We start from the raw sequence: 144,179 nt of genomic DNA, 5'->3' as shown, positions 1-144,179 counted from the left end.
GTACAATTTACACAAAATAAGGTGGATTCAGAAATGCAATCCTGACACAAAATGGTGGGAGACTCAATATAACATAATAAAATGTAAAGTTTCACTGCATAAATAAAGGTAGTGGATACTTGGGAATCAACCTGAATCACTTTAAATGAGTTTCAACAACATTCAATACATCCTAGTGGAGAGTTTTAGATCCAAATAGATATCAGTAGATGTAAAACCTTACCCATGAGTTTCCAGCCACTACCCCTACGCACGGTCTTGCGTGTCACGCCTTCATCCGGGAGTCACAGGCCTTCTGCCTGGAGTAGAAATAAACACAGCCAGCGACTCTTCACAGTTGAAAATTAACTGGCTGCAACGAGAGCGCAGGCGTGGGGACAATAACGCCCACTCCCCGCTGGCCGTGCCCACCGCTCGCCTGGCCGTACCCCCATCTTTTCAATCAATTTGAATGGGGTTAATTTGTGTTTTAGAATAGAAACCCCTTTCATTTTATCTTCTTGGTTTGCGGTATGAAAGTGATGTGGAAAATATCTATTTTTTACTGTGTTTTAATGAAAGTGTGTCTCCTGAACACATAATAACTGGACCCGCTGTTTGCATAAAATACAAAATTTTAGACTTTTTAACTGGGTCATTGAGACCTTTCACAATAGATGAAGCAACTTTCAAATCCATTCTATGACTTATGATCACAAAAAGAGAGAAAGGGGATGAGAAATGAGGGGGATTCCCCCTCTCTAAAAAAATAAATAAAAAACAGAAAGTATGCTGTTAGGAGAGAGGGAAGAAGCAAAAAGAAAAGAAAAGAGGAGAGAGGGATAATAATAAAAGAGAAGGATAATAGAAAGGAAAAGGGAGAGGCAGCCTAAAAGATAAGGGCAGTACTAAGACGGGTAATGGGTGACAGGTCTAAATAAAAAAGGCAGTATAGCAAACCCGCCAATCACTAATAAGAGGAGGGGGCAAAGAGCATCACAGCTTGGAACTACTTGTGGAAAGTATCCACAAAGCGATCTAATGGGAGCGGGGGTTCAAGGTTGTGCTCAACAACACACAGGTGTGTAAAATGTTAAATAAGGGAGAGAAAAGATTACACAGTTATTATGGGCTCTGCTACCTCCAACGGGAGACCAGCTTAAGAGAAAACTAATGGGGAGCAAATGAGCAATGACAAATTCAATTAAAGGAGCTAAAGAGCATAAAATTAGAGAGAGCTGCAGAAAGAGCCATATGATGACAGTAGCTATCAGTACAAAATAAGAAAAAACATATCAACTTATAACAACGCCTCACTAGGGTCATACCCAACTGGAGGCGCAAGAAAAGTCCTTCAGTTAGGCGTCCCATTCTGGGTATGCTCAGCGACCAATTCATCAAGCATTTAGATGACCTGATGAGCTGATCCACGGGAATGGTGTCTCTGGGGTTGTGGTGATCGAGGGCGCTGAGTCGGGTCCACATCCCATGATGATTCTGTCGTCGTAGTAGTAGTTGAAGGTTGAATAATCGCCATCCATTATGGGAGTTTCAATAAGCTCTAGAGTATGAAGGAACTTAGGGCTGAGAGAGCGTGGCATGTTTGGTGCCAGATTTAGCATGCAAAGCAAATGGGAAGCCCCATCTATACATTATGTTGCGTTCCTGTAGAATGTTCAATGGCCTAAGAGCAGCACGTAAGTGTAACATACGCCTAGACAGGTCAGGAAATGTAGAGAGAGTAGCACTGTCAAAATCAAAGTCCCCTCTATGCCATACCTGTTGCATGGTTTCCTCTTTGAGTGAGTAGAAGTGTACCTGGCAGATAACATCCCGTGGCCTGTTGGGATCAGTGGATCTCACCCTTAATGCCCCATGTACTCTGTCTATTTCAATATGGGTATCAGGAACAACATGTTGAAAATACCTGTATAGAAGGTCAGGTGCATATGTGGCCTCAGGATCCTGACATTATTCCTCCTATTTCTGTTCTGTTCTCCATGTCATCCAAATGACTCAGCACCTGATTGTGTGCCACTGCGGCATTAGATGTGGCACTTTGAATGTCTTGCAAAGCAGATGAAACAGAGTGTTTGAATGATTCAAGGTCTGTCACTCTATGCTGCAGATCAGAGACTTCCTCCCTGACTTGTTTTTGATCTTGTATACATGCCAGCTTCTTCCGGTTAGGGCAGTGGTCCCCAAACTACGGCCCGCGGACCGTTTTTATCCGGCCCCCGACGCATCCAGCTCCCGGTGCGCCAGCGGCTCCTGCTGAGGCCCCCGGCAGGTTGCGGCAGTCGGGCAGGAGCCTCCGTCCGTCCGGACAGGAAGCTCCTGCCCGTCACCGTTGTGGCCGCTCGAGCACTATTATTACAGGTGGAGCGATGTGGCCGGAAGACAACCCCGGCGCACATCGCTCCTTGAACCTGGATGCGCGGCTGCGCGATGACGTCATCACGCGGCAGCACACCCCTTCCCGGCCGACAGCAGCCCGAATAGGATTTTTTTTTTTTTAACGGCAGCAAATATATTTCGCTGGTCGGGGGGCCCTAATATAAAAAAATTATTAATTATGGGGGCATTAAATAAAATGATTAATGGTAGAGGAGCAGTATAGGGAATAATTCATGATGGAGTGGCAGTATAGGGAATAATTCATGATGGAGTGGCAGTATAGGGAATAATTCATGTATGGAGGGGCAGTATAGGGAATAATTCATGTATGGAGGGGCAGTATAGGGAATAATTCATTATGGAGGGGCAGTATAGGGAATAATTCATTATGGAGGGGCAGTATAGGGAATAATTCATGATGGAGGGGCAGTATAGGGAATAATTCATGATGGGGGGGGCAGTATGGGAAATAATGATGGAGGGGCAGTGTGGGAAATAATGATGGAGGGGCAGTATAGGGAATAATTAATGATGGAGGGGCAGTATAGGGAATAATTAATGATGGAGGAGCAGTATGGGAAATAATTAATGATGGAGGGACAGTGTGGGAAATAATTAATGATGGAGGGGCAGTATGGGGAATAATTAATGATGGAGGGGCAGTATGGGAAATAATTAATGATGGGGGGGCAGTATGAGAAATAATGATGGAGGGGCAGTATAGGGAATAATTAATGATGGAGGAGCAGTATAGGGAATAATTAATGATGGAGGAGCAGTATGGGAAATAATTAATGATGGAGGGGCAGTATGGGAAATAATTAATGATGGAGGGGCAGTATGGGAAATAATTAATGATGGAGGAGCAGTATGGGAAATAATGATGGAGGAGCAGTGTAGGAAATAATTAATAATGGAGGAGCAGTGTAGGAAATAATTAATAATGGAGGAGCAGTATGGGAAATAATGATGGAGGGGCAGTATGGGAAATAATTATGGAGGGGCAGTGTAGGGAATAATTAATGATGGAGGAGCAGTGTAGGAAATAATTAATGGAGGGGCAGTATGGGAAATAATAATGGTGGGGCAATATGGGAAATAATGATGGAGGTGCAGTATAGGATATGTGCAGTGTACAGAGGAATTTCTTATTTTTTTTATTTTTTAACTTTAGTCCGGCCCTTCAACGGTCTGAGAGGGACCGTGAACGGCCCCCTATGTAAAGAGTTTGGGGACCCCTGGGTTAGGGGATATCTGGAGGAGAGGGAGCATGACAGTTCAAGTTTCCAGCAAGTGGAGGAAGTGGAAGGCGGATGCAATTTCCGTCAGCTTCATAAAAATTAATGCACGACCGTCTGCTCCATTAGCCTGATGGATCGACAAGGGGTCCGACGGTGGTACGTTGGACCCCTTGTTTTCATGATAGTGGGGGTCTCAGCAATTAGCACCCGTGGATAGGCCTTAACTTTTGTTTGTGGGAAAACCCCTTTAATGGCATATTCTCAGATTGGGTTGACATTACCAGTGGAGTGCCACAGGGGTCATTATTGTGACCACTTCTTTTTAATATTTTTTATTAATGACCTTGCTGTGGGTTTACACAGTCAAGTTTCAATATTTTCAGATGATACTAAGCTGTGTAAAATATACTAAGGCTGATAGCATTACAGAGAGATTTGTGGAAGCTTGAGGAGTGGGCAGAGAAATTCTTGATGAGGTTTAATGTAGATAAATGTAAAGTTATGCACTTTAGCCATGGAAACAAAAAGTACAATTATTTTCTTAGCAGTTAATTACTTGGTAAATATGCAGCTGAAAAAGTCTTGGGGGTATTGGTGGATGGTAAACTTAATTTAAGTGACCAGAGCCAGACAGCTGCTGCTAAAGACATTTAAATTATGGGATGTATCAAGAGAGGAATAGATTCTCATGCAAAATCTATATTTTGCATGATCACTGGTCAGACCACACATGAAGTATTGTGTACAGTTTTGGGCACCAGTATATAAAAAGGACATAGTAGAGCTGGTATGGTTGCAGAGGAGAGCAACCAAGATTATTAGGGGGATGAGGGGAATAGAATACAATGATCGATTTACAAAATTTGAGGTTTTTCATTTTAGAAAAAATACGACAAGGGGAGACCTTATTACAATGTACAAATACCTAAAGGAACAGTACAAGGAACTCTCCAAAATATTTTTATACCTAGACCTGTGACCAGGACAAGGGGGCATCCTCTACACCTATAGGAGAGTTCTGTACTAATATAGTAGTGAGACTGCAGTGAGAGATTGTTATGGCGGACTCTATGTACATGTTCAAGAAAGGCCTTGATGTCTTCCTGTAAAGCAAAAATATCACGGATTATGGGGAAAAAGTTGATGCCGGTTCAGCTCTGCACCAGACCTCAGCTGGCATTGAAAATTGTGCAGTGTCATTGGCAATCTACTAGCTCGACCATGGAATTTAGTCAGCCTATACATAGCTGTGCTAATACCCTGCAATCAGTATTGCAGGGTATTATAATGATGGTAATACAATTACAATGCTTGTCCATAGTTGGACAAGTAAAAAAGTAAAAAAAAGTTTATGTTAAATAAAAATAAACTAATAAATTAATAGAAAAAGCCCCAGAGTACCGTTACATATTATTCGTACATATAAAAAGTTAAACAAAACAATAACACAAAATCATTTTTAAACACACATGATGATTTAAAAATTTTAAAAACCACCAAAAATTATGACTTTCTCAATATTGTCTCACAAAAAAATTCAATAACAAGTAATCAAAAAAGTATCAATAGAAAAAAGGTACTGTTGTAAAGTTCAATATGCAAAAAACTCTCATCACGCTATATAGATCACACATTAAAAGAGTTAAAAGAGAAAATGGTAATGTAAAATTATAGATTTTTCCCCACATTAGGTTTTATTGTAGAAAATTAGCTAAACAAAAATATATAGAAATTTGGTATATGGTGAACATAAAAAAAAAATCTATTACAGAATCGATGTTTTCTTTCTACAAGCCTTTCACTAAATAATGTTAATAAATAGGGTATAGCCACCCCAAAATTGTACCACAGAAAAATGTATCTCATTCTACAAATAATAATCTTTTAAGATGGGTTTTCTCTTAGGGTTGAATGAACGTATTAACAACAAAATAGGACCATTCCAAATTTCACCCCATTTCGTTTTAATTACTATGGAGATCTCCTAAAATCTCTTTTTGATAGTTTGAGGGTTGCAGATTTGAAAATGGAGTGATATATAGGGGGTTTCTTATATTATATATTGAAAATTTCATTAAAAACAATAATGATCCCCAAAACAATCAATTCTGAAATCTTGAAAATGCGGAAAACCATTGTTCGATTTGTGTACCACGTGACTTTAAAATTAATTATCCAGACATCTCAAAATTATGAAAACTTAAAACAGATATATGGGAAATTTTATTTTATAACTAATTTAAGTAGTACAATTATCTGCCTGAAAGCGAGATAATTTTGAAAATGGTGAATTTTGAACACAAATCTTACTAGTCAAAATATACCAATAAAATGAAGTACAACATATGACAAAAAAGAATCTCAAAAACACTGTAATAAGAAAGTGTTCAAAAGTTATAACCATATAAAACGACACATGTCAGAATCAAAATTAAAAAATGGGGCTGAGTCTTAAGTGTCCTGAACGGTTTAATGTACTTACCCACACTTTTTTGTATTAGTTGTACACAGGTGCATAGATGTGGCTTCTGCTTATATGCACTGAATTTTTATTAACATACTTGAGCAGTGCCTTTATTCAGGGGCGTAACTAGAATTGATTGGGCTTCATAGAGAACTTTTGTCAGGGGCCCCCTGGTAATTGTACATTGTGGTGTGGGCACCATGGGGGGCAGTTACCCCTCCAGATGGAGTGAACATTTGCTGCTGATGATGTTCAAAGTGTCTCGTAGTGCTTATGTGCAGACTGTTATATAACTGGGGCACACCTACAGTGTACTTTCAGTGGAGGCTCGGGATGGAGGCCATAGCTTTCATCCCTCATTAGCTATTATGGCCTAAACTGAACATATCTTTTGTACCCAGGAGGATAAAATCATGCAGTCCTCCACATTGTTCTATCCTGTATTTCCTAGTGGATGCAATGTATACTGAGCATAAAGAGGCCAAAAGGCTGGCAGTCTGCCGCTATACAGTCATATGAAAAAGTTTGGGCAAACTTTGGGTTTTTGCAACAGCTATTTCAGTTTGATATATCTAATAACTGATGAACACGATAATATTTCAGGATTGAAATGAGGTTTTTTGTACTTACAGAAAACGTGCAGTGTGCATTAACCCTTTCACAACCCGTGATGCAATAGCACATCATGGGTCGGCTGCTGGGGCATGGAGAGGGGTTACAGGCTGAGCCCTCTCCATAGCCGGTAAATCTTTTCTGCATATTGCAGCAAAGACATACTGGTAACACCAGGTCGCGGGTGTTAACCCGCACATCGCTGCTCGCTTTGTTGGAGATCATCGGACCGATGACATGGCGAACAGTGGCCATGACAGCCTCGGGTCTTCTGAAGACCCGAGGCTACCTGGATTTAACCCATTCATTACTATGTGCTAATTGCACATTGTAATGAATGAGGAGGAAAATCCCCATACACTACCATACTGTAGTATGGCTGTATATTATAGGAACAATCAGACAACCTAGGGTTAAAGTACCCTAGAGAGTCTCAAAAATAGTAAAAGTAAAAATAAAAAAAAATTATAATAAAAAAACATAAAAATTCAAATCACCCCCTTTCCCTTGCACATAAGGTATCTCTGCATTTCCACTGCGTTTAACCCTGTAACGGAAAATAGCGCCCACATTTTTTGTCATTTTGAAAAATAAAATGCAATAAAAAGTGATCAGAAAGTCGTACAGCCCTAAAAATGCTAGCATTGAAAACTTCATCAGAAGTCGCAAAGAATTACACCACCCACAGCTCCGTACAACAAAGTATAAAAAAGTTATTAGAGCCAGAAAATGGCAAAATCGGAAAAGAATTTTGTACAGGAGGTTTTAATTTTTGTAAATGTAGGAAAACATTATAAAACCTATACAAATTTGGTATCCCCGTAATTGCAACAACCCAATGAATAAAGTATACATGTCATTTGTGGTGCACAGTGAAAGCTGTAAAATCCAAGCCCACAAGAAAACGTTGCAAATGCGTTTTTTCACCAATTTCACTGCATTTGGAATTTGTTTCCCGCTTCCCAGTACCCGGCATGGAAGAATCACTACTATCACTATGAAGTGCAGTTTGTAACGCAGAAGACAAGCCACCACACAGCATTTTATGTGTAAAAAAAAGTTATAGATTTTTTATTGTGGGGAGTGAAAAATATGAATGAAAAAACAAAAAAGGCCAGGTCCTTAAGGGATTAAAACTACATTTGACAGGTGCAAAAGTATTGGTTTCCTCTTCATTTGCTTGATTTGAATACTCCTAACTATGTTTTCCTGAGGGTGCATTCACACGTTGCAGTTAAAACTGCATCGCAATCATCTTTGAGGTGGTTTTAGGTGCAGTTTTGTCAATTGAACAGGTGAAAGACATGAACTGAATGGGTGAATGACATTTGTGGAGCAGGTTTCCCCTTCAAAATGATTGCGATGGAGTTTTAACTGCAACGTGTGAACGCACCCTGACTTACTGAAGCACTTAATTGGTTTGGTGACCTCTTTGAGCTTTGAACTTCATAGCCAGGTGTATCCGATCATGAGAAAAGGTTTTTAAGGTGGCCACTTGCAAGTTGGTTTCCTATTTGAATCTCCTTTGAGGAGGCATCATGGGCTCCTCAAAACTCCTCAATGATGTGAAAACAAAGATTGTTAAACATAGTTGTTCAGGGGAAGGATAGAAAAAGTTGTCTTCCTTAAAGGAAACCTACCACTTGTAGTGGCAGGTTACTGATGGAAATACCGGGCACCAGCTCAGGGTGAGCTGGTGCCGGAGCTTATGTTCGTTAGTGTTTTAAACCGCGGTATCGCGGTTTAAAACACTTTTTAAACTTTATAGCCGGCGCAGGCAGGTACGCACTCGGCGCTTACCATGCGCGCGGCTCTCATTCACTTCCTATGTAGCCGTGTGCGCGGTAAGCGCCAAGCGCGTACCTGCCTGCGCCGGCTATAAAGTTTAAAAAGTGTTTTAAACCGCGATACCGCGGTTTAAAACACTAACGAAAATAAGCTCCGGCACCAGCTCACCCTGGTGCCCGGTATTTCCATCAGAAACCTGCCACTACAAGTGGTAGGTTTCCTTTAAGGCAGGAAGGAAGTGTCAGGCCAAGAAAGATATCAGAAAGGCAGATAAGAAGAATGGTGAGAACAGTCAAGGACAATCCACAGACCACCTTCAAAGACCTGCAGCATCATCTTGCTGCAGATGGTGTCACTGTGCATCGGTCAACAATACAAACTGGCAAACTAGATTACCCATATCCAGACACAGAAAAGTATAATTAAAACGTAACTTTTAATTTATATCTGATAATATGGACAATTCTTATAGCGATTCACAGTACTAGGTGCTCAACTGGTATTGTGATTAAAAACACTGTGTCATATGCTTCCCTAGACATATGTAGCCAGGCTAGATTTACTAGTGTTGTGTCTGTTTGTATGAATATATGGTGTGCTGGTTGTGCTTGTCACTATGCTGAGTGGGTAAACTAATGAAGGAACCAATGTTGCTCGGTACATACGGTATTAAAAGTAAATCTCACTTCAGCCACCTTACTGCAGTCCGTTACTGCATCAGTTAGGAGCTTGTCCAGTTCTATAGACCATGTCAACATAGTCTTTTGTATCGACCAACTAAATCACAACAATATCGGGATGAAGTTTACCTCAGAAATCCATGAGAACCAAATTAATTTCTTGGATCTGACTATTCACATAGACCCACAGGGATTCTTCAAGACTGACATATACCAGAAACCAACTTCTACCAACAATCTTTTAGACTGGCAAAGCTGGCATCCCCAACCCCTGAAATCAAAGATACCGATAGGTCAATATTTGAGAACCCGTAGGAATTGTTCAGACGAAATATTCTTCAAAAAAGAATGTGACAATTTATATAGGAGATTTAGGACTAGGGGTTACCCTAAAAATGCCTATACAGAGCTTTCTCCAGAGCAAAAGGCAAAGAGAGGAACACATTGTTCCAAAACAAGAAAGTAAACTTTTGACGCCTACGCGGACACTATTATTAAAATCCTTCACAGATACTGGCTAATACTTACTGCCGATCCAGATCTGAGAGAGAGGCTAGCAGAGAGGCCTACCATCACGTACCACAGGGGCCCTAACTTACGTGACTTTCTGGTACATAGTCACTTCACAGAAGCTACAACATCCACTCAGGGACACAGAAAATCAACAATAGGATCCTATCCATGCGGCTCCTGCTCCTTTTGTCACCTCATGCCATGAACTAAGACTTTTGTGAATCCAGCCAACAATGAAGTGCTACATATTAAATACTTTTTTAATTGTAAAAGCACAGCGGTTGTGTATGTGGCTCAATGTACCTGCCCACGCCTGTATGTCGGTAAAACCATACAACAACTGAGAAGAAGAATTTCCAGTCACATAAGTTCAATAAGTCAGATTCTGGGCCATCGACCGGGTTCAATCGGGACCACGACAGGACAACATGGATCAGAAACTTCTACAATTAGAAGCCAGGTGGATACACCGCCTCAAATCCCTGAACCTGATGGGCCTAAATGAAGGGTTCAGCTTGCCGGCTTACCTATAAGAACAATATGCGTATACTTAGTCTATACTGTTACTTTACTGGTATGTTTTCTATACCTCTAATGATGACAGGGCTCAAACCGAGGACTAGGCTTCTTCCGTTCCGATGCTTTTTGTCTATAATTTTCCCGACAGGTCCCCCTTTTTTGGCATCCCATTCTGTATGCAAACATATGTCATTTGGAACCAGCGGGCTTCATTGACAGCCAGAGTGTTTCTCCTAATGTCATGCCTTTCTCAGATAGGACAATATGAATCCATTATGCACTATACGAGTAAATCTCTCCATTGTCTTTGAAAGTTGTTGTATTCCTTTTTTATAATGTATAGTAACGCGTTACTCTACATTTTATTGTTTTTATATAAAAGTTGTAAATAAATACAATTTTACTATACACGCCAAGCACCGGTTCTCATTGGGGACCTATATGGACGGTACCCGGCCACCAAATAGTCTCCTATGCTTCGCGCTTCACTGAAGTAAGCCTATCACAAACTAACAGTTGAGGGGACGGTCTCTATCTTCTTTTCCCTATTGGTCAGCGCTGGAACGGATAGGAGGAATCTAGTCTTTATATCTTCGGCGTCTTCACATTGCGATCACTATTAGCCCAGACCCCTGATGAAGCCAGTTTGCCTGGCGAAACATGTCAGGGAGCTAATTCAGTATTTTAATTAGCAGTGTATTTCTTTCTGGTCAACCAGTGCTCTTACTAATCCTAGTGATCTTTATTCATGTGTGAATGTGTGCAATAGAGTGAGTGAAATCCAATAATGTGAGCTGCGATAGGGTATGCAAAGTGAGCCATATCCTACATATGGGTCAGATACTGCTACTCTGACAGCTGAAGCAATCTGAGATAGATACCAGAGCCAGTGAAGTGGCCACCTGAGGCAGCAGACTTGCAGCTATTGACAATAATCGCAAGATACATTCTGTGATCAACCACTCAGCATAGTGACAGGCACAACCAGCACACGATCTATTCATATAAACAGACACAACACTAGTAAATCTAGCCTGGCTACATATGACTAGGGGAGCGTATGACACTGTGTTTTTAATCACAATACCAGTTTGAGCACCTAGTAATGTGAAACGCTATAAGAATTGTCCATATTATCAGATATCAATTAAAAGTTACGTTTTAATTATACTTTTCTGTGTCTGGATATGGGTAATCTAGTTTGCCAGTGGCAAATATGTAAAGAAATATTTGGTCAACAATAGAGCACACATTGCACAAGGAGAAGCTGTTTCTGCAAGCACGACACCAACAAAGTCGCCTGAGGTATGCAAAAGCACATTTGAACAAGCCAGATTAATTTTGGAAGAAGGTCCTGTGGAAGGTCCTGCGTTATGCATGGCGGCCAAAAAACACAGCATTCCAAGAATGCCCACTGTAAAATTTGGTGGAGGTTCCATCATGCTTTGGGGCTGTGTGGTCAATGCATGCACCAGGAATCTTGTTAAAGTTGAGGGTCCATGGATTCCTCTCAGTACCAGCAGATTCCTGTGAACAATGTTCAAGAATCAGTGACGAAGTTGAAGTTACGCCGGGGATGGATATTTCAGCAAGACAATGATCCAAAACACAGCTCCAAATCTACCCAGGCGCTCATGCAGAGGAAAAATTTAAATGTTCTGGAATGGCCATCCCAGTCCCCAGACCTGAATATCATTGAACATCTGTGGGATGATGTGAAGCGGGCTGTCCATGCTCGGTGACCATCAAACTTAACTGAACTGGAATTGTTTTATAAAGAGGAATGGTCAAAAATACCATCATCCAGGATCCAGGATGTAACGGTCACACAGACAACAGAAGGGAAAGTCTCTATGGGAAGAGTCTGGAGGAAGGAGTCTGTGGACCAGTGGACCCTTTGGACCACTACGGGAGATGGTATGAGGCCCATGGGGGCAGCCAAGGTACAGGGATGTGCAGGAAACAGTCCAAGCCTGGGATGACAGCAGCAACGTATGGGAACGTCCGAGAAAGGAGACATGGAGGCGTCTGGAAACGCTGTAAGACAGGACACACCAGGAGCGTATGGGAACGCTGGAGACACACAGGAACACAGGAAAGCGTCTGGAAATGCTAATGGGCTTTCTCTTCCACAGGAACGACTTAGGGAAGCCTGGCACGGAAACCATAGGAGATCCTAGGAGAAGATCCGTCCGGGAGTAAAGGGAGGTGCCGGATTATAAGGGCGAGCCGGATTAGCAGGAGCCAATCAGGAGGACGCTGGCCCTTTAAGGCTTGAGAAGTCTGAAAGCGCATGCCTGCAGGGAAGGAGCGTGCGGCCTACACGCCGGGAGCAGGAGCACAGACAGTAGCCAGTAGAGGTAAGTAAGGGCAGGGGGACTGACCGGGAATTAAGCGGAGCACGGGTGCACCCACAATCCGCGACATGGATCGCGGGAGCACCCGTGACACAGGAACTCATAAAAACTAGCAACTAGAGGTTGTTATTTTTGTAAAAGGATGATCTACTAAATATTAAAGTCACTTTTCTGTTGAGGTACCCATACTTTTGCAGCTGTCAAATTTTGTTTTAATGCACATTTTCTGGTAGTACAATAAATCTCATTTCAATCCTGAAATATTACTGTGTCCATTTGTTATTAGATATATCAAACTGAAATAGCTGTTGCAAAAACACAAATTTTGATAACTAAAAATGATTAAGATTAATAGATTAATAATAATGCCCTAACTTTTCCATATGACTGCATGTCTAAGCACATGTTTAGCTTTACTGTTAAACATGCTGAGCATGTCTTTTGTTATAGGCATCAGCGATGACACACGGGCTGCAAACAGTCCATGTGACCCATATAATTGTACACGGTGTGTGCAGGTAACTTTATAAATATTACACTGAATTTACAATTCCAGTAGTGTATACTGTATATTTACTTTACATTCAGGTCAAATTCACACATGGTTGTGGGTTAATTGCGTCTTGATATGCAACTGCATTTCGCCCTAAATGCTTGTTTTCAGGAAGAAGCAATATGTTTTTGGCCATGTTAAAAGGCAAAACCCATGTTGCTACTTCCTGAAAGCAAGCGTTTGGTTTAAAAGCATCCCCTCTCCTCTCACTGATTATGTCTGTGTGAAATGTAAGGTAAAGTAAAACATTACTAGTGTTTGTGCTTTATCTGCTGCATGTCAGAGAAACAGACATCAGCTACACAAGTACCCGACATGCTGTTTTTTCCTAGACACATGTGAGAGACACAGACATTAGCTACACAAGTACCTGACATGCTCTCTCCTCCTATACACATGTGAGAGACACAGACATCAGCTTCACAAGTACCTGACATGCTCTCTCCTCCTATACACATGTGAGAGAGACACACATTAGCTACACATGTACCGGACATGCTTTCTTCTCCTATACACATGTGAGACACAGACATCAGCTACACAAGTACCTGACATGTTCTGCTATACACATGTGAGAGACACAGACATCAGCTACACAAGTACCTGACATGTTCTCTCCTCCTATACACATGTGAGACACAGACATCAGCTACTCAAGTAACTGACATTCTCTCTCCTCCTATACACATGTGAGAGACACAGACATTAGCTACACAAGTACCTGACATGCTCTCTCCTCCTATACACATGTGAGAGACACAGACATCAGCTTCACAAGTACCTGACATGCTCTCTCCTCCTATACACATGTGAGAGACACACACATTAGCTACACATGTACCTGACATGCTTTCTTCTCCTATACACATGTGAGAGACACAGACATTAGCTACACAAGTGCCTGGCATGTTCTGTTCTCCTATACACATATGTGAGACAGACATCAGCTACACAAGTACCTGACATGCTGTCTCCTCCTATACACATCTGAGAGACACAGACATCAGCTACACAAGTACCTGACATGTTCTGCTATACACATGTGAGACACAGACATCAGCTACACAAGTACCTGACATGTCCTCCTATACACATGTGAGAGACTCAGACATCAGCTACACAAGTACCTGACATGTTCTCCTATACACATGTGAGAGACTCAGACATCAGCTACACAAGTACCTGCTGTGTTCTCCTATTCATACAGTTGCATCCTGCAGCAGTTGTATCTCTCATACACACACAGGCTTCAAGGGGCGTGGCATCAAGTACCAGAAACAATTGGACCCATCTCAGCGCCCGCTGCAAAATTTCCGTCAGCTCCATAGAGATGAATGGAGCAGAACGGTCATGCGCGACTGTCTATTCCATTAATCTCAGGCTGCAACAAGGGATCCGACGGAGGTACCTGGGACCCCATTGGACCCCTTGTTCTCGTAATCTGTGGGGTCTTATCACAGAGACCCCACCAATAAGCAAGTTAGGCCCTATCTTTGCTTTGTGGGAAAACCACTTTAACATAATGTAACTTAATGTAATAATGTGTTGGTCTTTAGTGCAGTTCTCTGCCATGCCAGATTAATCACTGTGTCTAATGCTGGATGATTAATTTGGTGCAGTATAAGACTGGCGAGTCATACCTCCCATTAGTTGGACTAGTTTGCTGCAACACAATAATAAATTTTCTGACACACAGCTATTTTCTGTATGGTAATGACCCCTTGTTAATTAGGACAACCTTTTTTTTGAAGTCGAAAAAATGGCTAAAAATGGTCTAAAACCTTCAGTAAATGTTGCACACTGTATTTTAGGTGCAAATACCTCAGTTTGCTGGCATAGACAAATTGATACATCACCCCCAATGCCTACTTTGGTAAATCTCACATCCTTTGATATGCTAGCCCACTGGAAGGTGGTCACAGGTGAGTCCGATGCCATATACTGTGTGGTAACTAGTAATGTTCAATCTCCATGTTAAAGACATAAGACATTACAGCTGCCATCCAGTAACCTGTATCTGTGGTGATATTGTTGTCAACAGATATGTTTCTCTGATTTGACTCATAGGGGCTTATTTACTAAGGGTCCATGACAAATATTTTACAAGGGATTGTGTTACATGCGATCATTTTTTGGAGCAGCTGCACTGGCTTTCATGCAACAGAAATCGGGCCTTAGGACAATCTGATTGATTTGGATTGAGCGCAGGATTTAACGTTCAAATTATGCGTTCAAATCGGACCTGATCGTGGAAGCAACACATGTAGGATATCGGACACGAGATCTTAGTGAATTGCAGCAGAGTTCATGATCATCGGACAATTCTGTGAACTCTTCTGGACGGGTAAGTAAATGTGCCCCATAGTAGTGAGTTCCATGGAGTTTTACATTGCCCTGGCTTATATTACCCATTTTCTTTATCCAATTTATAATGTCCAACTTATGGCCTCCTTTCAGTGGCACCTTAACCTATTTTCTATTCTTTTCTATTTTTATTATCTTCTGTATCCCCCTCCCCAACTTATGCAGTACACAAAAAGAATTTGTGTAATGTCCTAGAGATGGACCATTACAAAATCTAGCCACGGTGTTTGTTCCCTAGGGACCAAGTGGGACTGGTCACCCCACTGGGCTTTCATCAACTCAGACATCCAGTAATAGGGTCCTTACTTATTCCCGGGATCAATTTTACGGGATTTGTTCCTCTGGGGAAGGCTCCATGGTATCACACCACCAAGTGGTAAGAATACGCATTTACACTGCATATGTCTGCAAATGTTTTACTTACAAAATGACTAACTGTTTGTAACTAGTTGTCATTGGTTGACAGCCCAGAACTGTCTAGACCAGTGGTTCTCAACCTTTCTAATGCTGTGACCCCGCAATACAGTTCCTCATGCTGTGGTGACCCCAAACCATGCAACTCGCAGTAAAAACACAGTAAAATTGCAGCTCCGATGGCTTTAGGCGACCCCCGGTTTTGGTCATTCGACCCCCGCTGGGGTCCCGACCCACAGGTTGAGAACCACTGGTCTAGACAGAACAACCCTATAAATACAAGCTTTCTCTTGGGCTCTGGGCCTTTTGTCTTTTTTTGACACTCAGTCTTTGCTCTGAAATTGTGCAACAGAACACATTGCTTGTTATTTACATGCTGCCGATCCATCTCACTGGAGATTTTGCCCGCCTAGATGACCACAGGTCCAGGCTGAAATGTTTTGTTCCTGCTACAAGAGGTCTATTATCCAGCCACATCCACCCAACATACAGTCGTGCTATCCTTCAGAGGAAGGAGTTTGTTATCAGCCTGTTATCTGCTGCTGTTGGAGTTCACTAATAAAGGAACCTTGAATTTGCAAGGTCTTCATTTGCCGTGTGTGTCCCTGGCCTGCCGCTACCTTTATGGGCTTCCCTCTTACCATCTGCGGCTTAATGCTGCCGGCTTTTATGGGTGTGGATGAGGGCTATACTAGGGCAGGGCTACTGTGACGACAGTGATTAATTCTCTATTAAGACAACCACTCCTCTCCTAGTAACCGGCTGCCCTCCATACACTGTAGGCTCACAGTAGGGATGTTGCATTGGCATCCTCTGAGCAGCCTGGGCTCCCCCACCTTGCTGCTATGGTGGCTAAGGGGGCAGTCCTGCCTGAAATTCTCTAACAAAGCATTAAAAAAACCCTCTCCCTCTGTCTTTCTATAAAGCTTCAGGTCTTTGATTTTCCCCTCCCTTAACATTTCTTGACTTTTCCCTATCCATTACCTCATGTCTGTTGCTTTTTTATAAATGGCTTGTTAAAGTTTATTAGATGTAAGTATTATGTTGAATTGGTCAGAAGTGTAAAGTATTCAGTGGCACATTACCCTGCGATGTAAATTATTCTATGAAGAAAGCATGTTAATGCACTGCATTGCATTTTAGTAATTTATTGACTGATAAATAATTGATTCAGTAAAGATTATTTCAATAAAAAAAGTTTTTTTAATTAAACAATGTACATATACAAGTATCTGCAAATGAAAAGCTGTATAGTATATTTATTGCTGCAAATGAATTTCTTTCCTTCAAACTATTGAAATGCTTAGACTGTCTTACATCCTATCTTTATGTTTCTTTTAATATTCCTATCATTGCATATATTTGCATATTTAATCATTTTGGAATGATGAAAGAGATGCAGAAGCTATGGCAAATGTGCCACCTTATAACCCCAACACTAGTGTGTCCCCACAGTTTAATACCCACCATTATAATGAGAAATATCACACATTAAACGCATTGAGCACATGAAAAAGTAGAGGAGCAAAAAGCCATGGTATATCATGATACCAGCAGAGTAATTAGAAAGCAATCTTGCAACCTGGTGAAAAATAATATCAACTGATTCAACTAATGTGCTGTAAATTGTGCCTGATTAACAAGGTGCTACATTTCATGATAAATTAAGTGAGGTCTGAAGACCTTCTCAAATTTATTATCCTATTATCTTAGGGGTTCAGCAATTGGGACATAGAACCTGAAATCTGTTCTAGCAAAAATCCGCCAGTAGACGCTCCTGGATATGTGTACCCTTACAGCAGGTTGTGATCATGCATGGGATATAACTGCATCCTAGAGAAACTGGGGAACAAAATATGGGGTGCGTTTACTTCTTTAACCCCTTCTAAAAATAAAAATGTAGGAACCAATGCAAGGTTTTTTTAAAAAAAAGGTTTTCACTTACATGCACTTGGACTATAAGACGCACTTTTTAATAAGAAAAAATCGTGCTAAAAAGTGCCTGCTTCTTATAGAACGAAGTTCAGGAGGATCCAGCACTGCCAGACCCTCCTGACCGCTGTAATGGAGATCAGGTGATGCCCTGATATAGAGCTGCACCTGATCTCCCATAGAGGAGAGCCTCCTCACTGCTTTCTTCTCTCCTGGGTGTCCTACAGGACCTGCAGTGATGTCAGAATCATGTGTCTAATCACCTGATTCTTACATGACCACATACGGCCATGCTGTACTGGGACACCGTGTGTATATTAGAGCTGTGTGTGCCTTCATGTGTATAGTAGAGCTATGTGTGTCTTCATGTGTATAGTAGAGCTGTGTGTGACATCTTGTGTATAGTAGAGCTGTGTGTGTCTTCATGTGTATAGTAGAGCAGTGTGTACCTTCCTGTGTATAGTATGGCTGTGTCTGTCTTCCTGTGTATAGAAGAGCTGTGTGTGTCTGTCTTCATGTGTATAGTAGAGCTGTGTGTGTCTTCCTGTATACTTCCTATAGAGCTGTGTGTGTAAATGTATGGATGTAGCAGGAGTATGTGTGCTGATATTTTAATTGGTGTAAAATATATTTTTCCTTTTTTGAAATCCTAAATCTGGGGTGGGTCCTATAGTAAGAAGTGTCTTATAGTCCAAATAATACAGTAAATTCTATAAAACATGTGTGGTGGTAAAAAGCTCAACATAACCCTTGATAAATTCTCTGGGTGGTGTTGTGAAATATGTAATTGCACCTGAAAACAACTTCATCCAATCATCGATCTGTTGATTTGTGGGGAGTTTCTAATAAATTGAACTTTGAAAACCCTCATGAAGATGAATTGTCCTCTAGAAAAATTGAATCTGAAATTTACTTAAAAATTTGGAAAATCGCTGTTTGAACTGTAAGCCTCCTAATGTCCCAATAAATTAACATATACATAAAGCAGAAATATGGTTAATGTTAGTAGGCAACCAATTTAGGTGGTTAGACCAACTATAAGCATAATATTTATAAATTAGAAAATCGCTAAATTTTAAAAAATTGTTACCAAATTTTAATTCTTTTTATAATTATTATGAAGTACATGTCATGAAAAAACAGTCTGAAAATAAACTTGCTAAGATAAAGCATTCCAAAGTTATAACTGCCTATCGTGTCATAGGCAGATTGGAAACATCGGGCTGTGTCCTAAAGGTGAAAATGAGCTGTGTCCTTAAGGGGTTAAATTGAGAATTTCGGTTCAGTTTTTTTTAATATAATCAACACTCACGACTGCACTTTAACAGTTAATATCACAATCTAAGATTGGGAGGAAAGAAGATTTTCACTTTTTCATCTTAACTAACGTTCATGTTATTAACCCTTTCCTATCCAGAACAATCTGACAGCACACTTTCTCTATGATTGTCATATATCGCTTTTTTTTTTTTTTTTTCCATAAATTGAGTGAGAGGATGAACATTGCCCTGCTAATAGGATGGGGCACATATTACACCTATCTAAAAGTGACTTTTGTCATCTTGTTAGCTTGGTTTATGGATATTTTTTTATTTGTGTTACTGTTGTGTATGGGAGTGTACAAAAGAGTGAAATTCAGTGCAATTTCCTAAAAAAATTATTTGGTACACCCCGTGGATTTAACTTTCCCTTTGATGAATATGTTATTGAAAATACACATGTGGAGTATGTATGAACTCCCCACATCTTACTGTTTTTGGGAAACGTGTGCATTGCAACCGAATTTTGCATGGTTTTTGTTTTAGCATTTTGGAAGTGTAAATTCTTGTCGATGTGTGTTCGACATATATATAAATCTGCTCACTTTGACTTTTTATTTATATATCCCTAATTGTTTTATAAAAAAATATGTTCATTGCATTTTTAATGCACTTTCTTTTTACATAAGTTGCATGATAGTTGTACAGGCTGTCAACTGTTAATGAAGACGTATACAATTCACCTGTTGTCTGCTTTCAAAAATATATAGGTGTTGGGGTGTCTTTATGTTTTATTCAGTTTAATTGCTATATTTTACAGGTTGTGATGGTCTTAAAATTTCTAGATAAAAAGCAGATTTTAGGTTGTGACATATGACTATGCGATATCAATGAACTCTACACAGGTTCATCTATTAAATTGAGGTGTGAAGCTAATTATTTTTTTGTTTGGGGCACATTTAAGTTAAATTTTTATGCATTTTTAATACAATTTTACACTTTGAATCAAAATTGCATGAAGGGTCTATAAACTCAAAATGCAATTTTGAAAATGGTGCAAATGTCTGCTTTCAGAAAATATATGGTTTGCTGAGGCTAAGTATAATTGTTTATGCTGTAATTGCTCTGGCCAATAACACAACAAAATTTCAAGAAACAGCTGGCAGGGAAAGAGTTAAACCCCACTGTGGCAAGGTGTGTCAGATTATTGAAAAAATATTTTATGATCTGGCGCACACCACACATTAGTGAGGCAAACTTCACATAGTGCAGTTTGCATTTCTATTGATAAATGTTGCCTATTTTGTTAGTAAATAAACTGCAGAAAAACTGAACCCAAAGTATGCAAAGAAGTCAGTGCAGGTGGTGGAAGAAGTTTCATGGTTTCGGTACCGTTCATCAAATGTGTAACAACTTGTGGCTCTTCAACTTTTCACTAAATCAGCCAGCAATTTTCATCTAGGTAAATGCCCCTGTCACACAGCAAAATGGGAAAAGCAGTTAATTGAAACAGAAAACATTGAAACAATGAAATGGCCAGCCCACAGTCCTGATCTGAACCCAATACAAAACTTCTGTAAAATCCTTGTGACAAAGTTATGGCCAAGAAAATCCACAACAGCCTCAAAACTGTGGAAGAGTCTGGAAGAAGAGTGCACTAAAATCACACCAGAGCAGTGTGAGAGACTAGTGATGTCCTATGACTTCAAATGTTCAAAGCAAAGGCCTGTATACTTCCTACTGATTGGTGACTGTTGTCACCTCCAGAAAATGTTATCAAAATCTTTCTCTATGCTACAGTTCATTGCTGTAATCTAATTATGATCATCAAATTTTTGGTTTGTAAAACACTATTTTAGTGTCATGGTGTACCCCTTACAAAATCCATCAAATATTGATCAATGAAGTTTACTGGCGCAATTGACACGGCTATGGGAAGTGTGTACACCGTTGCACTTTTTTCTTTTTGGTGCACTGTGGTGCCATTTTCATTTTGGTGCCATTGTTCTCTAATTTTGACCTTCTCAGTGTATATATTTGTATTTACTTAGAAAATCGTTAAAATATTCCATATTTATTTTACCAGTCTGGGATATATGTCTTCCAATGTCAGGGACAGTTGAACAGACCCTATAATCTGGAACTGTCCCTCAAAATCCAGGAAGCACGGGAGGTATGATATGTACAGTATATTCATCAACTGGAACTGCTGTTTACTCAACCTAGACTAAAGCTGTACATAATATATAAGAGTGGGAAAGCACACGTGTTATTCACCTAAATGAATACAGGCAGTCCCCGGGTTACATACAAGATAGGGTCTGTAGGTTTGTTCTTAAGTTGAATTTGCATGTAAGTCGAAAATGTATATTTTATAATTGTAGATCCAGACAAAAAAAAATTTTGCCTCAAAATTTCTTGCTGTCATTGGACCAAGGATTATAAATAAATCTTCATTATAGACACCTTACAGCTGATCATTGCAGTCTTTGACTATAACAAAGCATCCAGAGAGCTTCACCAGAGTTCACAGTGGGCAGAGGGGTCCGTCTGTAACTATGGGTTGTCTGTAAGTCAGGTGTCCTTAAGTAGGGGACCGCCTGTAAAGTGTTTTTATAATGTTCCATTCATTTCATTACAACTGGCACAGGTCATACACAGCACATCTGATTTGATATGCAGCCAGTTCGGACATGACCTCAAATATTTCGTAAACATCATTCATTTGGTTTCATGCTTTATCTTTTCCTCCACTACCAGTTCTCCTGGTGGGGAGCAGACACTAGCTTACAAAAGGAAATGTTTTGAGACTTTGTACCCATGGGAAATCCTGCTCTGTTTCACAGAGTACCAGCTCTAAATACACCGTTCAATGAACAGTTTTTGTTAGCATTGTTAGAAATTAAAACTTAACTTTTATTTCCCACTTAATAAAATGCTGATCAGGACTGTAATTACAGACACATGTAATGTAAATACTTTATATCATTGTTGCCTATAGTGAGTGCAAGATTTGTTACTCATTTTGCTCTTCACTGTGTATCACTGTACACTAAGATCTGAGGTACAGTAATGTAGATACAAAGCAACAGTATTAAAATTCACAGTGAAGACCAGGTGATTTTACATGGTCCGTGCTATTGCTATAAGTCGTAATGCTACAGACCTAATCTCTTCAGTCTAATTCACTCTTTTTCTAAGTGGCTGATAGATATCCTCTGTCTGTATTACACCTTATTCAAAGTGACATCTTATTCGATCTGAGCTTAACTACAGCTCTCCTTGCCACTAATGGTGCAACATAATAGACACTAGGACCCAATGCGTTTCTTTTCTTGTTAGGAAAATCATCAGGGGTCTTTAAGGTTCACTCCATTCTAGGGTGTTTTTAAGACATAGGTTCGTGCGGTGTGCATGTCCGGCATAGTCGTGGCTGTGGTGCGCTCTCTGATATAGCCCTGCTTTTATCTAAGACCAAAGGCTTGTCATCGCTGACGATCCCCCTCCCCATCCAATTGAAGGTCTGTACATAATTTGTGACGTTTCGTGAGGGGACCGACAGACCCGGCCAATCGCATCATCATGGGAGGTTCCAAAGAGACTCAGACTCCTCCCCCTATATCGATTTGATCCGGGGCAACTTGCTGGAGGTACTGTACTGTCCCCAGGAGCGCCCCCACTGGCTCCCTATTATGAGTGTTATATCTAGCCACATGCATGTGCCCTGCTGACTATGTAGGAAAAACTTTTCACCAGTTCCAAAAAAGAATCCAGGAGCACATGAGAGATATTAAAGACAAAAAATATATTCCCATTGCCAGACACATGTGGTAATATCACCAGGGCAACCAGGATGCATTATCCTTTAGAGACATACAGAGTGACTAATGACCACTAATGACCAACTACACAGTGAGGATGAAAATAAAATTCTCACATCTTCACTGTGAATTTTAATACTGTTGCTTTGTATCTACATTCCTCTACCTCAGACCTTAGTGAAGAGCAAAATGAGTAACAAATCATGCACACACTATAGGCAACAATGATACAAAGTATTTATGTAACATGTGTCTGTAATTACAGTACAGCCAGCCTGCTCACGTCTCCCAGTATGCAGCCAGTCTGCCCACTTCCCCAGTACACAGCCAGACAGTCCATGCTCTCAGTATACAGCCAGCCTGCCCATGCCCCCATTATATAGCGAGCCTGCCCATGCCCCCCAGTATATAGCCAGCCAGTCGCTGCCCCCCAGTATATAGCCAGCAGCCCCTGTCCCAGTATATAGCCTGCCCTCTGCCCAGGGTATGCCCAGCTTATAAGAAAAAAACAAACTCTGTACGCACCTTTCCTATGCCTCCTTCCCTTTCCTGCAGGTTCTTTATTTCTGTCTCCGTGCCCTGCGCACTGCCAGTACTCCATATAAAGACAACCAGTTAAAATCCAGCCCCTATATATAGATCCCCCATAGACAGTATACAGAGCTATGCCACCCCCCGTCATCGTACCTTGTATAAAATAGCCTCCCCCAGTAGTGCACAGCCTCCCCCAGTAGTGCACAGCCTCCCCAGTTATACACAGCCACCCCCAGTAATGCACACAGCCACCCCCAGTAATGCACACAGCCACACCAGTAATGCACACAGCCACACCCAGTAAGACACAGCTGCCCCAGTAATAGTATATTCAGCTATGACACCAAAAAAAACCAGTAAAACTTGTACTTACCTCCAGCCCTGGTGCTCCCCTTTAACTCCTCTCCCATTGGCGCCAGCAGCCACGTTGTGTTTAATGACACAGGCTGGCTTGCATCATAACGTCATGATGCACGTTAGACTGTGTCGCCTTTAAAGCGGCAATGTTTATTAATTAATTCATTTTGGCAAGTCTGTACTAATGGTGGTGATCTGCTGCCTGAGGCGGGAAATTCATCCTGCCTCATGGCAGATGTGGCTCTGTGAGAAACATTAAAGAAGAGAAAGACACGGACATAACTGTAGATATTTATACTATAGATGAACAAGTATAGTGTCAACACAAAAGTGATAATAACCAATGTATTTCTTCATTCTTGGCAGATGGGAAACCATTGGATCTTGAACCTCATTCCAACTTTCTTCATTTACCAAATTTCCTCCTGGAGATAAAGTTCATCTTATCTTACTTAAAGGGTCTTTTATAATAAACATTTTGGGTCTCTAAGCTTCTAGGGTCCAGATGTGAGTTTACCTGTTCCTTCTGCACTTAAATAGATTTTTGTCTGTCTCTTAAGTACTCCATTAGAAGTTATTGCCTTAAAAGTGTATTTAGAGGGTATTTGCCCAATTTTGTACATAGGGGGGCATCTTTCAAAGAGTATAATGGAGGGAACAAATCGTAACAATGAAAAAAATCAGTCTTTGAGTGAGGGTGTTTTCTTAAAGGGATGGTCTTCTGCAAAAGTTTCAATGTATATATATATATATATATATATATATATATATATATATATTTTTTTTTTTTTTTTTACAGCTATCAACTAATTTATTTATTTGAAAAGGTTTTCTTCCTGCTTTCTAGATCTACAAACAAGATGTCAGTGCTAGATAGGGCTTTTCCTGACTCTTCTGGAAGCATTTATACAAGATCGTGCCAAAAGAGGGCAGGGTCAGGATACTAGTTAGGTCATGGCAATATTCCATACAATCCGCTAAAGAAAAGTGGCTGTGGTACCACACCTCAAGAGGACAAAGTGCCAGAAGGTCACCAAATGCGTTTTTACTAGATGTTGCGCCTATTCCTGCTATCATGTATAAAATATTTTCTTGTGAAGATGTTTCTCAAGACAAACTGGCAGTCCAGATTGGAGTTTAGATAAAAGTAGAGTATAGATTAGCTAAAATGGGTTTTTATTCAACACTGTTGCTAAAAAGCAAAATGGGAGTTTGATTGCAGTATACTTTAACAGATTAGTTAACTTTGCCTTTACATCTACAATAATGTAGACTTAATGAAAACGGATAGCTTGCCCCCACATTTCTCTTGCACATGCAGCTACATCTTAGACATTTTATTGTACCAATGCCAATAAAGTTCAACAGTAGAGTTGGACTCGTATTTCGCTTGAATAGTTAGCTCGTACCCAGGAGAGGTTTCAGTCGGTTACAAAGGGAGCCAGCTCCTCACTATTACTGCCAAGACCTGTCTGTGGAGGAAATCAGAGTAAATTTCCTTACAAATTAAGATGGATAATTAAAGAACAATGGTCACCATTTAATGGTTAACCCATGAAGTCTATATACGATATTTAAATGCAATGCATATCTGTATGATTAAAGCACTTTAGAAGTCTGCACCTGTTGGAGTGTGTTATTCCTGCACGCTTTCTATGAAAAGCTAATTGACTCACAAAATCTTTAATTGACGTAATAGAAATATGTTAATGACCATTAATGTAGTTAAATCAAGTAATAATGCCTATAGGTAATGGAGGAATTTAGCTAACGCTGGCGAGGGTCATCTGCTTGACTATTAGATGTTTCTATTCTGTTCTTTTCTCTAGGGATACACTGATAATATGAAGAGCTCCAATCTAAACCAAGAAAAAGAATTATAATGCCTAGACACACTGGAGCTTATTTATTAAGACTGGCACATTGTGCACCAGTCTTAATAATCCCAGACCCAGCCTTTTAGTAACTCTGGTTCAGCACTCGTTTTCAGCTTTAAACTGCTCCAGTATTCTAGCAGAGGATATTGTAAATTTGTCTGGACAGAACAGCCTGTGCCCCACCCTGCCACATTTGAAAAAGTGGGATATAGAACTTGTGTAAAGTCACAATTTCCTGACTGCACTTCAAGAATTGTGACAGTTTAATGCCTTGTATGTTCTGGTGTACAAGGCTTGATCATCCCCCCACACTGAACCCAAGGTAGTACAGAGTGGTTGTTAGTTTTTCAGTCACTGGGGCAAGAGTTAAGTTGCTTCTTTATACTATTCCCTTTATAATAGTCCTCTTGTTTTTTTTTTGATTTTTGGTATTCACTGCAGGCTTAGGGATAGACACTGAAATTGTTACCTCTTCTGTTTTAACCTTCCTTATCTCCTAAAAAAGTTTCTCCTTCTGCTGTGTCAGAACATGAACCAATGTTGCTGGGGATCATGAATGCCAGGAAGGTACACTGTTTAAAGAAAGTGTTGTGCATCTTTTGTGGTAATCTGATCCCTTCCTAACAAACCAAACCAAAGTCGTGCCAGAAAACTTCGGACGCAGAGCTGATGCCGCTTCAGCTCAAGATTTGAGCCGAACTGGCATCGGGATATAAAGGGGGAGGGCTCTAACTAACAGCTGACACTCCAGTATAACACCCACAGTCTGGTGGGCTCCATTTGTGGGTATTTAACCCATTAAATTCCACGGTCAGCATAACCGCGGAATTTAAACTGCCTTTGGGAGGGGTCTTTCCCCCACAATCGCCCCCCCCCCCGCGCAGTCTTCAGGGGGCCCCGATCATTGCTATGGCAGCCTGATGGCAGTGCCTGAAATATGGCGTTGATGACATCATCTTAAAGACACAGCGTCAGCCTTTTCCCTGTCAATTTTAACCTGAAGAAATAAAGAATATACCTTTTTAAAGAAGTGCTGTGAATTTCTCATCTTGGTTGAATCAGCCTCAGGATCAGGAGGAGGCACTTGCCGAGAGAAGCGGTTCAGGATGAGTGCTTCAAGAGAGACATGGAAGGAGTTCGGGATTTGCATGGAGGCAGGAGGGCGAAGTTTGTATGCCACAGGGTTAATGTGCTTCACCACCTCGAAAGGCCCCAGAAAACGTGGTCCAAGCTTGTAACTGGGGATTTTCAGCCTAACGTATTGTCATCCGGAGAGAAGACTGGAGGAGCCCTGCGTTTCTTATCGGCCTGGGTCTTGGTGTGGATAGACGCCCGAAGTAGAGACTGACAAGTCTGTTCCCAGTTAGACCTGAGGTCCTGCACCAACTCTTCCACTGCAGGAAAATCCGAGGGAACGGACAGAGAAATTAATCCGTAAACAATAAAGCACAGGGGCTATACCCTGTGGGGCTATACCAGCAGACTCAAAGTCCAGGGAGTCATAGGAAAACATCCGCAAAGTCCTGATGGCAAGTTGGGAGACTCTCCAGAAGCTTGGGAACCACAGAAGAGACCATGACGGGTACTGGATGAGGAACCACCATGCAATCATGCAATGGGACTGGCAATCTGGCCCCCAACAAAGAATTTCCCCCTCTTCCAACTAAGCACAAGAGCATGGAGCCACAACCACGGAAGACCCAGCAGGAGGGGCAAGGTGGAGTGCGGCAGTACATAGAAGGACAGTCTCTACTTCTGTAGGGCTCCAACTTGCAGGTACAAGGGCTCTGTGTGGTACCGGACTGGATCGGAGAGAATCTGGCCACTGACTAAGAAGATGACCAGGGGTTTCTTGAGGTGGACCACTGGGATGTGATGCTAAAAGAGACCAGGGCAGCATTCTTAAAATATCCTGCAGACCCAGAGTCCAAGAATACACACACTTGAAACTTAATATGGGTGCAAACACTGAGGAGCATGGGAATGATTAGACATGGAGAAGCTTTGTACACACATAGGGACTCTTCTCCCAAGAACCCTAGGTGCTGGGTTGGGGCCGGCCAGGACATGACCGAATGAAGTGCTCCGGACTTGCACAATACAGACAGAGGTTCCCCTGACATCTTCTGGAACACTCCTGGGAGGAGATTCTAGCTCTGTCCCCCTGCATAGGGTCCTCTGCAGACAGTACGGCCGGAGGCTGGAGCGGCCTTTGGAAAGCAGGAGCCAGGCAAGATAGACGTTGTGGACCGACTTGGAGTTGCTCGTGACATAACTCCTCAGTAAGCTCCATAAACCTCACGTCAATCCGAGTGGCTAAGGTGATGAGACCACTCAGGTCATAAGCGGCCAATGCATCCTTAAGTTGAGAACAGAGACCTTTTCTGAAGGTTGTGGACAGGGCTGCATAGTTACAGGAGAGTTCCACGGCCAGGGTACGGAACTGGACTGCATATTCTCCCAAGGAAGAGTGCCCCTGGTCTAGATTAAGCAGCACTGTCTCAGCAGAGGAAGCCCATGCAGGTTCTTCGAACACTGCCTGGAATTCCGCCAGGAATGCCGTGTGAGTAGCCGTGACCGGGTCATCTCTGTCCCAAAGAAGGGTAGCCCAGCCCAGGGCCCGGGGAGGAGGCTGATGATAAATGCCATATTGGATCGCTCCATGACAAATTGAGATGGCATACGTTCAATTTTTACTCATTCAAGATTTTATTGAGTGAATTGAAACACATACAAAATAATGCCGATTTATGCATTCATTGCCTTTAGAGCATGCATAGATAACAAGAAAACAGTTCGGATTAAACAGGCAAAGGGGAAAACGGTCACAGAGGGTGCGGTAAGAGTTGACTGCAATCATAGCGAGATATATGCATTACAGGGAATTAATCAATCTGGTGTATTTCAAAACATGAAATGTAGCATATATACATATTAAGTATGGACAGAAAGGATGGGAGACAGAGGGGGTCAGAAAAAGAGGGAAAGAAAAGTTAGGTAGGTGGGAATGAAGGGAGGACGTGAGGGATCAATGGGTCAGCTGAAGGTACAAAGGAGGTGGGTGGAGCGTTTCCCCGGCTGTTCCACCTCCACAGAAACCTTAATCTTGTAATGTGCGATAGGATGGGGAGCTCACAAATTGTTGCCAGTGGAACCATGTTTTAGAGAATTGCGTGCGATCCTTTGGGGACTGAGCGATAAGTTCCTCCATTCTGTGCGTCAGGGCTATTTCCCAGAACCATTCATTCATTGTGGGAGGGGAGTCAGACTTCCATTTCCTTGGAATGATTCTCTTGGCTGCTTGCAAGAGATGTTTGGTCAATGATTTCTTATACACAGAAACGAGTATGTCAAACATGTATAGTAGGACTGCTTCCAGGGTGTTGGGTATTTTGAGACCTGTTGTCTATTCAATCACTTGTAGAACATTAGACCAAAAAGCTTTGTAGATGAGGACATTGCCACCAAATGTGAGAGATTGTTCCTACCTTAGACTCACAACTCCAGCATCTATCCGGGACTGTTGGAAACCATTTGTGTAGGAGTGAGGCTACTCTGTACCACCTCGTTAGTATCTTGTAGCTAGTCTCTTGGTGTTTGGAGCATTTCTTGAACACTTATAGGGTGGACATCAAGGCCAGTAAAGACTGAGAAGGATTGGTGATGTAAACCAGGAGGTCATCCGCAAAAGCAGAGCATTTATATTCAGTGCTCACAATGGAGAAACCCTGGATGTTAGGATAATTATTTTATCAAAGGCCTTTGCGGCGTCCAGGGATAGTATCATCATATGGGTCTTATGGGACTGGGCATAATAGGCCAGATTTCTCAAGTTGTCTGAAAGTCAGAAGATTTCTAGTTGCCCATGGCAACCAATCACAGCTCAGCTTTCATTTTACCAGTGCTCATGAATATTTTAAAGGGGAGCTGTGATTGGTTGCCATGGGCAAATAGAAATATTCTGACTTTCAGACAACTTGATAAATCTGCCCCAATGTATGATGTCAAGGGTTTTGACGGTATTGTCGCGGGCTTTCTGGCCAGGCAAGAACCCTACTTGGTCCTTGTGAATAAGATCTGGCAAAAGGATGTTCAATCGTTGGTATAAGCTTTGCATAGATCTTTGAATCGACATTGAGGAGAGAGATTGGCCTGTAGCTAGTGCAGGATTGAGGGTCTTTGACTGGCTTGAGTATGACGACGACATGTGCGGAGGTGGCTAGAGGGGGGAATGGGGATTCTGGGGAAACAGCGTTAAATTCTTTCAATAAAATAGGGCTCAGTGTGGACAGAAAGGGTTTGTAAAATTTCCCTGTATAGCCATCGGGACCAGTACTCTTACCTCCAGGGAGGGCTTTGACAACTGTATCTAGTTCTGTGTGTGAGAAAGGTTCTTCTAAAGCAGCAATGGTTTCTACTGGGAAGGAGAGTGAATGGCGGGAGCCGACTCGTGTCTCTAGTGGGAGGAGGGATGCTTGGAAGGTTGCATAAATCAGCATAGAAGGAGTGGAAAGCCTCGCAAATGTCTGTGCTACTTTGTTTGGGGAGGTTTTAACACTTGAGATTAAGAGTTTCGGATGCATGCCTCTTCTGGGCTCTTGCTAACATTTGACCACATTAATACCATACTCATAAAACCTACTGTGGCATATTTGCAGCATTCCGCTATAGGTAAGGTCGAGCAAGCGTCTGACTTCTAACCTGGCTGCTTGTAAGTCACCTAGTGTAGCGGTCGATAAGGCTCTTTTGTGTTGCATTTCAAGGGAGGAGACCTTTTGAAGAGCCATTTGCACATTATGAGCCTTTTCCCTTTTAAGACGGGACCCATGTCTGACAAATACACCCCGAATAAGCCATATGAGGGTGTCCCATTGGGTTAGTAAGGGGGTCGGGTCTTGCTCTCGTTCCTGAATGTAGTTATTAATTGTTTGTGAGACTTCAGCTGTGCAAAGGGGATCCAGTAGCAATGATTCATTTAATCTCCATTACCATTCTCACCAGGACCGGCACTATGGGTAGGCAAAGTGGGCAATTGCCCAGGGCGAAAGGGGAGAGGGGAGAATCTCTTCTTTCAAATGAATCTTGAATTTTGTTTCTAGGTGCCAGGGATCCAAAGATATTCAGGTTTAAAGTGAGAATATCAGGTGCCATTTTTATATACAAATGCGAACTGTAGCGAACTATAACAGGAAAAACATACCGAGTTTATATATTGGAATGCTGGAATGTTTACACTGTTGTAACTGTTGTAACTGCTTTACAGTTCGCTACTAAGATATTGGGGCAGATTTACTTACCCGGCCCATTCGCGATCCAGCGGCGCGTTCTCTGAACTGGATTCGGGTCCGGACGGGATTTATGAAGGTAGTTCCTCCGCCGTCCACCAGGTGGCGCTGCTGCGCTGAAAATCATCTGAACGCACCGGAATACACCGAGCTGGACCAGGTGAAGGTAAACGCTTCCCAAGCGACACATTTTCCGTTTTTAAATGCGGTGGTTTTTCCGATCGCGTGCGCCAAGATCCCGGGGCAATTCAGGTACAATCGGCGCAAATCGGAAATATTCGGGTAACACGTCGGGAAAACGCGAATCGGGCCATTAGTAAATGACCCCCATTACCACCTTTTTCAACACAATGGGGCAGATTTACTTACCTGGTCCATTCGTGATCCAGTGGCGCGTTCTCTGCGGTGGATTCGGGTCCGGACGGGATTCATTAAGGCAGTTCCTCCGGCGTCCACCAGGTGGCGCTGCTGCGCTGAAGAGCATCGGAACGCACTCAAGTTCACCGGCCTGTTCCTAGTGAAGGTAAGTGCAAGCTCCGCGACACATTCTTTTTAAAAATACAGCGTTTTTTCCAAATCCGTCGGGTTTTCGTTCGGACACGCCCCCTGATTTCCGGCGCGTGCATGCCAGCGCCGATGCGCCACAATCCGATTGCGTGTGCCAAAATCCCGCGGCAATTCACGGAGAATCGGCGCATATCGGAAATATTCGGGTAACACATCGGGAAAACGCGAATTAGGCCCTTAGTAAATGACCCCCAATAAGTAAACCTCTTTGTAGGTATATTTCTCTTTTTTGAACTAGCAGTATTAATAATTAATTAATGTAAGGTTAGAAAAGTTAGAATAGATTATGCTCTTGAAATATTTTATGTATTATATGTTTTTTATGGAATCTTTTTTCTGCGGGTATAAAAGACATGCACCTGAGCATGCCGGTAAGCACCGGAAGAAGCCGTACCTGGCGAAACTCGGAGTCGGGCATGTGCGTGCATCTTATACATTTTTAAAGCTTTTTTACCATTCCTGTTTGTGCGAACCCAGTAGGATGTGGAAATCAACCGTGGTATTTATTCCTACTTGTGACTTGTGAGTGCAGCAAAAGAGGTACTGTACATTTCCTTTCATTCTATATACTATTACCGGATTGAAGAGCGGAACGTTGAAGCAGAGGAACGCCATCACACAAATGTAATTGCTGGAAGGCTCGTTTTACTTTTTTTTAGCATTGAGTATGCTATACCGGATTTACCCGACGAATTGTCAAGGGTAGGATGCAAAGTCAAATTCAGGTCACCACATAGTAAAGCAGAGCCCCGAAATCAGGGGAAGTACTTCATCAAGTAGTTTAAGTAAATAGGTAACTTGTTTTTTGTGTATGTGGGCACGCTCAAAAACGGTCTCGGAAGTGAATCACAATATTTCAATATTTAATACCACATTCAAAGTATAGATAAAAAGTATAGATAAAAACATTCACAATGGTCTTGATATAATAACAGATGGTTGAATTACTACATGTACTGGAATTTGATTATTGCTCGATAGCTCTGACAAATTTGAAGTGTGTATACACTTATGTGTTTACTGTAAACTTATGTGTTTACTGTGGACTGGTGTGTTCACTGTGAACTGTAGACTTTTGTGTCCACTGTAAACTTATGTGTTTTACTGTAAACTTATATGTTCACTGTAAACTTGTGTGTCCACCGTAAACCTATGTGTCCACTGCAAACTTATGTGTCTACTGCAAACTTATGTGCCCACTGTAAACCAATTTGTTTACTGTAAACTTTTGTGTCTACTGTAAACTTTTGTGTTTACTGTAAACTTATATGTTTACTGTGGATATCAGATAAAACAACGTTACACAAAAATCAATTGAACTTGCATGTATGAAGAAATATTAAAATGTCCAAAAAGTAAAAGACAAAAAACAATAATCAATAATGAATGTCCAAAGTTGTGAGTCCTAAAAAATAAAAATAAAAAATAAAAAATAAAAAGTAAAAAGTAAAAGTCCAAAATCAAAAAGCGAAATTCAGCTTTGTATAGTATATTGATATCCAGGAGGTTTTGCTATTTAAACAGGATGCAGGGCCCTACACCTGTAAAGACTCATATATATTTTCGCCTTTTTACGAGATTTAAAATAGAGGTATAGACACTCACGGTTGGTTGGCAACAATGGTTCTGATTGTCCTTAAAATTATGTTGCTGCTCTCGATGTGCCGGGGTGGAGAAAAAAACAATCCAGATATCCACATATATTGTGGTTAGCGGCCTTCCACATGTAATGGAGTCTGTGGACGCCGTTTGAAAGCGTGATCTCAAGGCGTTGCGGGATGTTAGTCCACACGCATCCGCTAGACTGAATGGATCCTCCTCCTCCTAATCCAGATCGAGCGACTGAACTGTGTCGCAAATAGTGTGACTGTACTGTGTCACAGATGGTGCCGTGCTACTCACTGGGTGCGGTCGTGCTCGTCAGTGGATGTAGTCTTTCAAGTTGAGGCTCCAAGTGGTGCACTTTAGTTTGTAAACTTTCTCAAGTGAGTGTCTTTTCTTTTCTTTTCTTTTATAGGTGATATTGTTATTGCAAATGAGTCATAAAATCAGTAGCTAGACGCGTTTCGAAGCGTGATGCTTCTTCCTCAGTAGCTCTATATTTAAAACCTCCATGTTAGAACACTTCCTTAAATACCCCTTCCGGGCTCAAGAATTATCCGGTTTGGATTTTTCGGATTGGGTTAAATTACAAAGACCTGACCTGGATCAATCTACTTTGATGTGTTTCAATTCTTTTTCGGATAATGCTGCATTGTTTCAATACATTAATTGAAAAGACCATAAGTCATAGACTAAAATTGTAAATATTCATGTTGGACAGACATATTAAATAAAAATGTCACCAAAAATATACACAGAATAATATACAGACACTAATGTAATAGTGTAAAATGGGAGTTTTTTTGGGGAAGAGGATTTTGTAACAATATTGCCCAAATTTCTATTTTGTCGACTAATCGATATAATCTTGTATCCATAGTTTCAAAATATATGGAAGACACCATTCTCTGTAGGGTATTTTTATATATATATGTTTTTTGTGCACATAGTTCAGTGCAAAAGATGCTTATAGATAATGAATAATATATGTATATATATGAAAAACGGTTGGGGGATTTTCATGAGTTTCATAATGGGTGGGGGAAGCTGGAAGGGGCCACATGTGCTGGTATACAGCCCGACTAATGTTGCCTGCGTTACGGCTGCCTCCATCCAATTTATAAAAAACCAAATATTTCAAGTTCTGCATTGAGACCCTTTGGTGCCATCGTGTCGAAGGTGAAAATGAATCTTGATTCCATTCTGGACATTTTAGCGATATAATCTCCACCCCTCCAGTCTTTTTTTACTGATTGTATCGCACAGAATTTTAATTGTGTTGTATCCATGTTGTGGGCTGTTTTGAAGTGTTTTGACAGAGTATGGGTTTCTAAACCTTTCTTAATATTCCTTAAATGTTCAGCGATTCTCTCTTTTAGGGGTCTGATCGTCCTTCCAATATACTGTTTTTGACAAGGGCATATTATCATGTAAATTACTCCACTACTGTTGCAAGTGAGGAGTTCATTAATGTTATGTATTGATTCATTGCTAGATGAAGTGACCTTTTGAGTGCGTTTCGTAAAAGTGGTTTTCTTACAACAAATACAATCTCCGCATCTAAAAAAGCCTTTTAAATTCAACCAGGTTTCATTTAAGGTTTTTGATTTGGTCTTAATAGAGGGAGCTATTTGAGAGCCTAAGTTGGGAGCTTTAGTGTAAATAATAGGTGGTTTCTCCGGTAAAAGTGTGTGGAGTGTTCTATCATTCTTCAAAATGTCCCAATGTTGGGTAATGATTTTCTGTAGTTTTTTGTATTGTGTGTTGTATGGAAAAATAATTTTACTTTGATTCTCTCGTGCGGTATCTAGTGAAGTTTCTTGTGAAAGTGGGATTTTTTCTTTGATCAAATCCTCTCTTTTTAATTGTCTCGCTTTTGTTAAAGCAGAGGATAGTATTGTAGTGGTGTAATTCTTTTCTTGAAACTGTACTGTTAACTGGTTAGCTTCTTCCTCAAATTTTTCAGTGGTCGTACAATTTCTCCTTAAGCGTCGATATTGACCAAAAGGTACATTTTCAAGCCATCTAGGAAGATGGCAACTATGTTTAGATATATAACTGTTTTTAGATGTGGGTTTTATGTATGTGCTGCATTCCAACTTGTTATCCACTATATCAATTTGCAAATCTAGAAACTCTACCTTTGTTTTGCTTATATTAGGTGAAAATTTCAAATTGTATGTATTTATGTTCAATGTTGAAATGAAATCATATAACTCTATCTCACTTCTGTCCCAAATCAGGATGATGTCATCTATGTATCGATGCCAGAGCACCAGGCCGTCGCCAAGCCTGCAATCTACAACTTGCTCCTCCCAATAAGCCATGAACAGATTGGCAAAGCTTGGCGCGAACCTGGTGCCCATGGCCGTACCATGGGCACCAGGTTCGCGCCAAGCTTTGCCAATCTGTTCATGGCTTATTGGGAGGAGCAAGTTGTAGATTGCAGGCTTGGCGACGGCCTGGTGCTCTGGCATCGATACATAGATGACATCATCCTGATTTGGGACAGAAGTGAGATAGAGTTATATGATTTCATTTCAACATTGAACATAAATACATACAATTTGAAATTTTCACCTAATATAAGCAAAACAAAGGTAGAGTTTCTAGATTTGCAAATTGATATAGTGGATAACAAGTTGGAATGCAGCACATACATAAAACCCACATCTAAAAACAGTTATATATCTAAACATAGTTGCCATCTTCCTAGATGGCTTGAAAATGTACCTTTTGGTCAATATCGACGCTTAAGGAGAAATTGTACGACCACTGAAAAATTTGAGGAAGAAGCTAACCAGTTAACAGTACAGTTTCAAGAAAAGAATTACACCACTACAATACTATCCTCTGCTTTAACAAAAGCGAGACAATTAAAAAGAGAGGATTTGATCAAAGAAAAAATCCCACTTTCACAAGAAACTTCACTAGATACCGCACGAGAGAATCAAAGTAAAATTATTTTTCCATACAACACACAATACAAAAAACTACAGAAAATCATTACCCAACATTGGGACATTTTGAAGAATGATAGAACACTCCACACACTTTTACCGGAGAAACCACCTATTATTTACACTAAAGCTCCCAACTTAGGCTCTCAAATAGCTCCCTCTATTAAGACCAAATCAAAAACCTTAAATGAAACCTGGTTGAATTTAAAAGGCTTTTTTAGATGCGGAGATTGTATTTGTTGTAAGAAAACCACTTTTACGAAACGCACTCAAAAGGTCACTTCATCTAGCAATGAATCAATACATAACATTAATGAACTCCTCACTTGCAACAGTAGTGGAGTAATTTACATGATAATATGCCCTTGTCAAAAACAGTATATTGGAAGGACGATCAGACCCCTAAAAGAGAGAATCGCTGAACATTTAAGGAATATTAAGAAAGGTTTAGAAACCCATACTCTGTCAAAACACTTCAAAACAGCCCACAACATGGATACAACACAATTAAAATTCTGTGCGATACAATCAGTAAAAAAAGACTGGAGGGGTGGAGATTATATCGCTAAAATGTCCAGAATGGAATCAAGATTCATTTTCACCTTCGACACGATGGCACCAAAGGGTCTCAATGCAGAACTTGAAATATTTGGTTTTTTATAAATTGGATGGAGGCAGCCGTAACGCAGGCAACATTAGTCGGGCTGTATACCAGCACATGTGGCCCCTTCCAGCTTCCCCCACCCATTATGAAACTCATGAAAATCCCCCAACCGTTTTTCATATATATACATATATTATTCATTATCTATAAGCATCTTTTGCACTGAACTATGTGCACAAAAAACATATATATATAAAAATACCCTACAGAGAATGGTGTCTTCCATATATTTTGAAACTATGGATACAAGATTATATCGATTAGTCGACAAAATAGAAATTTGGGCAATATTGTTACAAAATCCTCTTCCCCAAAAAAACTCCCATTTTACACTATTACATTAGTGTCTGTATATTATTCTGTGTATATTTTTGGTGACATTTTTATTTAATATGTCTGTCCAACATGAATATTTACAATTTTAGTCTATGACTTATGGTCTTTTCAATTAATGTATTGAAACAATGCAGCATTATCCGAAAAAGAATTGAAACACATCAAAGTAGATTGATCCAGGTCAGGTCTTTGTAATTTAACCCAATCCGAAAAATCCAAACCGGATAATTCTTGAGCCCGGAAGGGGTATTTAAGGAAGTGTTCTAACATGGAGGTTTTAAATATAGAGCTACTGAGGAAGAAGCATCACGCTTCGAAACGCGTCTAGCTACTGATTTTATGACTCATTTGCAATAACAATATCACCTATAAAAGAAAAGAAAAGAAAAGACACTCACTTGAGAAAGTTTACAAACTAAAGTGCACCACTTGGAGCCTCAACTTGAAAGACTACATCCACTGACGAGCACGACCGCACCCAGTGAGTAGCACGGCACCATCTGTGACACAGTACAGTCACACTATTTGCGACACAGTTCAGTCGCTCGATCTGGATTAGGAGGAGGAGGATCCATTCAGTCTAGCGGATGCGTGTGGACTAACATCCCGCAACGCCTTGAGATCACGCTTTCAAACGGCGTCCACAGACTCCATTACATGTGGAAGGCCGCTAACCACAATATATGTGGATATCTGGATTGTTTTTTTTTTTCTCCACCCCGGCACATCGAGAGCAGCAACATAATTTTAAGGACAATCAGAACCATTGTTGCCAACCAACCGTGAGTGTCTATACCTCTATTTTAAATCTCGTAAAAAGGCGAAAATATATATGAGTCTTTACAGGTGTAGGGCCCTGCATCCTGTTTAAATAGCAAAACCTCCTGGATATCAATATACTATACAAAGCTGAATTTCGCTTTTTGATTTTGGACTTTTACTTTTTACTTTTTATTTTTTATTTTTTATTTTTATTTTTTAGGACTCACAACTTTGGACATTCATTATTGATTATTGTTTTTTGTCTTTTACTTTTTGGACATTTTAATATTTCTTCATACATGCAAGTTCAATTGATTTTTGTGTAACGTTGTTTTATCTGATATCCACAGTAAACATATAAGTTTACAGTAAACACAAAAGTTTACAGTAGACACAAAAGTTTACAGTAAACAAATTGGTTTACAGTGGGCACATAAGTTTGCAGTAGACACATAAGTTTGCAGTGGACACATAGGTTTACGGTGGACACACAAGTTTACAGTGAACATATAAGTTTACAGTAAAACACATAAGTTTACAGTGGACACAAAAGTCTACAGTTCACAGTGAACACACCAGTCCACAGTAAACACATAAGTGTATACACACTTCAAATTTGTCAGAGCTATCGAGCAATAATCAAATTCCAGTACATGTAGTAATTCAACCATCTGTTATTATATCAAGACCATTGTGAATGTTTTTATCTATACTTTTTATCTATACTTTGAATGTGGTATTAAATATTGAAATATTGTGATTCACTTCCGAGACCGTTTTTGAGCGTGCCCACATACACAAAAAACTTTTTTCGAATTTTCTCATTGGGGCCCTTTTTGGTGTTAAGACCCTTTGTGGCTGCACCCAAGGCGGTGTGACAGAGATCAATAAGTGCCACTAAACCCACTGTATTAAATAGGTAACTTGGCTGTGGTTGGGAACATAAACGTTAAAAATGGTGAAAATATGGCCGCTAATGTCGATGGTTAGCAGGAGATATCTGGCATTATGGTCCACAGTACAGTCAAGTATTGTGTGGGGGATCCACAGGAACGAGATTAAGGTTGTTGGCAAAGTGCCAAGAGTTGTAATGTTTGTGTCTCAGCGAAGGGGAGTGACCAACTTTAAAGTATATCTCATGTAAGCATAAGATTTGTACCTTGCTTCTGTGGAAGTGGAGTAGTACCTGGGCTCTCTTGGAAGGGGAGTTCAGTCCTTGGGCGTTGAAGGTGGCAATCTTGAGGTCCGCCATTACACAGGTGAGTAGTCGGACTGTTGGATCTCCGCTCCTCTAGGTACCAAGGGAGAGAGGGGTTAAAGGTGGAAAGCTGTGGAGGGGAACAGAGAGAGGAATAAGCAGAAAAGGAAAAGACAAATGCAGCCCCCCCCCCAAAAAAAAGGGAAGGAGCTACAGTAGTAACTAGTAACAAGTGTTATAGAGGGTGCCAGGCTGACAACTAGTGTTGACCGGGATCCTCAAACTATAAGTTTGTGAGATTCCAGCCAGGTGAGCCACAGCTGGCCCCCCCAGGGTAGAATGACAAAAGTATAGGCCTTCGGGCATAAACAAAAACAGTCTGTCACAAATTGTAGGGGACAGGCTAATACAAACCACAGAAGAAAGGGCATAGTAGCATGGGAGAAGAAAAATAATCAGAGTATCAGAGTATCAGAGTATGATGGCCATGTCCAGGTAATACTTAGGAACAGTCACTGTAGAGGCTAGGGCCTAGATGTCAGGGTGGAGGTGTCGAATCCTGGCCATTGGAACGATGAGGCCATTTCCTGGGGCTCCTCTTTGGTAGGCCTAGTAGTGTTATGTTGGCAGATAGGAGGTTAATGCCCCCTTTTGGCGGTATGGAGAAGGAAGGCCACAGAGAAAGATGTACTGTGGGCAGGTTCAGATCACGTAGAAAGCATGGCGGACATATAGAGCAAAGGGGAAGCCCCATCTATAAGGAATGTCACGACCATGTAGCATGTCCAGCAGGGGATGTGGGCAGGAGTGGGCAAAGTCTCATCATGCAGCTCATTTGGCAGGGAGCAAGGGGAATCCAGCCCCATACCCACAGCAAGGCCTTTGGACTGCTCTGTGAGGGCTTAAGGGCCGTGGATCTCCTGTCGTGGCTTTGTGCCAGGCTCCTGTTGGGGTCCTGGTTGGGCTTTCAGCTTGCATCTCGGCCTGGTCTGGAGGTATCCCCCCTCCAGGTGGCCGCACGCCGGCCTCCTCCTCCTGAGGGATGTTGCCTGCGTTATAGGTGGCAGGCCCTGCGGTTGCTGGTGTTTCTGCAGGGCCTCGTATTTGCAGCCCTGTCCGTGTTGGTTGTGGAGGGGTGGTGGGTCGCGCGAAGAGCGCCATATCTGTGGCTGCGTGCCATTTTTACAACTTTGGTGCGGATTTTTTTAACAGGTTTGCATGTCAGGGAAAAACAGTAATCTGAGTGGTTTGCGAAAGATATGGCATTTAGTACCCCTTTGAAAGCTTCCCAGCACAAAGATACTAGGCTCACTGTTTACTAATCACATCCTATATCTTGTGTTTTAAATGACTTTCTTGAAATTTCTCCCACTGGTGCACCGGCCTCTTAGTAGATCTGGGCGCAATCTCAACCAGGTCAGACCTGTTTATACCAGCTCTGAACAGGTGGAAATGGCTGCTATAGTCTCTGCTGGTTTGTCGGTGAAGGGCAGAAAATACCTGGAACTGGCGGCAATGCTGGGATTTTCATGTCTTCTGCTTTAGATTAAACTCCCCCACTATGGAATTGCAATTCTTTTGTAATAATGGTATTGACCATTCCTTCTACCAAAGTGACGGCTTGGCATACTCTGAGCCCAGAATCTCTGGAATTGGCTAAACCCTAAGACGCGCAACATAAGGCTGATAAAAGACAGCCTACTGTTCCTGAGTATAATTTTTGGGAACTGGTGTAGTCATCAACCAATAAAGAGCATCTCAAGATTCCATTTGAAAAAAAATTAGCATTCACAATATGTAGGTTATATGATATGTTAGATCTTTTGTGTTCTCCAAAATCTCTGTTAAAGAAATACGTTCTGCCTGTCTTGCTAATATCAAATCCAACAGCTCCAGTGGTTGAAACATTGATTCTCAGAACGGCAAACATCCAAAGGAAATCCAGCACAGTCACGGAGAATGCATTAAAATCCAGTAGCTTTTATTTCTTCATATTAAAAACGCTTGACAACACATAGAGCAACGTACGGACAAGTCAGACCTACGCGGTTCGTCTAAATCGACGTTCTCACCTAGCCAATGCCCAATATACAGCGGACCTGTTCCCAAACATCCAAACATCCCAAACATTTCATCATAGTAATGTGCTGCATATTAAGATTATTATTACCATCTACCATTTTAACGAAATGTATTAAAACAACCTTTTACTAGCTCCTGCTTCCCAACTCTTTGTATCCACTAATTGGTGTCACTTGCAATAATTTTAGCCCCCAATACTGTCAGGTGAGTTGTCCCTAGCTGTCAGTCCCTGCCCAGGGACTTACAGTAAAGAGCAACTTGGATGTTAGAAAATTTTTTGAGTTGGTGAATGTGGTGAAATGTCTCAGATTAATGTTTCCACTATTTCCATAGAGCAAGGGCATAAGTCCACGCCTTCTGCTAAACTACTGAATTTCTACTGGAAACATGGCTTGTTCTGATGACACTGTGCTCAAGTGAAAAAAAATCAAATTTAATAAGAAAAAGGTGCCAGAATTTTGGTGTTATTGCCATAAGAAATTAGACCTTATCATTATACATATGTTTGAGTGGGTGCTGTCCTTAGTGGTGGGTAGTAACCAATTAACACTGATTTGAAGAGCACGCAAGGGGTATGGAGAGTTCATAATTGTACTCATAACTACAAAGCTTTCTACTTTCTACTATTCTCTGGGTCCTGAAGCTGGTAATATGTGCGAGAACCAGGAACCAGAGCATAGAACAGGAAAGGACCATTGAGCAGTGATCTCTTGTCAGATGTACTCAGCAATTTGTGGTGAGCTCTTCCTTCAATCACTGCTCTGCTCTGGGTTCTCATGCTGATATTATGCACTGTTGTCAGGACCCAGAACGGAGGGGTGCATGGAGCAGGAGAGGAACACGGAGCGGTGATTTCTTGTCAGAAGTACTCACCACTTTCTGGCTCTTTACTCCTACAAAACTGTTCTGCTCTGAGTCCCAATGCTGGTATTATGCAATTACATCAGGACATTGAACATTAGAAAAACATTATTTATCATTGACTTTTTGTTGTACAAAAGTAGCAAAAACAAATCGAAAAATTGCAAATGCTTTTTCACACCACTTAGATATAGTGGCTTAAACATAGAACTACTGCTAGTGCAACACACTGTAAAGCCAGATTTTTGACTTTCAACTTTTTTAAATAATCTGGAAAAAAATACAAAGCCACGCCACTACATCCCCCCCTCCCTGGTGTATGTGCTGAAACAATTATTTTATTTTTTTTGCGATTATTTTGTGATTATTTAGAAAAAAATCACACACACTCTTGGAACAGTATTGTAGTTTCTGATGGGCAGTGGAGCTTCAGAGGCAGACATAGAACCATTGCTCACCACTTTCTGGCTCTTTACTCCTACAAAACTGTTCTGCTCTGAGTCCCAATGCTGGTATTATGCAATTACATCAGGACATTGAACATTAGAAAAACATTATTTATCATTGACTTTTTGTTGTACAAAAGTAGCAAAAACAAATCGAAAAATTGCAAATGCTTTTTCACACCACTTAGATATAGTGGCTTAAACATAGAACTACTGCTAGTGCAACACACTGTAAAGCCAGATTTTTGACTTTCAACTTTTTTAAATAATCTGGAAAAAAATACAAAGCCACGCCACTACATCCCCCCCTCCCTGGTGTATGTGCTGAAACAATTATTTTATGTTTTTTTGCGATTATTTTGTGATTATTTAGAAAAAAATCACACACACTCTTGGAACAGTATTGTAGTTTCTGATGGGCAGTGGAGCTTCAGAGGCAGACATAGAACCATTGCAGCTTGCCTAATGATAAATAACCCCCATTTTTTGTCTGTTCTGTATTGGTATTTCATATTTACTCTAAGGCAGTGGTTCTCAACCTCTCTAATGCTGTGACCCCGCAATACTGTTCCTCATGCTGTGATGACCCCAAACCATGCAACTCGCAGTAAAAACACTAATAAATTGCGGCTCCGATGGCTTTAGGCGACCCCCGGTTTTGGTCGTTCGACCCCCGCTGGTGTCTCGACCCACAGGTTGAGAACCACTGCTCTAAGGGTTCCAATTATTACTTTATTACCTCCACTGTGATTTTTGTTTGCTCTTGTTATTATTATTTAACTAATCTAGGGTTATCATTACTATATTAATCCCCTATCAAGTTTTTTCTACTCTAATGTAGTACATATTATTATTGACCGGCCTGGGATCTCATTTCTGCCCTGAAACTGGTAGATGTGATGATGTCATCACTTCATGTCTGCTGGCTTCAGAGCTGGGGTGTACAGCTAGTGCTGAAAACGCCTGCTACTGCTTTGGGAGAGTGAGTAAAGGGGAGTATCTCCTGGAGCAGCATGGGGCAGGGAGACGGTCTGGAAAACACAAGGCCACAGGTGTTTGATACCCATGGTCTAGAGCAGTGGTGGCGAACCTATGGCACGGGTGCCAGAGGTGGCACTCTGAGCACTTTCTGTGGGCACCCGGGCCTTCACCCCAACACAGAGTTTGCCAGCAAGGACTAAAGGCTTTCTCCATTGATCCAATACAGCCCAGGACGTGCCATGTTCAGCCCTATTTGGCTGCCAGAACTAAAGGAGGAGCAAGAAGGTGTGGATAGAGATGGATTGTTATTGGACCTCCTGCTCTGGGTCCCCTGATCCTTCCTCTTCAGGGGATCCTGGTGGGAAGCTACAATCCAAATTCCTCTATCATCTTTCTATTGTATTGGTGAACTCAGGAGGCCAATACGATTAAAACCTGTGATACAGCAGGGATCAATCAGTTACTGCTTTATGTTGGCACTTTGTGACATATAAGTAGGTTTTGGTTGTAGCTTGGGCACTCCGTCTCCAAAAGGTTAGCCATCACTGGTCTAGAGTCTGTATTATAATAAATTGTCTGGTATGTATTGGCTATTGCCTCACTGCTTTTGTGTGTTTCTGGTGTGAAATTTAATGCTTTACTGTGGTATTTTTAATATATGTGATAATATATTGTGCTGTACTGTGGCAGTCTTTTAGTGGTGGCATACTAGTGTGGCACAATGTATGCAATGTGGTCCTTATACCAAAAAGTTGTTGTGCATACCTGAACAAGATGGTCAGCAACTGCTATAGAATCAAGGCAATGGCTAATTCTGGATAACAGATGATCTGTCATTGTCAGAACTCCAACAGGTTCTAGTACTGCATCTTCTGTCCTCCTCAGTAACAGACCAATGTGTATTTGGATTTTAGACCCATTTTGCATAAACTTGCTTTCTTGTCTGTCCTGTCCTGCTTGTTTTTTTTTTTGTCTCGCTCTTCTGTGCACCTACCCAGAGTAGGGACCGCATCCAGGTTGTTGCCTGCGGTTTAACATAGGGCTGGCAAGTAGGCAGGTACAAAGGTTGTGGGAAGCACATGGCTCACACTTCTTCCTTGTATTGACCATCATATGGTTAGACTGTCTAACTTTTAGACAATGTTAGTAAATCTGGCCCACTTTGCCTTACACGCCTTAATTTTACAATTGTAAATGATCAGGGACTTTACTGTCAATTATTGAGCAACTAAACATTATACATCATTTCATTTTAAATCTATCTCAATAAAATGTATAAAAACAAGGGTGTAACAGCAGTTTAAAATTATCTACCTACCAGTACTGTAAAAATGCACTATGATATGCCTGTAGAACAGCATCATCCTGTGCCCAACTGGTTCAAAGTCATTTCTGCTTGTCAGTACAGGAATTGGTTTAGGTAGATAAGAGACAATGTCATTATTTACAGTGTCTATACAGCTAAAGGGATCCCCCATCAATCGTGCTCATTGTGGTCCAATTTTTTTAACTATATTAATTTTAATACAGAAGCACTGTACAAGTAACTACTCTGCTTATGCTCACTTTTAAAATCAGACATTAATGTGATTTTTTTTAGATTTCAGTACATTTTGCAATATATTTTTGAGTGTAAAGGCTATATTAAGATGATTAGTGATGATAATTGATAACAATTTTCATTCCCCTGTATTCAGAGCTCATGCACATACACACAAGAGTAGTTTTTCTTTACCACAAACCATAACTCTAACAATTTACGTAACTTCTCTTTAGTGTTAGAGAAGCCTGTATCCTATTAATTCTCTACTAACATCGCAGTTAAATAAGACAGCTTTCTTATATTACAGCATCTTAGGTGAAGCCATTCCTTTCAACTCCTCCCAAAATACCCTTATTCTGGGCACACCCCTCTCTCATGATTTTTCAGTAAGAAATAACAAGAAAAAGAAAAAATAGACTTTTGGTTTTCTCTGAAATTGAAAAGTAATCTGGGGGCTGGAATCCACTCAAAACCTTTTGGTCTCTGCCCCTTCTCTCTTCTTACACACTCCCACCCCTCTTTCTTAAAGAGTTTAGCCATCCTGACTACTCACATGTTAAACCTTCTTCTGTGCTGAGCTGTGCACAGCTGACTGCTCCCAGGCTGCAAGGTGCTAGTACCAGCAGACTGCACTACTGTTCCTCCAGCTGTTCTTCAATCAGAGAAGTCTTCTTTAGGAGCCAGAGACAGAAGCAACCTGATGCCAAACAATCAGCTGGGATCACAAAGGTAGGCTACAGGTCTGTAAAGACATTCTCTCCAAAAAATATACAATTTTAAGTATTGTACATTGGATGGTTACCCACTTATGCTATTTGTGACATGCAAACAGTAGGATTTCTAAAGAAAGTACAGACTATTTTATAGACAGGGAGTAGACATTTATAGATACAAAAATTTGAGAAGCACTGAGGACCAAGTAATGTCTTTCAGGGAAGTAGACAAGTGGTGGAATTCTAACAATCTTGGAAAAAGACATCTTGGGACTAAATTGTAATGTGCATGAATCATCTAGTAAAATGTGGAGCAACAGGTGCACAGACAATCTTGCAATAAAATACAGTTTTATATATGAGGTAAGAGAGAGAGCTTCTAGGATGTGTACTTCAAAGATTTTAGAGGACTGTCGGGCATTTAAGTATTAATAAAAAGTAAGATATATATGTTCTTTGTACTTATGTACTGTGATTCTCTCAAACTTATATCAGGTAGGTGTTAGGATTGAGACGTATAAATTGAATATACAATGGTTATGGACAAAGGTAGGACAGCGCTAGATGTACATTGTATGCTTAGTGCCTGTAAGGAAAATGTAACCGGTACATAGGTGTTCTAGCAAGTATTCAAGGTAGGTAGTGGTACACATAAATGTTTAAATGAAGGATGTAAGAAGCCAAGAATGTACATTACAAAAAAGCAAGATGTGGTGGACAGACCAATGTAAAGCTATAAGAGGGCAGGGAGAGCAGTGTAAATAAATCTGGGGTGATGGTCAAGCAGGTTGCAGGACTTCTCTGCAGAATGTTCCCTAGCACCTCCCCTCTGTTCTACCTGTATCCTGATTGGACAATAGAGAGTGGAGAGCTCCGTCTCTTGGGCACTTGTGATTGCAGCACCAATAGAATGTGAATTAAAAGCATTAAACAGGGATTTCTTGGATCTGCAATCTGCATAAACATGATACAGGTATGTCTACTATGCTGTCTTTTTACTTATTATGGTGCAGTTAGGTCTAATGCACATGAACATATGAAAACACCCATATATAAGGTCGTATTTACATGTAGCATAAGGTCTCGTTCATTACAATGGGCAATACGACAATTGATTTTAATGAGTGTATTGTGCACTGTATTGTACTTCGAGAAGATGTAAAAAAATATAGAGCATATTCTATTTTCTCATGTATTTCCGTTCTATAGAACGTTCATGTATGTCCTATAGAAGTCTATGGGAACGTAGAAAATACTGTCTGGATACATGCACAGTTGTGCACTGTATAGTGCAGTATTCATTTGCAGTATCCTGGAAGACCATAAACAGTGGGAGGTGCATTCTGTCAGCCAGCCAATAATCAGGCAGTCATCATTTGCCGGCCCAATGTATTATATACAGATATGGTGCCATATGTGCTCCTACGGGTGAAAACTGTCCCTAAGTGTTTTCCTGTTCTGTATATACAGATGTATTTTGGCCATAAATACAGGTTGTGTGCATGAGGACCTAGATGGTTAAAGCAGCCAAAACTGCTGATCAGTTTCCGACAAGAGGATGTTATTGTGCCTATGTCTACAATATTACATATTTTCAGGTAAACAAACTACAGAATACCAATTAGAAAGATGGGAAAGGTAAATGTTTTGCTAAATTCTCACAACAACACATTGGCCTAGATGTATCATTAGTGAGGCAAACTGCCGGTGCAGTATTCAAAAATCTAGGGCACCCTGCACGTGCCAATAGCGCTTAAACTGAGTGCACTTGTTTTTTCTGATGTATTCAGTTTAGCCAAAATAAATCTGGGCCATTGTGAGGTACATGATCTGCAAAGTGTTTATTAGTAGAATGGACAAAATAAGTGTTCTTTTGAATTTGTACTATGGTTAATTTATGGGTAAGGTAACATTTATGCTGAAGGAAAGTTGATGTAAAAATATTTGTAATGAGGATGGACATTAAAGGGGTATTCCTATCTCGGCATTCACATTTAATTTAATGCATTTGCCATATATAAACATTTCTTCAATTGGATGTTAAAAAATGTTCCTGTGTGACGATAATTTCTCATAAATGTATGGCTTCCTCGGATACGACCACCCCGCACTCTGGCAGCAATGGCCAGACATGCGCTACCACAGGACGGCTGTGAGACATGTAGTAACTCCCGGACATTGCATAAAGAAACAAAAGGTTTTTGTATATGAAATCCCTGCAGCAGGGGTGGTCGTATCCAAGGACACAGTCTTGTTGCTAAGGGACCATATGACTACATTTATGAGAAATTATCTTCGCACAAGAACATTTTTTTAATAACATCTAATAGAAGAAATGTTTATATATGGCTGATTAATGAAACTGAATGTGAATGCCCAGACCAGAATACCCCTTTAAGCTTTACAGGTTGAGAAGAATTTCCATTAGGGGATTCCTAGGAAGTAGTTCTCCATAATTTATTTTCAAGTGGGCCTTACGTAGATAATCATGTTCACTTTATTTATCTTGATTTTTGAATTCTGTAAATGGGTACATTGAAGCTCTACTACTACATCTCAATTGATATACTGTAGATAGTATTTGTTTATTGAAGGCCAGTGGAAGTGGTAATTCTGAGGAGCGTTTTGCAAAAACAAGGCCAATCTTGACATCTTTTACCTTGTTTTTCCTACCTGTGATTCTGCCTTAGGCAGTGTGTCATACTCTTTCTGACAGCTGATAAAAAATGAAACCCTTTTTCTTTAATGAAATATAATCCAAAGCTTACTATTATCTCCTGCACTATTTGAAATTCAAATGTGTAGTTGGGCTTAAATTTACAAAAAAACAACCAATGGGAGCAATACTGTAGCTGCCCTGGAGGGTCTTGAATTTAAAGGAAACCTACCATCACGTATCAACTATTAAGGTAGATCCGGTGGCAGGTTCCTCTAATGTATAGTCGTGTAGCCCTTTTTTAGAGCTAATTCTTTCGTGGCCCAGAACTTTTATACATTTTACCACCATGCGCCGCAGCTGCTTCGACTATAAAGATTACAAAAGTGTTTAAAAGCATTACAGCGGTTTATGAAAATAACGAAGATATGCTCCGGCACCAGGTCATCCTGAGCTGGTGTACGGTATGTAATGGTTAGAAGTTCAATTTGCAAGTGGTAGGTTTCCTTTAACTTTCAAACAATTTAACAAGACCAAGGGAAGTAGATGCATTGTCATTGAATGTGAACTTATGTATAATATTTATTAAATTTGGGACCAAACCTTCTTTCTACAATTTAACCTTATTAGGCTACATTCAGACGGCCGTATGGGGGATGTATATACGGCGACGTATATACGTCCCCCATAGGCCAGCAATGGGTGTCCCTGTCCCATGTCCCTATGGAGAGGGGCAGGGGTGAGCGGCTACGGTACGGCGGGCACACGTGTCTGAATGCACATTGGGGCACATTTACTTACCGGTCTGAGGAGTTCACCTGAAGTGCATTGTTCCAATGATAATGCACTCTGGCGCAATTCACTAAGATCGTGTGCCCGATATCCTGCATGTGTCGCTTCCCCACTCAGGTCCGCCGGAGTTCCCCTTCTTCCTGGTGCATGTAAGTGCATTGTCTTGCAACACAATTTGAATGTTAAATCCTGCACTCAGTCCGAAATCAGTTGGATTGTCCAACGACCCTCCCACTGATTTCTGTCTCATGAAAGCTGGCGCTATTGCACCAATATCCGATCGCGTGCAACACAATCCACTTCTAAATACTTGTCCCAGCCGTGCAATCCTCGAAAATGTTGGGAAGGCCGACGGAAATGTGATCCGCAGACCCTTAGTAAATAAGCCCCACTACGATCAATCTAGTTCTATGAGCTGAAATGTGGTTAGTTTATCAGGGTACAAGGTTTATATACACTTTCATTTACCTTCCTACCTCTATTGAACTAACACACTGTCACATAGAAAGAGAGATGAGACAGATCAGAGATGATGAGGTCCACTAGATGCCTATTGCACACAATGACACAGTCAGCTCTTCTACATCTATGCTATTCCACAACACACTAGACATGCTGTGCCTTCTTCAGCCTCCCCAGATAAACAACCTATCTATCTGTAGCTGGTAGTACTCCTCATTCTGCTGCCGACAGGAACTCAGTGTCTGTGTATCATTGTGCATCGGTGAGACTGCTCCGTCCTGGACTGCAGGGGGCGGGGCTAGAGTGCAGAGAACAGAGAGAAAAATTCAGCAGCACGACAGTCAAACGTCACACAGAAATCCAAGATGGCGTCTTCAACCCTAAGTCAGAAGTTACAGGGTCGTGTCTAGGGGTAAGTTAAATTATATACACCAGGACAGGTTAGAATTATATCTGTGAAATGCTGCATTTTTGTTAATAGCAGTGAATTGGAGAATGTTATTTTCTTATCCTGAGTACATTTAAGAAACGTGTTTTTCTGGGAATAACCATTTAAAGTTTTTAACAAGGTGAGATCTGATCAGAATGTGTTAACCAAGGAATTGATTTTAGCTTTTTGCTGAGAAGCATGTATCTATATATATATATATATATATATGTATTTTTTCATGTTGCCCCACACTGTGTGAGTAGAAGAGAACACAAAAAGTCACCTCCTGTATTTATGGGATAAGTTGAGGTACAGCAATACAAGTAAGTACAGGCAGTCCCCGGGTTACATACAAGATAGGGTCCGTAGGTTTGTTCTTAAGTTGAATTTGTTTGTAAGTCGAAACTGTATATTTTATAATGGTAGATCCAGACAAAAATTTTTTTTGCCCCAGTTACAATTGGAGTTTCAAAATTTTTTGCTGTAATTGGACCAAAGATTATTAATAAAGCTTAATTACAGACACTTTACAGCTGATCACTGCAGCCTGGGACTATACTAAAGCATCCAGAGAGCTTCACCAGAGGTCACAGTGGGCAGAGGGGTCCGTCTTTAACTATGGGTCATCTGTAAGTCGGGTGTCCTTAAGTAGGGGACCGCCTGTATCATATTATGCAAGGTTGAGCAAAACTGCAGGTTCATGTGTGATCCGACAGCATTGTGCATAGTAATAAGATCGCCTGGAATCATCTTTGTGTTATTCTAAGACTGATAACCTGTCTTGTTTCTGCTCTAGTATAAAATATGACAATGGTGGTCAGACTAGTCATTTATTTATGGGCAAATATACATCCTTATCATGAGCATCTATGCTTCCTTTACAACCCATTATTTTATTTGCCCTGGACGCAGCTCAATGGCACTGATCACTAAATCTGAGTTTACTGTCCACCAATAGCCCTAAATCTTTTTTTCTGCTGAAACGTAACCAATATTTTATTATTAAAATCTTTCCTTATCCTAAACTTAGCCATTTCTTTGGCATACATCCCACCTTCCACAAATCCTCTGTTTTATTGATCTGTCCACTTCTGTGTTAAATATTTACAATAGATTGGTATCATCTACAAATCTAGAAATTGTATTGTGTTAACCCTTAATGAGGTCATTCATACAACGTTAAAAAGAAGAGAGTGCAATACTGACCTTTGTGGCATCCCATTTTTAACTCCAATCTCAGGATTTATCATGATGGCCCTTTTTTGTCTGAGCCAATTTCTAACCCAATTACACATATATTCCCCCTAGTCCTAGCAGTCTCACTTTATGTATCAGCCAGGGGCATAACTAGGAAAGGCAGGGCTCCATAGCAGACTTCTCAATGGGGTCCCCTTCCGGCTTTTAAATATATGTATTAAACTCATATATACACACATTTAAACTTGTATGAACATACAGTTCTTCACTCATAAACACACATTTATACAATCTTACACAGATGTATACACTCGCATAAACACACACCCATATGGAGCATGTACATATACAGCATATACACATAACAGATACACACACATATACAGCATATATACATTACATATTTGTTATACAGATATTATGCAGCATAAAATGTATATAATGGTGCACATCCTCCATTCTTTAGTGTCAGATCAGATGACGGGGGGCCCGGGACTGTGCTACCACTGTAGTTGCGCCTCAATCAATTACCTTGGAAATGTATCATAGTAAATAAGATTAGAAAAAGACATCCGTCAAGTCCAACCTATTAATGTACAGAAACAGGGGCGTATCTAGGAGAAGCAGGACTCCATAGCAGGATTCTAAATGCCCCCCCCTTCCCACTTATAAAATATACATGTTTGTAAACTCACACAAGCGAGTTACAATCACACACATTTATATACTTACATACATACACGTACAGTTCTTCACTCATACACACATTTATAAACTCATGCGCACACATATTGAACATAAAAACACACATGCAGTGCCATATAGACGTACAGCATATATATAAACATACTGTACAGTATATAAAAACGATATACAGTGTCAGAATCCTAGTGTACTTTTAAAATTGACCACCAGTGGCTGCTGTTTCTCTCTTATTGTGCTGCCCTTTTGCTCCTCACCACTGGAGGTATATACACATCACATATATAAACGCACATATAGAGCATATACACATCACATATATGTTATATATTAATTGTACAATGTGCAGCATAATATATATAACGCACATCCTCCATTCTTTAGTTTGTCTGGTCGGATGATGGGGCCCCCTGCCACTGTGGGCCTCATAGCAGCTGCTATGGCTGCTACCACTGTAGTTACACCCCTATACAGAAACACAACATCCAAATTCTTCTCCAGGTCAAATTTCCAAATTTTATCTTGGTAGATTAGTCTGGCAGGATCATCCCTCAACAGAAGCTTTACACTTGATGTCATAACTAACTCTGTGCCATTTAGCAGACTTTTATTATTTGTGACCAATCAATCATATTCTCCTTGCTGATGCTGTCATCCAGTTATTATGATTGAGAAACTACACAATAGCATCTCTATATTCACATTTTTAACTTCTTTTCACCTTGGCTTCACATTTGCATTTTGCCAGTACTATAGAACAGAAACAGAATTAGAATAGGACAACTGATATATGATTTAGTAGATGCCAGTAACATCACTAGCAAAAAACATCTTTCAAGCCTTTGGAACCCAAATTATACTTACAGTATATCTAGTCATGACAATGTGAGACACTAGACATAATTTTAGGCCTCTTTGTACCATAGTACTTTGAGTCGTTTGACTCCCCTGGTTTTTTCTCTTTAATTTTCATACAATTATCTGAGCTACAGTTGCTGGGAGCATTAGGACATTAGTTTTGGAAATAGTCATGCTGGTAAGGGTAGTCAGACTTTGGTACATTATGTCTATAGCACTGTATATATAAGAAAAGTTAAATTGAACAGGCCTATCAAATATTACTGTTGATTTCACTGGTGGTCCTGAACCAGTAACCAATTTGACATCAGGATGAATGAAAAAATGTGTTGCTATCAGAAGCATTGCTGCTTTTTAGCACAACCTGAGATGTTTTTGTCTTCTATTACAAAAAAAGGGAAAATACAGTAACAATGACCAGCTGATCCTAAGAAAGCAGCTTATGTCACCTCTTACGCTAATCTGAATACAGTCAGTATTCTGTATTCCTAGTGCTGATTTCACAATGTTTCTATCAATCCTTAGTATCAGAATAAATATGTCATTGAATGGGTTGAATTGTCAGAAAAAAGGAAGGAAAGGGAGAGAAAAAGAAAGAAAGAGCAAGGGAAATAAAAGGGCAAAACGAGATGGAAAAAAGGGAAAAAAGAGAGAACAAAAGAAAGAAAAAAAAAGTACAAAAGGAAAGGTTTAGATGTTTGGATAGACTGAGTGGAAATGTGGTGATGTTTGTTTCAGTGTCCTGCTGCTATTCTGGTTGCCACGTGCTCTGGAAAGGGTTCTAGGGCAGTATTGGCAGGGACAGTAGAAGAGGTGTTCACAAGCATTCTGGCAGGAGCAGGGAGACACTGAAGTTATATGGCTGTGCTGTGTGCTAAGAATAGGGAAATCTCCATATCCAGCATGTAAGGTCTCAGTATTTTCTTTTTAGAAGCTGGAATATACTATGTGCCTGTAAAAATGTAAATACAGACCTTGTTCATCTAGTGTTTTATGATGCTTCTTGCACTTTATGTGATAGTATTTTACACCTCATAGCTTTCCCTTGATATAGTTACATATTATACATGTAAAAGGTCATTACTAGATATCCTTTCTAGTGTGTCAGAACTGTAGGAAATACGTACCAAATGTTGGATGGAAAAAAGGAATACATTCTTTCCTATGCTATGTTTTTTCTGAACAGAGAAACATGTGCCTGAAGTTAACAACATTCAAGTATTTTCTACTGTTAACACAGATGATAGTTAGTCTTTTTTGTCCCGCTTGGTGCCACTAACAAATATAACATCTTGGTTTATTGTTTCAGTATATCCTTATGCCAGATTGTCTAATTATTTCAGGTTAGGAAAAATATGTCATTTTTTTCAGTCAAAATGAGGTATAACTGGCACTTGGAACATAGATTCATTCATAGCTTTAAGAATATAGGGCCTCATGTAACAAAGTTGTGAGAGCAACCAACGTTTTATAAACTGCTGTGGAAAAATGACAGCTGAGCTATGAATGGTTGCCGTGAGCAACTAGAACAATTTTGCTCTCAAGCACTTTTGATAAGTCTCTCCCACAGACTGTGGGCCACATTTATCAACTGGTCCCCATATGTATCAATATTTATACAAACTATGTGCAGTTTGCCTCACTAATGTGCACAAACTTCATTAAACTGGTGCACCCGGCACTGCTCAGGAAATGTTCGCTAGCTTTTTTTGGTCTGTATTTAATAGAGTATGCAACACAATTTTGTCGAGTCACAATAATAAATGTGGGGCACAATCCAAATCTGCAGCGGAAAGCCCCATTAGGTACAGAATTTTGTGGCACGGCAGAAGAAGTGCAGCCGCACCACAAAACTGGCACAAAGACTTCTTAAAGGAAATCTACCATTTGTTTTTATGCATTGCGAACCAAACATACCTTGTGAATGCTGTAGCTACACTGATGCAGAAACATATCTTGTTTAATCTCTGAACTGAGTAGTTTTGCTGAAAAAACAATATAAAATTCAAGACCTTAGGAAAGCTGGGTGTCGTACATAAAAGAGCTGCCTGAACTGTATAGGCAGGACTTATCAACCTGTGCTTGGGACAATACAGTGATGATGTATTTTTGGCTGGGCAGGACAAGGCTGTAGCAGTGTTTAATTATTAATAATAATAATTAGGGTGAGGAGAGCAGTCAAAGGAACAACAGAGCCTCATTATCATAAATATACAATAGTTTTTTTGCAAAACCACTCAGTTCAGGGCGTAAACCATATATGTTTCTGTATCAGTGTAGCTACAGCATTCTCAAGGTATGTTTGGTTCATAATGCATAAAAGCAAATGGTAGATTTCCTTTAAATAAATATGCAAGTAGATTGCACATTCTTTTCAGTGCAAAGTGTTTCCTTATGTGTGTAGGTGACAAGAATCTCCCTTTCCATTGAGTTCTCGTTGGTCTGCACTTTCCAATTCTGGACTACTATGCTTGGTTTCTGAAGGCTACCTTATTGACTTCTGTTAAAGATACCATTTTTGTGACGAACAGATCGTCTAGGTGCCATAAGAAATAGAATATATGCTGGACAGAAAGTGCCCTAAGCTTCCTGCATCCCTCTGGTAGTAGGTAGTGGCAATGGGGCAAATTTAGCATGCCTTGTCTGCCAGTTTTAATAATGGACAATGGATGTAAAAAAAGCACAGTTTCCGACATTTTTGTCCATTTTCCACATCACATTAAGTGTGATGGGGCAGGGAGTGGGACATGGCATTGGCGGGCAGAAGTGTGAATGACCCGGACCATCATATTTTCTTTAGTTTCCACTAGTAAACTGGTATACATCTCTGATCTCCACCAACTTAGACACAAGTCTGAATATACCACAAGAAAAAAGGAGCCACTCAGTTCTCAAATATAAAATTGCACAGAAAATGTATTCAATAATATTAAAAAACGAATTGATTACAATGGATGTTTAATGGAAGAAATCCAATATTACTGGTCCGAGTTAGCTAGACCCCTGCATTACACTATAGGGTATATCCACCAAACGAGTAACAAATAGCCATCTTAGTGCCTCTGAAAAGTCTCCAATATACATCCACTACTAATTAAGGTATATGTAGTTGGTGAAATTAGAAATAAAAGACCAGTGGTTGGAACCTTTTAGTATTTCCGGTATGCTGGGGGGGGGGGGAATTATTATTTTTTCCTATTACAGAACAGAAAAATGTAAATAAAACAGTCTTGTTTTCATGGCTACACAGCTGATCTTAAGCTTGGCAGTATCTGCTTCCAAGACTTCTGTGTAGCTGCTTTAGACAGTAGTGGATCTGCAGCCCAAAGCTTAGTGGCTAAGTTCAAATAGGAACCCTGGTGCACACTCTTAATACTTAGGTGTGTGTTGGTAGACATTGCTTCTGAGATGGGCTTGCAGTTTTCAACACTCATTGGGGTCAATTAAATTACGTAATTTGCTTTCTGTGCTGGTCTTAATTATTTGCCCAGTTGGTACATCAAGTAATACCCTTTCCTATTAGGCCATGCACTGATTTTTTTGTTTTAATTCCTTAGGTTTTCATACAGAAATTTATATATATATATATATATATATATATATATATATATATATATATATATATATATATATATATATATATATATTATATATATTTATATATATATATTTATAACTTTATGACTTTTCAACCACTAAAAACCTATTGACGGGCGTTTTAGAAAAGGTCATTACTTAATCGTAGACCTTTACACCTGACAGGTTCCCTTTAATTACAGCTGTGATTGATATAAGAATTACTTTTACCCAGATCCCTCATGTAACAGTACTCCCTATTTTAACTCCCTTAAAGCACTTGGATCACATTTACAAGCTATTCATAGTATCATAGTATCATAGTATATAAGGCTGGAAGGAGACGCAAGTCCATCAAGTCCAACCTTTAAGAATTAAATAAATGTTTTATCCCCATAACCCGTGATATTTTTTCTCTCCAGAAAGTCATCCAGGCCTCTCTTGAACATGTACATAGAGTCCGCCATAACAACCTCCTGCGGCAGAGAGTTCCACAGTCTCACTGCTCTTACAGTAAAGAACCTTTGTCTATGGTGATGGTAAAATCACCTCTCCTCTAGGCGTAGAGGATGCCCCCTTGTCCTGGTCACAGGCTGAGGTATAAAAAGATCTTTGGAGAGATCCTTGTACTGTCCGTTCAGGTATTTGTACATTGTAATGAGGTCTCCCCTCAGTAGTCTTTCTTCTAAACTGAATAATCCCAAATTTTTTAATCTGTCAGTGTATTCTAGTTCCCCCATTCCCCTAATAATCCTGGTTGCTCTCCTCTGCACCCGTTCCAGCTCTACTATATCCTTTTTATACACTGGTGCCCAAAACTGTACACAATATTCCATGTGTGGTCTGACCAGGGATTTGTATAAGGGCAAAACTATGTCTTTATCATGAGAATCTATTCCTCTCTTGATACATCCCATTATTTTATTTGCTTTAGCCGCAGCCGCCTGGCTCTGGTCACTAAAATTAAGTTTACCATCCACCAATACCCCCAAGTCCTTTTCAGCTTCAGTTTTACTAAGTAATTGACCGTTTAGAACATAATTATACTTTTTGTTTCCATGGCCCAAGTGCATAACTTTACATTTATCTACATTAAACCTCATCAACCATTTCTCTGCCCATCCCTCAAGCTTCCACAAATCCCTCTGTAATGCTAAACTATCGACCTCAGTATTTATTACTTTACACAGCTTAGTATCATCTGCAAATATTGAAACTTGACTGTGTAAACCCACTACAAGGTCATTAATAAAAATATTAAAAAGAAGTGGCCCCAATACTGACCCCTGTGGCACTCCACTGGTAACATCAACCCAGTCTGAGAATGTGCCATTAATGACCACCCTCTGTTTTCTATCACTAAGCCAATTACTTACCCAAATACACAGATTTTCTCCTATTCCCAGCAGTCTCATTTTATATACCAACCTTTTATGTGGCACGGTGTCAAATGCCTTTGAAAAGTCCAGATATACAACATCCACAGAGTCCCCCAGATCCAGTCTTGCACTTACCTCCTTGTAGAAACCAATCAGATTAGTCTGACAGGACCGATCTCTCATAAACCCATGCTGACGCTGGGTTATAAGGTTGTGCACAGTGAGATGCTCCAGGATAGCATCTCTAATAACCCCTCAAATATTTTCCCCACCACAGCAGTTAGACTCACGGGTCTGTAGTTTCCAGGATCGCTATTTGATCCTTTTTTGTATATTGGTACCACATTTGCTATGCGCCATTCCTGTGGAACATAACCAGTCCTCAGTGAATCTTCAAATATTAAAAATAACGGTTTGTCTATCACTGTACATAATTCATATTAACTACCCTCAGCAGAAGACCACATGAGATGTAAGATGAATGAATGAAGCTTGACTATAAGAGTGATTAAGGCTATCATGGGTCCAGGGATACATGTAGGTAGTAGGACCACTCACCAATCTCCAGTTGTTAAAAGGAACCTGTCAGAAGAAATTGACACACTTGACCCGATAAACCATTTGATTGTTGGCAAACAGCTAAAAACTTTGCAGATCATGTTTTTTATTCATGGACCAATGTGGTAGCATCATCCAGCAAATCAACTTTGAAGTCTGATGTCATTTAATCATGGATGCAGAGAGTTTAGCACTGAAGTCAAGCTCTCCCTGATTCAGAATTCCCACTTTGTTGCCACTATGTCCAGGGACATCAGTAACCAGATCTCCTGAAGTCTGGTATGTGATGTCAATAAAAACAGAGCTTATTCTGAGTTGGGGAGAATTGAATTTAGTGCTGAACCACCCTGTAACTTTATACAGTCATTTTATATGGAGCCCAGTATATAGATACATAATTTTTTTTATATATAATATATATGCCTCCCTATAGAGCCAATTAATTCATTCAACAGCATCCTCTAATTCATAAGCACTTCATTTACTCTTTTATTAATTTATACAAAGCACCCCTCTAATTAAAGAATTTATATAGACTCACCATATTATTTAAATATATCCCCTTTAATTCATTTATAAACCCCACCCCTCTCATTAGTGAGTTCATACATAGTGCTACCATAATAAATTTACTATAGATAAAGTTTCCCCCTCCTTTATTGACAGCATTCCCCTGGACTGTGGCCCATTCTAAGATATTAAAGTAACCTACGTACCATTAATCCCATGTCCCACTCTTCTGCTGGGGAACCTGCAGAGGGAGGCATGGGATGCAATGAGATTTATTGCGTCCATTGGTTTAAGAGAGACTCCAGACGACAAACTGCCTATCACACAGATCACCTAAATGTTGATGGTGAATAACTTTAGACTTAGTCCTGATTTACAAATGGAAACGAAAGGGTGTACTAATCCTAATTCTAATCTTATTTGTATTTAATACAAAACATTAATGTTAAAAAAGTTTTTAGCAGATATATAGGGGCCTACAATTGAGTACACATTTGGACTGTACAATAACTCATTTAACTACCATGAAAATGATCTGAGTTAATATAGGAAATGAAGTGAGGCCCATGTTTAACTTGATGGCCACACAGGCTTTCTATTCTTCTTGTAATTAAGTCTGCTGAAATACAATTTCCCATCCACACAATACACACTGGTGCAGCTTGAGTAAATGTTGCATAACTGCTGTTGATTGTTATTGCAATATATCAAAAGTGATGGAATTCCTTCCTTACATTAACATTTGGTAGCTGGTAATAATGGAATGTAGGACAAATAAATGTTAAATTTGTTGAAGACAGTAATGTTAAATAATAAAAAAAAGATCAAATAACCATTACATTTCTTGGATTCCTTACTTTTAAATAACTAGCAAGACTAAGATTAAAGGGATCATATTGCAAGGCAAAAATGTGTTCTGCTAGATAATCCATATTACAATAACCCATGAATATATACCATGAGCAAAAAATTTGTCCGATTTACCTAAGATAATGGGGGAAATTAATGAAAACTGTTTTAAAAAAGTACTTTTGTTGCCAATAGCAACCTTTCAGTGCATCTTTTATTTTGTAAAAACCCATTATTTTAAACTGTTACATAATAGACAACAACAAAAGAATTTTACCATTTACCATAAGTCCTATTTGTAATTATAAGACCATAAATGGGTCACCGATATAATCCCCTGATAAAGTTTCCCATTATCTCCCGTTCATCCCAGATCAGTGGTTGCAGAAATGTGCTGATCCATCCAAACTCCCCTCCAACCACTGATATGCACTCATATTTGTATATGTTACCTATATTAGCACTGTATGAACAAGATTTACAATCATATTGCAAACATACAATCCCACACACTGAGGCAGATTTATAAAAAGTGTCCTAAGGTTAGACAGTGTAGAGTTAGACTAGACAGATTCATATAAGTGTCTGGTACTGGGTGATAAATCTAGTGTTGTATTATACTGTGTATTCACCTCCTATTAGTTGGCTTACTTTACACCAGAAAATTAGGACAAAATTTTGTTGGGTCAGCAGTATGTTTGGCACAAGGCCACGTCCCTTTTGTCAAGCAAGTCATAGGAAAGCCAGAAAACTGTCTAAAACCTTTTATAAATGTGGTGCAGACATTTTTTTTAGTGTAAACTACAACAGAATTCTGTCATAGGCAGATTAATAAATCCCCCCATTGTGTTTGCTATTATAGCATTTTTTGTTGCTTTAAGTATTAATGAGCAGCCACAAATATTTCAGATTTTATGCACTTTCATATTACCCAAGTATTTCCTATTTCCTGTAGTATAATAAAAACATTAAGATTTATGGTTAGGATTTTATATATCTGGTGGTCAGAGTTGTAATGCTTTAAAACAGTTCCATATTATTTCAGAACATTTATAATTGGGCTACATGTGGCATTCTTTGTCACAATACACTTGTATTCCTTTAAAAAAAACTTGCTACGAGCCAAGAGCTGTCTTTATTAACCTGACAATCCTATGCCAAGAAATTAATGCCACCAATGCCAAAGATTACAATGACCTGAGACTTTTACTTTCTTACAATGCAACCTCCACTTCCTAATATTCAGACATTTGCACCCCTACATACAACATGTTTCCTGCGTCTAACAGCTTTGGAGACATAGCATATGCCTTTACTTGGAAAGCAGTTAGTTGTGGGAAAGGAAACTCACTCCTAAGTTGATCAGTCTACACCCCTTTGAATCCATAGTTCTTTCCTGTGTAATAATCCAATTACTGACTATATAATCAGAGCTAACTAGTCCATTAAGTAACAAGTGCCAAGCTTACTGGGCATTCTTGTCTCTAGCTACCCACCTCAAGGGCACACCCTTGTCTTCCTGTTACATTCTTTTGTGAAATGTCCTGAAGGGAAAAATGACTTTGTAGTGATTTGTCTGGGCTATGTGTTCACCTCGAAATTAGGCTTTTATGAAACAGCCAGACTCACAAGACTTAATTTCATTAAAAACATTCTTTTCATATTTTTATAAAGCCCGGAAAATCCACAGTGCTTACGCGGGGAATGCAGTCGGAATGTAAATGGGCTTATTGTGCATTAGGTACTCTATCATATAAAGAAAGGAAAGGCAGGGGACAGAGGAGGTTAACTATGTGGAGCCTGTAGAAAAGGTGATGATTAGTTTTGTAATATACGGCACATGTGTCAACTTTACATTCAATATTAAGAGCCTCATTTTTGTGTTTACATAGAATGGGACCAAGGATAGTAATAGAATGGCACTATGTGGGTCACCAGATTTAAGAGTAATTACCATATATACTCGAGTGTAAGCCTAGTTTTTCAGCACAAAAAATGTGCTGAAAAACCCTAACTCTGCTTATACTCGAGTCAAGGAAAAAAACAAAAAGTGAACTCACCTTCTGAAGCTCCAAGGCATCCATCCCGGCTCCGACATTGGGTCCTGGACCGTCACAGTCTTCGTGACGTCAGCCGCATCAGCACACACTATGATGTCAGCTTGCAGCTGACGTCATGGTGCCTGCGACGGACCGGGAGGGGCTGGCAGGCTATATAGTTGTGGGGGCAGGCTATATACTCAAGGGGGCAGGCAGGGTAAATACTCGAGGGGGCAGGCAGGCAGGCTAGATTTTGAGGGGGCAGGCAGGCTATATATTCGAGGGGGCAGGCAGGCTATATATTCAAGGGGGCAGGCAGGCAGGCTATATACTTGAGTGGGCAGGCAGGCAGGCTATATACTCGATGGGGCTGGCAGGCTATATACTCGATGGGGCTGGCTGGCTATTTACTCGATGGGGCTGGCTGGCTATATACTCCAGGGGGCTGGCTGGCTATATATTCCAGGGGGCTGGCAGGCTATATATTGGGGGGCTGTGGCCAATGCATTTCTCACTCTTGGCTTATACTCGAGTCAATAGGTTTTTCCATTTTTATGTGTCAAAATTAGGGGTCTCGGCTTATACTCGGGTCGGCTTATACTCGAGTATATACGGTATGTATATAGGATATAATATCTATAAGTTATTGATTCCACATAGTCAACCCAAGCAATATTAGATATCGCTTGGGTTGGGAAGATATTAGGACATACAGTAGGATGCACTGCTGACCTCTGGTGTAAGGATATGCCAAGAATCCTCCCTATGTATCCTTACAACGGAGGGCAGGAATGCAATGTTAACATAGCCTTATTAGTAAACCTGTGTATAGAGTAAGCTTATAAATAGTTGAGGGTGCAACTGCAGTGTGCACTACTACTTCGTTCATACTAGGGACTCGAGGATCTCAAAAACACCAATATTGTGGTGGCGCCACTTCATAAATTAAGGCGCAAGAGATGCAGAAAGGGAAAATAAAACACCTCTAGTGTTGCATTTGAAAGGCCATAATAAATTACCCCCTTTGTCTGTGTTTGGCGTTGTTTTTGGGGTAGTTGTGGTGCAAAAGCTGTTTTGTGACTCTCCATTGTGCCAAGAACAACGCAAAGGCTACCAAATTCATTATTTGCATAGACTAGTTTTCACAATAGCACTAAATTCATGAATTGCAACTTTCCATTTAGGTACAAGTTTTGGCGCAAATTAACTTCAGGCATCACCCCCCACCCCGTGGTCTATGTGCTGCAACTTTTGATAGTATTCTGCAACTTTTAATGTCACAAACAACTCCCATAGCATAAGACACTGCCAGCAGATTTATCAAGGGTCAAAGCCACTTTAATGAATCTGATGGCAGCGGAGCTCCAAAGTCAGACATGGGGGATATTTATCAGGGCCTCTGCACTACATCAGTAGCATAGAAGCCCTGAAATATGCAAATGCAGCTTATCGTAGCATTTGCGATTATTTACCCCAATCCGTCACCTCCATGCCAGTGGGCCATGAAAGGGTAGCGCGGCCGGCTGAGCGGAGGGCATGGTCGGCAGGGAGTGGGCCATTACTATCCCCACGCCTGTGCACTCACTGCAGCCAGCAACTGTTCACTGCGTTCATTTGTAGGAGCCAGCCAGATACATCAAAAGGCCGGAGCCTCTTGATGTATCGGGCTGCAAAAGAGCAGTGGCAGGGCTATCATACGCTGGCGCAAAAGCATAGGCATTGTTTGTCAGGGTGGTCAAAATCTGCTGACAGGTGATCTTTAAGCATGTATATTACATTTTTCGAATCACATGTAAAAAGTTTTGAAGATGGAAAATCCCTGTGACTGGTGTTGAGTAGTCTTTCCTTTTACAATGTTTACAATGCATTGTACTTTAAATATCCCAGGGTCTCAATATTTTATCTGGTACCCAAGATTTGCAAGCAGCTGGAGAACCCACCCGGGTGCCCTATAGTGTCAAGTGTGAATTCTGTTCTAGCTATTAATCTGTTCGATAATCTAGCAAAATTGTGAAGAAAGTACCATATTGCTTACGGGATACAAATGATTTTCTTGAGCAGTTGAAACGATGTGATGTTATTGATGTAAATTACCTATACAAATTAGATATAAGGAGGGGCATTTATTAACTTTGGAGGGTGCCCTTCTAAAAGCTGATGTAGGTAAATCAGTATAGGTAGAGGGTAAAAATCCTCTTCTACTGCCAACCACTCGCATTTTTATTTGTAACCTGTTGCCTATGCCCACAGATGCTGGTAAACAACCCACGCACAAATGCCCTGGGGTTAGTCTTGGCCAATGTGCATCTGCGAATCCAGTGAAAGGCATGGAATCAGCAACAAGCACCTTGTGTTTTGCATTGTGTACATTGTGCTTTTTGCCAATCGCATGCGTTTCTCTGGAAATGCATGTTCAATTAGGCCAAGCCCAGCACAGTGGGGCAGATTTATCAAACTGTCTGGAAGTCAGAATATTTCTAGTTGCCCATGGCAACCAATCACAGCTCCCCTTTAAAATATCCATGGGCACTGGTAAAATGAAAGCTGAGCAACTGTCCTAAACCGCTGCGCACGCCAACATAGGAAGTGGCGGAGAGCTGGTGACATCATGCCTGCTTGGCCGCGCGATTGCTGCACCGAAGCTGCTTCAGCTATAAAGATTACAAAGTGTTCAAACCGCGATACATCGGTTTAGGACACTAACGAAAGTAAGCTCCGGCACCAGCTCACCCTGAGCTGGTGCTCGGTATTTGCATCTTACACCTACCACTTCATGTGGTAGGTTTCCTTTAATGAATTGTTGTACAGACTAAAAGATTTAAAACTTTTAGCTGCTCTCTTTTTGCACCACAAATTGCTGCAAAAAAGTGTCGGAAAAATAAAAGCGGCAAAAAACTGTTTGATTCAAAAGCACCGCCAAAATTTAGCGCCCAAATATAGAACAAGTCAAGAGTGTCGGAAAACACCAATATTGTGGCAGGAACACTTCATAAATTAAGGCGTAAGAGGCACTGAAAGGAAAGAGAATAAAAACACTGCCAGCTTTCCATTTTAAAGACCATAATAAATGACCCCGGAGAGTCCCTTGTCGGGAAGCACCTGGATGTACTTGTAGATCATAAATCAAATAACAGCATGCAGTGTCAATCAGCTACCTTTAAGGCCACATCTTGTCATGAAATAAAAGATGTATGGGCTCTCAGAGCTGGGAGGTAATATTGACAATGTACAAAGCATTAGATTGGCAACCCCTGGAATGTGTGGTTCAGTTCTTGGTACTATTTAATACGATGCCCTGGAGTTGGAGATTGTATAAGGGAAGAGCTCAAAAGTGATAAGACAAGAATAATTAGATTGTTAGTCACGAGAAGGGATGACAGAGGGGACATGATTCATTTACCAGTATCTTATACATAAATCCGAGTGTATTTGTGTATGTAAGTCTGCTAAAGGGATTTTCACCGTCACATTTACAATCACCAAATTTTGCAAAGCTACTCTCTGTGACTCAGGGATCGTCATAGACTAGGTATTGAGCCAAAAATTTCACCCCACGCTTTCCAAAATACACTTATTAACCTATAGGCAATGAGCATAAGACAGCTTATGTGTGAGGTAAAATGGATAGGGATAGAGAGACAGTCAGGGAGACTGAGTGAGAGACAGTCAGGGAGACTGAGTGAGAGACAGTCAGGGAGACAGAGTGAGAGACAGTCAGGGAGACTGAATGAGAGACAGTCAGGGAGAATGAGTGAGAGACAGGCAGGTAAAGTGAGTGACAGAGAGACAGTCAGGGAGAGTTTGTGAGAGGTAGAGAGACAGGCAGGGAAAGTGAGTGACAGAGAGACAGTTAGGGAGAGTGAGTGACAAAGAGACAGTCAGGCAGAGTGAGTTACAGAGAGACATTCAGGGAGAGTAAGTGATAGTCAGGAAGAGTGATTAACACAGAGACAGTCAGGGAGAGTGAATGAGATACAAAGAGAGACAGGTGCGGAGAGTGAGTGAGAGAAAGGCAGGGAAAGTGAGTGACATAGAGACAGGGAGAGTGAGTTACAGAGAGACAGTTGGAAAGTGTGAGTGACAGAGAGACAGTCAGGGAAAGTGAGTGACAAATAGACAGGGAGAGTGAGAGACACAGAGACAGCCATGGACAGTGAGTAAGAGACAGAGAGACAGGTACTGAGAGTGAGTCAGAGACAGAGAGAAAGCCAGAGAGAGGGAGTGACAGAGACACAGTCAGGGAGAGTGAGTGAGAGACAGAGAGACAGGAAGGGAGAGTGAGTGAGAGACAAGCAGGGAGAGTGAGAGAAAGAGAGACAGGGAGAGTGAGTAAGAGACAGAGAGACAGGTACGGAAATTGAGAGACAGGCAGGGCAAGTGAGTGACAGAGAGATAGGCAGGGAGAGTGAGTGAGAGACAGGCAGGGAGAGTGAGTGACAAAGAGACAGTCAGGGAGAGTGGCTGACAGAGAGACAGTCCAGGAGAGTGAGTGAGAGACAGAGAGACAGCGAGAGAGAGGGAGTGACAGAGAGACAGTCAGGGAGAGTGAGTGAGAGACAGAGAGACAGGTAGGGAGAGTGAGTGAGTGAGAGACAAGCAGGGAAAGTGAGGGACAGAAAGACAGCCAGGGAGAGTGAGTGACAGAGATAAAGTCAGGGAGAGTGAGTGACAGAGAGAAAGTCAGGGAAAGTGAGTACAGCGAGACAGTCAGGAAGAGTGAGAGAGACAGTCAGGGAGAGTGAATGAAAGAGAGACAGTCAGGGAGAGTAAGATAAAGAGAGACAGTCAGGAAGAGTGGATGACAGAGAGACAGTCAGGGAGAGTGAGTGAGAGACAGAAAGACAGCCAGAGAGAGGGAGTGATAGAGAGACAGGTAGGGAGAGTGAGTGAGTGAGAGAGAGACAAGCAGGGAAAGTGAGGAACAGAAAGACAGTCAGGGAGAGTAGGTGAAAGGGAGACAGTCAGGGAGAGTGAGGGATAGAGAGACAGGCACAGAGAGTGAGAGACAGGCAGGGAAAGTGAGGGACAGAGGAACAGTATGGGAGATTGAGTGACAGATAGACAGGCAGGGAGATTGAGTGACAGAGAGATAGGCAGGGAGAGTGAGTGAGTGAGAGACAGGCAGGGAGAGTGAGTGACAGAGAGATAAGGAGAGTGAGAGACAGAGAGACAGGCATGGAGAGTGAGTAAGAGACAGAGAGACAGGTACGGAGAGTGAGAGACAGGCAGGGAAAGTGAGTGACAGAGAGACAGTCAAGGAGAGTGAGTGACAGGGAGACAGCTGGAAAGAGTAAGAGACAGAGAGACAGTCAGGGAGAGTGGATGACAGAGAGACAGTTCGGGAGAGTGAGTGAGATACAGAGAGACAGTTCAGGAGAGTGAATGAGTGAGTGAGTGAGAGACAAACAGGGAAAGTGAGGGACAGATAGACAGCCAGGGAGAGTGAGTGACAGAGAGAAAGTCAGGGAGAGTGAGGGACAGAGAGACAAGCAGGAAGAGTGGATGACAGAGAGACAGGGAGAGTGAGTGAGAGACAGGAGACAGCCAGAGAGAGGGAGTGACAGAGAGTCAGTTAGGGAGATTGAGTGAGTGAGTGAGAGACAAGCAGGGAAAGTGAGGGACAGAAAGACAGTCAGGGAGAGTGAGTGACATAGAGAAAGTCAGGGAGAGTGAGGGATAGAGAGACAGGCACAGAGAGTGAGATACAGGCAGGGAAAGAGTAAGTGACAGAGAGACTGTCAGGGAGAGCGAGAGAGAGACAGTCAGAGAAAGCAAGTGAAAGAGAGACCATCAGGGAGAGTGAGTGACAGACAAAGAGACAGGCATGGAGAGTGAGAGACAGACAGGGAAAGGAAGTTACAGAGAGACAGTTCGGGAGAGTGAGTGACAGAGTGACAGTCAGGGAGAGTAAGTGACAGAGAGAGAGAGACAGAGACACAACCAGGTAGAGTGAGTGAGAGACAGGCAGGGAAAGTGAGTGACAGAGAGACAGTCAGGGAGAGTAAGTGACAGGGAAACAGTCAGGGTGAGTAAGTGACAGAGAGACAGACACAGAGAGTGAGAGACAGGCAAGGAAAGTGAGGGACAGAGGGACATTCTGGGAGATTGAGTGACAGATAGACAGGCAGGGAGATTGAGTGACAAAGAGATAGGCAGGGAGAATGAGTGAGAGACAGGCAGGGAAAGATAGATGCATAGATAGATATATTTTTTTTAACTGATTCTATTTTGTTATAGCTAAGAGCAGTTATTTACTATCTCTGGCAATGCCGGATCTACAGCTAGTATAAACATATAAATGGCTTGTACATAAATTGGTTGAAAAGTTGTTCTGTGTTACATTAGATGAAAACAGAAGGCTACATTAAATAATCCAGAGGTACAAAGGTCTCTTGCCGTGAGAACTGTGGGGGGATTTATCAAGTGCAGGCTTACAAAGGGCTCTAATGTCCTCTGTTTACTCTAAAGGCTGCTATTGGGATAATACATGAGCTATAACCATAAACCTGACTTGTAAAGTATCATGCAAGTCTTCATTTTTCATTCTGGTGCTGATGGTAATGTCCAGTACAGTATCTGTTTGGACCACAACAATTTTTAATCTTCATTTTAGCAGGTTAAGCTAATACATGAGTGTTTCATGTGTCACATTAACAATATCACTTTCATAAAGTTTATTCTTCATTCACCATTATTTTTGGCTGGCTAGACACTTTATCCACCCCAAAGTAAAAAGAGCCAATTATTTGATTCAGAAGCGGTTTACAATGAAAACACAGCCAATTCCAAATCACAATTTAAGAGGTTTGCCTATAAAAGAAATTCCCTTTTAATCCCCTAATAAAGATAATGTTTAGCCCCCATACTTTACAGTTTTACTCAGTTTTATAGTTGTTTTAGCTCCTATAACTCAGTGATGGTCAGTGTGGGCGGGGACTCTTTACGCAGAAAGTTCCTCTGTGCTATGAGATGCTGCGTGCTGACAATTTGCTTCGAATATCATGGTATAGGGTTTATCTACGCTTTTATTTACCTTCTGAATATTCTACTAGCATCTAGAGAAAAGAGATGAGACAGATCAGCATATAAAACACAATGAGACACTCAGCTCTGCTAACTCACCTATAACACACAAAGTTAGCTCTGCATTATGCCTCCCTCTACTGGATAAAGACCTTATATGTCTGTAGCTTGTAGAGTAAGTCTCTTCACACTGCTTCTTGCCTTCAGGAATTTCTTGTGCCTGAGCTGGTCTTGTAATGTGGGGGGGGGGGAGGGGGGAGTGGCATGAGGCACTGCAGTCAAGAGAAGATATTCATTAGAAGAATTTGACCATAGTCAGAAGATTTAAGGTCGGATCCAGGGGCAACCAAATTGTAAACACCAGGACTGCTTGATAGACAGGTTGGAATTAGATCTGTGAATTGCTGTATTTCTGTTAATAACAGTGAATGTTAATAGGGAAGTTTGTTATCCTAAGTATATTTAAGAATCTTGTTTTCGTGGGAATATCCCTTTAAGTGTAAAACACAGAATTTTAAAGAATTGTCCCTTAACTCCCTAATTATAGGACATTTCCATATTTTTATGTCGGAAAAAGGTTTCTTCAATTGAAAAAAAGTTGTACATTTTCATGTTGTGTTTTTCCCCCTTTCATTTTTTGCAGAAATAAGCAATTGCTTATTCTGGCATTTTCCCAGCTGGTTCTTTCAGAGCTACAATAAAGCCTCATTTTGCTGCTGTTTTCTTTTAATTCAAACCAGAAAACGCCAGCCTAAAATCCAGCCAAACAGGAAAAAAGTAACTAGAATTGATTGACTTGTACTTGCTGGAGAGGTTAACCCTATAAATACCAATTATTATTATTTAAGGTATCCTTCTACAAGGGGAAAAAAGTAATGATCATTTTACAATTCAACTTTACATATATGCAGAATAAAGATATCACTATGCAGTAGTAAAAGAAGATAATTTAGTGACTTGGTTAAAGGGAATCTGTCAGTATGATTTACCTTCCTGAACTAGCTGCTATGCTATGTAGGACAATACACACACATGCCACCCATACCTTAGTTTACATATGTTTCATCGGCTTCTTCCTGCCAAAAAATTACTTTAGAAATTTGGGTTAGCAGAGCACCTCAGGGTTCTGGCTCCACATCAAGAACATCCCTCCCAGCGCCTTCTCTTATCCTTCTCCCATTAAGCTACATAACTTCTGAGGCCAGCAAGATGTGGAGCTAGAGCCCCCCAAACAACGTATTGCCTAATTTGCATATTTGCAAAGTAAAAGTTTTGGCACGGAAGGAGCAGCTGGAAAATAAAAACAGAGGTGTGGTTGACATGTGTGGGCATAGCATGACATAGGTAAATCATGATTACAGATTCCCTATACAGGAATAAATTATGATTTTATATCTGTATAAAAGAATGTGATTAAAGAGGTACTCAAGGGCAAGGCTCCATACAACAGCACATGGAGTCAGGGCTTAAAGGGGTATTCCAGGAATCAGCATAATTCATATACAAACGAGTCAAAATATAAGCCAATATATAATTAGTTGTTATTTATAATTTTGCTCCCCTTAGCAGAAAAATGCTGGTGACATAGACAGTAATGAAGAATTAAAATGCCCTTGCCCTTTAATTAGTTCATTAATTTCCTCCGTGCGGAGCAGAGAACAGAAGATGGCCGCTGATCACATGTCCACATCACATGTCCTGCACCTGCCTGGGCAGGTCATGTGATCACCACTATGTTTGACTGTAGTCGTTTGATTGTAGTGCATCCAGTATGACCAGTGTTTTGGCCTTGATGGCAGTTACACATCATTACTATGGTAACAGAACAGGACAGTCTGTTACATCATCACTGGGGGCAGAACATAATAGGGAGGAGGAGTTACTGAGAACTAAAGGATCAACAGACTTGTAGTTTCCAGTGGCGCCCATCTTGGTTATAACTTCACCAACTTTAGAGAGGCCATAAAATTTTGTGAATCATGAAATCAAACTATTTAAGCTCCATTTTGTGACTAATGTCATTAAGTTTTATTATATTCATTTATTTATAGCATCATGGGTTTTTTGTCAGACATTCATATTCCTGGAATAGCCCTTTAAGGGCAACACTCAAGGCCCGGTGGGTAAAAAGTGCTTGGGACAAAAATTGGTTCTCACATTGGTTCTCAATTATTGTATGTTGTATGTACCCAAGACAAAGACCAAGTGAACTCTCTTGGTTGATTCTGTCATTCATGTAGCATTAAATATGTACAATTAATGGTAGGTCATAAAATAATATTATTGTAAATGAACAGACAAACCAATGAACATTCTTGGCAGTCCATTGTTTGTGTGACTGTTCTTTACAGAAACAGTTTTAAGGTTTAATAATAAGTACTGGGATCTGTGATCTTTGCTCGCTACTTATCCATGGCAAAGGAGCCTTTAGTTATTCCAAAAGGAACGATTTTAAGAAAAGCAGAAAAATACTTATTGATCCCATATGTAATGGATAAAATTCATCAATGAAGCTTTTACATTTAAAATGTAAAATTTGTGGCTGAAGTTTATGGCTTAATGATTTTATTTGGTGAAAGAACTCTGCTAGAATTTGAATATGCTTATAATTGACAGTAATTACTGTTCACAAGTCCCCTGTTATAGTAAGTCAGATTTCTAGAAATGTTTATCAAATTGATGCATTTACATCAAATACACTATGAAAGTTGGTTTATAGAAATTGTCATGTTGAAAAAAATGTATGCTTTTTTAATATGTTTCCTGTTTAATTACCATTTTAGGCAATAAATAAGTGGAGATAATTGAAGGCACATAAGAAGCAGCAGTGCCATTATAAGATACTCAGAGCTGTAGATTAAAAGGATATTAGTTCAGTCACCAGATACTGAATGCCACACTAATTACAAAGTAAACATCCTGGCACTTAGCGCTATAAACTCCCCAGTTTATATAAATATACAGTACAGAGGACTGTTCATTCAGTATTCAGCATCACACTTCCCCAAGACCTGGATATGTTTGTATGCTGCACATAATTCACATCTGCAAAAATGAAGATCGATATAGCAAAAATTTGAAATTTCTATATAACTGAACAGAAAAATAAACTCCGAACATAGGTAAGATAGTAGTTTAGGAAGTACAGTAAAAATAGGCAATATAGTAGTTTAGGAAGTACAGTAAAAATAATGTATACCACTGCTCTTCAATGCTAGTAGTGTAGACTTGTACCATGTACCATGTAGCCATAGAGAAAAAGAGTGAAGAAATAAGGTGATACGGTTTTGAGGCTAACTGAGTATATTTGATGGTGAGCTTTCGAGAATACTAGTTCTCTTCATCAGACATGATGGGGCACATTTACTTACCCGTCCCGTTGCGTTCGCCGATCCGGAATTTCCGACGAGGATTCGGAGCTGCCGCAATTCACTTACAAAGTGCGCCCGATTTCTTGAATGTGTCGCTTCCTTACTCAGGTCCGCGGGAGTTCACCATCTTCTTCCCGGTGCATGTGAGTGCTGATCTTGCGACACAATTTAAATTTTAAAGTTTTGTGGTTTACCGAATCAGCCGGGTTGTCCGACGGCCACGCCCCCGATTTGTGTCGCATGCAAGCCAGGGCCGATGCACCACAATCCGATCGCGTGCGACACAATCCCCTGTGCAATTCAGTGCAGAACAGAAATAGTCGGGAAACCCGACAGAGACCTTTTGGCCTCTTCCACACTTGCGTTGCAGATCACGTCAGCGTTTGATCAGGGTGCGATCATGGTTTGGTCAGTGAAAAACTGACATTTTGCATCAGAGTTCAATCAGTTTTCAGTCAGAGTTTGTTCAGTTTCTCAGTTTTTCACGCGCATTTTCAATGCAATTTCAATGCGTTTTTTACACGCAGATAACGTGCGTGAAAAGGACTCAGGACTGAGCTCTATCTTTTCTATGGCAATTCATGTGTGAAAAACGCATTGCACTTGCATTTCACTTGCATGTGTCTCAGAGTGCAATGTGTTTTGATGCATCTCCATAGACTTGCATAGTGTGTTTTTCACGCACATGACTTGCAAAAGTAGAGCATGCCGAGATTTAAACGCGCGTTACAAAAACATGCACGTGTTTGCGTGAAAAACAATGCAAGTCTGAAAAAGCCAATTGATTACAATGGGTCAGAGTGCGATGCAAGTTCTGCACGTCAAAAGCACACACAGAAAACGCGCAAGAAAAAGTGTGGAAGGGGCCTTAATAAATGTGCCCCGATGTTATGCACGAAACAGGAAATTTACAGCATTTTATACACACTTGACAGTGATCATCATAGCATATACAAAAAACTTTAAAACAAAAGAATGATATATACACAGTAGTTGGCTTCTTGGGGCAACACTGTAACTACAGGGGGCAGCACTGTGTCTAAAAGGGATAGCAGTTTGACTACTAGGGGCAGCACTCGCTATTGGGGCAGCAGTCTGGCTAGGGGGGCAGCACTGTGACTACAATGGTTGCACTTTGTAAACTAGGAGCTGCACTGGCTACCGGGGGCAACACTGACTACTGGAGGTTAGTACTGGGGGCTGTACTGGGGGCTGTACTGTTGCTCCCAGTGGCAGCAGTGTGACTACTGGGGGTAGCAATGGCTATTAGAACAGAACTGTAACTACTTGGAACAGCACTCTGACTTCTGGGGTCAGCAGTATGACTACTGGGGGCAGTGTTGTGACTAGTGTGGGCTGCTACTGGGGGCTGTATGTGGCTAATGTGGGAAGCATAGTGGCTATTGAGGGTATTAGTGGCTGCTGGGCTCAGCACTGTAACTTCTGGGCTCAGCTTTGTGACTTCTGGGGTCAGCATTGCTACTACTGTGGGCTGCGCTGGCTACTGAGGGCAGCATAGTGACTAATGGGGCAGCACTGTGATTATTAAGGGCAGCATTGACTTTTGGGGCAGCACTGTAACTACTTGGGTCAGCACTGTGGGTCTACTTGGGTCAGCACTGGCAACTGGGGGCAGTACTCTGACTACTGAGGTGCAAGCACTGTGACTGTGTAGGGGCAGCACTGTGTAGTCAATCACTGTGACTAGGACTATTGGCTACTGGAGGCAAACACAGTGATTAGTGGATACTGGGAGAAGGAGCTGTAGCTGGCAGCTAATGAGAGCAGGCACTGTAACTATTGGCTACAAAGGACAGGCACTGTGACTAATGGCTACTCTGGAGCATTACTGTGATCTTTAGGAGAACAGAACGCTAATAAATTTGTCATAAGAAGGTGAAGTAGATGATGCTAAAATGAGGAACCTAACTTTTTGTGTTGGATAAATCTTCGAGTTCTGTCTGGAAGAATCTGAAGAAGATGAAAAAGAATTCCTTTGACCACAGTGGGAGTTGCTGGATTTACATTAAGTATTAGTGCAGTTTTTGCCAATTACTGCACTGGTTGCCCATCCTTCCGAATACAGTTTAAAATAGTAAATCTCATCCACAAAGCTCTGCATAATGCTTCACCTCTCTATCTCCCTTCTCTCATCTGAGTCTATCACCCAACCAGTGCTCTTCGAATTGCCAGTGATATTAGATTAATCGCTACCTTAATTCAAACCTCTCATGCACATCTCCAGGACTTCTCCCGAGCTGCACCAATTCTCTGAAATACTTTTCCCCAGACTATCAGACTAATACCAACCCTACAAAGTTTCAATCGTGCTCTTAAAACCCATCTTTTTAGGCAAGCCTATCACATTCGCTAACTGCATAAAAACCAGCAAACACCAGACATATTCTAAGCTCCAGGCTTCTCTGCAGTCACTTTCATCTTGGATTTTGTATGCAAGATGGCAAATTTTTTATACTATACCCAACGCTATACGAAATACTGCACTTAAAGGGGTGTTCCAGTGCACAGTTAGATGGTGCAACACATTTCTCAAGCAGTGTTTGACAGAACTGTGTTGCATGCCCTAGGTTAAAGGTCACAAAAAAAGTTGGTACACTCTGTCGGAGAAGTGCAGGAGTGCAAGATTCATGAAGAACATGCACCACAATTCATGAATCTGGCGCACACTTCACAGGCAAACTGCACACAGTGCAGTTTGCACAGTTTCTGATAAATGTGGGTTATTGAGTATATTGGCAATGTACCAGCTTTATTTTTAAAAGTGATTGTAGCTAGTTCTAAGCTAGGCTATTAGCCAAAAAAGCATGGGGTACAGTGTGAAGTCTTTAGGCTTAATGGTGAAAAACTCATGACAGGTTCCCTTTAAACTGTAGACTAAACTACTGAAGATAAAGCATAACTGCAGAGATATCAGCAGAAGAGGGAGGCATGAAATCACTTGTTGTAGGTAGCATTTTTTAAATACTTATTTTACTACAGAACACAATCCAGGATTCCCTGCTTGGAGAGGGAGGAAGGGAATGTTAGGGGGCTACATATATAAAACAAAATAGTGGTTTATACATAAGTTCATAAGGGGCTGTATACAAGAATTCAAAAAGTTGCTACATATAATGATGTATATGTATTAGAGGTTGCACTAAATACATTCTTTAAGCTGATTGCAGTATATAAAAAATAATTTGATTTAATTCAGTCACCAAATAAAATCCAAATATTTTATGATTTGCTGTGTACAATTATTTTTTCAACTTTTTATTACATTCTAGTGTAACAAAACAAAACAAGGACACTCAGCTGCTAGCTTAACACATTTTGATAAATACAATATAAAAAAGTGGAAACAGCCCCGGTTTACGTGCACATAACAAATAAATAGAGACATAGAGGAGTTTTAGTGTAACATCGGAGGTTGAGTACCAGCATTTAATTAGGAGAGACGGTTTTAGGTTTAGGATGAATGTAAGCATGAATCTACTAGTAATAGGGAAATGAGGAAGCTGGCAAGTTGTAGAAAATCGGGTAAGAGTACATCAAGGACTTAGTTTGTTTAGCATTGAGGGAATCCTGGAGATTTGCCTCATTATACTATTGTATCATTTGATATGGTTTAACTAAGTCTTCTATTTCAGATCTATTTAAGTGGGAGGTTACATCCCTTCCACTTGCAGATGAAGTTCTTTGCTGGCTTTTCTTTATGATGTAATGTTTCAATTTGATCCGGTAGTTGGTACAGCTGGTTGTAACCCTAGGGACCATAATACATCTCTTTGCTCTTTATAGCAAAGCATGAGCATTAAAGGGTTGTGCAGGCAGCAGAAACATAAGAAGGCAAAGATCTAACGGCAACATAATTTTTCAATGTAATTCCGGTATATAATCTTTTTCCACAAGTCAAGTCATAGATCAGCCTTAGGGCTATTTAGGGACCTATTAACTAAAGATATGGAGAGCAATATCTTTGACAGCAGATTTTTAACTTCCCAATAATATACAGAGAGGTGGCATTTAATTCTAGGTATAGCCATTAACAACTGAAAGGAGGTGTCAACCACTATGGCCAATGCCACTTGTCATAGGTGAATGCAATGTAGCCAGACAGGGAGTATCAGGAATGGAGTTCATTCTCAGTTAGCCAGTATGATTCAAAAGAGTATAATAGATCTGCTACCACCATTACTCCTCCAATTTTCAAGCACTGATAAAGAACACTATGAAGGGAAACATATGTAACTTTTTCATCTTACTGATGTGTAGTCACTCAGGGGCTAAGGGTATTTAGTACATTGTATATATAGTAGTGGTTTTCAATTGTGCGGAGCTACTAAGATTGCCTCTAGGGGCGTGTTCTTAAAGTGTAACATATAATAAATCCAATCTGCTACATGACAAGCTAACCTACTTTAGTTAAGGCCCCTGATATTTGAAAATTTCACTCAACCCTTTATTCTGGATAGCATGAGTTTATGTATGGCAATCCTAGGCCTTTAACTCCGCCAAAGAAAAGATTGAAAAGCTCTCTGAAGGTTCAGGATGTCAACACTTTTCAATAATATAGGAATGGTCTTGAGTAGAGATGAGCGAGTATACTCGTCCGAGCTTGATGCTCGTTCGAGTATTAAGGTACTCGAAACGGCTCGTTGCTCGGACGAGTATTTCCCCTGCTCGAGATCGAGCATTTAATTAAAAAAACACAGTGAAGAACAATGAAGAATAGAATAAAAACAGTGAACACAGGATCATTTAAGTGAAAAACACAGTAAAGAACACAGTGCAGAATAGATTACAGATGTAATCTCCCGACAAGTAAGCAGATGTGCTGAACATCTGTAATCTATTCTTCACTGTGTTCTTTACTGTGTTTTTCACTTAAATGATCCTGTGTTCACGGTGTTCACTGTTTTTATTCTATTCTTCACTGTTCGGCACATCTGCTAACTTGTCGGAAGATACGCGCGGAACGGTGCGAACAAAATAGTATGTGAAGAACAATATATATGTGTGAAGAACACATTGAAGAACACGATGAGCAGGACAGAGACACCGGGGAGCAGCACAGAGACACCGGGGAGCAGCACAGAGACACCGGGGAGCGGCACGGAGACATCGGGCAGTGGCACGGAGACATCGGGCAGCGGCACGGAGCGGCACGGAGACATAGGGGCACGGAGACATAGGGGCACGGAGACATAGGGGCACGGAGACATAGGGGCACGGAGACATAGGGGCACGGAGACATAGGGGCACGGAGACATAGGGGCACGGAGACATCGGGGCACGGAGACATCGGGCAGCGGCACGGAGTGGCACGGAGACATAGGGGCACGGAGACATAGGGGCACGGAGACATCGGGGCACGGAGACATCGGGGCACGGAGACATCGGGGCACGGAGGCATCGGGGCACGGAGACATCGGGCAGCGGCACGGAGCGGCACGGAGACATAGGGGCACGGAGACATAGGGGCACGGAGACATAGGGGCACGGAGACATCGGGGCACGGAGACATGGGGGCACAGAGACATAGGGGCACGGAGACATAGGGGCACGGAGACATTGGGGCACGGAGGCATAGGGGCATGGAGACATCGGGGGAAGGAAGCATTGGGGCACGGAGGCATCGGGGCACGGAGACATAGGGGCACGGAGACATAGGGGCACGGAGACATAGGGGCACGGAGGCATAGGGGCACGGAGACATAGGGGCACGGAGACATAGGGGCACGGAGACATAGGGGCATGGAGACATAGGGGCATGGAGACATCGGGGCACGGAGACATCGGGGAGACTTCAGTGGAAGAAGAGCAGCGGATCCCGGGACAGCGTATCTCCTGACAAGTAAGCAGATGTGCCGAACATCTGCAATCTATTCTTCACTGTGTTTTTCACTTAAATGATCCTGTGTTCACTGTGTTCACTGTTTTTATTCTATTCTTCACTGTTCTTCACATCTGCTAACTTGTCGGGAGATAATATACGCGCGGAACAGTGAAGAATAGATTGCAGATGTTTGCATACATCTGCTAACTTATCAGAAGACATTCTTTTTCAATTAATTAACACATTTTATTCCCGAACCATGGTCCCTTTGAAAAATGCTCGAGTCTCTCATTGACTTCAATGGGGCTCGTTATTCGAGACGAGCACTCGAGCATCAGGAAAAGTTTGTCTCGAATAACGAGCACTCGAGCATTTTAGTGCTCGCTCATCTCTAGTCTTGAGTAGATATAGTATGGAAAATGAGATCATCTTTATCAGATGATCAGACAAATCAAATGCATACAATGATTATAACAGAAGTTTAATAGATGTATTAAAATGTTTATTTTATATATCGTCCATTGGCATCATATCTGTTAGGCTTCTGTTATAATTGTATAAATCAAAACTGAAAATTAAAAATTTTGTCCTTAATGAACTAAACAAGATCTTTTTTAAAAATTAAAAAAATATGTTAGAGGACTACAGGCAGTTATACAACAATTTCCATAACAATTAAAACATTAACGACATGTGACGTATCTGTCCGTCAAATGTCAGTTAAGGATGTATGGAGCGGGCTTACGAGCTGAGCAAGCTGCATAAACATACGTATTATGCTGCTAACACTCATGGCTGAAACCCACGGTGCCATCAGTGATGGCACCAATCAAGGGTGTTAACCCCTTAAGTGCAGCCATCAAATTTAAGTGATGGCGTTGCATGGGCATAACATTTTGATCTGGATGGTGCCGCTGTGACATCATAGGATGGCGCCGGTCACTTGCTATGACAGCCAGGGCCCTAACTGAGGGATCAATGGCATAGCAGGGTCTTATTGCAGTGTATTGTATATGTGATCAGACCCTAGGGGTTCTCAAAAAACAGCAACATTAAAAAAACATATAAAATAAATGAATTAAAAAACCTTAAAGTTCAAATCACCCCCTTTCTTTAGAACCCACATAAAAATAAGCAAAATTATGAACGGTTTTATGTGTGTGTTCCAAAAAGCCCACTCTATAAAAATGTAAAAAAAAGTGTACATACACAGCTCCAAAAAAGGTTATGCATTTGGAACATAGGGAGCAAGTGATTTAAATGGAAATCGTCAAAAGTCTAGTGGCGGTTAGGTGTTAAAGCAACAGAGTATTGAATCTTGCTCATCTCTAACAGGGATACAGCTGTGTTACCTAATGTATTCAACTGTTTTCAGGGACCATGGATATTAAATCCTTAACTGCGAACATGATTGAATTATGGAATTACTTGCTTTGTGTCAACTGCCTAGATACCTAGATTTTCTTTTGTTGTTGGGTATGCTTTTAACTAGACTGCATGGCTTTGTAGTGTTTTTCTAACTGAATGCTGTAACATCTCTATCTTTTTACTTTAATATTTCCAAACCTCTGTAATGGACTGTCCTTTTATGCACTGGCAGCCCATTGAATGCCATCTCTGATATGAGAGTAAATTCTGCCACAAATGGTTAATTAGTGTGAGCCAGATACTTTGTAATAGGGTACACACTGACACAAAAAAAATAACAAAATTATTTATTATTTATTTGTTTCTCTGTCTTATTTTTTCCCTCCCATTGTCTTCCAAAGTGAACAATATTTCTGAAAGTTGTTTTCAAGTGCTTTCACAGCAGAAAGATAAAAAGAAAAGGCTAAAGATAAACTCATTACACAACTGTCATTATTTCATTTATTATGCAGTTATGTAAGAAAATATGTTTATCCAGTGGCTGCAAGTATTTAAGTAACATAGAAAATGAGTTCTGACTGGAGCTCCCGATTCCCTTGCTTCCGTGTGTCCTTCTCTTCCAATATGTCAAAATAGAGCAGTTCACACTCCTCCAGCACAATTCCTGAATCCTCCGATAAGAATATACCGCTATTCAGACCAACACTCCTGCGTTTTTCTTGTGACCTCCTCCGTATGCAACATATGTTGCGGTAGATCGCTGGAAGAAATTCACCCGCAGATAGCGTAGTACAGTTTACACTCAGGATTTATTTAGATTAAAAACATACTCACAAAAGAGCGATAAAAATGCGCATATAAAACTCCAATATGGGACGCCAGCTGCACGTTCTCGCCCGACCCTGGGTTTCGCCCGGTTTGGCTTCTTCTGGGGCGTTGCTATCTGCGGGTGAATTTCTTCCAGCTATCTACCACAACATATGTTGCATACGGAGGAGGTCACAAGAAAAACGCAGGAGTGTTGGTCTGAATAGCGGTATATTCTTATCGGAGGATTCAGGAATTTGTGCTGGAGGAGTGTGAACTGCTCTATTTTGTAAGTGACATATTGGAAGAGAAAGACACACGGAAGCAAGGGAATCGGGAGCTCCGGTCAGAACTCATTTTCTATGTTTTACAATTTGGGTTTACTGGATCAACCCTTGACTGTTTGTAGCTCCGAGAGAGCGGTGTGCAGCACATAGCTGTTATTGCTGTATTTTTTGCTTATTTAAGTAACAGTTTAATTTATCAGCTTCTTTTATCTATCAGCTGTCAGTGTGAGAGGGAAAAAAAGGCAGAAAAAATAGCACAAAGAATTTTAGTTTTATTAGGTATTTGCAAATTCACCTTCATTATTGATGTATGAAATGAAAAAATAACTTAAACATTTAGTTATGCTGCAAGCATTTGTAAATGACTCGTAGTATTTTACTGAGTAAAGCCTTTGTAAGCTTCAAAAACACACAGTTAAATTGTTTTAAAAGCCCTTTGTACCATTTCCCTAAAATGCACTTAAAATATAAATTTTTTATCCAAACCACAGGCTCCTTGGTTCTTAGAAAATGGGTAAAGGAGAAATATAAAAATAACACCAGCTACATTGCTGTTAACTCTTACTACCTGGCAGGCACCATCAGACATTGCACATACAAATAGTGCATAGAAACCTAGACTGGGCTGACATCTTTTTTAAGAAAAGTGACAGAATTTACAGCTGAACGTTATGGGTGTAGTTAAGGATTTTTGGACTTCAGTTTAATAACTGCAGTGTTTGAAAATTATCACTTCTAACTAAATCTAGGTTGATGACCCAAATTGCAAGTACTTTAGTTAGAGTCTGCTGACCTGCCAAGAGAAATTTTTGGTTCTGTTGACAGCAGAGTTTCCACAGGGTTACAATGGTTACATGGAATACTCAGTGACTAAACTTATTCCTGCTTTTTTGTATACCACTTTCACATTCCATTTTAAACCTCAGTAGTGCACAAATAAGTGTTCCGACAAATACCGAGCTATAATACAATCATTTTAAAGGACAACTACCACCAGGATCAAAGACTGCAAACCAAGCACACTGGCATACTGGTGTGTGCCCCCTCTGGCCTGTCTCTGTTTTTTCAGCAAAACCAAGATATGTTTCTGCATCAGTGTAGCTACAGCATTCTCAAGGTTTGTTTGGTTCACAATGCATAAAAACAAGTGGCAGATTTCCTTAAAGCTTTCTATGCCCTTGTTTTTAAGAAAAAAAACTTGAGCCTGAGGGACTCCGGGCCCCATTAACACCTATTGACCCCGGAGCCCCTTGGGCTTATTTGGATTTTTTGTAAAAACTGGAACATAAAAAACAAAGAGAAAAGCAGATCCTGACAGATACCCACCAGTATGTCAGTGGACTTGGTTTACAATGCTTGATCCTGACCCACAGAATGAGACATTTGTGAGAAGATGTCAGGCCTCAGTTGACTTTAGGGACACATTCTGATCTTAGTAGGTCATTAAAAAAGGGGCCAGATGCCCTGTGCCGAATTCCCCTTGCCCTACATTCACAACAGTACTTATCACATGCAGAGAACAGAGGAAAAATCTATATCTATAGCATCTAGTGTTTACAGATAAGGTGTCTTTAGACTCTAGTTGAATAATTCTTTATCCTATTCATTAGACCCACCATTACTATGTCTCTTCTTCCAGCCACACATTGTCCATGCAGAGTTTATTACAAAGACATCTCACTTGTAACACTGCCCCCAAATACTGTAATACTGTAATACGAAGGCCCCTCCTGAAAATTCAAGTAGCTTTCAAAAAGTGTGCCCTCGTGTACCATGCTGTAATATGTACCCCATGCTTTCCCACACTTTAAAATTCTCTTACTGTGAGCCACACACTTTATGATGCCTTCCATTGTTGCCCTACAGTGTACTCTCCTGATTTTGCCACCTACATTTTATTAAAGAGATTCTGCAGTTTGCCTGTGTATTGTGCAGGGTGCGCCAGATTCATGATTTGCGGCACCCATTTTTCATGAATCTGGCGCTCACTGCACTGCTCCAACAGTGTCCACCAACTTTTTGTGGTGCACCTTTAAAATGGGGCATGTGACAACATCTGCTTTGCATGTTAAATGTGGGGCACGTTCCGACTGAGCATCGGAAGGCCCCTTTCAGTGCAGAAATTTGTGTTGCATCAGGTATAGTGCAAACACATATGTGTCTCAGACACTTCTTAAATACATGTGTAAGCAGTTTGCACATAAAAAACATGCAAAGTCAGACATAAAACAGGCGCATGACCTGTAGTAAATCTGGACCTATATATTTGCACTCAACTATCTGCTATCAGTTCCCTAATAAAAAGTGTTTCTTGTAAAAGCCAACAAACTATTTGGTAAATTTAACTAATGCCCACACAGGAAAGAGTAAACCTATGTCTTTCCATGCCACCATAGATCCTTTAAAATGAAAGGTAAAATTATAATAGGTATTCCAAGGAGGGAAGAAATAAAATAGCTGATAATGAGATGGCGATTTAGGTCGCCACCTACATAATATTTATTTGTTCTGATGGTAAAAACTAGAATTGCATTGGATGTTATGTTGGGGTCTATCTTTATGTATAGTAACTATCTGCTCTTGATCATAAAAGGGGTCCGGAGTTAAAAAACACCAAAGGCTTGAGAGAACATAAAGGAATAGCCTGGATACTGCTGACTTGTCCTATTTATCTTATTTCTACTTTTATTGATTTTGTCACAATTATTGGCTTTCATATTACTTATCTGTTATATTTATTGTTTCTTTTTGTTACCCTGGGATACAATACAATCCTGTTATGGCCTTTGAATTGAATACAGCTGTATCCAGAGCTAAGCTTTGTGTTACAGTTCAAAAAATTCTAAAAGACAAATACAAGTTTTCCTAGTCAGAATAAAGCAGTGCTCTAAAACAACTAATATGGGATTGCCAAAGGCTGGTGTCACGCTTTAGTCTTGATCCAATGTCCTACATTTAAAGTAGAATTGCAATGATATAAAGTACAAAAAGTTCATATTTGTGATGTCTCTAATTATATACCACCAGTAGCAGAAATGTGAATAGGATTAACAAAAATAATGCGAAGAAAAGTGAATGAACATAACATCACTGCTTCATAGCTAGGAAAGGCAGGAATTTCTTTAACCCCTTAAGGACGGAGGGTTTTTCGCCTCATTTCTCGCTCTCCAACTTCAAAAATCCATAACTTTTTCATTTTTCCGTGTACAGACCTGTGTGAGGGCTTATTTTGTGCGTAACAAATTTTACTTTCCCGTAATGTTATTTATTTTAACATGCCATGTACTGCAAAGCTGAAAAAAAATTCCAAATGTGGAAAAATTGAAAAAAAACCGCACGTGCGTCACGTTCTTGTGGGCTCAGTTTTTACGACTTTCACTCTTCGCTCCAAATAACACGCCTACTTTATTCTTTGGTTCGGTGCGATCGCGGTGATACCAAATTTATACAGGTTTTATTGTGTTTTAATACATTTTCAAAAATTAAACGAATGTGTACAAAAAAGAAAAAAATTTTTTTGCCATCTTCTGACGCTAATAACTTTTTCATACTTTGGCGCACGGAGATGTGTGAGGGGTCATTTTTTGCGAAATGAGGCGACGTTTTCATTGCTACCATTTTGAGGTCTGTGCGACATTTTGATCATTTTTTATTTCATTTTTTATGTTATGTAAAAAGGTGTAAAAGTCGCATTTCGGACATTTGGGCGCCATTTCCCGCCTCGGAGGTCACCGCCGGCCGTAACCGTTTTTATATTTTGATAGATCGGGCATTTTGGGACGCGGCGATACCTAATATGTCTGTGATTTTTACTGTTTGTTATGTTTTATATCCGTTCTAGGGAAAGGGGGGTGATTTGAACTTTTAATATTTTATTAATTTTTTTTATTTTTTAAACTTTTTTTTTTCTTTTTTTTTTCACTATCTTTTAGACCATCTAGGGTACATTAACCCTAGATAGTCAGATCGCTGCTACCATATACTGCAATACTTCTGTATTGCAATATATGGCATTTTTGCAGCACATTCATTACAATGAGCCACTGGCTCATTGTAACGAATATGCAGCTGCCAGATAGCCTCGTGTCAAAAGAAGACACGAGGCTACCATGGCAACTGATCGCCGCCCCCCGATGACGTTCGGGGGCGTGGCGATCGAAAAAAAGATGGCGGCGCCCACGCGCCGCCGTCTTTTAAACGCCGCCGGCGACTTTGCCGGCGGCGTTTAGGGGGTTAATAGCCGCGATCGGTGCAAGCAAAATGCAAAAACCCCCACCTTTGTATGAAGAGGACTCAGCCCGTGAGCCCTCTTCATACATCCCTTATACCTCTGCGCCGTAGAGCTACGGCGCAGAGCGTTAAGGGGTTAATAAGCTGAGTACCACCTACTAAACACATTTAATACCGTCCATGTTGCAATACATTATGAAGACTGTACCCATGTCCCCTTAAAGGGTGGGGCTACCATAAGGCATTCTTATTTAAAGGACATCTACCACCAGGTTTGTAAACCAAGCCCACTGAAATACTAGTGTGTGCCCCATCTGGCAGGATTCACTTTTCTTTACGTCTCCTATGCCCTTGTTTGTTTGTTTTTTAAAAAGCTTTTAATTGTAAAAACCAGAGCATAAAAAACAAAAAGAAGATCCCGCCAGAGGGGGCAACCACCAATTTGTCAGTGTGCTTGTGTGCTTGGTTTATAATACTTTATCCTGGTGGTAGATGTCCTTTTATTTAATGCATCTGATGAATATATATATATATAGGGGGTAACACAGATTCGGGGGGGGGGGGCACTTTGAATTTTCCTTCTAGTCCCTGCAGTTGCAGAGATATAATTCCCAGTTTCTGACCATTGTAATCTGCGTTTGGTCAGAGAGGAGGAGCTGGGGCTGGAGGCACGTGTTATTCTAATCTTCTTTCATACTGTCCAATCAGTGCCAGGCAATGTCAGAGAAGCTACTATGAATATTGATTGAGCTGTGATTTTTTTCTATGTTCACCTACACACATTACGCTAATTGTTTACGCTTACATAGCACATATCAGCGCGTTTACGTGGCATGGGGATTACGCTTCTGCAGCGTTTGTGTCACGTTTATGTGGTGTTTGCACCACGGTTGCATTTACGCAGAATTTGCATTACACTTGCCTCACGTTAACACTTATGCAGCATTTGCGTCACATGTATGCTTATGCATCGTTTGCGTCACGTTTACGCTTATGCAGCATTTGCATCTCATTTACGATTATGCAGCGTTTGCATCACATTTATGCTTACGCTGTGTTTGCATCATGTTTACACCTATGTGCCATTTGTGTTGTGTTGCATCTTAGTCAAATTTGTGTCGCTTTACATGCTTATGTAAAAGGTGTTTACGTTCACGGCGCATTTTCACTACTTACATGCTGTTTGCATTTATGTCTTTTTTGCAACGCGTTTACGCTTATGTGGTGTATGCGTTGATGCCTCATTTGCACTTAAAGGGGTATTCTCGTCTGGGCATTCAGATTCTGTTTTCATTAATCTGCCATATATAAACATTTTTTCAATAAGTTGTTATTTAAAAAAATGTTCCTGAGTGAAGATAATTTCTCATAAATGTAGTGGTTTTGTCCTTTAGAAACGAGATGGCTTCCTCGGTTACGGCCACCACTGCTGCAGTGATTTCACAAAGGAACAAAAGGTTTTTGTATATGAAATGTCCGGGAGTTACTGAAATGTCCCACAGACGTCCTGTAGTAATCATTGCGGAAGCCAGGGGGTCAGGCAGGACTCAATAGCGCCGGTCTGGCCACTTCCGCCAAAATCTGACGTCGTATCCGAGGAAGCCATCTTGTTTCTAAGGGACAAAACTACTACGTTTATGAGAAATTATCTTCACACAGGAACATTTTTTTTAATAACATCCAATTGAAGAAATGTTTACAAATGCCAAATGGATTAAATTAAATGTAAATGCCCAGATGGGAATACCCCTTTAAGTTTGCATAGTGCTTATGTTTCCGTTTACATTGCATGTCTATTTACAATGCGTGTAACATTGAATTTTGTAAGCACGGTGTAAACGCAAAGTCAACAGAATATCAGAATGTGTGTGAACATAGCCTTTAGATGCATATAGAGAAATTATAGCTCTCTACTGACAGTATGAGAGAAGATTAGCATAACACACGCCCCCAGCTCCTCCTCTCTGACCAAACATAGATTATAATGGTCAGATCTCAGGACTAATAACTCCGCAACCGTGGGGGCTAGAAGGAACATTCAAAGTGCCTGTGAATCAATGTAGCAGCCCCTACAGAATGGTGTGCTTGCTAATCTCCATATAAGTGAGGTAGTGAAAGGTCCGCTTTAAAGGAAACCTACCATTTCAAATGGTCGGTGTAAGCTGTAAACACCGATCACCAGCTCAGGGTGAGCTGGTGCCGGTGCTTAGTTTCGTTAGTGTTATAAACCGCGGTATCGCGGTTTTAACACTTTTTAAACCTTATAGCAGAAACTGTTTACAGCTTACACCGACGATTTGAAATGGTAGGTTTCCTTTAAAAAATCTACAAAAATATCTACATTTCAGTTTTTTCTGTGAAGATAGGGTACAGATTGTACATTAATGAGTAAAAAAAGAACTTTTTGATCTTAACAATTGGCTGCAATAAAACAAAGAGTGGAAAATTTAAAGGGGTCTGAATACTTTCTGTACATTTTTTTCTCAAGCACACAGGAACTAGTAAATCTAGCTGCAGGAATAAGTAATTACATGTATTTTATTCATAAAAATGTATGAATGTATGTTGTATATTGTTGAATTTCAAGCATGCAAGGCGAGACAAGAGTTTTTTTTTGTAAATTTCTATAAGGAATAATTTACAATGGTATTTCCGAACTGGGACTAGTTCCCATGTCTATCCTCTTGACAAGAAAACCGTTCCTATCCTCAAAATGTGGGCTCTGGAAGAAAAGAGGTTTTTTCCTTCAGAAAAAAGTCTAGTTTTAGAAGAACACGGTAAAGGCTTTGGCAACTGAAGCGTCTTTCCACGAGCCGAGGAGGGGGTGAGAGGCAAAGACCTAGATTTTTTTTCGTTTTTACATGCTGATTGAAATTCCAGAATTTTCCAGCCCTGCTTAACTGTGTATTGTGGTCTGTACCGGACACATCAGGGACTTTGAGCGCATTTCCGTGTTTTTGTGCTTTGTCTTTGAGATCATTCCCAAAAACAAAAAGGAGCATTACTACACATGGATTTAGTATAGTTTTATTTGTGCATTCCAACCCCTACAACATACTGTGAAACATACAGGTGAATTATGTTTTAGAATGTGATGACAATATAAGTTTCTTTATATCTAAATAAATGTAAATACCAAAACTATTATGAATCCTAACAGGTGTACAGATACTAAAGGGAAGGTAAAGAATTTAATAGCTATAAACTCAGTGGGGGGAGGGGGTATTTATCAGGGCTTCTGTGCCATGCCAGAAAATATGGAAATGCTAGCTTGAAGGGGTATTCTCGTCTAGGCATTCCCATTCAATTTAATTTATCTGCAATATATATCCATTTCTTCAATTGGATGTTAAAAAATCTGTGTGAAGAATTTCTCATAAATGTAATCATATGGTCCCTTAGAAAAAAAGACTGTGTCTTTGGATATGACCCCCGCTGCTGGAGTGATTCCAGAAAGAAACAAACATTTTTTGTATATGAAATTTCTGGGTGTTACTACAGGTCCCTCAGCCATTCTATGGTAATAAATGCTGAATCCAGGTGGTCAGTCAGGGCCCAATAGCGCATGTGTGGCTAGCCGGAGGGTGGGTGCAGCAGGTTCACGAATGCTGGTGTATGATAAATAACCCCCAGTGTCCTTATCTGAAGCAGGTAGGTCCCAATGCAAACCAATCCATACCAAGCCCCACCAAACCGTATAGGCAGTCCCTGACTTAAGAACGACGAACTTACAGATAACTCTAATCACTATCCCCTTCTGGTTCACTGAACCCTACTCCATTTGCAATCATCAACAGTTATCCATGACTAAAATAAAGTTTCCATGAGAACCCAAAATTTAGATATTTCCATTGTCATGAGGACCAAACAAAAATATGTCAGGATTTACACTGATATACACTAAGGATTTACAAAATATGCCTGTCCTGACTTGCAAATTCAACTTTTAAAAAATGCTATAGCATATGTATGTAACCTGAGGTTCAAGAGTGGGGTGCAGCTGCACCCTCTCCATCCCCTGAAGTCTCCTATCTCCCTGCGTACACCACCAGAACACTTTGGTAGTTTCACTTTTTTTAATCATCCACAGATTGACAGGTCAAGACACCCAGAACTTCTGAAGTTAGCACTACAGGTTCACGTGTGACAGGTATCAAAATAGAGAAATTAGTGTGCCAGCCACGATGGGGGGCATATCTGGGGCAGGAATAAAGACAAGCTTAGCACGGTGGCTGAGTGAGTAGCACTTCTGCCTTGCAGCACTGGGGTCCTGGGTTCGAATCCCACCCAGGTCAACATCTGCGAAGAGTTTGTATGTTCTCTCTGTGTTTGCGTGGGTTTCCTCCGGGCACTCTGGTTTCCTCCCACACTTCAAAACATACTGTTAGGTTGTTTAGATTGTGAGCCCCATGGGGACAGGGACCAATTTGACAAGCTCTGTGCAGCGCTGCGTAATCTGTGTGCGCTATATAAATAAAGAATTATTATTATTTTATTAAGCTTATTGAGGCATCTTAGGAATGCACTGTTATAAGTGTTTTAGACTTGTCAGACAATATAAAATATTAATGGGACAAATTTGAAACGCAGAACTTATTGATTGAAGTCTTTAATCATTTCCCTCAGGGTGCAAGATACAGTATGTATTAATATAGTGTCCATTTAGAGGCACTTATAGGGCTTTTCCATGATAAGAAACACATGGCTGCTTTCTTTTAGAAACAGCTAGAGACCCATATATGGGATGTGTTAAAATTGCATGTCTGCTCTATTGAACTCAATGGGGAGTAGCAATACCACATACAAACTGCACACAATTTAAAAAATTGGAATATAAGATTTTACCATAAAAGCCTCCCATGTCACCATTTTTTTTTTAGACTAAGCACTTATGAACAGGGCCCTCACTCCTATTGTATCATCTGACAATGCTGTTATTCTGGTTTGTATTATTTAATTTGAATGTGTACCATGTTATATGTAAAGTGATGCTCAATATGATAGCACTATATAAATAAAGATTTACTTTTATCCTGATCATTTTTTAATTAGTTATTGATTGTATAGGAATACTGTTACTGAATACACCTTACGTTTTCAATGGTCATTTTATTAGAGAATAGTAAAATTACAATATATAAGGGTTATTTCAAAACAACTCAAAATACTCTATACATCTGATGGTCATTAATGACATATAAAAAACATTTACCAAAATAGAACCTGAAAGGGAAATAATTACAATTTTGCTAGTTACTGTGGCAGATCGTTGACTGGGGAGAAATTGTGTTTGTGAAAGCTCCATTCTGTTATTAATACAGAGACTTTTGGAATGGAAGAGAAAGAGGAAATATTACTTGGCAATAATTTGTGGGTAATGGCTTCAATTAAGATCTGTGGTTTTACCACCATTGGGACCACCCTGACCGTCTACTGAATCGTGATGAATGGCTGAGGCTTAAGATTTCAGCATAAATATCTTGTATTGTGGTTGACAACTGAAATAATTCATCTTTCTATGATAGGAATGTTAATCAATCATCATTGAGAAAAAAATCATGTTTTGTTTCTTGTTAGGGGTTAGTGTTTTTATTACAGTGTATTTATTATGCAACCCAAAGTTACACAATTATTACTGAGAAATACCATTCTAACTATGCTTACTATATAATGACTATATATACAGCCGTAGATAAAATAAAATCAATGTACAACATTTAAGTTTTCTGTTTTTTTTCTAAATTGTAGATCTGTTTGCAGATTGGCCAGGACAAGTGTTATTGAATATACTGTGACAAGACTAGGTAGGTCTAACACTATTGTGAATATGATATGCACATTGCTTTCTTCCTGTCAACACAGTAAAACTTTATTACACAAATAACACCTTGTGGTATTCTCATGGATGGGTTATTTCTCACTGAAAGGATTATCAAATGTAATTTATATTTTTTCTTTTCATACAGTTACAACTTAAGAAATTGTTCTTGAGCACATTTCTAGAACACAAGAGTTTAGAGATTTTTCTTTTTTTGCCGATATTATCCTGTAATTAAGCTGCATGTGATCGGTAAACAGGGTAGACTAGAACAGACTCTAAAGAGGATAGAATTAGGGACATGTGACAACTTGCTGGTGAGATTACCATGGATACAGAAGTTCAGGTTTATGACCAAGAATCTATCACACAAATCATGATATTTAGTTGTTCTCAAAAGTTTACATATCCCTGCAGAATATTGGGGGATACTGGGAGATTTATGAATGTGTTGGTCATTAGACCAGTGCAGAGTAGAACTAAACAGTTCTCTGCTGCACCAGATTAAAGGGGTTATCCGGGTGTTAAAAATTACTTAGGGCCGGGCTGGGGTGGGCTATTTAAAAATAATAAACATCTACTTACCTTGTCTGGCGCTGCTGATGTCCCATGCCGCGGTCCGTCTCCTCTGTGCGCGGGTTTGATTACAAGAGTGCACAGGGAGCTTCCGGCCGGTCAGAAGCTCCCACCCGACACCATCTCCCAGCGCTTACAACGCTGAGAGATAGGGACGGATGGGAGGAGCCGGCCACATCGCGGCCCTAAGTAATTTTTAACACCCGGATAACCCCTTGCTGGATGATTAATCTGGTGCAATATAACACTGGCGAGTAGTACTTTGCACCTCCTTTTAGGCTGCATTCACACGCGGTATGCCCGCCATGTGGGCATACCGCCGTGTGCTGGGGAGGAGGAGGAGGTGGCCCCTCCCCCCTCCATAGGAGCCAGTGGCACACAGCCGCACACCAGGAAAAAGATAGAGCATGTTCTATCTTTTCCTGGTGTGCGTAACGGTACCACACATGTGTGGTACTGTACCACAGGTGTGCTGGTATTGCCATCTATGGGGAAGTATATGCGGCCGCAGATTTGCTGCCGCATTTACGTCCCTGCAGACGGCAGTGTGAACGAACCCTTAGTTGGTCTACTTAGCTGTGCCACAATATTACATTTTCTGGCGCACATGTTATTTCTGGAGCAGATGCACCCCCTTTTACTGGTGACATGCCCCCTTTTCATAGGAGGCGGAAACAGCCTAAAATTAGTTTTAAACCTTCTGTAAATGTGGGCAATGGCATTTCAGGTAAAAATGACTGTAGTTTTTCTGGCGTAGTCCGACAGGTGTACTTCAAAAAAGGCTTCTACATTGCGTTCTCAAATGTCCCCCTTAGATTTTTTTCTAGCAACCCAACTTTACAGCCCACATGGCCAAATTATGCTTTCACTCCTATACCACACAAAAATAATTTTCTATCCTTAAATCAACTGTAACACCAACTGTAACACCAACATATCTATGTAGTAGTAGTGTTAAATGTGAGAAGCAGTATGTGGGTTATACGTCAGAGTCTTTAAAACCATGCATCAGGCACCATTCTGACAAAACAAATATGATGGTTAATGTTTCAGCAGTATGTTGTCACTTTCAGGAAGTGGAAAGGTATTGAGAGAGTATTTAAATCAGTTAGAGGAGGCGACATGAAATGTAAATGAACCAATAGAGAGTCCTACTGGATGTTTGTTTTAAAAGAAACCACCATCAGAAATCTACCTATTAAGCTATATCTGATGGTAAGTGACTAGTAACACGCTAAGACCTAATCTATTTTTACCTAATCCTAAAATATATCCTAAACTTTATCCAGCTAACATGCTAATTATCAGCAGAGGCTACTGCGGCACGGATTATCCATTTCTCTCTCTACCCGGAGAGGCTACCCCCAGTAGCCCCTGCCAATAAATAGCATATTAGTTAAAGTGTAGTTTAGTATTTTAGGATTAGCCAAAAATAAATAAGACTTTAGTATGTTACTGGCCAAGTACCATCAGTTCTACCTTAATAGGTAGATTTCTGATGAAAAGTTTCCTTTAAGTAGTTGCCAACCACTCTGTGCATGAAGAATGGGTGCCAGAAATCCTGCATCTGGTGCCCTCTGCATATAGTGCGGTTTGCACTGTTCTTAATAAATGTGCCACGTGTGCTGGGCTAGCATTTTAAATAGCAGCGTATTCACATAATCTCTAGACCATGAATAAGACTGGCACAGTCAAAATATTTTGGTCGTTTTACTGTTGACTATGATTGCACATCTTTTTTTAAGCAGAATTGAACAAATATGGATGACTACTCCTGTATCCCATCTGAGAGTCTTGGCTGGGATCTTTGATCTTTTTACTAACTTGGTGCCTTTCAAGCTTTGAGGTTGATCCATGAGAACCTGCTGGACGTTTAGGTGATAAATGTTTATGGGTGAATTTATTTTTTACTTGCATGAATGTAGATTCATTTTGGTAACAAGTGTAGATTGGTGTAGGCACTATAGTTTATTAGTCAGAGCCAACATTATTTGTGGACACCAAATGTAAAGTGGCGTTTCATAACAAATTGTGGTTGGGAAGAAGTTACGTATAAATGCATCTCTTGTAAGCATGGGATTCAATGGTGGTGTGTGATACAAGTAATCAATTAAATAGTTCAGCACTGTGAAGGGTTGAAACCCGACTAAGGGCTTTGTCTGCATTGAGCTTGTATGCTCTCCCTGTGTTTCTATGGGTTTCCTCTGGATATTATGGCTTCATACCATACCCAAAAGCATAGTTATAGGTTAATTGGGATATTAAATGCTATTCCTCAATGAGACAGGTGTCAATGTGATATATTTATAAATATATATTTATATATATAAATGATTTACACAATACTATAAATTCAGATCTTCTGATCGGTCATGTATGAGAAGCTTGTCTTTATGAGCAGGGTGTGTGCGTAACCCCAAATGTTACTTAGAAGCAACTCTCCCTTTACTCTTTGACCCATAATATGTTTTTTGCTCCTATTTCATAGCCAAACATGTCAAATGTTTCTTTCACTAATAATAACATAACACACCTACTAGTAGGCCAGCCGCTCCCTTATTATGTCTCACATCCACATGTACAAGAAGCCCAGCAGACCACATTGTCCCGCAGAAACTTATTTGAATGTAAACCCAGTTCCGAGGCAGCTTTTTCTCATTTTCAAACTATTTCATATCAGACCTTGGCCTGTTGTTTGTTTTCTTTGAATTTGGTTGAGAAAATGGTCTACATTTCTAAGGACATATCTGCCTAGGAATCTTGGCAGGCAAAAAGACATATATCTAAACACACAGCAAATCTGAAACAGGAGGCGCCTATTAGCAAGGAATAAACAAGATTTTCTGCTAACCTTGGAACAGAAGTAAGCTGGAAATAGATGATTGTGACTGGTGATTTGGGGCTGGTGTATCTTAACTGCTTCTGACCTTCTGTGGATATGGTAAATGGTATATTAGAATTTCAAAAGATAAACCTTTGCGTAAGGAAGAATATGGAAATAACGGATGGCTCACCTGTAGAAATATTAGAGTCAGCTATAGAGAATAACCCTTGTAATCAGTTGGTAACCATTGCATTGATAGGGACATAAGAACAAGTATAGTTTAATATAGAAAGATCCACTGACTTTTCAAAGTTTTCAAAGGGGTCAAATTCCAGTAATTCCAGTAAAAATAAAGGTAAAACAGGATATTTCCAATAAAGTACAGTACTTAGAAGATGAAATCCAAACAAAGGTATGTGAGGCCCTCACTGGTAGCTCAGATGATATATTTTATGGTGTATTATTAGTGTAGAGACACTTGGTAATGTATAGTCATGAAAGATGTATTCCTCAAAAATTACTATAAAGCAATAGTTAAAACAAGACTATTAGGGTGCCCCTAGCTAGATATATTAGGCACTTATGTTCCCATTATTTCACCTGTCTGGCTACTGGTGGTCAATATTGTCCTTTACACAGTCTGTATAAGACTTTCTCACCTATTGAGGCAGAATCCTGGTGCATCTAGCAAAGTAAATCTGCCCCACAGTGTTTTTGTGTTAAGTTTCCTGTAATAAAAAAGCTCTTTCTGTAGCCAGGGTAGTTGTGTTATACTATACAATAGATATGATATACCTATTCAGCACATTACAACATCTAGAGAGTCTTCTGATCTTGTTGGTCATATTAGGTAAGGCAAATCCACTCCTGTCCCATGAGCACTGTAAGAACAATGTTGGAAATTGCTGAAATCTCCCATCAGTAAGAGGGCAATTCTGCCACTTAGTGAACTCATTATCTTGTGTTTTCTTGGGTTGAATTAGCTGGGATGTAAATATGTTTACTACAGTATTTTCTCATTTACTCTGCACAATGATTGTCTGCAAATTGTTTGGCTGATAGGCAGCAAACAGTTGCTTATATTAGATTATTTCTATTGGAATTACTTGGCACAATGGCAAATAAAAGCAAACTGGCAAAACTTCTGCTTTTATAGAGGTGGTCATGCTTCCTGACAACTAATTATTGAAGGGCACCCAGCTGTTACTTGCCTTCTTAATTGTGAGGCGAGCAGTCTATACCTGAAATTTCAGAGTATGTCTAAGCTTTGTCAGTGCTTTACAATGTGTGCAAAATCAAAGAACTTAATACCACAAAATCTCGGGTACGTGCCAAAGTTCTGCATACCAATGGAAAGACCAAACCACGTCTCGTTCTCTCTTCATCTACAATTTACTAAGATCACACAAGTTTTCCTTTGTTCTGTCTTTTCAAAAATAAAAAATTGGCTTTCACACAGCAAATCTCAAATTTAAGACCCATATTGTAATTAGCTATACAAAGCCATTCTCCATAAATATTGTACTAAATCAGCATTTTAGCAGTATCCTTTAATTACAGTAATGTAATAGATGTAATTTGATGTGTTTTCAGAGTTTATTTAGTTGTTCATGCAAAGAAATCACCTATAAGTAGGAGGGGACCTGTACTCCATTGTCACTTAATGCTCTTGGTGAAAGATGTATAAGACCTAATTCATAGTATATTCTTCAACCTTTTCACCTTGCTCACCACATTCACAAGAATAAAGGCATGTGTACATGTGTTCATGTCACAAATGTAGCTAATCACTGACCGCAATGATCACTGACAATCAATGATCTGGTCAGTAAATTACTACATTGATCAGGTATTAATAAATACATATATATACCTATTTGCCAATCAGGGTTGGCGTAATTGGGGCAGCAAACTAGGCATTTTCCCAGGGCCCCCTGTCCTAAAGGGCTCCCTACATGTGGACTTTTGGGGGCAGAGGATATATTGCTCCATTAATACCCCTAGGATGAATGCCTAAATGAAGATGCTTATTATCTATCACCTGTCTATATATCTATCATCTGACTATTTATCTATCTCCTATAATTTTTCTATTTCTTATCTACATATCTGTCTATCTAACCATTTATCTTCCGAATATACTCGAGTATAAGGTAGAAGAAGAGTTGCATGCCGCACCAAGGTAGTAGATAAAACGAATAATTTTATTCCAAAATAATTAAAAACACATCAGTGAAAATTGATAATAGGAAATAGCGAGGTAACCTGATGGCATGGAGTGGATAGAAGACTGACAAAATCGCCTACGCGTTTCGGGCGTAACAACCGCCCTTACTCATGGCTGGTTCTTAGGCAAATGCAATGTGAATATATGGTCTCATACGCCTGCCCCATCAGTGACCTGATAGTGTACACCTGGTGGGGGAGGCGGACTTCCGACCCTAAAAACGTACAATAAAACCTCTGTTAAACACTAGATTCTGAATACCAACATGTTAGGATTCACATACGCAATACATATATAAGTATTTACCTGGAGGAGAAAGGTTAGCTTGCATAACACTCAGGAAACATTATCGGAAATACGTCATTAGTAATGTGACCACCCGGACCGGAAGTGTCATTCCTCCGTTTCCCTGGAAACGGGATAACACAACCGTACGGGTATGTTTTGACTGGAAGGGACGGCATCCGTACTACAATAAAATCATTGGTATTATGTATTTATGTAGTTATTCAATTTAAGAAGTGACACCATGCACATAGAAAAATTGTAACAGTATTGCAAGACCCATATTTAAGGTTAATAATGAAACATGAATTCTTTTCTAAAGTTCATACCACGAGGAAATCTTGTGTCAAGGGCAAAAATCCAGTATGCCTCCCTGTCTAATAACAACTTATGTCTGTCACCACCCCGTTGGGACAGACATACCTGTTCAATAACAAAGGTTTCCAATGAAGACACCTTTCCCTGGTGGCATTCAATGAAATGTCGTGCCGCTCCAGAGAGAGATCTTTTCTTGTCTAATTGTTGTAGTGTGCTAAGTTTGGTCCAATTGCATATGTCCCTGAGGTGTTCCAAAAACCTTTGTTTGAACTTTCTCGTGGTGCTGCCCACATATAGCCGCGTGCACATAGTGCATTTGATAACATATACTACATAATTCGTATTACAATTCAAATAACCCTGTATCTCATGCAATTGTGTACTTGTGGTATCGGAGAAAGTTTTTAGTGGTGTGGCATACAGGCAGGTTTTGCATGGATAGGACCCACATTTAAAAAAGCCCTTGTGGTGTAACCACGTTCGTTTTTGTTTCTTATTTGTGCCAAAATAGCTGGGGGATATTCTGTTACCTATTGTAGGTGTCTTTTTAGGGATAACCCTGACCCCATTGGTCAGTAGACGTGATATTTTCTCGTCAGCCTGTAAAATGGGTAGGTACTTAATGAAGATGTTTTTTATATCAGAAAATTGATTGGAGTATTGTAATGTTAAACATGGGGTATTCATTTTATTATTTGGCAGTCTTTGGTTACTTTTGCGTTTAAGCAAATCTGTTCGGTCTTTTTTAAGAGGCTTAAAGAACGCAAATATCCTGAGTGGATGTTAAACAGGGCAGAAACGGCTATCCGTAAAAAAGACCGAACAGATTTGCTTAAACGCAAAAGTAACCAAAGACTGCCAAATAATAAAATGAATACCCCATGTTTAACATTACAATACTCCAATCAATTTTCTGATATAAAAAACATCTTCATTAAGTACCTACCCATTTTACAGGCTGACGAGAAAATATCACGTCTACTGACCAATGGGGTCAGGGTTATCCCTAAAAAGACACCTACAATAGGTAACAGAATATCCCCCAGCTATTTTGGCACAAATAAGAAACAAAAACGAACGTGGTTACACCACAAGGGCTTTTTTAAATGTGGGTCCTATCCATGCAAAACCTGCCTGTATGCCACACCACTAAAAACTTTCTCCGATACCACAAGTACACAATTGCATGAGATACAGGGTTATTTGAATTGTAATACGAATTATGTAGTATATGTTATCAAATGCACTATGTGCACGCGGCTATATGTGGGCAGCACCACGAGAAAGTTCAAACAAAGGTTTTTGGAACACCTCAGGGACATATGCAATTGGACCAAACTTAGCACACTACAACAATTAGACAAGAAAAGATCTCTCTCTGGAGCGGCACGACATTTCATTGAATGCCACCAGGGAAAGGTGTCTTCATTGGAAACCTTTGTTATTGAACAGGTATGTCTGTCCCAACGGGGTGGTGACAGACATAAGTTGTTATTAGACAGGGAGGCATACTGGATTTTTGCCCTTGACACAAGATTTCCTCGTGGTATGAACTTTAGAAAAGAATTCATGTTTCATTATTAACCTTAAATATGGGTCTTGCAATACTGTTACAATTTTTCTATGTGCATGGTGTCACTTCTTAAATTGAATAACTACATAAATACATAATACCAATGATTTTATTGTAGTACGGATGCCGTCCCTTCCAGTCAAAACATACCCGTACGGTTGTGTTATCCCGTTTCCAGGGAAACGGAGGAATGACACTTCCGGTCCGGGTGGTCACATTACTAATGACGTATTTCCGATAATGTTTCCTGAGTGTTATGCAAGCTAACCTTTCTCCTCCAGGTAAATACTTATATATGTATTGCGTATGTGAATCCTAACATGTTGGTATTCAGAATCTAGTGTTTAACAGAGGTTTTATTGTACGTTTTTAGGGTCGGAAGTCCGCCTCCCCCACCAGGTGTACACTATCAGGTCACTGATGGGGCAGGCGTATGAGACCATATATTCACATTGCATTTGCCTAAGAACCAGCCATGAGTAAGGGCGGTTGTTACGCCCGAAACGCGTAGGCGATTTTGTCAGTCTTCTATCCACTCCATGCCATCAGGTTACCTCGCTATTTCCTATTATCAATTTTCACTGATGTGTTTTTAATTATTTTGGAATAAAATTATTTGTTTTATCTACTACCTTGGTGCGGCATGCAACTCTTCTTCTACCTTAACGTTCTCCTGGTCCTGGAGCAGCAGCCAGCACATCGAGCAAACAACAAACGGTGAGCTGAAAACACTACTTTTTTCTTATACTCGAGTATAAGCCAACCCGAATATAATCCAAGGCACCTAATTTTACCACCAAAAACTGTAAAAAATCTTTTAACTTGAGTATAAGCCTAGGATGGGAAATGCATTGGTCACAGCCTCCCCAGTAGTATATAGCCAGCCAGCCCCCAGTGGTATATAGCCAGCCAGCCCTAAGTTGTATACAGCCAGCCAGCCCACAGCAGTATATAGCCATCCAGGCACAAGAAATATTTAGATAGCCCCCTGTAGTATATAGCCAGCCAGCCCCTTGTAGTATACAGATAGCCCAGTTTAGTATATAGCCAACCCCCTGTAATATATAGCCAGCCAGCCCCCTTTAGTATATAGCCACCCCACTTTAGTATATAGCCAGCCAGGTCTGTGTAGTATATAGCCACCCCCCTGTAGAATATAGCCTGCCAGCCCCTAGTATGCCCAGTACTCACCATTCTGATGCCATGGGCAGCTCCTGGCTGATGCACAAACTATGATATCAGCATTTCGTATACCCGAGTACAAGCCAAATGGAGGATCTTCAGCAAAAAAATTGAAAAACCCAGCTTATACTGGAGTGGGCAGAGATATGGTTGATGAGGTTTAATGTAGATAAATGTAAAGTTATGCACTTGGGCCATGGAAACAAAAAGTATAATTATGTTCTGAACAGTCAATTACTTGGTAAAACTGGAGCTGAAAAGGACTTGGGGATATTGGTGGATGGTAAACATAATTTTAGTGACTAGAGCCAGGCGGCTGCTGCTTAAGCAAATAAGATTCTGGGATGTATCAAGAGAGGAATAGATCCTCATGATAAAGACATAGTTTTGCCTTTATACAAATCCCTGGTCAGACCACATATGGAATATTGTGTACAGTTTTGGGCACCAGTGTATAAAAAGGACATAGTACAGCTGGAACGGGTGCAGAGGAGAGCAACCAAGATTATTAGAGGAATGGGGGGACTAGAATACACTGAAAGATTACAAAATTTGGGATTATTCAGTTTGGAAAAAAGACGACTGAGGGGAGACCTCATTACAATGTACAAATACCAGAAAGGACAGTACAAGGATCTCTCCAAAGATCTTTTTATACCTAGGCCTGTGACCAGGACAAGGCAGCATCCTCTACGCCTAGAGGAGAGGCGATTCTACCATCAAAATAGACAAAGGTTCTTTACTGTCAGAGCAGTGAGACTGTGGAACTCTCTGCCGCAGGAGGTTGTTATGACGGTCTCTATTGCCTTTCTGGAGAGCAAAATATCACGGGTTATGGGGATAAAACATTTATTTAATTCTTAAAGGTTCTTTTTCTGGCCTTTTATACTATGATACTATGATCTGTCTATCTTCTATAAAATCCTCCTACATTCGTATGTAACAGATTTCCTTAACATACTACTGTATGTAAACAAAAAAGTGTAATTATCATGCAGGGATAAATGGAGCCTCTTACTTACTGTGACTGTTCATAAAATAGTTTATCTTGGGGCCCCACTTTGAGCTTTTGCCAAGGGCCCCACTTTGTCTTAAAATGGCCCTATTGCCAATCTGATATTTTAGACCAATAGCAAAAGCTATAAGATGCTGAAGATAAAATAAAGGTTTCCAAAAGATTCATTTAATCTAAAATAGAATTTGATGGGGCCCTATCATTAATTTCATATCAAACCCCAACAGGCTCCCTCATACAGGACATCTATACTTTAAACATAGTTTTAGCCAGGGATAAGTTGGCTATAAGCTATATTTATAATCATATCTACAAATCTACATATACTACAAATTATTGTTCATAAAAACGTATTTTAGACCGCCCATTGCAATTCCCATCAGTATTTTCAGTAGAACTATGAAGAGTATTTGTTCCAAGTTTGGATTAAACTAAAGGACCAAGTAAAGAAATGTAGAAATATTCAACAGTTTTTATCTTTGACAAAAAGTGTGCATTCAACCTGTTTTTAAATCCCCTTCTCTCTTGGTAGAGATCTATTAAGGTATGTGGTAGCCTATAAAGAAGACAGAAACATTATGACTTTCATAAATATAGATTAGCAAGCTTCTTTCCCGGGAATTTTAACATTTTTGGGATTTAGCAATAAACATTGTAAATATATTTTTAATATATTATTTTAAATTATTAGTGAGCCCCCACCTATTTACCCCACATCATGCCATTATCTGTTTACATCTGGATCTACACGTGATCACAGATGACTGAGAATGACAGAGAAGGTAGCATAGGTGCAGTCTGTGTATTCTGTCAATTTAAAAAAAATTTGGTCTAAATATTCTGTACAACCCCATTAACGGCTTCTTCTTTGGCTACTGTGGGGGTCTGATCTTCCTAATAAAGGGGAAGTGACCCCACAAATGTTTAATGGCTCATCTGAACTGATGGTTGTGCCTGGTACTGCAACATAGTCCACAAATATAAAACTCTTAATAGACGATAATAATGTATTTTAGCTATATATAGACCATAGAGGTTTATGTTGTTAATTTGGTAAAAGATGATATGTTTAGCCAATAATGCCTATACTGCTTCCGGGAATGCTTTGGGCCATGAAGGCCAGTAAACCAGTTTTGTCATTCTTTTTCTATTTGGGCCTACATATGCCATAAATATGTATGATCTCTCCTTAAGAAGAAAGTTAGGCAATATATTTTAAACCCATTATAACCACATGTTCCCCACCATGGATTAATTGCCCTAAAGTTTTAAAGAACAGTAGAGCCTAAGGAATATTTTGGTTGCTCACTTTCTCTGTATGTAATCTCTAAATCATTATTCTTCACGGTGAGACATGAAGGCGGAACTGCAAATCCTTACTCGTTTTCTGAAGGACTGGAGGATCTGTTCCAGAGTAAACAATGGAAAGTATTTGAAGATTTTTCAAGAGGGATTGAAAGTAAATTTGCATGTAAAACACAGAAGTATGGCTTATCAGAGCCAAGTAGCAGGTGGAGTGGATTTTGGTTTTATAAATCATATGTCTAATTAATATTTTCAGTCAAGCCTTAGACAAAATCCTAGAGAAAGACATTAACTGGTATAATTAGTGTAAAGGTGTTATCCCCATCATCAACAAAGAGAAGGTACAGCAAGCCAAATCTGTTTATTTAATAGGAGTTTTTAGAGTAGAGGACCTACAAATGAAGAAACCCAACAGCAAAGACAAACAGTTGAGGAAGAAAAAACAAAGCAGCCAGTATAATAAAGAAATTACTGATAGCTAGTTAATGCTGTAAAGAGATCCAATAGATTTAAAAGAGATCAAATACAGTTACATTTAGAAACTTTTTTCAGGCAGTTTCTAGGGAGTAGAGTGAGAAAAAAATAAATGGTGGAGAAGAGACTCCCCATAAAGAATTGGATAAGTCAAGTATTAAAGGGGTATTCTCATCTGGGCATTTACATTTAATTAAATTAATTTGCCATATGTAAACATTTCTTCAATTGGATGTTAATAAAAAAAATGTTCCTGTGTGAAGATAATTTCTTATAAATGTAGTCATGTTGTCCCTTAGAAACGAGATAGCTTCCTCGGATACGACCACGTCACACTCTGGCAGCAGTGGCCAGACATGCGCTATAGAGTCCTTCCGGACCACCAGGATTCAGCGATCATTACCACAGGACGGCTGTGCGACATGTAGTAACTCCTGGACATTTCATATACAAAAACTTTTTGTTTCTTTGTGCAATCTCTCAGGCAGAGGTGGCCGTATCCGAGGAAGCTATTTCGTTTCTAAGGGACAACATGACTACATTTATGAGAGATTATCTTTACACAGGAACATATTTTTTAATAACATCCAATTGAAGGAATTTTTATATATGGCAGATTAATGAAACTGAATGTGAGTGCCGGGACGAGAATACGAGAATGACTGGTTGCTAGCTGAGAGTACTGGATGGGTCAAGGTTTATTTTCTTCAGTATGCAATTCTACTGTTCACCTTCAATTTCATACATAAGACATTTGGAGCTTTGAATGGCTCAATTTAATATAATATATTGCATGCAGTCATCTAGACTTGACCTACACTTATTATCTTTTAGTCTCATAGCATTTATTTTGAAGCCTTACATTTTTCTGTATTATAAAAATGTGTCAGCAGGTTAATGGTTATAGTTTGCATGGTCGGTTTTAGACAAAGTGGGGCTCCTGTGCAAAACTAAAAGTGGGGCCCCAAAAATAAATGTATTTTATGATCAGGCACAGTCAGTAAGAGGCTTCCTTTAGCCCTGCACAATCATAACACTTTGTAGTTTACACACGCTAGTATGATAAGGCAATCTTTAATATGGGGCAGTAGGAGAATTGATGATAGAAGATAAATATGAAAGATGATATAGATGTATGGATAGATGCTAGGTATATTTATAGATGCATAAATATAAAGTAGATCATATGTAGATAGATGATATATAGATAGATAGATAGATAGATAGATAGATAGATTGTTAGATGGATAGATAATAGATAGGTAGATAGATAGAAAATATATAGATAAATAGACAAAAAGGTAGTGAAAAGTCCACATGCCGGGGGCCCCTTTAGGACAGGGGGCCCTGGGCAAATGTATAGTGTATACAAGTTTGAACCAGTTTCATATTTTTTCCATGTTGGGATGATAATGATGGGGTCATTGGTCATTTTTTAAAAATGTGTGGCTAATTTTAAGTGTTACCTGGATAGGCAACTATTAACTACATAGACATAGAAGTACAGTTGGAGTTAAACATAAAAGTGAAAATATAATCAAGAAATTGATGCTTATAATGGAAGGGAATAAACTATAGTTAGTACTCCTGTGGTACAGTAATGTCTCAGCTGTAATAATAACCAATCCATCAACAACGATTATAAGATCAGATATTAATCACAGTAGAGGTGGAAATGTTAGGACTTTATATTCTGGCAGAATAATTTTAAGATTTAAAAAAAAATTTTTATGTTGGTCATCCAAAATTAGTAAGTCAAAAGACAGCTGGAAATTTTTTGTAATGCAAATAATGTAAACCAAATGAGTCAATGAAGAACAAAAAATTAGGACAGCAGGAATTGGAACTATAAAAAGATCCTATTTATCACATTTTCTGTGGGAAGTGCTATGCCAAAAGGTAGGTGAGGGTTTTCTTTAGCTGATTCTTAGACAGCTTATTAGCCAAGTGGTGTGGAGATCATTACCAGTTATTGGTTAACCTCCTGCATGTGTATACTCCTTGATCTGAAATATTTTCTGTTATTCACTGACTATCCCCTTATTAATCTGATTTTGTTCTGTGCTGTCATCTTATAGTGACAACAGTTTGTACTTTTACTTCTGGTTTTTGATTTTGTCTTGATGGTTTTCACTATGTTATGTTTGTTTCTGTTTCCTTTCTAGCCCCTACCTTTACCCCGTCAAGTAATTTTTATCTATTGACAGGTTCCTATAGCCTATTCTATGGTAATAATTTAATAATTGTTTATAATTTATCTCACATTACCCAGCTCCCTGCCAGCAGCATGTGCTAAGTTCCGAGTTGGGGGGCAGCTGAAGCTTGTGTTTGTCTTTGCCTTCTCAAGCATTCTTCAACACCAACCCCCTACCTCCCCTGATTTCTCAATGCATATGACAGGGAGTGGGGAGAATGTGGGAGCTGCATGAGTGTGTGAAGAGGAGACTGACACAGCCACAAACAGGCTCCAGCTCTACACAACCCCGGGACTCAACACATGCTGTTGACAGTTGACATGTGAACTTAATTTGTATAAAGTACTGAAATGATTCAGAATGCTGACAAATAAATTATTAATCAGTATAGAATAGGCTATTGACATTCTTGGTGACAGGTTCACTTCAAGGAATTATTGGGACCCTATATAATTTAGTCTGTATAACTATAGAAAATAAAACATACTTAAGAGCAGCGTATAAACTATTTAGGCATATATTTTCTTTTTCCCGGTGATCTGTAATATTCTTTTTTGTAGGCGTCTTACATTATCTATATAAGGGCTGGTTTTGGTTGGTGCTAAGAAGCACAAAAAGAAGAAACAGGTACATCGTGCTCCTTCTGTATCAGAATGCATATCATGGAACCCTACTCCATATTCTGTTGTTTCATAGTTTTTATGTCTGATTACTTAAAATCAACATTGATTCTTACAAGCAATGGTGTTTTTTTTTATTTCATAGTAACTTGAAGTGACTTATACATGTATTCTATGAGATGATAAAAATGTATGATGGTCTGTTGTAGTGCTTGAGTTGATGTAAGGATCAAGAACAAGGCAAAGTGCATATTTGTGGTTGTTCAGACCTCCATGTGGTTTGTCTGCTGCTCTGTTTTCGCAGATGTTTTTTTTCATCCAGTGGTTACCTTTCCTGGCTCTTTATTAACCCCTCTGCTGTTGGCAATAAGCCAGCAATGAATTACCAGGCAGTAGAAATGCCTACATAGTCAGCCTGTCTAGTTTGGGACTACTAAATGAAAATCAGGAAGGATCATTCAAACTATCAAGGACCTAGAAACCACTGATCCAGAAAATGACGTTCTATAATGTACAAAGCAACCAAGCTTGAACATTTCCCAAATTCACTAGCGCATGATATTAAACATCCAACATCTCAATCTTTGTACTGTACCTCTAAACTAAATTAAGTCAGTTTCACATTTTGATCCTATGCAATAATAAAAACAACAAAAAAGTTGTGAGTGTTTCTTAGTTAATCGCTACTTAGTGCTATTAATGCAGATGTCCAATGTAGATCATTCTTAATTTTCTCTGGCCTACCTAAATGTAAATTCAAAGAAAGGAAGAAAAACCCTAATAGCCTAAAATGGGGCCAAAATTGTCCTATGAGCTGGACATAATTACAGTTGAAGACTTCAATGCCACTCACAATGCTTAAGTTCCCGATTGGTACCATCTGGCTAATGCCACTGCCCATAAATTTAAGAAAGATGTATTCCAAATGATGGTGAGGCCCAGTACACATTCGGATTTCTATTTCAAAGGACACCTGTCATCAGGTCTGTGTCACTAGTCCTGTCACTACTACCTGTTGGAGCAGCTCAGAAGATCCCATCCCAGCCTTTATCTAGTCAATTCATACATTCATCATTATAAAATAATATTTTCTTTATTATGTAAATGAGGCTGGTCACATGGTCAGAGGCAGTGATGTCACCCCTGTTACCCCTCTCCTTCCCCTGTTCATGTCTGTGTGTAATGTATAGTAAAGCATTGCTAGTGTCTGTGCTTTATCTGCTGACATGTTCTCTCCTCCTAATACACATGTAAGAGACACAGACATCAGTTACACAAGTAGCTGACATGTTCTGCTATAACATGGCTGCCTGGAGCTGTTGTATATCTCCTATACACACACAGGCTGCAGGGGGCGTGGCCAGCAGCAAGCACATGTAACAGCCATTACACCATTATACCTCACACCATTATACATCACATCATTGTAGAGGCTGTCAGTCAAGCACTGGGGGTGTTGCTGTGCCGCCTACTCATGAATAAGCCGGACAGCTTGAATATGCTAATGACTCATTGGACATTTCACAGGTCATTTTCATACAGCTTTAGGACCTCATTGCTTAAGTTTACAGGCATGTATTGTAGAGGGACAATGAAGGGATAGTGGCAATGCTCTCTAATAGCAGTTTATGAAAATATATTTAGTTTAGGGGGGTTATTTTGCCTGATGTGTTCTCTTTAATCTTCTGTCACTAAAATTATGGTACCAGAAAGGCTAATAGATCTAGTTTTCAACCGGATATTTAATGTATTAGGTCAGTGTTCATTTGCACCATGTCTGCTAAAATTCTGTTATTTGTGACAGAAAAAATATTGCTGAAGCTCCGATACAATTTTCACCGCAAATAATGGAACCACTAATGGAAGTGGTTCAAATGGACACTAACAGAAGCCATTTAAAGTCCATTAAAATAAATTTTGATCAGATGTTATTATGGTTTTATTAAGGGAAGATAATAGTAGAGGTCTAAATGCAAGTCTTTAACCTTAAATGCAATATATACAGGAAGCTTTCTTATTTGATGTATTAGACAGTATAATAGTAAATTCGGTTGAAAAAAGAAATCCAAGTCCAACCTATAAATCCTACAAGGATGATGCCAACTGGCCCATAGTAGGGAAAATTCCTACCCTAATTATGGCAGTCAAAATAACTCCCTGAATCAACATGAAATTAACTCATGTTTTTCCATAACCTTAGATATTTTGTTCTCATATATGGCATCCAGGATTCTCCAGTTTTCTCTGCTAGTCTCTGTTTCTAGAGCTGTGGGTATAACATACTTGCTGGAGCTCTGGAAACTGGTGGTGAACTGAAGCTTAGCTCTATGCACTTAACTCCACAAGTATTAGTATCAAGAATCTCAATATCTTTGAGAGAAATATTTTCAACCCTGATAAAAATATTTAATGAAATGTCTGCATGATACTTACAAGGTAGCTAAAAGAGGCATGGTTTTCTTTTTCTGACTCCACACTTTAAAAAATTGTTGGGCCTCTACCACTTTTTGTGGTCATGGGCCTCCACTACACTAAATCCGGTCCTGCCAACTTATGAGGCAAAAGAAAATCCTCCTGACCCTTTTTGGATATGTAAAGGGGCTGTCCGAAGTTACCCCCTATCCTGTGGTGTTCAGTGTGGGTCTGACTTCTGGAATCCCCACCGATCATAAGGACAGGACCCCTGTGATCTTGAGAACGGGAATCCTGTTCTGACTAATTGGAGTGACAGGTTATTAAATTAATGATTGTCCATCCAATGGCCTTCACCATCCAAGAGTGAAGGGGACACGCAGTAAAATTGCTTTGGGCATGATGAGGTATGAACTGAAGGTTTAATAATAAACATAAAATTAAAATAAGGCAACCTGGCTCATTTTGGTGTCACCAGAAAACCATCTAATGTGTGGTAGTGTGATGATTTTTTTCTGTGGTGAATTTTAATATGCAGGAACCTTCTGATAAAGGTATCTAGCAGTGTGTTATTTCAGTCACTGGCAGGAATGTCACTGCAGCTCAGAACTTTTCAATAATATAAACTAAGCAAGTTCCATGTTCAATTCAATGTCCAACTAAAGAGTTTTGTATAGATGCATGCTGCTTACGTTCAATAAAATAAATTCTGTGAGTAAAATGTTACTTCTAGAAAGCTTCTATGAAGGTTCTAATTTTTGTTAGGCTCAGATCCCTGGGTGGTCAAATGACTTGCATTCTCCAACTAATCGCATGTGCCATGGGTTGGTAAGGATCACTTTTCTGCAAGGTCACCAAGGACACGCACTCCTGTTTAATACTTTCCTTGACCCAAGTCTTCAAGTCACTGTGGAATCCAGGCTGAGCTTACAGAATGCAGAAATTCCAACTATGCAGACAGCATGTTCCAGTCACCTTTACCAGGGATGCTGCCAGCCTGCAGCTTCTGAAAGGATTTACTGTGTGGCTGACCTGACACCTATTGCATGGTAACCCTTTTCTTTTCCTGTAAATATGCATGAACTTACATCTTCAATTACATGGTCTTTTTCAAGGAATTATATATTTTTTAGAAGAAAACATGCATATAAACAGCCACAGTAACCCAACACCAACAGACCCTACTTTCCCTTACTAACTAGTATGTGGTTGCTGTGGTCAGTTTGGGGGAGAAGTGAAGGATAATTTTATTTTATTACGGTGGACAGGATATTAAGTCTGGATTCAGTTTAAAATGGAGTAGGGGAGCTGGGACCCCACAGATGTAATATCAGATGTAATTAGATGTAATATCAGACTCCTCATTAGATTAAGCAGATAGAAAGAGCAGTGTTGCGTTTTACTGTCTGGTAATTGACACAGTGAAGTTTTTAGAGGTCACGTTGCTCGCACATCATACATGTATGCAGAGACAGGTTAAGGGCTCGTGCATTCAACTGTTATGAGGGCTGAGATCTGGCTGCAAAATTTGTACCCAGACCATGGCCCCCACAAGGTCTATGGCTCGGGATCATGATGTGGTGAGCAGACTGCATTTAACTGCAATGCAACCTGGGCCGGGGGATGGGGGTCAGGTTTTTATGGAGAGTGAAGGGGCGAGTAGCGCTCACCACCCTTCTCCTCCCGGCCGTGTGCTTGCCCAGGTTAAGCCCTTCGTGAACATGAGCCTAAGACTACCATGTGCCAAAATTGTATCGACTGCTTGGATATTGTATGAGACTAGGCTTGCTTTATAGATTAAAGGAAATCAATCCCATGGATTTAGTGGTTTTACCCCAAGCACACTAAAAAGCTGGCTTTTCTTTTTCTGTCCTCTCCTGTTCTTCATTTAGCTGTTGATGGCTTATTTTTCATGTAAAAGTACTTTAAAATATGAAAATGATCCTCAGGGGCTCACAGAAGAGCCTTCTGGCTGCGTTGGCTTCTAATTATTCAGGCCTTCCTTCGGTGATGTCTGAAACCTCCCCTTCCTACTCCTGCCAGAGTGCCTGTGACACTCGTCCCCATGTAGATAGGAAAGGAGTATTAGTACCATCCACTTCCATGCAGGATGACAAAAGTAGCACTGTGCTGTGGCCATATATCCAGGATAAAAATGTTATAGTGTGCAGGCAGTTCCCATATACATTTAGGATACTAGTAGTATTGCTTTGCTATCCACATATATGTACGATAAGGCTGCTAATAGTTTGCATTGTCCCTTAGGAGAGATGTAGTAGAAGAGCTGACTGTGTCATTATGTGCAATAGACATCTAATGGATCTCATCATCTCTGATGTGTCTCATCTCTCTATATGGGGCAGATTTATCAAGTGTCTGAAAGTCAGAATAGTCAGAATATTTCTAGTTCTAGTAGATGGATTATAATGTGCCACTTAGAGAGTCCCTGCCCACACCCTGGAATTTTGCACTGAGTAGCCTAAGGAGTGATAGGAGCTAAAACAGCAATAAAACTGAGTAAATAGTAAAGGTATGAAGTAAAGGGTTAAAAATTATCTGTATTGTGTTAACATCATTACGGGATTGCAATTTGAGAGTTTTCTATTATGGAAAACAACAATGCCATTTATGTATAGTATGGCCCTCCCTTATTAATTAACACATCAGCTCCCCTCATTAACTAATATAGAGAAACCCCTTTAGTAATATATGGCATAGTACTCTCTCTCAGTAATTTATGCATAGCACAGCAACCCTAAAGTGACTTATATGCAGCACAACACCCCTGCATAATTAATTTTTAACCTCAGCAAAGTGGACAGTAAAAAGAAACCCTCAACTTCCTCTTCTGCCCAGGCTTCTAGTGAAGGGCACAGACAGAAGCTCACACTTGTTTGAGCTCTGTGCAGAAGAGAGGCAGAGCAGTGATTTGCAGAAGCTAGGTCTGTAACCAGGATTTGTTCTTTTGCTCACAATGGACTTCTGATTTCTGAAAGGTTTGTTGAAAGGCGAGTCACATTTTAAAGGGACTCTGTCACCTGATTTTACCCCATTGAATTACTAGTCCCCTAAGGTAGGGTATGAAATGTATTTTAAAGAATTCCCTCTTTTATATTTAATCTCCCCATTGAGAGAAGTCTTTTTTTACCTGAGATAATATATATATATATTTACATGCCCCCGTATACAGCCTGCAGCCCCTCCCCCCCCAGTATACAGCCTGCAGCCCCCCAGTATACAGCTTGTAGCCCCTGCACCCCAGTATATACGCTGCAGCCCCTGCCCCCCAGTATACAGCCTACAGCCCCAGCCCCCCAGTATACAGCCTGCAGCCCCTGCCCCCCAGTATACAGCCTACAGCCCCTGCCCCCAGTATATAAGCTGCAGCCCCTGACCCCCAGTATACAGCCTGCAGCCCCAGCTCCCCAGTATACAGCATGCAGCCCCAGCCCCCCACTATACAGCCTGAAACCCTCCAGTATATAGCCTGCAGCCCCCTGTCACTAGTATATAGCCTGCAGCCCCAGCCCCCAAGTATACAGCCTGCAGCCCCCCATTATACAGCTGCAGCCCCTGCCCCCCAGTATACAGCCTGCAACCCCTGCCCCCACGTATACCGCCAGCAGCCCCTGCCGCCAATATACAGCCTGCAGCCCCTGCCCCCCAGTATACAGCCTGCAACCCTCCAGTATATAGCCTGCAGCCCCCTGCCCCTCCAGTATATAGCCTGCAGCCCCCTGCCCCCCAGTATACATCCTGTAGCCCCCAGTCCCTTATTATACAGCCTGCAGCCCCCTGTTCCCTAGTATACAGCCTGCAGCCCCCTGTCCCCTAGTATACAGCCTGAAGCCCCCTGTCCCTATTATACAGCCCCTCACCGATGCCCAGCTTATAAGAAAAAAAAAAGTGTACTCACCTTCTGACACCCTCCTGGTAGGTCCTTTTCTAGCCATCGATATTCTGGCTCTGGTTCCCTCTCTTCGTGCGGTGCCATTGCTGGAGCTGTGATGTCAGCGGCTCGCTGACATCCTAGTGTATGCTGATGGCGGCACACACACTAGAATGTCAGCGAGCCACAGCTTGAGCAATGGCACTGCACAGAGAGAGGGAACTGGAGACAGAACATCAATGGAAAAAGAGGACCTACCGGAAGTGTGTCGGAAAGTGAGTACACTTTTTTTTAATAGACTCGAGTATAAGCCAAGTTAGGGTTTTTCTGCACATTTTGTGGTGAAAAACTCGACTTATACTCGAGTATATACAGTAATAATAAAATAATAATAACCAACAAAACAGTGTTCAAACAAGTGTCAATATTGTATTGTACTGAGGTTTCTAATGAGTAATTATCTATTTATGTATCTATGTGCAGTGAATATTTTAATATATATTGAGGCACATTTACTAAGAATGTAGGAAACTGCACTAAAAGTGCTCTAACTGTGTATAATGCTCCGTGAAATCATGAATCTGGCACTTCCCTACACTGGCCCCACAGAGTTCACCAAGTTTTTTGGGGTGCACCTTTAACATAGGGCATACAAAAAAAACTTTGCATGTTAAATCCGGTGCACAGACCGACTGAGTTGTGTTGCATGATGCCTAGTGCAGCTGCGCCAAAACATGATCGTATGCAGACACTACTTAAATACCTGTGCAAGCAGTTTACACCTAAAAGAAATCTGTCGCAATGCCCTTAGTAAGTGCCCCATTGTCTACATGTTCTGTGCTGTGATACCTTATTACTGTTCTTATATACGGCAATATGCTTATGAAGTCCGCAAGAGGAGGCTACTGCTTTTGAATCCTCTAAACCTGGGATAGCGATTCCATTGCCAGGAGTAGGATGTGTGAAGGGAAACACCAGACAAATCCTTTTTTTTGTGTGTCCCACATGCTGCCAAAGGGCCACCAAAATAAATTCATATAATGGACATCAGTAAAGCTGACTCTCACTTTTAGAAGCCTTATAATTGTCCACAAGCAGCCAGTAAGTAAATCAATCAATCATAAAATACATAGTGTTCCATTATTATTACAAGAGAATACATTTCTGGCCAATTTAAACATGGGAGGGAATTGATGTCTTTTATGGATGAGAATTTGAGTCTCTGTATTCATGCACATAAATGCAAAGAGAGTCTGACCGGGTGGGCTCTACATAAATGAGTTTAATCCACATCGGTATGGTCACAAATGCAATATGAAGACAGCTTGTATTGTTTGAATTCAAAATCATTTTCAGAGCTGCCACAGTGGACAGGGGACAATTCTGAGCCAGAAAAACAGCTGGAGAGGAAACGGTCTCAGACCAAACCTGTGGAATCATTTCTCAAAACAGGAAAAAGATTATAAAATACCTAAGGCTTGGCACACAAGGACCCTCTAGGCAGTCTATGCACCTGTTGAGCAAAGCTAATATCAAGGAAAGCTCAAAATAGAGGCTCACCTTAAGGGACACGGCTGAGAATTTGGCACACAGTTGATCCATGTCTGCAATAATGACCATCTTCTACAATGGCTTAGAACATAAGAGCAGAGTTATGATTTCCTCTTCCACTGCTACAGAATATTTAGCTAGAATGTCTAAAGAAACATCAAAGATTTGTCAGAAGTGTCTTAGGTAAAAGTGTGCTAGTTGCCTATGGAAACCAATCAGAGCTCAGCTTTCATTTTATAAACAGCTGTTGGGAAATCAAAACTGAGCTTTGATTGGTTTCCAGGGACAACTAGAACAATTTTAGATCAGACACCTCTTATAAATCTCTCCTGTGCACTGAACCTGGGAGAAACAGATAGTAATACATTTTGGAGGTTAAGTATGAAAACAATTATTTGTCTAACAATTCACCATTGCATGGTTAAAGGGAACCTGTCACCTGGAGACCCATTTTTAGCACCCCCCCCCCCCAGTCCCCATAGAGCATTGTACATAAACTGCCAAACAGTTTTTGTATAAAAAATAGGTTTTAGAGAAAAAAAGATAATTTATATTAGTTTGGGAGGACCACAACTCTTCAACCACCTGACCACCTCCAGTCAAACTAAGCAATCGTCGGAGACTAGCCTTGGTGAGAGAGTTAAAGAAGACCCCCAAGATCACTGTGGCTGAGCTTCAGAGATGCAGTAAGGAGATGGGAGAAAGTTCCACAAAATCAACGGCAGTCCTCCACAAGTCAGGGCTTTATGGCAGAGTGTGCAGACAGTCTCTTCTGAATATTAAAAAATATAAAAGCCTGCATACAATTTCCAGAAAAACACATGAAGGACTCCCAGATTATGAAAAATAAGATTCTGTGGTCTAATGAGATGAAGATTGAACTTTTTGTTATTAATTAAGTGGCTTGTGTGGAGCAAACCAGGTACTACTACATCACCTGCCAAATACAATCCCAACAGTGATGGGAGCATCATGCTATGGGGGTGTTTTTCAGCTGCAGAGACAGGACAACTGGTTACAATTGAAGGACTATAGAGATATGCTGTATGTAAAAACAATGACCCTAAGTACACAGCTACAATAACAACACAGTGGCTGCAGAACAACTCTGTGACCATTTCTGACTGGTCCAACTGGAGCCCTGACCTAAACACAATTGAGCATCTCTGGAAAGACTTGAAAATGGTTGTCCTTCAATATTCACAGTCCAACCTGAGGGAACTATAGAGAATCTGTAAGGAAGAATGGCACAGTTCCCCCAATTCCAGGTGTGAAAAACATGTTGCATCTTTCCCATGAAGACTTATGGCTGTACTAGCTCAAAAGCTGCTTCTACTGAATACTGAGCAAAGGGACTGAATACTTAGGACCATGTGACATTTCAGTTTTTCTTGTTTAATAAATTAGCAAAAATATCTACATTTCTGTTTCTTTTCTGTCAAGATGAGGTGCAGAATGTACATTAATGAACGAAACAAGAACTTTTCAACCTTTTCAATTGGCTCCAATGAAACGAAGAGTGAAAAATTTAAAGGGGTCTGAATACTTTCCATACCCACTGTACATATCCCCATACTGTGTAGCTTGTTTTGAATATTTAATAGTTTATACTTCCTGTGGTGCTCCTAGTCTCTGTTGGGAGACATGTGAACACTACAGACACTGGTCTGTGGTTGAATTTAAAATCTTATTTTTTTATCATGTCTTTGAAAAATGTTAATCTTTTTTACTAATATTTAAGGCCCCCTACTGTTCTTGAATCCTAGGGGTCTGATTGCTTAAACACAGGGGTGATCCTAACCTCTATGCTGCCTGAGGCCATAGAAAGATGCCCCCCCATGCGCTCCATCATTCATTATGTTAGGTGCAAATAGTTAATACGAATACAGCGATACCAAATTTATAGGATTTGTTTTAAAATGACCTTCCTTTGCATAACGATAAACCTTTGGTGGAGTAAAAAATTCGTTTTGCATCGTCACCTTCCAAGCGTCATAACTTCTGAACCTTTTTGTCAATGTGACTGTGTGAAGGTTTATTTTTCATGAAAAGACCTGTAGATCGGCACTCTATATCCACCCCACTGGTACTCGCGGTCTCTCTGGACACACCCCCTGTATGCACCCTATGCCAGGCTGCACCCTGTGATGTATATATATATGGCAGAAACTGTATCCACCACACCTCACCCCCAGCCTTACACATCACCAACACATAGTGCCGCAGCCACTCACCCCCAGCTCTGTGCCCTGGAGGAGAAACACAGGCCGTGTGATGTATACTATATACCTATACTGCATTGTGGGAGGTGGGGTGCTGCAATTCCCAAAGCATGCAGTCTTTTGGTGCACAGTGGAGCTAGAAACATGCTGGGAATGAGCCAGGTGTCACTGTCATGTTGTAAGGGCATAGGATGGCGGTTGACTGAAAGAATACCTGCCCTGGTGAAGGTAAGCGCCATCCCTGAAGTAGGCGGGCTGCAGGACCTTTGTGAGCTGACGGCCACTGTACTATGCTGTGCAGCAACCAGTGTACACAGGACAGTTGGCAGTCATTCTCTATGGCTCTGCTTCACATTTCCTTCACACTGTGGTGAGCCGGCTCAGGTCATTCGTGCAAATGAGATGGGTCTTTGAGCCGGCTCTTTGTGCCGGCTCGTTGTATAAGAAGCTGTATAAGAAGATGAACACATGGCAACATCTCAGTATGTGCAAATTTTTGCATCTGCTTTTGCATCTGCTTTTATTTGCCATTACGATCTATGATAGCTGCCCTCTTTATGCAGATCATGCATAAAAAGTAAAAATGAAAAGTTATTCATATATATATATATATATATATATATATGTATATATAAACAATATGATTTAGGTATAACCCCCAACACCACGTACATATTGCATATCTGCCCACATACCTCCACGTTTGTGTACATTTATACACTATACTGCAGTGTGTAGGGCGTATGTGATATTTCGTCTGACGCCTACAGCAAAGTGAATATGTAATCACATTCCTTTTCCCAGCAGATATACACTATGCTGCCAGTGGGAGATGTATCATTTATATTGTGAAATACCATCTCCCGGTATAGTTTGCACATAAATATACCCTATGATGTATTTGGGAAAAAATAGTATTCTGCAGAGGGGCGATGATTTTTGACAATATATACATAGCCTACCTTGCTCCTACTGGATATGGAAGTGTATAGGTATTGCAAGACTTAAGAGCTACCACTGATAGACTGTCCTACAGACCTAATATATTTACTGTACTAACAGTACAGCCGTGGAAACTTACATTTAAAGTACCACACAGCTTATCAGAAGGACACTTGTTAATTTTCATTGTTGGCTTATTTATAGGTTCTATTTTATTTTATGCTATATTCTCTTTTAACAGTATATTTTGCTTCTATTGATATTTGTATGATTATTGCAGATGATTGCAAAGGCCCTGCAAAGATTTTACTTACCTTATATCTTACCAGCTTTTTGTGTCATTAAGAATAAATACTGATATACAAATATATCTCATTATTTTAAGTATCATAAAAACACGCCAGTGCCAATACGGCACTATCTTATTGTTCCCAAGTTTTCATTTTTGCTTTAATCCCCAATATGCAATTCCTTTCAAACTAATAAATAAATAAATAAGAAACCTAATTTTTACCTATAACATATTATAAGAAAATGGGGCACATTTATCAGGGCTGGTATGGTGTACAAGCCCTGAAATAGGCACAATTCTTCTCATATGGCAAGGAATTGCGCAAATTCCCCCCTTTTTACCAACTCCCTACCAAGAGGCATGAATGGGCAGGACGCTCGCACAGTGGGCTGGCGCAGGGGCATTCCTGTTCCACACCTGCGCAGAAGCACAACTGTGCTAATATTCACAGGACCCAAAGTAGAAATGCTAGGCCTCTAGATATCACTACAACATATGGTACACATTGCTTATCATATTAACCTTCTTTTCTTGGTATACACTGGTCATATTACCTAAAGTGTTAATTAGATCACAAAGGAAGTTTAATAAGTTCTTTATTTTTGTTCACAGCAGAGAACCCTTTCACATACATATGTGTATATTTGTGTATGTAATTATGTTTGACAAATGTTTTACTTAAAGCGTCTTGTCGGCTGTCACTTGCTTGTTAAACAAGTTGCTAACATTTAAAGCCCCAGACTCTCTAAGACAGTAGAAAAATATTTTTCTTTTTCAGATTTTGCTAATTCCACACATGTGCTCCCTCGTCTCCTTTTTTTATTCCCGTCAAACTCTCTGGCAAGCTCCAATTTCAGACAAATATTGATGTCAAATAATTTTACTGCTGGGGGCCTATTTCATGAAAGAAAATGGGCAAGATGTTTATATTCTCTCACCATAGAGTTTATTACAAATTAAAATAAATGGCTCATAGAAAAATTAAAAGTTTGGATGCCAGTGGCCACACTGCATCACTACGATGGCTTTTCCGCAAATGTCAAGGTGTGAAACTGATCTTTGCACACCTTTTCATTTGTTTTTTTTTCAGTTCAACTTTCTTGGTACTTTATAGTATGGCAAACACTTGGCAGATATGGGAAACTCTGCTAGTAGAACATAAATATTTGAGTTTGTAGAATCTGGAAAGTGTTCAGATCCAGTTAACTTGAGCGAACAGAAGCACATAGCAAATTTGGCTGACACTTCTAAAACCTAGAGCTGATGGGTTGTCTGGTCAGAGACTGAGACATTTTAGCAGTCATTAATTCTTGCCTAAGGCCAGAGGTCATTTGTGATTAAATACTCATTGCTAAAGTGTTCATTATGAGGAAGAAAATTAAATGTTCTTTGTATCCAGCACACCAAGAGTGAAAATGAAAGCGTCCAGTTTACTCCATTGTAATTTTAAAAAAAGGCATAACGTGCTTCATCTCAAACAGACCTACGTGTTTCAAACTTTTCAATTAAAGGGGTGTTCCCGTCTGGGCATTTAAATTTAATTTAATTCATTTGTCACATGTAAACATTTCTTCAATTGGATGTTATTAAAAAAAATGTTCTTGTGTGAAGATAATTTCTTATAAATGTAGTCATGTTGTCCCTTAGAAATGAGATTGCTTCCTCGGATACAACCACCCCGCATAGTGGCCAGACATGCGCTATTGAGTCCTGCCTGACCACCTGGCTTCAGCAATCATTACCACAGGACGGCGGTGGGACATGCAGTAACTCCAGGACTCTTTGTGCAACCTCTTCAGCAGAGGTGGCCGTATCCAGGGATGTATCGGATGACTACATTTATGGGAAATTATCTTCACACAATTATCTTCACACACAGGTACATTTTTTAATGACATCTAATTGAAGAAATGTTTACATATGGCATATAAATGAATCTAGATGTGAATGCCCAGACGAGAATACCTCTTTAAGTTCTTACACATGGTCTGCCCATGATAAAAACAATGATTAAGAACTGAAATAAAAAGGTTCATATAGGATCATGCTCTTTATGCTTTTTTTAACCACAGTGGATGTTTAAATGTTAAACTTGTGTCAAATTTCTCTACACCATATGTTAACGCCTGTATCATAATATTTTTTGTATTGTACACATTATGGCAAAATGACAATTTACATTTATTGGGATTAATAAATCTGTTCCTCCTTTAAAAGAGAAAAAAGTTCTTATTTTTCCCCCATTACATTATATAATACTATAATATATACACTCACCGGCCACTTTATTAGGTACACCATGCTAGTAACGGGTTGGACCCCTTTTGCCTTCAGAACTGCCTCAATTCTTCGTGGTAGATTCAACAAGGTGCTGGAAGCATTCCTCAGAGATTTTGGTCCATATTGACATGATGGCATCACACAGTTGCCGCAGATTTGTCGGCTGCACATCCATGATGCAAATCTCCCGTTCCACCACACCCGAAAGATGCTCTATTGGATTGAGACTGGTGACTGTGGAGGCCATTTGAGTACAGTGAACTCATTGTCATGTTCAAGAAACCAGTCTGAGATTATTCCAGCTTTATGACATGGGGCATTATCCTGCTGAAAGTAGCCATCAGTTGTTGGGTACATTGTGGTCATAAAGGGATGGACATGGTCAGCAACAATACTCAGGTGGGCTGTGGCGTTGCAACGATGCTCAATTGGTACCAAGGGGCCCAAAGAGTGCCAAGAAAATATTCCCCACACCATGACACCACCACCAGCCTGAATCGTTGATACAAGTCAGGATGGATCCATGCTTTCATGTTGTTGACGCCAAATTCTGAATGTCCCTAAAAACCCTACCATCCGAATGTCGCAGCAGAAATCGAGACTCATCAGGCCAGATAACGTTTTTCCAATCTTCTACTGTCCAATTTCGATGAGCTTGCGCAAATTGTAGCCTCAGTTTCCTGTTCTTAGCTGAAAGGAGTGGCACCCGGTGTGGTCTTCTGCTGTTGTAGCCCATCTGCCTCAAAGTTCGACGTACTGTGCGTTCAGACATGCTCTTCTGCCTACCTTGGTTGTAACGGGTGGCGATTTGAGTCACTGTTGCCTTTCTATCAGCTCGAACCAGTCTGCCCATTCTAATCTGACCTCTGGCATCAACAAGGCATTTCCGCTCACAGAACTGCTGCTCACTGGATGTTTTTTCTTTTTCGGACCATTCTCTGTAAACCCTAGAGATGGTTGTGCGTTAAAATCCCAGTAGATCAGCAGTTTCTGAAATACTCAGACCAGCCCTTCTTGCACCAACAACCATGCCACATTCAAAGGCACTCAAATCACCTTTCTTCCCCATACTGATGCTCGGTTTGAACTGCAGGAGATTGTCTTGACCATGTCTACATGCCTAAATGCACTGAGTTGCTGATTGGCTGATTAGAAATTAAGTTTTAACGAGCAGTTGGACAGGTGTACCTAATAAAGTGGCCGGTGAGTGTATATATACACAACTGCTCATTCCTGAACTACTGCAGCACTTGATTATTGTCAAGACAGGAAGAAATATGAGCCCTACACTTTCCACAGCTTCTGTCCCTGCCTACTTGCCGGCTCTGTGCTAAACCAAAGATGCCTACAGGGAAACAGTCCCTTCCCTGGCCACTGTGGTGTATTAGGGGTAGTAGGTGTAACCCAAGAAAGGACTAATTAGAAACAAAAAAAAGCGCTAAAGGGGGGTGCTGAAATGGAGACGACCAAAGATACCCCATATGCAAGTACACTCCTTGCAAATGAAAATTGATTATGAGAATGTACTGGCTTTGTCCCCTACTGTTTTGAGTGATGTACAAATTTGTGTCTTGTTTAAAGGTTTGGGGTTTGGACCCACTGAAAAATTGTATGTATTTGAAACACTTACGGAAGTTAACAAATTTATTTGTATACAAGTTGTAAAACGACAACCAATAGGTGCTTCAAATACATCTGATGTCAACACTGACATTAATATATGATTACTAATCCCCATTTTTAACTTAAAAAAATCACATGTTGCTGTTGTCGGTTTTCACAGTTTCTTCACGAAAGTAATGATGTTAACTTTAAACTTAAAGAGAATCTTAACAAAAATCAAAGAGCAGCAATTCGTGATATTAAACAGAACTCCAATATTGTAGTTCATAAGCAAATATAGGGGGGCTCCGGTTGTCTTTATGAATGCTCTATACATGGTATGTGGAACCAAAGCAAATTGTAATTAAAACTTAAAGAGAATCCAGTTTATTCTTTTAATAGCAAACTCCTGAATTTGTTAGAGGAGCGTGTCTGTTTAGGTGCAATAACCAAAAAAGAATCTGATTTTATTTTATTCAAACCACTATTTCCTCCCCCTTTAAGACCTAACATTGCAGGCATGGGCTCTTTAAACAAAAACTTAAAGGATCATGGATTATAAACCAAGCACACCGACACACCTCTGACGGGTTCTTCCTGTCAGCTTCTTATGCCCTGATTTTTACAAAAATATGCTTTTAAATTTAACCAAAAGACGCTGAGGGGATCCAGGCTCCATAGAAGTTCATGGAGCCTGGAACCCCTCAGCAATTGGGTCGACGTCCACCCATAGCCATCAGTCCAGAGAATCCCAAGGTTTTTAAAAGATACTTCATCTGTATCCACACCTTCATCCACACCTTGCATTGAAGCCCTTTAATTCCACCTGGGCAAAAACAGTGGCTGTGAATGTAATGTAAAGGAATTCATCATAATTGTGGTGGAATACCTTTTTTGTTCTAATTATTTCAGTTTTAATGGGGATTTCTTTCTTCAAATTGAAGGAGCCCCTATGAGATGAAGATTTTCCCCTTCCACAGCTAACCTTTTTATGGCCTGGTGGGAGGAGGACATCATCTATAATACTGCCAATCCATATTTACCAGACATTATTTGGTATGGCAGATTTATAGATGACGTCCTCATTATTTGGCAGGGACAAACAGATGCCATAGATAAATTCTGAGATTATATTAACTTAATCTCAACTTTACAGGCGACATGTCAACCAAATCTATCCCCTTCATGGATCTCATCTTGGAAGGAGATTATGAATTGAACATTGTTCACACTGCTTCTTACAAAAAGTCTCAGTCAGTGAATGCCATTTTGGAGGCTACTAGTTGTCACCTACTACACAAGATAAGGTCTATTTTGGTGGGTAAAATGCACAGATTGAATCTCATATTTTAAAACATATCACAGAAAGACTTTTTACCTTGTGCAGGTAGCAGGTGCAACATTTGCAAGTATACCAAAAAATGTACAGAGATTAAAATAGAGGACAATAATAGCTATCCGGTATATGGGCAGCACTAAATGTAAAATAAAACATCAGGCAGCGAACACTTGTCTGATGTTGCCAAAAAGAACAGTGGGGTATCCGTCGCAACAAAACACATAAGATTGACACTTTCTCCTTCTACATGATAGAATGGCTTGAGAAACCTAGTAGAGAGGTGATTGGATCGAGGCTAAGAAAATGTGAGGCATTTTGGATATTGAATTTTAACACTAGAACCCCAAATGCATGAATTACAGAAATTACCTCATTACGATATATTAATTTATTGATTATTGCCCGTATTTATTATTTTTTTTATCTGGTGTATTGGAATGTTAAAGGATATGATGTTACCTGAAAACTTGTACTGTGATTGGCTATGTTGTCTTTTAAAATGAAGTATTGTAGATTTTAGCCATCAAAAGTGTTGGCTGTTATCATAGCCATGATCTTTTAATAAAAGTGGAATAAAGATAAGATTTTTATTAAAAGAAATTCAGTGCTGGAATACTCATTAGAGGTAAGATATCTGCCCTAGACTTATGTGGACAGCTTATCCCTAATACAACTCTCGGGCCACCGCAGTCATGGGGTTGCCAGTACTTAGTAATTTCCTTTAACCACCGTAGTATCAGCCGTGAGCCCTCTGATGTCTACATTATCTGTTAGAAATGTGGGTTGGGGATCTATTTAGTGGGGGACAGGGAAAGTGTATAGCTCTGTCTTTATGTATTGTGTACTAAGGGGATAAAGGCTACTCCGATCCGTCAGTCCACACTGACACCTTTGGGGGGAGGGAAAAGGTGAGTATCAGCTTTTCTTTAAGTTCTTTGGTAGTCATCCAGGATCGGGTGTTTCACAGCTTTAGGCCATGGCCCGTTGGTTGGGGACCACTGTTCTATTGTATTGGTCTCTGATAAGGTAAGAATACTGACTTTGGTATACATGAATTGGTTTATTTTACATCATCATAAAATATAAGTAAACATTAGTTTTCATTACTCTCTTGTGAGCCCTAGGCTTGAATAGAAATACAGCAAAAGGTTTAGATTAGCTTAAGACAAAGTGCCAGCAGACACAGTACAAGAAGCAACATACAAAGCTGCAGCATAGACAACCAGAAGTTTCGGCACAGCTAATGAGTTAAATTAATCGAGGATGAAGAGAAATGTAGACGGTCAAGAAAAAGATATGATGGCTAGATAGATTAGTAAATATGAAGGAAGGTTAGATAGCCATAGAGGACAATGCAAAGCAGAAAAGTCAAGCAAGGTCCTGTGGATTACAAAGGCATCTGTTACAGCTACTTGTGTTTTTCTCTTTGCTCCTTGCACTTTTATACATAGTTTTTACTCTGTGATATTTGTGAAAGCATATATATTGGGCCTCCTCCTACTGCTGGTATTCTAACAATTGCCAGCCTTGGCTCCCCACATATAACACAGACTTTTCCCAGATGTAATATTTCAATCACTGCATATGTGCTTTAAAAACTTAAAAACATTCATACATTTCTTCACCTCCAGCCGACTGTGCTGCCTAGGCATTTTAACCACATCTATGAGCTGGATAAATGCTCTTTTTTTCTCACACTTAAGAAAGCAGGATTTACAGATTTCAGTCATGGAGTGTCTAAAAGGGAGACTTTGAATTTTGTTGCTAAGTGTCAAAGAGCTTAAGTAGCAGACAATTTTCCTCAGCATTGTAAAAAGAGATCAAGACAGCAGTATGTAAGCACTGCCATATGGTCCACAATACGGGGTGCTGAACGTGTGCAGGACTGCAAACTGACCATAATGTTGGTCTGATCTCACAGACTGCACACATTACACAGGGCATCTGTACACGCTTATGTAAAGGAGTACTAGGTCAGACAGCAGTGGTAGCAATTTGTGATTGTCTCTGTGACCTGAGCCTGGGAACCCTTGAAAACAATTTAGTGCCCAGAGTGGCTCCCTTCCCCATTGTAAATATACCGTATATGTGTGTGCTGAGCTGAGCTGCTGACAGTAACATGGTGAGCTCAACTGTGTTACCTCAGCTGTACATGCAGTAAATCACAGTAAGTAGCACACATTTGCTCTGTGATTGTTGCCACCCTTAGGCTAGAGATTCAACTCGCCTTCTGTTGCATCTTCCCCACTAAGTATTTTGGTGTAATGCAGTGATTTTCCTTACAGAACAGGAGGGGTATTACAGTGATGTGTTCATACATGCAAAACAGTAAAAATAGTACTATGAGTTGTCCATACGTAGAGAACAAGTGGAGTGGTACAGTAAATTTTTAATACATTCAAACAGCAGATGTAATACTAGGAGGTCATCGTAAATACAGAACAGGAGGATCGGTAGTGTGCAGTATTTTTAACATGCAGGACAGGAAGACTAGTGCTGTGTGGTATCCTTATATACAGACAGGAAGAGTCCATTTGGATTTCATACATACAATACGAAAGAGTACTACTGACCCACAGCATTCACCCATATAGAAAAGGAGGAGTAATGCTGTGCATTGTTCAAACACACATAATGGAAAGAATCCTATATACAGAATAAAAAGAGTATTTATGGGCAGTAATCAAATATGCAGAAGAAGAAGAGTGGAACACACTCTTCACACATACACAACAAAAAGAAGTAATGGTGGTCTTCATAAATACAAAACAGAAGGAGTGATGGTCATATAAACAGAAACTGTAGCAATATTTCCTCAACTCTTCCTTAGACTTGCAGAACATGGGTAGTGTTGTGTTCCAGTAATACTTGCTTATATAGAGAAACTGTGCAGTATTCATACATGTGGCTGATGATAATATACATAGAGGTAGAGTGATACTGTCCTGTATTTCAACTCACCATTGTTCTTAAAGGAAATCTACCACCTGATTTAGCCTCTACAAAGTACTGGTGTTGCTGGGGATCTGGCATTATGCTCCGAAGCCCTTCTAACCCACCTGCTGCCTCCTCTACCCAGCTTCCTCCTGCCATCAGCATTGAGAGACGACTGACATTACAGGGATGGTGGCAGGTTTGGAGGTGGTGCTTTGCACATAGTAAATCAGGTGGTAGATTTCCTTTAAAGATTCATGGCTGGGATAAGAATAGCCCTGCCTTCACTGTTCTGAGGTGCTTGGAGTCGCCAAAACATAGTAGCACAATAGCTACAATGCTTTCACAACACTTTAAGTTACTTATTTCCTTATTTCTATTAAAGATTTCCTTACCTCATTAAATTCATTAAATTTTGATTTACAGTGTGAAGTGAAGATGTCCCTGAAACATGGCACTTTATTCCTTTTGGTGGCTGCAATGGGATCTGTATCTGGCGGTGGACCAGCAGGGGGAACATATCCTCAAATGAAATATGTAAATCCAATGATGAAAGGACCTTTGGGACCACCGTTTAGAGAAGGAAAGGGACAATATTTAGGTAAGATTCCCTTTGAAATTCTTGGTTTTGAAATGTAAACAGCTTATATTGTTAATATTATCACCATTGTCATTATTCACATAAAACTTGAATTGTATGATATGATAGATGGTATGATATCACAAGTTGTATCAGTATCACGGTGGTCATAGATATCATAAATCCAAAAAAGTAAGCTTGAAATAAGGTACTTCAAAAGTTCACACCTGAAAAATATGAACAATAATCTAAAGTGGGTGACAATCATAGCATAGTTTTTATTATCTTACTATTAAAACTATTAAAACGCAAATTCAAAACCAACAAATATGAGGACTGGGATTCTAAATATTATTACTATTCCTTGCACACCTTAACAATCAGCATGTGGTATTCCTCAAAAAGGTATATGTTTACTAGTAGGTGGCCTCCATAAATAACAACACCAGTGAAATTGCGTGGGGGAAAAAAATAATATATATGTTGGGACTAGGCTTCTTCTATTCGGTCCTCGTGACTGGCAACCTAGCCCCAGGCCTAGAGCCCAAAATGTCTGCCTTCTGGCCTGACCTTGCTCTGGATAGAAATTCCCAATTATGACCTACCTAGCTCACCAGTCCCATAGAACATTTGAAATCTCTTCAAAACATGTTTTGGCCGACAAATGCTCAAAAGGAAAAGTTCTTGTCAGGTTAAAGTCAGTTCTAGTCATTATCAGACCAAAAAAAGGAATAAACGGCCAGAGGTAAACTCCGGATTGCTTTGTTTTTTACTTTTTATACCTAAAAGCAAGACTTGTTAGTTCTCTAGACATAACTGTTTTATTAAACAATGCAATATGAGTAAGTTACCAACAGAGTGTTACCAATTCCAGAGGGGGGAGTGATATTAATCTGTTTGATACCATGTAGTCAGTGCTTTCAGTACAAACTGGTAACACTTATTTGACAATTTTTTCATACATTTCTATAACAGTTGAACAACTGATTTGATTTTTGAGATCATCCAGGATTGTACTAAGGAGAAAGCAATTCTTAAAGGGGTTTCCCTACGAAAGAAATCTCAATCCCCTAGTGATGGTAACACAATAAAAATCATTTTAACCCCTTACTTTACAATTTTACTGAGTTTTTGTGCTGTTTTAGCTCCTATCACTCCTCAGCTGCTCAGTGCAAAATCCCAGGGTGTGGGTGGAAACTCTCTAAGCAGACCAGATTCTCTCCTTTAGCTGTGGTGACACTCATCACTACTGTACACTTTTTGTATGCAGAGGCCTGTCCCTACAATCCTGCAGTAGCAGGCCCAGGGCTGTAGATCACCTCCAGCCATTTTATGCAAACAGATATCAGCAGTTACAGGGGGCTCCACCGCTGAACGGGAGTATGGAGAGAGGTCAATATCAGAGATTTATTATTTTTACAACCTCCCCAGACATAAAAAAAAATATTCATGGACAACCCCTCTAAATTTTGAAGTTACATATTTTAGCTGAACTAGTTTAAAACTTTTTCCTACCCAGTGGTTTTCCTGGAGTAGGGTTGCATGTAAATTTTTAAAAAGTTACACTTCTAAAAATTTCACAATCTTACAGTATTCAACACATTAGTAACTTTGACCTTAGAAGAGTCCTTGCCAAAGTGAAGTATAAAGTCTCAAAACCCTTTATGTGCTACAAACTTATGCTAAAAACTAATCTAAAAATGCTTACTTGAAATATTCTTATTTTACTGATATTGTGGCCATTTTTTCACTTAAACCTGTCTCATCCTTTGAATCAGTCACTTGGGACAGATTTTATTTTTATAATTTATTCAAGTCGACTTTATCACATTTATCTCCCATCACACCTACCTTAATATGTTTATAATATAGCAATATATCAAGGGCAAGAAAACACATAAGTTAATGGGGAATCAAAAAAGATAGTAAAAGATACAAGAATAAGAAAAACATTTCATGAGGAGCAAGCAACAATAGTTGTATGAGAGAATAATAAGAAAGTAAATGACTGAAGCCATGTGCAAAGAAAGGACACATTAAAATTGTCAATAGGGTCAGCAACGGAAGACAAAACAAGAAACACAAAATAACCAAGAAAGAAACAAGAAAGTGTCCAAACAATAAGAAGCATTATCCAAAGTTGTGAAGTTGGGAATGGGAAAAGAGTTTAAAATGTTTATTAATGTATTTCCTTTAGAAGTTATTTTGCATATTTTTCAGTTTTTTCTTAATTCAAGCTTCCATTGGACCAGGAAAATTACTTGAATGTCTATACCTTTAGTTTTTCCTGTTGGATAACAACATTCTAAGATGCTATACTTTACCAAAACAATTGATGTGAGGCAGCTGTCGTCATTTTTTAGAAAGTACACAGCATAGTGCATACTCAGAACTTGTCACTAGAGGGCAACATACTCTTAAATCCACTTTTGTGGAAATATACTTTTTGTTAAAAATATGCAGGGTTGTTTTTTTACCATGTAATGTTGTGGTATGCAGGAATACACCTTGTAGTCGCATCGAATCATTATATTATTAGTAATTCAGTATTCTTTTTTATCATCTTTACAAAAATAAACACTTTACTCACAGAAACTTTGAGAAATAATCAATAGTTCAAAACCTTCCTTAAAATATGCTGATCTATCAAACATCTTAACACTGTAAAATATGCACAGCAAATAGCAAATATAGCATAGCAAATATAAAAAGTAATATGCAAAATAAAAACATCAGATCTGGGCCATTGAACCAGTCTGGTTAATCTACATCATGTACAGTAGATGGCAGGAGTCACTGTATGGGAATAAACAGTAACAAGATGCGGTAAGAGAGGAAGGAAATTTGTCAGAGGCAATTTGATACTCAGGTTATATTGTGCTTAGAGGTCTTGGCTTCTGACATTCATGTGGATTTTGTTTTCACAGGTACTATTAACAAAAATAATCCAGTCAAAACCTTCCCTTGATTTCCAAACATTATGGCGCTTAGAAGGCAAAGACCCCCCACCCAACAATATTTGATTATGAAAATTAAGTGAATTTTTAAAAAATATATCAATTTGGCATTGTATGAGCATTCACTCAGATAAGTTTTTATGTTATTTAGATTCTAGAATAAATGCAGAATTTATTTATTAGAAAAAACATCAGATTTTTAAATATACATTGTGAGCCCCATGGGGACAGGGACTGATTTGGCAAGCCCTGTGCAGCGCTGGATAATCTGTGTGCGCTATATAAATAAAGGAATTATTATTATAATTATTATTAAATATACTGCATACAATGGATTATGAAATGTTCATCAGCAGCCTATATGAAACTCAAAATAGTGCTATTAAAAACTACATTTCATACTGAAAAACAAGACCCCATAATTCTATAGTGAGAGAAAAATGAAAATGCTATAGATTGTAGAATGCAATGACAAAAAAATAAAAAATACATGGGAAATCAACCACTTAGTATATAAAAAAACGAAGCCTGCATGGTGATGGTGTGCATAATTAGTAGCCCAGAGCGCTGGACATCTTGTCCCCGTGCTCTGGCCTGCTAATTATAAGTCTTTTTTCTAGACTATCCCAGCGTGTCAACATTAGAGAAGACCAGTATATGGTTGTGGTTTGTTTTTTTATATACTAAGTGGTTGCTTTACTTTAAGGTGGAAAGCAGATGTGGGTATAAGGGATTGAAGGAGTTTTCCAGGAATTATTAGTGATGGTGTTTGAGATTAACACCAGTCCCCTGCATAGATCTTCTTATTAGCCACATAAAAACAGAGTACATTGGGGCACATTTATTTACCCGGTCACTGGAGATCACAAAAAGTGCATTGTCCAATGATAATGAACTCTTCCACGATTCACGAAGATCATGTGCTCGATATCATGAATGCGCCGCTTCCCCACTAAGGTCCGACAGAGTTCACCTGTCTGACAGCACGCCCCCCAATTAGTGTCGCATGGGCACAGTCCGAAAAAAGAGTGTCACAGTGCGACACAAAGCCCTTAGTAAATGGGCCCCATTGAGTCAGAAGCAGTTGACTTTGTGTCCATGTTGTGACTGTCACTACAGATGTGGCTTCCAATCACTTCTATGGTAGCAGTAGCAGTGAAGGCACCAACGGATTAATATCCCCAGCAATCAGACACTTATCTCATATACTGTGTATATGGTATAGTCATCACTAGTCTGAAAGGCCTTTTAAAGAAAAGGTTTTTGTTAAACATTATCATGATTTATTCAGGGATTGCGGTGCATTAGTATATAGAAGACATATCTAATGTCAATATAATAATAATAATAATAATAATAATAATAATAATAATCAATTATATACTACTTACTGTGTGTACATCTTAGCTATGCCATATTAAAATTTTACCCAGGTTCACAAAACAAAGCACATAACATATTATGTTCCACAAAAAAATTATGTCTTATTATGTCACAAACTTTAACAATATGAATATTTTACTGAAAATTGCTTAATTTTTTTACATAAAATAGAGAGGAAATTCCACCTTTTACTGGCATCTAGTAAATGCTTCTAATCTGCAAATAATGGAGGGGAGTGGAATCTGAAAAATGAGAAAAACAACATTGTGAAAACTCAAATTGCAGAGTTTATATTATGTTACATTCCCATCTTGATCTGCCAGTTCAAATGCTTCCAGAGTGAAGTATGAGCATGTCTCTGTATTTCCTAAGTACTGTATGGGAATGTAAAACAGCAGTCCATTCCAAATCAAATTATATTTAGCAATTAAACCCAAATACATCACATATGTGGAAGTGTGGAGTAGTGTTTATTTGGAAATTAAATGGGAATTCCAAGTGAAGAAAGGCTGCCTTCCTTTTATGGGGATTTAAAGTACACCACAATCAGGGCCCATCCTATGGGTAATGTATGTGTTCAGAGGAAAGTGCGGTCTTAGCATTCTTTGGGGGTTGCCTCCCAATCCACAGAGCTAACAATCTAATTTTAGTATTTGGATTATTGAAGGTCTACCCACCCTCCCTTTAGAGAGACATTTGTCAAGACAATGTTTTCAAACATAGTAGATTAATATTTCAATACAAGCCAGGAATAGTTATAAATATTCCCCTTTTCTAAGAACAAACCATTTTTTAATGATTGGAATGAGTGAATGGGACAACCAGCATAGACCTCCATAAAGTTTAGTCATGAATCTGTATAAACTATGGTCCAACTTTTCATTTTCCAGATCCTAGAAATTGTACCCCCATCAATCAAACAGGGGAATTTGAAACACAGGCCAGCCCTATCTTTTGCAGTGCAGGCAGTCGACACGTTCACCGCAAGGGAATGCATGGTCCAATAAAAAGTAATAGGGCCACGAGTTAGCCTTACTTTAGTGTGCATGGGGCCTATCTGAGTTATAAAATTCTATTTTCAGTCACTCTTAGAAGTAACTGTTGTAAAAAAAAAAAAATATATATATATATATATATATTTATCTATATATATATAAGACATAGTTCACTACTGGGTTTTCTCTTACCACTGACCTAAATATCGTCATTGGGGGCGAACACAGCTGTTAGGTGACTACATAGGTGACTTTGAAAATTACCTTCTATCCGTAGTATGCTCAAACTAAATCTTTTGGCAAGAATTTTGAAGCATTTATGAACAAAATTCCACAAAAATCCTACTGACTACACTGGTACACAGGGCATTATTTTTCTGCAAGTGAATTTAAAGTGATCCGGTCACCAGGAATGTCATTTTTACCTGGTGACAGGTTCTAATAGCCTAAGCTATGCTAATTTTAAAAAGCCTTTGTCAGCATTCTGAATCATTTCAGCAGTTTATAATAATTAATTTAACATTACCTGACTCCCTGCAAGCAGCATGTGATGAGTCCCTGGGGAGGGGCAGCCTGTGTGTGCCTGTATCTCCTCCACAGCTTCCCCCTCCCTCCCCTGCCTACTCAATCCACATGAGAGGAAGTGAGGAGGGGTGAGCGTGGAGGAGAGGAGACTGACACACACTCATCGACTGAGCTCTCTCCATATAAGGTGAATGGTGGCAGCAAACAATAACTGTTACCACCCAATCTAGGACCGATCGCAGGTGGTAACCATCTGATTGCCACCAGCAAAGCCATCTTGGCTTATATCGTCGCTCCCCTTGATATCATCAAGAAGCGGTGGCCAGTTACAATAACAGTTTCATTTTTGAAGATCTGTTACGATTTGCCAGTAGCACATTGTAAAAGATCACGTGTAAAATTCCCATAAAGAATTAAACAAATTCAAATCACCCCCCTTAACCTAGAACTGATATAAAAATAAACTGTAAAAATTTTGAACATTTTCGTATCTCCACGTCCCAAAATGTCCAATCTTTCACTAGATAATAACGGTTATTCCCGGCATTGAACCTTGTAACGGAAAATAGTGCCCACATATCTGAAACAACACTTCGCAACATATAAAAAAATAATAAAAAGTGATCAAAGGGTCGTACAGTCCCCAAAATTGTAGCAAAGAAAATGTTGTCAGCTCATCCTGTAAACAATGACACCTCTTCTTACTAATTCTATCAGAAGCTTTGTGCATTACCTTTTAAAGGAGCCTCTGACATCACCTTTTATGGGCTATCCTGCTAATAAGGTAATATGATTCTTTTTTCCTCTCTGCCATGTGGCATACATCATTTTAGCGGGATTTGCTAAACTGAACTGCATGAGGTTCCATGAGAAAAACATTCAACTGTAACCCATGTTTGACAGTGTTGGTTAATTTTTCTCCATCCACAATGCTAAATTATGCCATCACACATTTTTATCTCATTGATGGTAACATAAAGATACTAAAAAATGAACAAAACTTGTGGTAAGGAAAACTCAACAGTTATTTTACAGGAACTAATTTTACAGGTTCAATATTAAAAAAAGATTTTAAAGGGAACCTGTCATCAGAAAGGTCATTTTTACATGGCAGGTTCTAATAGCCACGGCATGTTGATTTAAAAATGCTTTTGTTTTGCACCTGATTTATTCTAATGCTTTTTAATTGTTTGTTTAATTTTCATTACCTGACTCCCTGCCAGCAGTGTGTGGTGAGGTCTGGGGAGAAGGGGGCAGTTCATATGTCACAAATTAACTGCCCTCTCTCAGCCTCTCCCCTGCTCCCTCCCCCTGCTTATGTCAGCTCACTGCCACAAGTAATGTTAAAAAAACTATTAAAAAGCACTGGAATTATTCAGAGGCACGACAAAGATGTATTTGATAGCAATATGCCACAGGCTATTTAAACCTGTCATCATGAAAAATGACCTTCCTGACGACCGGTTCCTTTTAAATACTGTTGAAATATATACATATATTTAAGAAACAAGTATCCATTGATTATTTGTTTTGTTTTCTTCTGTTTATAGATATGCCCCCAATGCTTCCAATGGACCTTAAAGGAGAACCTGGACCAGCTGGGAAACCTGGTCCACAGGGACCACCTGGTCCTCCTGGACCACCTGGAAAAACAGGAATAGGAAAACCCGGATTACAAGGAATGCCAGGGCCTGCTGGTCCTCCTGGCTTTTCTAGCATTGGAAAACCTGGTGTACCAGGTATGCCTGGAAAAATTGGACCGAAGGGTCTACCCGGTACAAAAGGGGAACCTGGAATGAGAGGAGAGCAAGGACCTAGAGGTATACCTGGATCTCCTGGAATTCCTGGTCCTTCAGGAATCTCATCAAATGGGAAGCCGGGTGTTCAAGGTGCTCCAGGGCAGCCAGGTGTTCGTGGTGAACCTGGTTCAAAAGGTGAGCCAGGACTTCGTGGAGAGAAAGGACCTAAAGGAGAAGCTGGACTTGGCAAACCAGGATTGCCTGGTACTCGTGGCCCTGGGGGCCCACCCGGGCCATTGGGTCCACCTGGTCCACCAGGCAATGGAAAACCAGGACTTGATGGATTACCAGGGGCTGCAGGGGACAAAGGTGATGTAGGTCCACCTGGGCTACCAGGGCTTGTTGGGCCACCAGGGCCACAGGGTCAGCAAGGTAAACCTGGCATTGATGGAATTGGTAAACCAGGCTTAGATGGATTACCAGGACTACAAGGACCATTAGGCCCAAAAGGGGAACCAGGCATACGAGGCTTGCCAGGTTTACCAGGGCAACCAGGGTATGGAAAACCTGGTTTCCCTGGATTGAAAGGGGATAGAGGTCCTGCTGGAATACCTGGAGGGATAGGAGATAAAGGAGAGCCAGGGTTAGATGGTGAACCTGGTGAGCAAGGGCCACAAGGTATTATCGGACCTCCCGGGCTTCCAGGTTCCATGGGCTTGCCCGGAAAAAATGGTTTACCTGGCTTGAAAGGTGACATTGGACCTACTGGGCCTTCAGGTGCACCTGGAACTCCAGGTAGCCAGGGCCCAAATGGATTTGTAGGTAAGCCTGGGATTCCAGGTGAAAGAGGACTTCCAGGCTTGAAAGGGCTTCCTGGGCCAATTGGACCAAAAGGAGAGGCAGGGTTAATGGGAGTTCCAGGTTTACCGGGTCAGTTAGGTAGTCCAGGACCGAAAGGAGATGGTGGTATTCCAGGACAACCCGGTCCAAGAGGACCAGCTGGTATTCCTGGTCTGCAAGGATCAGCTGGTCCCCTGGGGCCACAAGGATTACCAGGATTAAAAGGGGAGCCAGGCATTCCTGGACTACCTGGAAACAGCATCACTGGTCAGCCAGGTCCACTTGGCCCTGTAGGACCACCCGGAATTCCAGGGCCACGTGGTTTGAACGGTCAACCAGGGCCGCCTGGCCCACCAGGGCCTCCAGGGCCACCAGGTATCTATAGTGAAGGCACTATTGCAGGCTTGCACCTGCCGGATGGAGGAGTGGAAGGAGGTACTATAGGCAATGAAAAACCTGGAAAGCCTCAATATGGCACTGGAGAACTATCTGCAAAAGTAGCCCCAGCATTTACTGCTATCTTAACAACACCATTCCCTCCTTCAGGCATGCCTATAAAATTTGATCGGACTTTATACAATGGCCATAATGGTTATAATCCTCTAACTGGGATATTTACTTGTACTCTTCCTGGAATTTATTACTTTGCTTACCATGTCCATGTCAAAGGCACTAACATCTGGGTTGCTCTTTACAAGAACAATGTACCTGCGACTTACACATATGATGAATACAAAAAGGGGTACATGGACCAAGCCTCTGGGAGTGCAGTGTTGGAACTAAAGGAAAATGACCAAGTTTGGGTCCAGATGCCTTCAGACCAAGCAAATGGGTTATATTCAACAGAGTACATTCATTCTTCATTCTCTGGCTTCCTTCTTTGTCCCACATAATGAACTCACATTTCTAGCCCTAGTCATAAACTATCTTTGAAATTACATGCAAAGTATAACAAAAAAGATTGTCTACACCTGTTCAATGGGAGAAAAGAAAAGGCATGGATACTTGTTTTACAATGCTGGTACAAGACTTAAAAGTAGTCACATTATCACCGAGCATCATAAAAATCTGAGCAGACCAGCAGAATTGTTGCAAGATAAATTATGCTATGCCAGCTTTCTACAGCTTAGAAGTTCATTGGAACCATAATATTGATTATTTTGTGGATTTTTTTTTTATAATTTATCTGTATCTTCTACAAAAGTTTAACTATAAAGCTCTGCATCAACACTTAATGTAATGAGGATGACCTACCCGGGTTTTAATGGTTTCAAAGTTTCTCAGTCTATAGCCTTTTCTATGTGCATATTGCATTTCTCCTCTACTGTTTTATCTACCTGCTCATAAAATAGAAGCATTTCTAGGAAAAAGAGAATATTGTTAAATGGTTAAGTAGATACACAAACTGTGAGTATGTGTCATAGGGCTTTCCTTTAGAAGAGTAGTAGCTGCTCAGGCTTGGGTTTCTCCAAGACTGTAAGTTGCTTTTAGCCACTTCTTCATGCTTTGTACCTAGAAAAGTCTTGCCCAATTTTACACATCAAATATTGTTACAAAAAACAAAAATCAAATATTTCCATTAGAGAAGAAATTATTGCAATGTACTATAATTGCTCAGGAACTTCTACTCCGGTAACCATTAATCAATGTATAATGAGATGTCCACAACCAACCAGCACTTTGACAAACTGATATCTACTATCCCTATTGTAATATATGTTATTTTAAACTGCTGAAATATATGTTAAATCACTTCCTATATAGCTTAAAATACTGCACTGACATATTAATGGTACCCGCCATATTGTCTTCTATTATATTCAATTAATACATAGAAATACCATCAAGAACAGTGTCCCAATATTCAGTATTAGGCATAAAGACTGTATTTCCCTCATTGCTAAACAATTTTTTTTTAAAAAAACAATCTCCTGTCATTAAACAACATATAAAAGAAGACTTAAGGACTTTAAAATTGGCTACATGTTTATTTTACATTGAAACCAAGAATGTGATGTAAAGCATCCTCAACCATTGGCCAGAAAAGCTGTTCCATGGCTCGTGTATCTTTTTTTTAAATCTTGCTATTGTATGATGCTTACACTTTTTAAAGAAAATACATTGTTTGAATGGGAAAGAAGTTTTGGTTTATTGTTTCCCTTCACCATTCTTTTCTTTTAATAATTTTTTACTTTATTACCCAATTGTTTGCAATGGTGCTACTTACCAATGTTATATATTCATATAGTGCAATATTATTCTCGAAACAGCATCTTTGGTTTTTGAAAATATCATTCCTGTTTTGTCCTGCTAATATTAATGGATTTTGTATTGATAATGCTTGAAATGTTATGGAATTTAGGGTAAGGAGATATGTTATTGCTCATCTTACATTAACCTCTTCACTGCACAATTAGGCTGTGAACAAGCCGGTTGACCAGGGTTATTTGCAGGGAAAAGGTTTATGATCATGGGTCAAAGACAAGTTCCTTTTACTTACAATGGCTTTCTAAATGTACCTCCACATTGTGCCAGCACAATACTTTGTTACTTGTGGTATGGTTATAGAGAAACAAATGTTAAAGGAGTTGTTAAGGAGTTAAAAAAAGGGGCCTTTTTATTTTATGACCAACACTACTCGTATTAATAGAATTTGCTGGTGTTGCAGCTTACTCTAATTCAATCGGATTGGTTAGCGTATACCAGACATAACCCATACACAAGGGTGGTATTGTTACTAGACAAAAGGTGGGTCCTTTTTCAACTGCTAAATAACTTCTTTAATATACTTCTAAGAACCTCTTTAATATCTGTAATTGAAAGAGACTTAATTTATATTTGTCTGTGTGAACTAAGATCATCTAGAATATCATCTAATCCTACTTATTCTCCAATTTTCCCTACAAAACTGTTTGGTTATTGATTAAATCTTTGTTATTTTTCAAGAAAAGGATCATGTGCCTAGATGGTCTTGTAACATTTCCATTACAAACTATAGTGTTTTATGGCACACAGACTAATTATAAGACTGTCATCTGAGCTGCAATACACCAAGTTTGGTAGAACTTCCTCTTGCCAAGTAATAATCAGCCATCATTAATCAAACAGACAAATATATTACTTGAATCTGTTCCCTACAAGAAGTGATACTTGTTCTGCTTCCATCAAAAATATTAGGGCAATTATGAATTGAATATTTCTAAGAAAGTCAATTAAAGTAATAGGTTAAATAACAATTGAAAGAGAAGCTCAGCAGAACTCTAGAATCTGTCGTCTGACACCGCAAAATATGAATCGTGTTCTGCTTAGGATTTGCCCTCTTCTACATACTATATGTGTCTCTGTTTGTGGGTGGCTGAAATAGGATTTCTTTTGGGGGGTTTTCCTGTCCAGCCGGATCTGACTGCCTATGTTTTTGCTGACTGAATAACATGGAGACAGTTTCCTAATAAAATATCTGAACTCTGTCTTGTCTGCGGTTTCATTTGAAGGAATGAGGTGTGCATGAGAAATGTGGGCAGCTGCATGTGCGTGTACGTGCTTTATGTATGACTATATGGTTTTTTTTATATATATTTGTGTTTCGGCTCACCAGAAGGAAATTGCCTCATCCGTCATAGTAAAAAAAAATCCAATAAGGGAAAACTTACCAGGGACTAGCAATGTAATTTGTACTGTAAATGGAGGACATATGTGCATAGGATGTACAGTAGCTTTAACAAAAGGCCACGGCAATGTTAGCAATTCATTTAAATCGTGTATACTGTGATGATCATATTTATAGCTAAATACAGTTATGAGGAGAAAAATTAAGTATAGTGCATTTTAGTTCTATCTATTTGAACATCAGTTGTTATAAAAAAGAAATAGTGGTTATAAAAAGTATTATTTAGCTAAACTGGGCAAAAATGCAGAGTGTTAAAAATTAGGTAGATAGCAACAGGCTGGAACCGCATGATGTATCCGCCACGGCGGGTGGGCTTTACCATTCGCCTTGCGCTTAGAGCTATTTATAAATGTCCCCATAGTGTGTTAGCTAGCATTTTCTACTTGACAGGTAAATTGCAGTATGAAGAAAGATTAATAAACATTGTTTTATTTAAAACTTTCTTAGTGTGCATAATGTCAGAGCAGCATATTTTTATGTTGTACTGAATTATCTACAATGTAGAGATAAAATGTATCTTCTCACTGCACTCTACCATTTGCCTTTTGGCCACCAAAATTGAGGTTCAGGTCAAGGAACACATGAAACTCAAGTATTAACTGCCAAATATGTTTACCTCTGATAATATACTATCCAGTATATAGAATAGAGTTCCACAAAATGTCAGTAACCCCTGCCTTTCAGTAGTGGCTCTAGAATACAATTTCTTACTTTTTCATTCAGCATTCCCACGTAACCAAAGTATTATAGTTTTCAGCTGGCTGTGCTTCTGACAATATAACACATTGTCATTTTTCTCTTGCACATAAACTACACACATATAAACTCAAGTCAAACACATCAAGCGTTCAGCAGTTATTTTCTTTGGTGTATGTTTGATCTGCCACTTGGAACCACTTAAGAGTAGTGTAATGTAATTTTTAGATTGTTTTACAATTAGGCAGATCCATTACAAGTCTGACACAGTTTACATAGCTTTCCAGCTGCCTGCAAAGTCTTGGAGGGATGCTGGAGACTGTGGGTTATGGCATTAGAATTGAATACTTTGTGTCTTGATAGTCAGAGGAGAGATGTATATAAGACTACAACGAGACACGGAAAATGTAGACACTTCTGGAAGGCTAGAAGTACATAAAGCCAACTTCACAGTTTTCATTTCCAAAATGAATCATCTAAAAGAACAATCTAACTGTGAAACAAAGAAAGAAACAGTTTATATGTAATATATGAACACTGTCAATACACACTGTAACATATGTAACAAATGTATAGACATAAACCATAAATGACAAATACATAGTGGTATACAGTTGTCTGTGTATAGGCTTATGCTAAGTGTTTGTCAAATTAAATGTTTAAATTTTTTAAACCCAGACAACCCCTTTGAAGTAACCATTTTCCTGAATTACAGACATGATTACAATGTGTGGCACAGAAATACACAACGTGTGCTCACCATACCGTGCCACAGTCGCAAAAAAGATATAGCCTGCTCTATCTTCGGCCATAAGGACAGTCGTACACCCAGGGCCGGATCATAGGGGGGGGGGCACACGGGGCGCGAGCCCAGGGGCCCCCACCACTTTGCCCTTAAAGGGGCCCCCACCAAATGTGGGCCATTCGAGGGTTTGCATGACCGCCCGATTCGCCAACTGTGTATTTGGGTCCGGACTTACCGCCGTAACTACCGCATATAGGACATACTAATGCTTAATGCTATGGCAGAGCCAGGGAACAATAAGTTCCCTGCTCTGCCATTTGACGATCCGTGGAAACCAAGGCGCCGACACCGTGTGTGACGTCACTGCACCGGCTGCTAGCAGGGCACCGTCATCTTGGTACACCTCTGAAGATAACCGCGAGGGAAGAAGACGAGGACGGCGTGCATTGGGGGAACGAAGGAAGGTGATTTACAATTTTATTTATAAAATAAACTGCATATAACTTTATATAGTTATCATTAGTGGGGTATATAGTTAGTTATTATAAAAGGTATTGTGTATATAGCTATTATTGGTGGAGTATTTAGTTGTATAAAAGGTGTTGTGTATATAGTTATTATTGGGGGGGGTATATAGTTAGTTATTATTGGAGCTGTTGTGTATAAAGTTATAATAGGGGTGCATATAGTTATTATGTGGGGTTTATAGTTAGTTATTATAGGAGGTGTTGTGTATATAGTTATAATAGGGGAACTGTATATAGTTAGTTATTATAGGGTGGTGTATATAGTTATTATAGGGAGTATATAGTTATTATAGGGAGTATATATTTAGTTATTATAAGGTGGTGTATATAGTTATTATAGGCAGTTATTATAGTTAGTTATTATAGGGGTTGTATATAGTTATTATAGGGGGGTGTATATAGTTATTATGGGGGTATATAGTTAGTTATAGGAGGTGTTGTGTATATAGTTATAATAGGGGAACTTATTATAGAGTTATTATAGAGTTATTATAGAGTGGTGTATATAGTATATAGTATATAGAGTGGTGTATATAGTTATTATAGGGGGTATATAGTTATTATAGGAGGTGTTGTGTATATAGTTTTAATAATGGGACTGTATGTAGTTAGTTATTATAGGGGGGTGCATATAGTTATTATGAGGGGTATATAGTTATAATAGGGAACTTACACTCACCGGCCACTTTATTAGGTACACCTGTCCAACTGCTCATTAACACTTAATTTCTAATCAGCCAATCACATGGTGGAAACTCAGTGCATTTAGGCATGTAGACATGGTCAAGACAATCTCCTGCAGTTCAAACCAAGCATCAGTATGGGGAAGAAAGGTGATTTGAGTGCCTTTGAACGTGGCATGGTTGTTGGTGCCATAAGGGCTGGTCTGAGTATTTCAGAAACTGCTGATCTACTGGGATTTTCACGCACAACCATCTCTAGGGTTTACAGAGAATGGTCCGAAAAAGAAAAAACATCCAGTGAGCGGCAATTCTGTGGGCGGAAATGCCTTGTTGATGCCATAGGTCAGAGGAGAATTGGCAGACTGGTTCGAGCTGATAGGCAACAGTGACTCAAATTGCCACCCGTTACAACCAAGGTAGGCAGAAGAGCATCTCTGAATGCACAGTACGTCGAACTTTGAGGCAGATGGGCTACAGCAGCAGAAGACCACACCGAGTGCCACTCCTTTCAGCTAAGAACAGGAAACTGAGGCTACAATTTGCACAAGCTCATCGAATTTGGACAGTAGAAGATTGGAAAAATGTTGCCTGGTCTGATGAGTCTTGATTTCTGCTGCGACATTCGGATGGTAGGGTCAGAATTTGGCATCAACAACATGAAAGCATGGATCCATCCTGCCTTGTATCAACGGTTCAGGCTGGTAGTGGTGGTGTCATGGTGTGGGGAATATTTTCTTGGCACTCTTTGGGCCCCTTGGTACCAATTGAGCATCGTTGCAACGCCACAGCCTACCTGAGTATTGTTGCTGACCATGTCCATCCCTTTATGACCACAATGTACCCAACATCTGATGGCTACTTTCAGCAGGATAATGCGCCATGTCATAAAGCTGGAATCATCTCAGACTGTTTTCTTGAACATGACAATGAGTTAACTGTACTCATATAGTGATTGCTCGGGGAGCTGTATATAGTGATTGCTGAGGGAGCTGAATATAGTGATTGTTAGGGGGTTGTATATAGTGGTTGCTGGGGGAGTTGTATGCAGTGATTGCCGGGAGATGTATATAGTGATTGCTGGGGGAGCTGTTAATAGTTATTGTTAGGGGGTTGTATATACTGGTTGCTGGGGGAACTGTATATATTGATTGCTGGGGGAGCGGTATATAGTGATTGCTGGGGGAGCTGTATATATTGATTGCTGGGGGAGCTGTATATAGTGATTGCTGGGGGAGCTGTATATAGTGATTACTAGGGGCTGTATATACTGATTGCTGGGGGAGCTGTATACAGGGATTACTGGGAGCTGTATATGTTTATTGCTAGGGCTGTATATATAGATTACTGGGAGCTGTATATAGTGATTATTGGGGGCTGTATACAATGATTGCTGGAGGGTTTTATATAGTGATTACTGGGAGCTGTGTATAGTGGTTGCTGGGGGGCTGTATATAGTGATTGCTGGGGGAGCTGTATATAGTGATTTCTGAGAGAGCTGTATACAGTGATTACTGGGGGCTGTATATAGTGATTGCTGGGGGCTATATATAATGATTGCTGGGGACTGTATATAGTGATTACTGGGAGCTGTATATAGTGAATGTTGGAATGTTGGTGGCTGTACAGTATATAGTGATTACTGAAAGCTGTATACAGTAATTACTGGGGGCTGCATATAGTGATTGCTGGGGGCTGTATATAGTGATTGCTGGGGGGCTGTATATGATGATTGCTGGGGACGGTATATAATGATTGCTGGGGACTTAAAAAGTGATTATTGGAAGCTGTATACTGTAATTACTGGTGGCTGCATATAGTGATTGCTGGGGGAAGTATATAGTGATTGCTGGGGGGCAGTATATAGTTATTGGGGGCTGTATATAGTTATTGCTGGGGGCCTTTGTATAGCGATTTCTGTTCCCTGTCTGCACTACATTTAATGGGGGCCCCCACCAGATTTTGCGCCCAGGGGGCTCCACCAACCTTGATCCGGCCCTGGGAACACCACTGCTTCCTATGCAGAGAGGAGGGGTGAGCTGCTCGGCCGGGTGAGCACACATTCGTGTAAGTGCACCCTTAGTGAGCAGAGCTTCTGTCTCCCGACATCTCCGACTATGACATTCAAGGACCTTAGATGGTATCATCGGGTCATGTGATTCTTAAAGGGGTATTCTCATTTCGGCAAATTAATGTTATTGTTTGCATGATGAAAAATTATTCATTTTTCCTTTCTACTTTCTACATATACTTTCTGTATCATTTCCTCACGGTTTTCTAGATCTCTGCTTGCTGTCATTCTATAGGAAGCTTCTATGTTTTTTCTCAGTGGACAGAAATCTGACCATGGTCACACAGGTGCACGGCTAGTTATATCACACAGAGTAATCAGAACTGTTGGTTATAACAAGCCGTGCACCTGTGTGACCATGGTAAGATTTCTGTCCACTGGGAAAAAACATAGAAGCTTTTTATAGAATGACAACAAGTAGAGATCTAGAACGCTGTGAGTTATTGATATAGAAAGTATTTTGGAAAATTGTGTAACTTTGAATTATTAAAACAAAATCTTTTATTTGCTGAAGTGAGAATACCCCTTTAAGTCACATGATCCGGAGCAGAGACTATCAATATGGAGGATGAACTGTTTCCTGCAGCTAAATGGATAATGTGAGTAGCGATAGGACTGTAGGTTGAGAAGCTGGAGTAGATTGGAAAGAAGGTTATACTGATGGGATGAGAAGCTGGGGGGATTGTTATACACAGGAGATAAAGAGCTGATGGGGGTTTCCATGTAACAAGGCTTTATGTGTATATGTAGCAGGGTAATTGTGCTCAAATGTAGCATGTTCATGTAGCAGTGATATTGCAAAAATGTGTGTGTCACATATATTTTTCTTTTTTTGATGTCCAAATCTGGGGTGCGTCTAGTGGTAAGGTGAAAAAAAGTTTGTAGAGAACACCAGTTTTCCAAGTAAATATATTTCTGCTATTTCTCACCAGATCCCTGTAGGAACCCATCCAGTCCTTACTGGCAAAGACATAAAAAGTTTAATTTATTCATTACTTTGTACAAAACAAAAGTTGGTGATGACAGCTTCAAAAAAGCCTCCTGTATGGTACCGTTAGGACCCCCAGCCTCCTGAGCTAGGAAAAAGATTAAATATTGGTTATAATTTGCACAAATGCATCTACTACTGTGTCCTGCTTGTCAGATGTGTCTGCATTTACAACCATTCCCCATATCTCCTCTTCACACAGAGCTGTGTGTCTGTGTGTCTCTGTGATCTTGCTGGTGATGTGTGTAGTGTCTGATGGCCTTTTCCTTCACTTCACCCAGCACTGCATAACAAATAACTGTGTATAGTGTGTAAATTTAGGGGGGCCAGACAGGAGAGGGGGCCCTATGGAGACACAGGCCCACCACCATCTGGAATGGAGACCGCTATGCACACTGCAGAACACAGAGAGAGTACCAGAATTGCACAATTTATTTTGGTCCCTGCAAAGGAATCCTCTCTGATACAATTATTTTATAGGTGAGTTACATCTGACTTTTTGATTGCTTTCTAATACATGTCTTTGGGAGGTAATTTTTAATTATTTTTTTTATTTTTTATACTCCTGACAATAAGGGTATAATAAATTAATTGATGCTTGGACAAGGCTACTATGGACAGGCCAATACCAATTTTTTGTTTAGTCGGTTATTTTAATTATTTTATTTTATTTATCAGTATATTAAGGAAAATGGGAGATTTTTTTTAAATTATTTTATTTTACTTTACTTTATTGTACCTGTCAGTGTTTATTGATATTTTGCCTATGAGACCCAGTATTTTTTAAGGGTATTTATTAAAAATTATCTATTTTTGTAATTTTTTGATGCTCTGATTGCTAGTTCAAGTCCAATATACTGCTCTACAATACTAATTAATTGTAGAGCTGAAACCCACTGATTCTGGTGCCGCCTCTGTTTGTGAGCCGGTGCCAGAAGCAGATGTAATAGAACGTCCTGGCAGTATCTTCCTGGGAAGAAGTTAACAGTAATAGTCTTGATTAACATTGCTAAACACATGTTCAAATTTACTATGCGTTAAGGTGAAAACACAATCCAAATTTGTTTGAACTAAGCTTTAGCAGTAATTGCCTGTTGTAGATTGAAAACCCAAAGCACAAAGTGGCTTGCGCTACAGAGACCATTAATCCATTAAAAATTAATGCATTAAGTGCTGCAATGCCAGCGCTAGGACCAGCCATACCCAGGCACGTGCCCGAGCCCAGAGCTCCTGACGGGCCCACATGGCCTAATCTCAGTCCCCATCAGTCTGGAAGTGCCTAGTGAGGGTGTGAGGGCTGTATATAATGAATCC

At 40.0% G+C, this 144,179-nt stretch overlaps 1 protein-coding gene across 5 annotated transcripts; it reads left to right on the top strand.

Annotated features, from left to right (window-relative positions):
* Positions 1–37,352: 37,352 nt before the first annotated feature.
* COL8A2 (collagen type VIII alpha 2 chain) lies at positions 37,353–135,402 on the top strand. Of its 5 annotated transcripts, none has more exons than XM_072136822.1 (4): positions 37,353–37,857; positions 90,346–90,401; positions 124,899–125,073; positions 132,463–135,402. In XM_072136822.1, exons 3-4 carry the CDS (start codon positions 124,911–124,913, stop codon positions 134,382–134,384), a joined length of 2,085 nt encoding a protein of 694 aa, XP_071992923.1. In that variant the 5' UTR covers positions 37,353–37,857; positions 90,346–90,401; positions 124,899–124,910; the 3' UTR covers positions 134,385–135,402. The 5 variants fall into 5 exon arrangements, with proteins under 5 accessions (XP_071992923.1, XP_071992920.1, XP_071992921.1 ...); XM_072136819.1 differs by lacking the exon at positions 37,353–37,857 and adding an exon at positions 45,466–45,677; XM_072136820.1 differs by lacking the exon at positions 37,353–37,857 and adding an exon at positions 45,466–45,688.
* The last annotated feature ends 8,777 nt before the right edge of the window (positions 135,403–144,179 follow it).

Source organism: Engystomops pustulosus, chromosome 2 (assembly GCF_040894005.1).
Source record: "Engystomops pustulosus chromosome 2, aEngPut4.maternal, whole genome shotgun sequence".
In the NCBI taxonomy this organism is placed as follows: Eukaryota; Metazoa; Chordata; class Amphibia; order Anura; family Leptodactylidae; genus Engystomops; species Engystomops pustulosus.
Note: the sequence above shows the minus strand (reverse complement) of the source record. Positions and strands in the feature narration are given on the sequence as shown.

What these genes read in the sequence shown, in the direction of transcription:
- COL8A2 (XM_072136822.1), top strand. Translation starts at nt 124,911, where the DNA reads ATGTCCCTGAAACATGGCACTTTATTCCTTTTGGTGGCTGCAATGGGA. An exon ending in AGGAAAGGGACAATATTTAG is followed by an intron (nt 125,074 to 132,462) that starts GTAAGATTCCCT and finishes TTCTGTTTATAG; the next exon opens with ATATGCCCCCAATGCTTCCA.